Source organism: Eublepharis macularius, chromosome 14 (genome assembly GCF_028583425.1).
Source record: "Eublepharis macularius isolate TG4126 chromosome 14, MPM_Emac_v1.0, whole genome shotgun sequence".
NCBI classification, from domain to species: Eukaryota; Metazoa; Chordata; class Lepidosauria; order Squamata; family Eublepharidae; genus Eublepharis; species Eublepharis macularius.
This window is the reverse complement of record NC_072803.1, coordinates 37,850,531-37,994,709: the sequence shown is the minus strand read 5'-3', so window position 1 is coordinate 37,994,709 and position 144,179 is coordinate 37,850,531. Positions and strand designations below refer to the sequence as shown.

The 144,179-nt window shown below is 44.3% G+C and overlaps 1 protein-coding gene across 1 annotated transcript; it reads left to right on the top strand.

Annotated features, from left to right (window-relative positions):
* The first annotated feature begins 33,109 nt into the window (after nt 1–33,109).
* TACR1 (tachykinin receptor 1) lies at nt 33,110–112,777 on the top strand. The gene is made up of 5 exons (XM_054998433.1): nt 33,110–33,505; nt 62,808–63,002; nt 102,879–103,029; nt 105,241–105,437; nt 107,336–112,777. The coding sequence occupies exons 1-5, from the start codon at nt 33,117–33,119 to the stop codon at nt 107,625–107,627; spliced, it is 1,224 nt and encodes a 407-aa protein (XP_054854408.1). The 5' UTR covers nt 33,110–33,116; the 3' UTR covers nt 107,628–112,777.
* The last annotated feature ends 31,402 nt before the right edge of the window (nt 112,778–144,179 follow it).

Here is a 144,179-nt window from a genome sequence, read left to right as displayed (position 1 = left end):
ACCGGCATATCTTCGGGACCGCCTCTCCCTGTACGTTCCCCGGAGATCGCTCCGATCAGCGAATAAATATTTACTTGTGGTCCCCGGCCCTAAGGAAGCCCGCCTCGCTTCAACCAGGGCCAGGGCTTTTTCAGTCCTGGCCCCAGCCTGGTGGAACGCTCTGTCAATGGAAACCCGGGCCCAGCGGGACATATTATCGTTCCGCCGGGCCTGTAAGACAGAGCTGTTCCGCCAGGCGTTTGGTGATTGAAGGGGGCGGTGCCATGTCGGCCTCCCACCTTTGGGGTGGGGAAGGTTCTCCCCACCACTGCACCTTGTTAATTTGTTTTATTATTTGTATATTGATTTTAGTTTTGTTTTTATCAATTTTAACTGTTCACCGCCCAGAGCCCCTGGGATGGGCGGTATATAAATTGAATAAATAAATAAATAAATAATATAGGAGCTGCCCAAGACTCTCTTGAAAAGAAACCCAAGATCTAGGCTTATGCATGGAATAACTCAGAAGGCCACTTTTATAAGGGAAGAGGATGGTAGTCCATTGGAATGCTTCTTGTATGCATCACCTTGCTTTGACCACATTGTCTTCTACCTTTGTGACTCACTTTCAGCATTATGTGTCATGCCTGTGACAGGTTTTGTTTGTATTATTTTCCAGTTCTGTAATCCTAGTCCAATGCATTGTAATTGGATATTTTATGCTGATTGAATTGTGTTCTGTCTTTTATCATTTGCCTTGAGTCTCAGCAGGAAATAAATATTTGATTTACATACCGCCCTTCAGGACAACTTAACGCCCACTCAGAGTGGTTTACAAAGCATGTTATTATTATGCCCACAACAAGGTGGCATAACACTGTGAGGTGGGTGGGGCTAAGAGAGCTCCTAGAAGCGGTGACTGACTCAAGGTCACCCAGCTGGCTTCAAGTGGAGGAGTGGGGAATCAAACCTGGCTCTCTAGATTAGAGTCCTGCCACTCCTAACCGCTACACAAACTGGCTCAAAGCAGCTATGATGAGGCATGGAAAGATGGGTGTTAACTCCTCCTGCCTGCCATATCTCTAAGTGATATCACCTCCTGAACCTGCTTTTAGTCTCAGATACCCACACTGTACCTGTTTCCCCCCACCATAGTTAATGACAACTTAACAGGCAGGGTTGAATCCATAAATGGTAGAGGAGAAAGGATTTCCCTCTCCAGCACTCTTATAGAAAGGGCTTTACCTTCATCCAGATCGCCCCCATCCAGTATGACAGTACTTGTAACATGCAGTTTGGCCCCCCAGCAAAGAGTAAACAGGGCTTAGATTGGTTATGCTTCAGAAAAGGATTTTGGGGAGAACATGGAGGCTTGAGAAGGGGGTAAGTGGATTCCCTAGAGATAATAAAACAGAGTCCAGTAGCACCTTTAAGACTAACCAATTTTATTTTAGCATAAGCTTTTGAGAATCATGTTCTCTTCGTCAGATGCATGGAGGGCAGAAGGAAACTGGTCAAATATAGAGGAGGAGAGGGGAGGGGAGGGGGGAGGAGGAGAGGGGGGAGGAGGAGAGGGGGGAGGAGGAGAGGGGGGAGGAGGAGAGGGGGGATGTGAACAACTCCTTTGATATGGAGATGCAGACAGCTCCTTTTGGTGTGGGGATCAGTTTGCTTGTGTAAAGGTTCAAAGGAGTTTGCCGTGTTAGTCTGTAGTAGCAAAATCATAAAGAGTTCAGCAGCACCCCTAGACTATCCAATTCCACTGCAGCACAAGCCTTCGATAACCACAGTCCTCCCCGCCAGATGCATCTGTGGCTGAGGGGTGATCTGGCTCAGGGGCATCTGCCAGCAGGTGTTGGGGCTCAGGAGGTTCTGCTCTGCTCTGGCCATGGTCCTGCAAGGAAACATCACCACCAGAGTCCTGGCCTGAGTCTGCAGGGAGACGACATGTTGCCAGCCTTGCACTTTGCCTTCTCTGTGCTACTTCTGCCTGGCTTCTTTGCCACCATCACTCCCTCAGCATGGGAGGTGATCTGGAGGGACCATCAACCCTGGTTCATGTTCTGTCTGGTGGGACCCCAGTGGTGGTGTCTGAGGCAGGTGGCAAGGACTCCCTTGCAGGTTCTGGTCAGGTGGTTTCGGGAGCTGCTGGGGCATGGTCAGGCAGGACCTTGCTTGCAGGGGTCTCTGGTGGGGGGGGTCAGTTGGTGCTTCTGCAGGGCGAGTCCCCAGACTCTTCCTCTGAACCCTTCAAATTTGAGTCACTGGCCTGATCAGAGGTCTGGTCAGAGGGGGTCATAATAACAGCATGTGTTAATTAAAACCTGTGAGAGCTGTTGTAGCATAGAGGTTACATGGTTGGGCTGAGAATCAGTACTCTGCTGGTTTGAATCCCACCACTGCCATGAGCTCAGCAGGGGGCCTTGGCTAAGTCACTCCTCTCAGCCCCAGCTCTCCAGATGCATTGTGGGGATAATAACAACACTGACTTTGTTTAATGCTCTGAGTAGGCACTAGTCTGTCCAGAAGAGCAGTATATAAGCACACTGTTATTATTGTTGTTATGAAGTAATGTCTTTTGTCTGAAATTCTGAACCCTCCATCAGCCAACTTCACAGGGTTATCCTACGTTCCAGTATTATTAATCAGAAAAATTCCAAAATCTACTCTTTGTATTATTCATAATTTTATATACCTTGGTCTTGAATGCAGGTCAAGGTCAACTGGCTTATTGCTAAAGTTTCCAATGGGCTGCTGCACTGGAAGACCAGTCAGGAGGAAGCTGAGCCCAGTGGCCCTTCCAGTGCCTGCAGTGCCAGGGGGTCCAATCGGCTCAGACTCAGGTTGCAGCTATGATGAGAATGGGTACAGGCTCACCTGTCACAAGTCTGCATCTATTGTCATAATCAGCATGGCCAAATCTGAACCAAGGGGACCCTGCAGCACTGACAGCACTGCAAGGGACACTTGGCTTCACTTGCCCCAGGGCTGTTTTAACATCCCACCTCCGCTGGCCTCCCAATTCCGCATCATGCACCTGGGGAGCAGGCCATCGAAAACGAAAAATCATGCTGCAAGACATTTGATAATCTTGAAAGTGCCAGACTCCTTGTGATTTTTGCTGTCAATCACATAGCTCTCCTTCTAGACAGCTACTGTACCACCCTTAATAATCCTTTTTCCAAGTGCCAAGCATTTTAGCTTTTCTTGTAGAGAAGACATTCTGCCCAGTGTTTGCCTTGTACACAGGACTGGACAACCTCAGCATCCTCGCAAAATCCATATCTATATCTTTCAGGAAGCTGTTCTCACGCTAATTCTCAGATGTGATTTCATTTACAATTAATTATATAAAAACTAAACCAATACACAGCTCTTCAGCGAGCAAGCTGCCTCCTTTTGGGAAAGATCCAAGAATCATGTGGAGGCCATAAATGACAAAGCACTTGATAAATGAAGTGCAGTCAGAAGGAACCAGGACACAGAACTAGGCTGGAATTGCAAATGACTTCAGCATGTTTCTGGCTTCTTTTGCATGAAGAGGTGGCGATCATCTGAGAGTTGGGGCCGAGTTCCAGCTGTCACTTTGCATACTCAAAAGCAGGTGGAACTAAAAGATGTCTCCATCAAAAGCTATTAGACACATCCAAACCATCTGCTCTTCGTTCATAGTGAAAGATTCGTCCAACATTACAGGAAAAAAGGAGTAGAGTCGTAACATGACCTCCCCCCCCCCCAAAGATCTAGTGAATCCAAACTCTATCTGAATTTGTACCCATAGGGGTTCACCTGTCCCAAAATGGGTATTTAAAGCATTACTCAGCCTTTTCTCTTTTTACTTTGCAGCTAATCAGCAGTGACCTCAAAGAGTAAACAAGATGAAGGTATTTCTTGTATAGCAACCTGGAAAAAAAAAGATTTTAAAAAGAATGATTAGGCTGCAGCAGTTCAGGTAGATGAGATGATCCATCAAAGAGGCCTGCTTGGAGAACAAACCTGGAGGTAAACACCGCATGAAATATAAACAGAATACAAAGAGAATATATTTTTACAGAGGGCAGTTTTAGAGCATTTATAGATAGTCTTTTCCCAAGGAAAAATGACAGGGAGGACTAGTGCAAAATCTGGAAGGTTTTGTACAGAAGGAAGGCATCATCCAAGCCTCTGCTTTTTCTTTGTAACCCTGATTGCCTGCCAGGCCAGCTAGTACAAGCAAAGTGTTTACCTGTCTCACAAGGTAGGGACACTGCCTATCACTGGGAGAACAAAGCTTGGGCCTCTTACTCTATCTCCCCCCACACCCTGAACAGTCTGAACAGCTCAGTGGTTACAAGATATGTTTGGCTCCTCTCTGACATGCACAACCCCAGATAACAAAATAGTTACTGCAAAACAAGACCAATTATTTTATAGAATCAGAAGGTCTTCCTACCCCAACCCAACAAAGCCCAAGCCCCTGAACTAGTGCCATGACTGGAAATTGGAAATACTGTGCACAAAAATACCAATTGGGACAATCTGATTGGGCATCAACACTGGCAAATTGTTCTAGTTGGACGATGCCTGTGCCAGCCATTTAACTGGACAATGCCCCTGCCAGGGATATATCCCCTTACTGGGGATGAGTCCAGGCTCGGGGACAGCCCCTAGCATCTCAAGTTCAAAGGATCAGATAGCAGGCGATGTGAAAGACCTCAGTTTGAAACCCTGGAGAGCCTTCACAGGAGCAACGCTGAGTAATGGCCAGAGCCAAACATTTCCAATCATTACCAAATGTCAGAACATATCACAGTTAGATTAACTATATTAAAGAATAGACCAGAATTGGGTTTGATTCATTTTTATCCAGCCACACGTCCCTATGATAGCAAAGGGGAGGCTTCAGTAACAGCAGCAGCTTATGTGGGCAAACTTTTCAAGCGGTGACAAACAGGAAGATGCATTTTATTGGCAAGCTGAATACAGCTGTGCTTCAGGGCTTTCTACTTGAGCTATAGCTGCGCATCAGCCTGGCAAGGCTAACTGCCCAGCACCATCCTTGGGAATTCATTATCTTGCAGGTCAGCACCAGACAAGGACCTCATCATTCTAGGGGCTTTAGCACATGTCATGTTCCAACATCCCCATTTCTGTAGCAATTTCATTTGCTGCCACTTATCTTCTGTCCACTCACATTCAGTGTTCTGGCTTAGATCTTTATATTATATTAAGACCAGAGGTTCTGGCTGACTGCCCAAGCTTGACTAATCAGGCCTGCACAACTTGCGAGCTACCAGGCAGACATAGCTCAACAGGAAGGTGTTGTGGCCTATTACACTTTTGCATAAAAAACTACCTGATAGTGAATCATACCATCAGCCCAGCTAGCCCAGTACTGTCTACTCTGGCAAGCAGCTGCTCTCCCAGTGTCAACGCCTGCTACCCAATCACAAACTTTAAGATGCTAGGAATTTCGTTAGACATTTACTAAGTTAAACTTATAAATAAAAATGCATGGCTCTGAAAACACCAATGAGCAATATTGTTTCTGTAATACACGAATCTCCTCTGATATCCGTATCATGCTGATGCTAGTCAGGAAAGGGGCTATCTTTCTTTGAAATGTTAACAGTTGCATAAAACTCTTAAAGTGTCCAGGGCCGTTTCCACACGGCTTACCTGCTTGCGTTATGTCCTGGCAGATCGCGCAAAAAACGCGGAAGATCACGTTTTTCCGCACGAGATTTGCGCGATGTCACATGATGTCGCGCAAATCTCGCACGAAAAAACGCGATCTTCTGCATTTTTTTCACGATATGCCGGGACATAACACAAGCAGGTAAGCCGTGTGGAAACGGCCCTGTTGAAATTGAAGGAACAAATCATGCAACATGGTATCCTCAGCCCCATGGTTTCTTTCAGTGTTTCTCTGGCATTGTTGGGATGCAGCAATCATATGAGGAAGGCTGCTTCATGCATCTGACAAAGTCAGCTCTAATTCATAATCAAGTATTCTGGAGTGGAATACACCACTCCAGTACAGGTGTTCCAACCTCCAGGTGTGGCCTGGAAATCTCCTGGAATTGCAACTGAGCTCCAGACTACAGAGATCAGTTACTCTGAAGGAAATGGCTGCTTTGGAGGGTATAGTCTATGGCATTATATCTCTCTCCTTCCCAAACGCTTTCCCCAAGGCTCTGCTCCCAAATCTCCATAACTTTCCCTACCCAGAGTGAGCAACCCTATTCCAGTAACAAATGAGCCAGTCCAGCAAAGCTTGCCTAAGAGAATGATGGATGCAGCTGATAAAATTAGACTTGCCCAAAGTGCTCTTGTTTGTGGGTTCCTAGAAGACACTGTGCAAAAGTGTTAGGGAACATTTGTCTCTGTATGATCCAAGCAATTAGCGGTGTTCCCTCCTCGAGAGCGTGTTGTACTGAAATCACCCAAGAGATTTGTTAGAGAGAAGAGATCCTATCAATCTGCTCTAGCTTTATCATATCTTCAGTTGCTTAGACAGGATTACAGATAGGCTGTGTCTCAAGGGATAGCCACACTTGCTGTAAGGGAAAGGAGGTGAAAATGAAGCCCCCATCCAGAAAGAGCTTCTAAAAAAATAAAGAGCTTTGACTTTATCCAGAAACAAGGAATGCAATTTAGGTGAAGGGGTCTGAATTGGCTCTTCCGTTGCCCAAAGCTGTTGTCTTCAGTGGATAACATAGTGGGCACAATCTGATAGGGATGAGGAGGAGTTAGATGTTTACTAAACAAGAGCAGGCTCCAAACAGCATCCATTCCCGATTTGAATAAATGTATTTGTGATAATTTGGTACTAATTGAGTAGTTATTTTGATGCTTCGCTGTCTGGTTTTGATTTTCCAAGTAGTAGGAGTCACCCTGACCTGAATGGCCTTGAGAGTTTTGCAACTTTCCACAGGCAATGTTAGAACACATCCCTCAAATGCTACTTGGTGATGAGTCAAAAGGAAATTGGAAAGGAACATTCCACTGGAACCAAGAGATAAGACGTGCCCTTGGGAGCTAAGTGGCCAAACTCAAGGAAGGCAGGTTGGTGTTGGGACCAAGGGGAAAGGGTTTGCTTACACACACTGTATGGAAAGGCAAAGGTGGGAGGACAAAAGCACAGGTTTTGCCCCTCCTCCCCATGACAGAAGGGCAATGCCAGCCAGCCTGTAGAACTTCTATGAGATGAAGAATCTATTATCAACTTCCACAATGGGATAATTCACCTGAGAGCTCTATCAGATGGGTCTTTGGGAGGGGCCATGGCTCAGTGGCAGAGTATCTGCTTGGCTTACAGAAGGTCCCAGGTTCAACCCCCAGCATCTCCAGGTTAATGGATCAGGTGATGTGAAATATTTCTAAGTCCCTGGAGATCTGCTGCCAGACAGAGTAGACAATATTGACATTGATAGACTTGCAGTCTGACTCAGCATTAGGTTTCCTGTGTTGATGGGTCTTGGTTGGTGCCTCATGAGATCACAAGCTGGCCAGAAGAGGACACAGGATTGCTTAATGGCAGTTGCAACTGACCCAAGATGTCCAAATGCATCTAGTAACCCAGAATGGCACTATGAAGTCATTTGTAATATCAAAGAGGAATTTGGAGGTGCAGCAGAGCGGCAGGACTCTAATCTGGAGAACCAGGTTTGATTCCCCACTACTCCAATTGAAGCCAGCTGGGTGACCTTGGGTCAGTCACAGCTTCTAGGAGCTCTCTCAGCCTCACCCACCTCACGGGGTGTTTTGTTGTGGGGATAATAATAACATACTTTGTAAACCACTCTGAGTGGGCGTTAAGTTGTCCTACAAACATTGCTTCCACAAGCATCATGTTGGATGTTCAGAAGCCAGGCTGGCCATTCACCAAAGCTCTCTAAACCATAAGGATCAGAGATGCTGGTATGGAAGCCGGCATGCTGTCTGTGAGCTCCATTTGCCCCTGATCAATGGGTTGCTCAGGCTGAGGAGACTTATAAGAACCAGCAGGTCTCTATTTGTCCTTGCTAAGTTAGTAGCTGTAATACCTCTCTTCAGCCATCTGCTGAGGTCATACTGAAGATCAGCATATGTCCTTCTCCAGTGAGCATCTATGGTGCCACCAGCATCCCCAAGGCCACTTCAAGGTGTGAGCAGTGCGAATCCCTGAAGGCAGAGATAACAAGAGGTTTCCTTAGCAAGAGCTTCCAATCCTCTTTCTTTAATTATTGGAGCCCATCTTCCAATAATAATTCAGAAAGCCAAGGCCCAAGAGGGGAAGCTTTCATGTCAGCAGTATGTTGTCTTTCTAATACTTCACTGACTGCTTCAAATCTTTTCCTCCCTTCCTCTCTGATGAACATGACCTCAATTTCCTCCTTTTGAATCTCCAAGAAATTATTTTTCAAGTGCTCATTTTCATCTTCAGTAGCAAAATTCCACTTGAAGTTTTTTTTTCATTCAGAGAGAGAAAAGCGTATCTTATTTTGCCCTAGAGTTGGTTTTTAGCTTTTATATCATAAATTCAAATGTTAGTTTGTCTCTCACCTCTTTTTTCATCTGTTGTTGTTTAAATTACTCCATGGTTGGAGTTCTCTCTTCTACAGTCAAAGCGCTAATGTGAACACAGTTCTAAAAATACAAGCTTCCTACTGTGGAATGCATTTCACAAAGGACCCTTGGGGTTCAGATGCAAATTTTAAAATTAATTTCACCAGTTGCTATGGCTAAACTAGCTGGAGATTCAGCAAATTTGTTTGTCAATTTGGCTTCAAGAGAAGGAAGATCCTTGGGCTGTGCATGTATCCCAGAGGGCATATTTCTATCCCACGCCCAATAATTTAATCTAATTTAAAATGTGATGACGTATTTATAACCCTTTTGCCCAATCCTAGAGTCAACAATCCTGAAGATTTGCAGTAACAGTAGCATAGCGATAAGCTTATAGGCGATAACTCTCAGTGGGGTTAACACTGAAGATGGATGGAATACTGGGGGAGAATAGTGAGTCTGATAAGAGGAAAAGACGGTATGAAGATGGTCTTCATTCAGGATACAGAAGAAAAGGAAATGCAGCTATCTTGAAAACAGCAAAATCAAGCTACTGCCTCCTTGATATTTCCCAAGGATTCCCTCTTTTTAGAAAGAGTTCCATTTTTCTAACAAACTTTCCCTACCTATAGAAATGTTATTCAGCTACAAAAATACTCATCACGCCAGGCAGAGTCTAAGGGTTTATAGGAAAACGTGACAGAAGATTAGTACATTTAGTCATCTGCCAAACTGAATCAGTAGACTCAGCATAGGATTGCAGTGGCTTCTTTGGGCCAGCTGCATTGGTGCCACCCAAGAGCAGCAATACTAGGTGCAATACACCAGCGGTTTCATAGTCTAACCACTTAGTTAAGCAAGGAATAATATGCCGGAGTTGGGCTGCCTAAACTGAGCTTTACAATAAGTAATTTGACTTTTACCCTCTTAGGGTGGTGGTGGTGGTGGTGATGATGATAACAACAACAACATTCTATTTATATACCGCCCTTCAGGACAACTTAATGCCCACTCAGAGAGGTTTACAAAGTATGTTACCATTATCCCTAGAACAAAACACCCTGTGAGGTGGGTGGGGCTGAGAGAGCTCTGAGAGAGCTGTGACGGACCCAAGGTCACCCAGCTGGCTTCAAGTGGAGTGGGGACTCAAACCTGGCTCTCCAGATTAGAGTCCCGAGCTCTTAACCACTACACCAATCTGGCTCTCCAGTTTGGAATGAAAATAGCCTCCCTCGCTCTCATCCCAGAACATAAAATATTCTCTTTTATAAAACTTCTGAAATCAAAATAAGGTCCAGATTTCTTTGACATTTGAAACAGAATGAAAACAATCCAAATTTGCCCATAAATTAATTATTTGGGGTATGTGGAACTGGGGAATAACACTTAACAAATATTTGGTTTGTTCCAGATTAACCATGTAGTCTAGGGTGTATGTTTTAAAGAAGAATTCAGATAAAGCTGGTGTTGTCAGCCCACCACATTCTAATGTTTTATTTGTTGTTTTTCTATCTTTTAAAAGACCTGATGTGTGGCCATATTTTCCATTTTAAATGCTGTTTTGGCTCCAGCTGATAAAGTGTTATTAAGGGCTACTGTACCTTTAAAATTTCCTTCTCTTTTAACCAGTTCCCCTTTCTCAATCTATTTAATTACTTTCTGGTCATTCTTAGTAGCCATGACAAGAAAGGCTGGTTGGTGTTGGGAGTGGGACCAAGGGGAAAGGGTTTGCTTACACACTCTGTATGGAAAGGCAAAAGTGGGAGGACAAAAGCACAGGCTTTGCCTTCTTATGGAGGAGCATCTTTAATGATATTTTTGTCTTTCCAGCCAAAGGGATTTATTTATTTTATTATATTCTATTTTACAGTATCATAGTATAGTAATCACATTATTCTGTTCCTAAAAATAACTAATTAAAAGGTAGGGAAGAAGAGAGAAACTAATGATGGGAGAAGGTGGTTCTCTAATGATTCTCCCACCCTTGTCTAATATCGGGACAGTTTCAGCTGGACTGCTGTGCTCATTGGTGTTGGCACCCCATATTTAGATCTATCCCTCTCCAAAGCCAGAAGAAAGGGGAGGAGCTTGGGAAGAGAGGAGATTCACTGGAAATTTATTTTATTTACTTATTTATTATTTGCAAAATTTATATCTTACTATTCTACCCTTATCGGGGGCACCAAATGGGAAAGACAGAAAGAGCCATTGTTTTGTGGATGAGCAATTTAGTACAGCAAAGGTTAATTAAAGGATTGCTGCACTGCACCCCTGAATACCATTGAACTTAATGGGTCTTGCTGGTTAGTAAGTGCTTAGGGTCATGCTCATGGAGATATGCTTTGTGGAACTTATTATGGGGCATGGCACTACATTAACAGTATAAGCAGAGTTATACCTTTCTAAGTCCATTGAAGTCAGTGGGATTAGAAGAATGTAAGTCCGCTTAGGATGCCACATGGTGTTGTTATTCCAATTCCCCTTCAAGTAGATAGATTTGCTGAGCAAGCTGCTGTTTATGTATCTCAGCTATCAATCACACCATTTTAGCATGCTTACTAAATGGAAAAGGGCGGGCGGTCCAAGGCTATAGTGCATTGCATTATTGAAAACCTCAGTAAGAAAATCTTGCCAAAAGGATCTTGCCAAATGTTGCATAAAGTAACTTTGATTTTCCTAGTTAAAAAGCACACCTTTCCAAACTTATCTTTTTACTGGATAGAAACTGCAACTGTATGATCTACATCAAATGTTTAGCTACTGAAGAACCACTTTAAACAGAATTAACTCCTGGTATTTGGGTCCAGACGGGCTTCCAGAACGTTTTGTGTGGAATTGCTGCCATTCATTGGTATGATCACTATGGAGACTCCTGATGATACCAATGCTGAGCCATAGTAGTGCAGTGGTTTCAATGTCATCCTCTTATCTTTTTTGGGGGGGGGGGGGTGGCTTTGAACAGAATTGTAGCACTAGCCAATCTGCTAGGTTCAAGACCAGTAGCACTGTAAAGACCGGGGCTCATTTTGAGGGGGAATGCACAGGAATGCAGTTCTGGCAGTTCCCCAAAGAGGTCAGATGTCAGGTGGCCCCACCCACCTGACTCTTGGCCATTTTGGGCCTGTTTTGGCCTGATGGGGGCCAAAATGGCCCAGATCGGGCCTCTGACGGGTGGTGGATCACACTCCCGATCATCAGAGGCCCGATCCTGACCATTTTGGGCCCCTATTCAGCTATTTTCTGCCCCTTTTTGCCATTTTGGGCCCAATTTTGGCCCTGAATGGCCAGGATTGGGTACAAAATCTCCAGAATAGGTGATGTCAGGGGGTGTGGCATATGCAAATCAGCTATACTAATGGCACTTTTCCGGTGCTGGCAAGAGGCGTGACATATGCTAATGATTATGCTAATGAGATATGCTAATGAGTTCCTCAAGCTCTTTTGGTAGCTCTGTTGATCTGCACTGCAGTAGAAAGGCAAAGTTCAAGTCCAGTAGCACCTTAAAGACCAACAAGATTTTTCAGGGAATAAGCTCCGTCAGACACAAGTAGAATGGAGATCTGAAGAAGGGAACTTGACTCTCGAAAACTTATCCCCTGGAAAATCTTATTCGTCTTTAAGGTGCTACTGGACTTGAACTTTGCCTTTTTACTGCAGTGCAGACCAACAGAGCTACCCACTTGAAAACTAGCCTATATGTTGTAGACTAGCAAATTGCTGTTGACACACCTGGTAGGAAGGATGTTGTGGTTGGCAAAATCCCACCGTTTTCTGGTTGTATTAACATTGTAAAATGACATACAACCCTTCCCCCATTATTTGTAAACAGATGTCACTGCCAAGAGAAATGCAATCAGGAAATATTTAATAATTTAAAAGCTCAGTTAACACTGGGGGAAGGTATAAATTCATAATTTTCTTGTTTATTGTGCTTGCCTTTGTGGATATATATATACACACATGTAGATGTCGTTCTGCTGGTGCACACCAATGAAATAGTGCAGCTGACAGATTAATTATAAATACTGAGTAAATGGTGGATTACAAAGAGAAAATAAGATCAGGAAATGATAAAGGGTCCAATTACCCTAATGGTGGCAGGAGGGAAGAACCAGATTGCAGGAGTTTTATTCCAGGTTTTTGCTTGCATGTTTCAATTTGGCTGTTTCTGCACATCCTTAAAGGAACGACCCACTCACCGAATGCTGGCAGCTTTTCCTCTTGACTCCAGACATCCCCATTCTCAAAATGGTTGCAGGCTGTTTGGCTTCTGGTTTTTTGGTACCTTTTTGGTGGCTGTGGGAAAATGTGTTCCTAGAAAAGGTACCAAAAAATGGAAGCCAAACAGCCTACAACCTTTTTGAAAATGGGGACATCTGGAGTCAAGGGGAAAGCTGCCCTCATTCGGTGAGTGGGCCGTCCCGTTAAGGACGTGTGGAAATGGCCTTCCATTGGTGAATCAGCAGGTCACTTAAAAACGGTTTAAAAGAGCTTCATCAAGCTGTTGGAAATTGGCCAGAATATCAGAGAAGCAAGCAACCCTGGGGGAAACTACCTGAAACTGACTAGAATGAGCTAGATCAGGAAAAGAAAAGAAAGGATTTGCGCTGTGGATTTTCCCACAGTGTTATATATTTTTAAAACTCATGGAAGCAACGTTCCCCCCTGAGCTCTCTGCCACTTCAACCTGACAATGGGATGGGAGGAAGCAGGCAGGCCACTCCTCCACACACCTGAATGCAGCTCTCTCCCCAATGAACCCTTCAGTTGTCTCTTGTATTAGATTTGGAGTCCTGTGAACCTCTTTTGGCTGATGAACAGCAAACAATCAACCTCCTCCTGAGAGTGGGGAGCAGGATCGGGAATTAAGGCAGAGCAGCAAGCCAATTCCTCAGCTGCCTTTTTGGCAGCAAATCTGCAAAGGGTCATAATGCACTGCCCAGTTTTACTTTTGCTTTATAGCAAGGACTCGGAAGACAGAAATGGGAACATAGTGTTGTGTAAAGCACCTAGCAGAGCCACATTCCTAGTTCTACTTCCAGCTGATAATAGACAACCAGCACAGCAGCGGCACTGCAAGATCCGAGTTTGGAAAGGTACAAAGCTCCGCTTTTCTGCTCCTTCCCTGACCCACGACCCATAAGACCTTTCATTGTGCAGTGACTTCCCACCTCTGCAACATTTCCACCCCCAGACATGCTCAGGGGACACAGGTGGCATATTTGTGCTATGAACATATGAGGACAAAGAAGCAAAACCAAACAAAATGGAAGCAATTACACTGGAGGCGTTGCTGGTGTGGACACTACTTAAAAAGTCTGCAACTCTTTTGCTGACTTCCAACTCCTCCTGTGGCCCACTGCCACAATTTGCCAATCCCCCCCTCCTTTTTTTAACTGGCTCTGACTCCTCTACCTTTAACATTAGCTTGGTCTGTAGACATTAGCAGATTATTGTACTTAAGTTATCTTCATCCCAGGGAGAAATCTCCCTTGTTGATTTTTGCAGGTTTGGGCTGTTGTTAAAGGTACAGGAGCAGACTAAGAAAGTTTCTTCTGGTCAGCTTAGTCACACTCCAGTGCACACCAAATTGTATTAGTTTTACCACATGTCTGTGCACTGGATTGTGCCTGTCAGAGCTGTCTTTCACCCACAATGGTGCCCTGAAATGGAGAAGGAGAACACACACAATCTACCTTTTAAGGGAACAGAACATTGAGAAAGGTAATGAATGAAGACAAGATAATGAATTCTAGCTTGTCTATCCAGCTTTGTGAAATGCTAAAAACTCAATTACAGCATTAGTAGCCAGGTGTTGATGACTTTAAGGAAATCTTCCCTTTGGTAATTACAGCAGGCTTTAGGAACAAGAGGTGACACTGTATAAAACAAGGTTGTTATTTCGAATAACACCTGTGAGACTAAAATGCCAGCCACCATCTCGAATCACAAGCCTTTAATTACATTTGCAAAAAGTAGCAAAAGTCTTTAATTAAGGTAGCAAAGGGACTCATCTCACTGGCGTTGTGTAATGACACTTTTTGGCCCCAGAGGACAGCAGACAGAAAATCAGCTGTTTCAAAGAAAGTGCTTTGGAGAGGACTTATAAAAGACCCTCAGCCTCTGCAGAGCCTGTTTCAACATCTGTCAATCCCATTCAACCTAAATCATATTAGCCTAGGCACATAAAAAGGACATTATATTGTTCACCAAATGAGACTTCAGATGCTAACTACTTGGGACACGTGAGCTACAAATCATCTCTAGATAACCAAAGGTACGGGTGTGCAAGATTCCCCCCTGTATCCCAATTTCAGTTGGAATACAGTTTGTAGCAAATGGTTAACCTGGCTCTTCTCAGCCTTGCCCATCACATGGAAAATTCTCCACCCAACAGACTTTCCAGAAACTGCTAAGAGGTGGCGAAATTAAACAGACACCTTAAAGTTTAACAAAACTAAGCATACACTAGCTGGAATAAATGTTTTTGGATTTTAAAGTGCTGCTGGATTTCTGGAGAAAGGATGGCATGGTATAAACCAGTCTTGTCCGATATCGGAAGCTATGCAGTGTTGGTGCTTGGATGGGGGACCACCAAGGAAGGCTCTACAGAGGACAGCAATGGGAAACCACTTCTGCTTCTCAGTGCCTTGAAAGCCTCTCGCTGGGATCAACATAAATTGGTTGTGAGTTGATGGCACAAAATGTATTGGATTCCCATTTATTTTTGCCACAACAGCCACACATGGCTACCCTTCTGGCAGAGGTAAGAGGCAGGTCATTCACTGCACAGCACAGTTGAATTAGCAACCTGCATTCATGCTTCCTGTGGGTTCCAGGATGAAGCTGCTTTCCCAACAAATTTTGCTAGACTTTACTAAAACTTCCTTTTCCTGATCTCCTTCCACATTTCTCAGATATTTTACATGAGCAGGAATCTCTAAATTCACCTTGACATTTCATTTGCATCCAAGAACTCCCACCTCCCCATGCATTTGAGGTTCTTGCAGCAACTTTTGCCATCTGAGAATGAGCCCAAATCGGGAAGTCTCTGTCTCCCTCCTGGACCTAAAACTGAATGGCAATACAGTCCACTGGAAAAGGGTAGAGATAAAAAGGTAAGGGAGAGGGAGAGGCACCGGAGAAGTCATGCCAGGAAGGAAGGAGGCAGGCAAGACTAAGAGGCTTCATGATGTCAGGGCCAAGGCCAGCCCAAGGACAAGGCGATCCTGCCCTTGAGACAGCAGCATTCGTAGGACGGAGCCACCTTCTGCCTGTGGCAGGGGAGGCCTTCATGTCACAATCCTGAATTTAGACACAGAAACTCTGAAAGAGACCCCCTCCAGGGTCATTCACCATAATATGTGCAAACTATCTTTAGTATGATATTTCTTAATTTTATATTTTGCGATGGGGAACAAATAAGTGCTTTCACCATTGTACATATGTTTATCTCTTGGCACTTCCTCTGCTAAAATTATGCCATTTTATGCTATTTCGCCACGCCTGCCTTGAGGGATATAGCAGGAAGCCGGGGCCCCAAGGCCCAGCTTCCCACAAATTTTCTGAGACAGAGGCGGTGTGGGCAAGGGTGTGGGAAAGAGACATGGCTCTTTCCGGAACATTTGATGTCTGTCCTTGGCTGTGTTTTAGTCTGCAGGGATTGAAATATGATGTGTCCAAATGTTATTTAACATGTTTATAAAAAAATACCACAGAAAAGGAGGCAAGAGGAGAAGCATTGCTGGCTATTGTCAACAAGGGTCAAGAGAAAAAGCAAAGGCGAGGTTTGGAGGGCAAAAGGCCTCCAGAGCACTCGTGGCTGAAAGCAAAAGGAGCAGTGGTGGGCTTGGCCCCATCTCTCTTTTCCAGGGGTCTCTGATTTAGCCATGAGCTGCCTGTCATTAAGACATGTGGGAACAAAGGTGTGTCTGTGGTTTATGGGTGAGAGAGAGAGTGAAGGGCTTTTTCATATTACATTTTCTCCATATGGTAGCTAACTGTATGTGAAAAGCTTGTGACAGAGGAATGCTCCGTCCCTGGGCTAGTGTTTAAAAAAAAACCTGTATAAAACCAGGACCAAACATTGGGATCAAAGATTCATGCAGCTCTCCAGGAGCAGATTCATCATTTGGCTTACAGGGCAATTTCCCAGTGGGACTGCCACCTTAGAAGGCCACTGGTGACCAAGGGCAAGTGGAAACACGCTCCAGCAACCCTGTCAATGCCTCAGGGCCTAGTTGGGTCAGACCATTCATTGGCAATGGTAGAGGATGCCAGGTCAACCTCTGTAGTCTTCCCCCACTGCTGCCAGTTTGAGGAGGAAGCCACAAGGCCGAACTGAGTGGCTCTGCAGCACTGACCTGTGGCACCATAGGAGCTGCTTAACTTGGCTTGATGTGGGACCATTTTCACTTCCCAATTCACTCCTCCAAAATCAAAGCAAGGAGTATGTGGAAAAGCTTCTACAACGACCCTGATATATCTGCTGGGACTTCACACAGAGCGATTGCAACTTGCAAAGATACCCCCCCTCCCCCTGCGCTATGGTTTGAACCTTTCACACGAGCTCAGTGCCTCCAGGACAGACTCTATCAAGCAAATGCTTTCATTTTGTTAGCTGTGTTAAGAGCTTCTTCCCAGACTTGTGGTTCCTGCCTCATCTTCCATTTCTTTGCAGTGCTGCCACCTAGTGACAGAAATATGCAACGGTTCCAAAGTCCCTCAACCGTGGCGAGTTGTGAAAAGTTCGTTGAGCCATATTGGATCCCATACAACACATATGCTGTCGGTAAACTCCAACATTTTCTTTGTATTTTAATATTTCCTATTGCTTGTTTGCAGTGGGAACCTATGCATGTTTACTGCCCCCTACAGATTCCAATTAATTTCAATGGGACTTACTTCTAGTTCTGTGCTTTGGACAGCAGCCTTCAACGAACAGATTTTTTTATTGGAATGCACTCACTTTGGGGATGGTTCCATTTCCTCATTGGCTAGCCAGTCTATTGTTCTTCCTTTGATGTAGTGTTGTCAAAAGAGCAGGCAATCGCTGAATACTAGGAAAGCTTCCATTCAGAGGGGAATGGAATATAGAATTGGCTGGAAGCCCAGAGATACCAAATCCAGTTACGCAAGTCCAGAATGAGCCTCTGACACAGGCCTGCTGAAAGATACTTGACATCTTAACATTGTATGTGCACATTTGATAGCTGATAGCTAGAATGAACTGTTCAAATAGCTGTTGTTTTCCCAGTACCATCTTAGTAGCAGTACATGAAAAGCATCTAGGTGTCTTAGGTTGTTTCCACATGGTGACAATCCCCTCCTCTATAGGCATTGCCATTACAAGTACAAGGCATTCACAGTAGCAGTGGAGCAGCCACAGGGTTGGATTCTCAGTGCTTTCCATGACTCTCCTTCACTGGTTAAAGCAAGATCTAGCTGGTCACCTGTCAGAGATGCCCTATCAGCCTATTCCAGTATCAGGAAGAAGGTTGCACTACTGGTTTGGCACATAGCAGATCAACTGGCTATAGCTGGCAACAGGGATGTCTTGGAAGAAGAATAGAGGCAAGAAAGAATAGAACAGAATGACAAGGCCAAAAGCCACCAAGACAACAGCACTTTTATAGATGAATCCACCAAAATCAGACCCAAGTTGCCCCAAAGAAAGAATGAGGGCACTGCCAACAGAGGCTTCCATAAGGAAGATTTGATTCTAGCACATTAATCCAGCTATACAATACAGCAGAATGTAAGAGATCCTCTCTGAAAACCTTGTTCCTGGACAGCAACATAACTGCTGGAGCTTGAGCATCTACTCCTTCCATTTTTTTACCTAGATAACTGGCTGTGCTGTCAGAAATGGCTCGGAGAGAGACCTTGGTAAACAGAGAAGGACTGTAGACTATTCTACTGGCTACTGTCTGTTGATGTAGATTTGCTCCTACTGGGTAGTTTCCACATTGTTAAAGGTATCATGTTTAATTACTTATACTTTATTTCAGCAATGTTTCATTTCTGTGTTCAAATCTGTACTACTATCAAATATCTACAACCCATATCCTATTGTATTAGTTCATTTAATGTCCTAGCTGTTGATCTAATTGACTTGCATTGTGTCATCTGCCTTAGGTCTCAGTAAAAAAGGTAAATTAAAAATAAGTAAGTAAATAAATAAATTCAACTTTACCAGATTGAAAGCAGGCCTAGGGCAAGACCACCCTGCTCAGAAGCTTCGTGTTTAGTGTGACTGTGATGCTCTACGAAAAAGGAAGAAATGAGTGTGACATTTTCCTGATAGGAGTGTGCAAATAAATAACATTATTCCATGGTATTATTTAACACTGTGGTAGCTCTGCATTTTGCTTCAGGGCTTTATTCTTAACTTAATGCTGCAGAAAGAAAAATTAAAAGGACCCAAAGCTAGCAACATAATGATTCATGAAAACTTTAACTTTCTCTCAGAATACAAAGTATTTTGCAACTCATTTCTCCTTACCAGGGTTGCTTGGAAGTATACCCCATTGATTTCAGTATGCAAGAAAGCATGCTTAGAATTGTAGCCTGGGAATCCTTATGATGTTTCTCATGTGAGACAGTTTGGTAATGTTTTCCTTTTATGGAGAAGAAACACAGCCTTGAAAGATAGCAACTTATCCAACCAGTGGCTGTTCTGCTGAGGTTATCTGGATCAAAACACTGTCTCCAACAGGACAAAAGTGACTTGTTCTCCAAAGCAAGCACTGCTGACTACAGTGGATGGACAAACATCCCAAGACCATTTCCTCATTGAACTAAGAGTCTTAGGAAATGAATATCCATTGATTAAAATGATCTGGTCATGTGGGGCGGGGGAGGGTACAATCCAATGTTATAGCTATTTGCTAATTCTATCCCATATGTTGTTATTAGATAGCATTCTTATTAATTTTTTTTTCATTTATTTTTCGCTTATTATAACAATGTTATCCCTCCTTTTCATCAAAATGTCCAAGAGGGTATTCCACACTGAAGATAAGATGTAGTAGCCCCCTCACCAAATGGAAAAGTAGACAGCGTAGTGTTGAAGAAAAGGTGGCAGTTCACCTACCATCAGCAGTACAGAACATGGTCAAAGATGTGCTCTATCCAGAGTTAGTTGGATTCGCAATGATTCAAAAAGATGGTACCCGCACCAGAATTAAAAGCAGTGCATGGAAAGGTAGGTGGCCAAAATGGATCTGATGCTTGAGAAATGAACACTCAAAAAGAGAGGAGTAAATCACCTGTGCAGAAAAGGCTGTATATGATGTTTAATCAGTAGTAAAAGTGAAGATGACTGTTCAGCTTGTAATATGTGTAGGAGCCAAGATGTTTGAGGATTATGTCACGGTGGCCATAGCCATGGAATTCTTGGCTGTACTGATAAAGGAGACCTTGGTACAGCTGTTGGACTCCCCAAGAACAAAGTCTTCAAGGACTTCAACATCAGGAACCATCTCCAGCAAGCCTGACGGGGAGACTGCACAGCAGAGATGTGGGCAGTGCGTTAACAGAAATCCCAGTCGGCTCCCTGTTATCCAGCATCAGGAGCTTACACTTGAAACTGGAGCCCTGACTGACCAGACAGTTGAAGATGTGGGTGGAATATCAACAGACCACAGAAGTACTCACTCTGCTGTTCACAGACTTACCATATGTCCTGTCCTTGCATTCAAATGCAAGAGATATAACTATTAATATTAGATATGTAATATTAGATATGTTGTGTTTCCCCACCACTGTTGAACCTTAGCCAACCATTGTGTATCTCTTTGCCTTCCTGGTCTCTCCTCAGCATGAGACCCAGCCCATCAGTCAAGACAATGAGATTTCCAAGGCGCCCGGAGGAGGGCCAGCTGGCCCTGGAGAAAGGGGAGTAAAACCACCACCTCACTGTGGTCAGGTTGTTCTTTTCCAAGGTGCTTACTGGGATGGCAGTGGTTTTACTCTCTCTTCTCTGTGGCGGGTTTGCTCTCCTCCCAGAAGCTGCCTGGGTGCTGAGATGAGTGTGCAGAGGCTACAAGGAGGGGGTGGTTGGAGATGGCAGACTCTTGACTTCTCTTCCTGGCATTTGGCCCACAGCTCAGGGAGGTTTGGTGTTTACCCTTCCTTCAGTCCCTCTGGCAGTGCCCACCTGCCAGCCAGAAGCCCTACTGGCAACAGCCTGCCTCCTTTCTAGGAACATGGAATGCCACATTGGGGAACAGTGCTCAGAAGAGCCACCAAGTATCACTAGAGTGATACTACACTTAAAATCCTGGTGGAAAGAGTTGGAAAAATAAACTCCTCTTTCCTTTTCCAAGATGGTTTTGGTGAAACATGCCAAGGGAAGATGAGAGGACCCCTAGACACACTGAGGACAGGCAGGGGGGAAATGGGCTAGGTTGATCAAGGCCTGGATGATAGCTATCTTTCCATGGACAAATCTTGCATACAGCAAGAGCCTTGTTAGAACTGATAGTATACAGGCATGACTGTCATACATACATGCCCGTCTACATACCTGCCATGAGTATTCTCTGTGCTCTGTATTATGTGCTGAACCTCTGTGAGTATGGAAAGTGGCATTTTGGGGCCTGTCTAGCTGAGGGTGCTCATCTCACAGGTGTTTACTTTTGTTTTCACAGCTGCTTGAGAATGTGTCCGTCCTTGAGTGCCAGCTTCTCCCTGGGAACCAAAAATAACTTCATCTCCCCTACAGTTCTTTTCACCGCCTGTCTCAAGCCCCCTCCCCCCCCTTCTGGCCCCTTCGCGCCAGAAGCATAACCGTCCATATCCTAAAGGCGGGAACTTTCCCTATAACTAACCCCTCCAACCTTATACACATCACTTCTGCCAATTACCCCTGTCTGTGTATGCTGATACTGATGGATCTCTAATAAAGTAACTTTAACTCATACATTGGAGTGTGTGCAGTGGAGTACTATGGGGATCTAACTGCCAGAACCTGACAATGACTATTGGGGTATTGCTGGTTGTGATAAAGACAGGAACAGAACAGACATTCACTGTCTGACACACACACACGTCTCCTCTCTGCCATTGCCCTGCCTCCCCATGCCTACAACTGGGTACCCTCTTCCCTTGCTTCCCTCCCACATCCTTAAGTCCCATGTATGTTAAAGAAGGGAGCACCTACAGCAGACACCAGGGCCTGCTGAATCACACTGAAAGTAGCTGAGAGGTCCAGGAGAATTAACAGTCGAGTTCCTTCCATCTACCTATCTGGGTGACTAACAATGGACTTCGGAGGGTAGAACAATGCTTAGGATTGCATCGTAAACCAGTCTGGGGCCCAGAATGGGTAAGAAATTCACATCACTCAGAAGTCTCTAAAACTCAGCTTACACCACCACTTCAAGCACCTTGCCCCAAAAGGGGATATTTGTGACCACGGGCCTGGGATACTCGTCTGCTTTAGGACTCGTCTGTTCTAAAGCCTGTGACACACCAAGATTCTCATCTTCCCTCTCTCTGTTGGAAAGCCTTGCAATGTATTTAGATTTGTGCAGAATGCTACTTATATGCGGAAACAAACAGGTCAAGGCTTCCTTTACCAGTCCTGTGGATGCTGCTTCAAATCCCTTTCCCTACCTAATTAGAAATGTTTCAGTCAATTATATACATCATGCACATTGTTAAAAAGCTGAGGAATCTACCAAAACATCCCATTTAAAGTAATGAGATTCAAACATCTGGCCACGCTGCTCGTGGGATGCATTTTTCCTTATTGAGCAGCAAGTGCATCTGGATGATGTCCACAGTATATGTAAAGCACATGTGAGGAATAATTGATCCATTGGAAAATACTCCTGCATAAGCCCTGTTGAAATTAGAAGTTCCAAGTGGATTCGATCCATGATGAACACTTATACCATTATGGCAAATAACATCAAACAAGAGGCATCCATTCAAACTTAAATGCAGATGACAGTGTTCCCTGGAAATGTTCTACTTTTCTATAATAATACTCTGCATGTTTTCAGGTCCATTTGTCTGTCTACTTTCCCCTCCTCAACTGGCCCTGGCAGTGGAGTCAAGCTTAGAGAGGGAGAAAACTCAAGTGTAACTGGGAAGCCTACACATTTCCCCCTACTATTGCCCCTTTGCCAAGGAATTGGTTTGTTCCTGCTTTGCTATGCTTTAGAGAGCTTGTTCTGACATCAGAAACCATTAAACCAATCCCCAACCTCATCTCAAACCTATTTGCAATACATTCCTAGCAACTCAAATGTCTCAGACTAAGGAAAGGGATCAAAAACTGCTATGTTTAGATGGAGAACGACTAGGGATATAAGCAATTTACAACCTGCCTAGCTTTTCATTTTAGTTTTTTTAACTTTTTCAGTGAATTAGTTATTAAAGTTATTTGTTTTAACAATTTGTAATTCGTTTCAATGGAAAACAATTTCTGGTTATAGCTGTCCCTCTCCTTACACTGGAATTAAATTCTCTGGGTTTGTCACCCTCCCTTTAGAGATCTTCCTTCCCAGATTTCAGGCAAATAGGGCAAAGTGTCCCAATTTTCAAGACAAGTAAACTTTAAAAAAAGAGAAAAAATCTCATTTGCAGAGCAAGTGTTGGGCAGGCTAAGAAACTGGTAGGTTAACAAATTATGCGCAAATCATATGTAAAGAATAAAATAATGTTCTCTCCAAACAGGCATTGGATTCTACAGGAATGTGGAGCCATCTGTAGCTGAAAGTCACGTTGGGTGAGGGTGCCCCGTGCACAACCATCTCTGCCTGCTCTTTGATCTTGGCATGAGACTTTTCCTGCTAAGAGCAGAACTACATGCTCCATAGAGAGATGCATGATTCCTTTAACAGAGATGCATTGGAGCGAGGGGGGGGGAGGTTACTGAATAGATATGGTCCTAATGGGGCTCTGTATCTATGTATTGCTGATTACAGGAACAAGAACCCCTTGTATATGCAGAATCAAATCCCTTCTCAAACCAGTGAACCAGCAACATGACTGGTTTAAATACTTTGGAAACAAGAGGCCCATCCATGCAATCCTCTTTGGAGGCAAGATTTATGTAACTCTGCTGGCTGGAAAACATCCCTGTCACTTACATATCTGTGGAGTCACACTTCCCCCCTCCATCATGAACAAGTGAGTCAGCCAGATATCACAATAATGGACAGATCTGAAGATCTCCAAAGATTACAGACATTCTGGTTATTTATAATCATTCTATATACAAACAGATGTCTTTCAGTTCAGGTTTCCATTAGTTAATATTTGACTGCTGAAGGAGGGGGGGAAAGTAGAGAAAAGGAGGCAAGGATAAATAATAATATAATAATAACATTCAATTTATATACCTTCAGGATGACTTAACCCACTCAGAGCAGTTTACAAAGTTTGTTATTATTATCCCCACAACAACAATCACCCTGTGAGGTGGGTGGGACTGATAGAGCTCCTAGAAGCTGTGACTGACATATGAAACAGGAGCCAATTTGAGGGTTGCAAGAGATTGGAGGGAGCTTGGGGTAAGGGGAAGAGCTTGGAGACAGAGCCATTTAGGAAGATAAATTGAGGGGAGCTGTCATAAAGTATACTCCCCATCTTTATGACCTCATTCTCATACACATTTCTACTGTTTGGTGGGCCTCTAGTGAAGTGAATACATACAGAAAACTGGTCAGGCCACTTGGAACTAACTATCAAACTGCAGTGCTGTCCAAATATTACCTGGAATTGCTGCACTATTTTTTGCATTTCATATTTTGATGTGAGGAATACAAAGAGCATTGATCTATGCAAGCCTTCCAATTAAGGATTTGTTTTAACCCCAGGTACTGAAATGTATTTATTTATTGTGCTCTGTAAAATCCAGCCTCAGATTGAGATAATATTTATGAGTGCCAGCTCTTTGGAAAACTTTCTACCTAGAACATCAAGCTAAGGTCTGCTTCTGCAGCCTAAAATTACATATTACCTTATTTAGGAAAAGATGCACTTACATGTTTATATGCTGACAAGCTGAGCCGTCTGTACTTTGCAAAACACACCGACAATCCAGATTTGATTCCCACAATTAAACCATGCGTACAGCCAATTTTCCCAGTTGCCACTTCTGTGCTTTGCTAAAATGGGGAGTACAGCAGGTGGAAGCCATGCACCACGTGCTTCGCAGACAGCAACACTGAAAGCTTCTATAAAGATATCCTTAAAGTGTTAATTGAGAGAATAGAGGTGAAAAAGCAGCCTTTTGTGCTACTGTCAGGCATTGACTCATAGGTGCCACCTATTTAGGGGCAGAACTCTGTGGGCAGAAGCAAGAAAAGGAACAAGTCTGTTTCAAAGGGAAAGATTATGAAGAATTACAGAAAATACAATGAATGTGGGTAAGGCCAGATGTAACATTAGAGATATGAGGTGCCTTCTCTATGTACTCTTCTTTTCTGTCCAGAGTGGAGCTCTGGAAACTAATTTTTTCAGCAAAAGCTGTTGTTGGTGCCCATTGGCTAGTGACTGTGATATCATAAAGACACAATTTCCAGAAGTTTTGTGACTATTTTAAAATGTTTTTAACAAAGCAAAGGGTGCATATTAATGAATTAGTAAATCATGTGTGATACTTTTTTAAAAAAAGAGTTTGACAGCTTATTTGAAGCATTGAGGAAGGACAAGACTGATGGCTGACTCAGAGTTCAGCAGGATAGACTATGTCTGGCATGCAAATTTTGACCCTATGATAAAGCTGGGTTAATATGTTGGCTGAAGAACCTGGTGGGACTCATCTTTGTACGTTATAACTGTTTTCATCCTTACTTGGATGGGAGATCTGAGTTTGGCTTCTCTGCTTTCCCATAAAAAGAAAGTCACTTTGTAGTAGAGATGATAGTCCTACTATAAGCTAGAGTTCTGACTGCCACAGGAAATTCACTTTTGAACTATTGAAAGAGGCAAGGTGGAAGGAAGATGTGGCTATTATCTCATGGGAAGTTCTCCCCCCCCCCAAAAAAAATCCCATGGAAACAAATGAGAATATCATGGCCAGAGCCTGACTCAAAGGAGCCATCCTTTAGACAAAGAATCACCACATGTCTGACATCCCCGGCAGGCCCCAGTACCTTAAGAGGCCAGGAAACATCAACGGCCCTTCTGGAGAAGTCTGAGAAACCGACAGAAAAATGGCAGCTGTGGATCCTACTGACTCCTAGGAGTTGTGGTATGTTGGGATTTACCCTCAGTTTAGGACCTCCCACAATCACCCTTATAGCCCAAAATTGGAGAAGGTGACTAATCAATGCTCAGGCCTATATTAAATGCTAAGTACTTACTCTGATATCTTTTAACTATTTATATGTGATTGTAATTTTAATAATGTTTTTATGAATTTGTAATTTCTTGTCTGTATTGCCAATTATGTGTTTTAATTGATGTAATCCGCCCTGAGCCCTCATGGGGAAGGCGGAATAGAAATATAATTAAATTAATAAATTAAATAAAAAAATACTTGAAAGTTGGGCCTCCTTTTCCATTGTCCTACTCATGAGGAAGAATCTCAGACTGGAAAAAATGTCTATGGTTCTCTCTATTAAGGCCATGAACAAGTAAACAAGAGGGCTGCACCAGTCACCAAGGCGGGGCAAAATGTCAAGAGGGCAATCGGAAAAAGCTGCTCTATGAGATAAGCACAGGAGACAAATATATTTAGAGATCCTCTGATGAAGCTGCATGAGAAACACATAGAGATTTTTAAAATATACAACACATGTTTATCTCCTTTTCCACCACTGGCATTTTGCCTTGCCTTCTATCCTCTCTGTTTAATGCACCAGGAAGAGGTGGAGTGCCAGGGGAAGCTATAAAGTCCCTCAGATGCTACTTGGACCTTGCCAGTGCAACATCTCTCCAAAGTAGGTCCCTGTTGTATAAAAACAAAATGTTTGTTTGTTTTTAAAAAATAGCTCCTAAGCTAACTAGCTGGACAGCTCCTCTGTGGTTTCTGCAGTCTTTCTTCAAGCCTGTTTCTTGCCCCAGCTGGACAGCTCCCTCCACTTGCTGGTAAAATGAAAAATCCGAGCCACCTGGCTCCGGAGCTAAACTACAAGAGAGGAATTACATGAAGACGCTCAGGTGAAGGGAGTCGCAATGTTACCAGGAAGCCGAGTTTTAAAAGGCAGATAGGAAGGTTTTGCCAATTTCCTTTCTCTACAGAGCGGGCAAAGTTGGCTCCTCAGGGGTGTGTGTTTATTTCCTCTTTGTCTCCTAGAAGGGGAAGTGAAACTGACAGAGTCTTCCAGAGGTGAAGAAGAAATAAACAACCGCCCTGAGGAGCCATCTTTGCCGGCTCTGTAGAGAAAGGAAATTGGCAAAGCCTTCCGATTTGCCTTTTAAAACTCGGCTTCCGACTAACATTATGACTCCCTTCACATGAGCATCCTCGTGTGATTAGTCTCTTGTAGTTTAGCTCCCAGTGTCTGTGGAAAAGGGACAAGTCAGTCATTTCACCCTTGATTGTTTCTTATGTTCATTCATGGGAGGAAAAATGCCATGCAGATGTCCATGTCAGGCTTCAAAATTTCTCCAAGCATACTGCTCTAGAAAAGACAATGGACGTTGCACTAGTCACCCATAGTCACAACTAAAGCTATAGAGCTCAGGAGGACAGGACAAGGGCAGTCCCTTTTTAGGGACAGGAAAAGAAGGAGGCTCTGCAGAAGGTGAGATAATAAAACATGAGGAGGAAGGGTCTATTTTTGCCAGTGAGAAATTAAGAAGTCTCCATTTTACTGGAAGCCACACTTGCCCTGGGGATTCTCCAGCTTAACAAGAGGAGGAGTCTATCACACCCCAAAAAGGCAGTGCCGACTATGTGTTGCTGAGAAAGCATGGAGGAAACCCCTAATGCAGAGATAAAAGTCATGGACTATTTCTGAATACTTGTAACTTAAAGAACTAATCAGCCTACCCTTCTTCATCAATCATCCTTACAGGGATGTAAGAGGATCAAAGGATTGCATGTTAAAACCTTTTCTTTTGTGCCTTGCTCAGCCCCTTGTGTTGGCAAATGAGGTGTGCCCCTTCTATTTTCTTATTAAACAAATTTTCCTTTTGAATACAATCAGTCTGAAGCCCTGTTCAGTCATGCCTACTCAAAGAGAGGAACATAAAGGGGGCAATGGTTGATCCAAACTCCCCCCTACCCTAGTAATGGAGGAAAATGTAAAGAGCCGAGCTGCTGCACAAAGAACCAAAGGCAGGGGTGCCCAGGTGCTGGCCCTCAGGCAGTTTGTGCCCTACTAATCAACTAGCTGGTGGTGGCAATACTGAGAAAGCGAAAAGGGGAAATGGAAGAGGGGAAAGAGAAGCCTAACTGCATCAGAGACCCCCAGGTGGCTGCGTCACTTTTTCCCTCCCATGTCAGCACAGACAGTCATTATTATAGGAAAAAATGAATTCAAAATGTATAAACATTCAGCAATATTTTAATTCCTTCATTTCTATAGTATCTGGTTTAGCATTCACAGTAGTCAGAGGGAAGGGGAGTGAGTAAGGAGACAGTACAACTGTCAGGGAAGTTTTCCAATAAACAGAGAAACACAGATGTTACCACCAAAAAAAATAGCACTAAAATGGGTTCTTCATTGTGTTTCCAGAACACAGGGGTGGTTAAGTGGCTTTGGGAGGGTGGTCTTCTTCATTCGGAATAAGAAAGCAGCCCTTCAAAAGTACCTCTTTGCCTGTGCAAGCACTGTTTTCTTAGACGATGTGTCTGGCATAGTTCTATTGGCATTGCTACTGTACTGCCACTGCCAATTTTTTCCTGTGCGAGAAGGAAAGAGGGGATAATTTGCTACTGTGCGTCTGCAAGAGTGCTGCTATTAGCTAGCATGTGATGGATTTTCCCTTTAGCATCAGTTCTAGGGCCTGTGCTAATTTAGTCCTCTGTATTACGTCTGCTGGAGTCTCTGTTGTGCATTTCTGTGATTATTTGTGGTGCATACAACTACTCAGAGTTTTCTTTCATGTGTTACTCATCTTGAGTACACACACATTATTAGTTTGGCTGCCGGAGTGTGTTGCTCACTGTAGTGTGTGCATGCTTCAGATAAGCACAAGCTCCCTGCGCAAATAATGAGCAAGGGGCAGGGAGTGAAACCCAAGATGGCACTGGAGGGGGCACAGTCAGAGAGAGAGAGACTGCATATTCTAGCTGGCACCCTTGGCAGCAACCCACACCCTAAACACAAGTGCACAGCTTGGAGCCGGGGCTGAAGCAGAAGTCGGGAGGGAAGCCAGTTTAACTCCACCCTTCCAAAGGTCTATTTTCTTTTAGAAGGTGTCGCAGGCAGGTGGTTGCCTTTGGGATGGTAGCAGCTGAGCACCATGAGAATGTTTAGGAAGACAATGCCACACATTGTTGTCTTTGAACGCATCCCGCTAATGTAAAATTGCATATTGTTGGCATCACCCTCTTTCTTGTTTGTGCCCAAACCAAACCATACATTATGGTGGGGGGGGGAGGCACCTTTACGAGGAGAGAGACCTACAGCTCTTCCTATAGTTCAGCTCCTGCTGTCCGTTCCAATGCCATATGGCACTGGGCTGCTGCAACAGCAGGCAAGATCATTTCAGATGCCAGGCAGCAGCTGCCCTGATCTGAGTCTACTCCTGGAACAAAATAGCAGTGGACAGGTTCAGCACATACTAATTAGGAGCATCCACATGGCTGTTGGCAAACTTCCCACTCCCGGCAAGGCAGCAGAGGCAGGCATTTCTTCCCCGGGAGATTTTGGGAGCTGGGAAGTCAATCTTGAGCTTCTGTCTTAGGAGTCCAGAAGCAACCACAGCTGCATTAGCCCAGGCAGCCCAGCTGTTTCTGCAGAACTTGTTTGGAGATCAATAGGAAAGAGATACAGGGAACACAAGTACATTCTAGGAGTACATTTTCCTTGCTGCCTCTTGCACACTTCCTTTAACCCAGACAGCAGTCCCCAACAATCCTGAGCAGAGGGAAACCAAAGTGTGCTGGGTCATTAAAGGGACCAGGAGTGAGCTGGGCTGAGGCAAGGATCAATGCCTCCACAGACGTTGCTGGCTTCAGAACCAAATGGTGGTGCTATGAGAAGAAGCAATGGGCAAACCTACACCCACTGTGACCATTGACTGAGTTTGAGCCAAGCGGCCCTCATCAGCTACAGTGTCAGATGTTGGATCCTGGCTTGGCTTACTCTTAGCCCCCAGTAGCCATCCAAGGCACTGGGCCATCAGAGTCATTCCCAGTAAATCTGTAGAGACTGTGGTGACTGGAGAACTAATTTTTGAATCCTGGCACTAAAAGGTATCTCTGTAATAGACAGGGTTTCCCCGAACAGGCTAAATAGCACCCCCTAGACCTTTTCAGATTTGAAAAATGGTGCAGGTGGGAAGGCTGAAGCCCCTCCTCCATGTGTGCCACAGTCACAATCTGAATTGGGCTCCATGCACATAGGAATTGAGTGGAACCTACAACTCATACCTGGCTGTTGCACAGGGTGGGGAACATCTAAATATGTATAATGTTTAGTGTGTAATATCTAAATGTCCAACCTGAATAGCCCAGGCAAGCCCGAACTCATGCAATCTCAGGAGATAAGCAGGATCAGTCCCGGTTAGTAATTGGATGGGAGCCCTCCAAGGAAGACCAGGGTCACCATGTAGACAGAGGTAATGGCAAACCACCTCTGTTAATCTCTTCTCTTGAAAACCCCAGCAGGGATCACCACAGTTCAGGTATGACTTGATGGCACTCTCTGCTACCACCAGTGTCTAAATGCACTTCCGGTGCCCAGCTCATGCCCTCAAGCCCAGAAGCATGTAGTTGGAGGCTCCAAAGAACTATCTTGGCATTTAGCAAACCTTCTCTCAGGGACTGGATCCAGTCTCAGACTCCAGCTTGGTTGGATTGTTCCTCAGAAGTTGACCTCCAATATGATGAGCAGTCCACGGGAGTGGGTTCATTAGGTTTCACATTCTATATGGATTTTTGCCATCATCCTCCCTATTCTGAATATGAACACAATTATTTCAGAGAATCGGAAGGGGGTGACCGTCTTCTGATGCAGCAGTCAGTCTGGTTGTTACTATCTGGTTTGAATTTCCTGGCCACAGGGAAGGAAGAAAGGCTTGGGACACGAGGGGGGAGAGAGACTTGACATCAGCAGATGTGTGCTTGGCCCTCGTCTGTCTGCTTTTCCCTCTCTCTTGTTACTGACTACAGCTCATGCACCTTAAGGAAGCACAACATCCCTCCTTCCCTAGTCTTCATCACTGTTTGCTGAGGCATGCAAGGGAAACATTTGCCTCTGTCAGGCTAGTGGCTGTGCTGCCTCTTGCTCCTCACATGTGAGGGCAAGTATCACATTTATTGCATCTCCCCCAGTCTGCAGCAGTGTGTGCCTGTATGCCAGCACATGTGGCCAAAATGAAACATTTGCTTCCTTACTAGCAGCTCCAGACAGAACAGAGTAACAAACAAACAGGACCCAGTCCTACTTACAGAACCAACGTAAAGCCTTCCCCTGGGCCTATAAATGGAAGAAGCAGGGCTTTGGAAAGATCAGCACAATCTTCTCTGAGGATGAGCTCTTTACCACTTGCTAAACATCCCTGTCAGTTATATCAATGAAGTCACCGTCTCTTCCCTTCCTCAGCTCTTCTTGAATGTTGGATCCAGGCAACAAAATAATAAGCAATTCCAAATCTTTCCTCATATGACCAACTGCTGATAATGTTTTGCAGTCTAGAAAACTTATAAGCACTAAAGAACAAGATATTATCATTTGAGGGTATTGATTAGTTAATATCCAACTGCACATTCCAGTTACATGATCTAAAATGTTGCTCTTCTCCCCAAACTCACAGACCGTCTTCTACTCACAGGAGTAGGCAGCTGTTTTGGACTGAGTGCCTCCCAAAAGCAACATCTGCCTGCAAAAATGTTGGTGTGCTAGCAAACAGAATGGACAGCATGTGTGTGTGCGCGCGTGCATGCGTGCACCCCAGCATCGCTACCAGCACCCCAACATTCAGCTTGTGTGGTTCTGGGAGGAGATGACAAGCATGTGGCATGCCTGTTGCCTGCTCCTGCACCATGGGCTCAGCAGCGCTGCCAGAGTGTCTGTTGTGGCAAGCTGGCCCTGAGTGCCAAGTGAAACACATGTGTGCACACATGCCAGAGCTTGCTCAGCCCCACCTTCTTAGCTCCTGCTCCAACAGGCCCTGCCCACTAGCAGAACCTGGGCCCTACATATTTAAGAGACTGCTTCAACCCAGGTCCAATCACGGAGGGTGGGGAGGAACACGCATGCTTGGGCATCAGGGCTATTATTACAATATAATCTATTCGTGTCATTTCAGAAATAAAAAGAGAAATGTCATGAGACTGCGTGTATGAGATAGGATTATGGGGGGGGGGGGGGTGTCACATTACATGTTTGTACTGGACCAGGAGAGAGAATGCCACGTCTCTTCCCTGCTCTCCACACATCCATCTCTAAGATGGACCAACAACATCCTTGTCAGCCTGATACCCCTTTGAGAAAGCCAGCCGGCCTGCAGAGGTGGAGAAAACTGGGAGGCTTTTGGTCTAGAAAAAACGGTAGGACCCCAGCAAGCGTTTCAATAGGCCACCTTTGCATGGGGATGCGGGGCAGCAGAAGATCTTCGAAAATTCGGCACTTGGGATCCTGTTGTTGCCGCAATGGCACGGAAAGGCAGGGCAGAGGGGTGATCAACGCACAGGTAGGCGAACTTCGCAGCGCATTGGGGAGTTCGCAGTGCTGTTAATCACAGAATGCCCAGATTGAGTTGTGGTGCCAGAAGGCGATGGACTTTTTAAAAAAAAGACTAGGTGGATTCGTGGGGCTTCGGGCTCCCAGTGGATGAGCCTCGGGAGTTGAGCGGCACCTCCGGAGAGCGAGGCAGCGGGCCTGTGAGTGCCGGGTGCTCGTCCCCTTCTCAGAGCCAGGCGGCCTGCTTCGCTTGCCCCCTCGTTTGGGCTGCCCTCGAGGCAGGTGGAGGAGGTCAGCCGCAGCCCCCTTTCCTCCCCCCTCCCCCTCCAGCCTCGGGCCGTCCCGCTGCTGCGCTTCGGCTGCTGCCCAGCCCGGAGGGGGCGGGAGAAGGAAGCGGCATCCCGCCCGCCCGCCCCGCTGGCCAGAGGGGGCAGCCGGAGCCTGCTCGAGGGCTTCCCCGCCCCGCCGCGCTTGCCTCGCTCTCCAGGCAGGCAAGAGCGCAACGGCTGTCCGGCCGCGGGCGCATCTGGGCAGCGCCGCGGAGGGGGCCGCCCGCCTGCTCCGCCTCTGCCCGGTCCCTGACGCGCCAGCTCCACCGCGAGCCTGCTTATAAAAGCCCCTTCGCGCGCTGCGGCAGCTCAGCCCGGCGCGGGGACAGCGGAGCAGAGGCGAAGAAGCGCAGCGAGGCGAGCCAAGCCAAGCCAAGCCAAGCCAAGCCGCGGCGGGCAGCGGAGCGCCGGGCGCGCAACAGGCGGCGCAGCCCCGTCGAAGGCGCCCGAGCAGCCCGGCGCCCGATGCGGGCGCAGGGCGCGGGTCTCCGGGCGCGGCGGCGGCAAAGTTCGCTCCATGGACGAAGCGGCGGCGGCGGAGCCCCGCGGCGGGCTGAACGGCTCGTTCAACGCCTCGGGCGGCAACCAGTTCGAGCAAGCGGCGTGGCAGGTGGCGCTGTGGGCGGTGGCCTACTCTCTGGTGGTGCTGGTGGCGGTGGTGGGCAACGCGGTGGTGGTGTGGATCATCCTGGCCCACAAGAGGATGCGCACCGTCACCAACTATTTCCTGGTCAACCTGGCCTTCGCCGAAGCCGCCATGGCCGCCCTCAACACCCTCGTCAACTTCACCTACGCCGTGCACAACGTCTGGTACTACGGGCCCTTCTACTGCCGCTTCCAAAACTTCTTCCCGGTCGCCGCCGTCTTCGCCAGCATCTACTCCATGATGGCCATCGCCGTGGACAGGTGAGGGCGGCGCGGGAGGGTGGGCGCCGAAGGGCGCCTCGCAACCGGGGCTGGCGGGGCCGGGACTCGGGTCCGCCCCCCCTCGCCCCGTGGACCCTGCGGAGAGCGAACCTCAGAGGCGAGGGAAAGGGGGCGGTGGGTCAAAGACGGGTCTCCGGGCTGGCACGGACCCCGAGGGTTGCTTGCTCCTGCTTCTGCAGGGCTCTGGCATTGAAGCAGAGTTACAGTCGGAAGAGAGCAAGAGCCGCGGAGCAGGTGCAGAGCAAGTGTTCTTCGCCCCTGAGTAACTTCCTTAGATTCCCCACACACCAGGGATCTGGGCCTATTAGAAAAGGGATATTGTTTTATTAATTGTATTAACTAAAGAGCCAAATTTATCCGAGACCTTTTATGAATTAAGAACTCAAACTCTGTCAGGATTCAGAGTAAGAGATCGACAAAGAGGCAATATAAGACACCCCTTTTCCACAACTTAAACGTTATCAATGATTGACATGCTGGTTAATAATCCTTAAAGTTTCTGCACCCCAAACACTGGCGTTTGCAAATCCCTTATTAGGAAGTGGCAGACATGAAATCTCGAAATAATAATATAAACAGTCGGATCTAGCACAATTGTTTTAGTGCATTGTTTTCACTTGGATTGCTGCTAGCTGTTCACCTCTGTCATTTCCCTTTAAGAAGTCCTTTAATCCCATAAAAAGTTTTGTCTGCAATTCTCTTTACATGCTTGTTATTCTAACATCCCACCTAACCCCCTATGTACCTTATGTGAAAGATTTAATTTCCTTTTTTAAAATAGCCATATTTGATTCCGTACTGGACCACATTTGGCTCTGGAGCTGTAGGTTGCTGTTCCTAGCTCCAAACCTCGCTTTCTCTTTATCTAGGAATCAAACACTAGTGTTTAGGTTTTACATACATATGCACACTTGATAGTCAGCTATTTTTTTCCCTTTCTCCTACTATGTACTAGAAGGTATTGCACAGAGAAACCAATTAGAGGTTAGTTTAGGAAAGATAGAAGGATCCATTTTTTTTTCATTCAAGGCATGAATGAATTTATGGAACCGCTGCTAGAAGATGTAACGATAGTAGTTTTAAAAGGGACATCCTCATGTAAAGGATTGTCTCCATGAATATCAGCCATGATAGCTGTGGAACTTCTGTGCCCAGAAGCAGTTTAGCTTGGAATACCAGATACTGGGGACATCCAGTGGAGGGAGGCAATTTTGCACCCTGTTTGTGGTCTTCCTGGAGATATGTGGTGAGCTGCTGTTGAAAACCAGATGCTGAACTCTTCTTCAAGCTAAGCTACCAGCCTGTTGAGTGAAGCTGGCATTGAATGGACAATGTTTTTCCTAAGTGAAACTGACAAAGACCCTAAGACGCTCTCTTTCTTGTATGTCTTGTGATTATCACACACACACACACACACACACACAAAAATATTGGGGTTGAGAGCAATTCAGCCTCTTGAGACCTTGAAGTATAATCCAATGGCTAATATGGTGTTCCTGATTCAAATCTTACCTCTTCCACAAACTCATGAAGTGACCTCAAGCAAGCCATACTCAGCCCTTTCCATCTGCAGTATAACATAATAATGCTTGCCTTCCCATGCAGGGCACTTGAGATAATGTACATTCAACACTTTGAAAGCCAGATATAAATGCTCGGCATTTCTGCACCCTTCATCCAATAGATCTTGTTATCCTGTTTTATCCTCTTGCCAGAATTCTACTTAGCTAGTTTAGGCCGAGAGAGAATGAGTTGCCCAAAGCAACCTCAGTCTTCAAGTTCAGTGTTTTGCTGGCTACACCTCAATTACTCTTGATTCCCTTGTTTAAAAATGCATTTGGGAGGACCTGTAAGCTACATATGAAGACAGGAAAAAGTAAGTTCTTCGAAATTAATGGAAATTAATGATCTTCTCTGAATGTCTCTGGGTGCCAGAGGAAAAGCTTACCTCTTGGTCCCAACCTAGAACAAGCCAGGTGTGTAGATCCTGTTCATTTCAATTAGGTTTGCTAAGGAGAACGTCCTGGTGGGTTGTGGCCAAGAGGCATTCCTCTTCTTTCCTGAAGTAGTTATTCTTAGTGGGGGCAACTTCCTGGCTTAAGAGAAAAGACTGTCTTTAATAGTTCCCTAGGGAAGAATGTTTAATCATCCATAGTTCACAAGCATCTCTTTTAATCAGCAGATGCACATAGCTTTGTGTTTTATCAAATACTTTACGGCTGTAGAATCATGCTTTAAAAAAATTCTGATTGTCATTTTTTGTCGGGCTGAAAAACAACATCATTTTATCGAAGTTCTTCTTATTGAGTAACAATGGTTTAGAACAAATTATACCCTTGTGATCAGAGCTGAATTGGAAAGCATGGTCACACACATCAATCTCCCTAAAAGATTCCCGAGGTAAGAAATGAGAAATTATCTAGGAAAGATTTGTTTCTGGATTGCTGCTCATTATGAAACTCAGTTAATTGTTTTTTTCTGGTAGAGCGCCAAATTTGGATCCTGCTTAACCCAAAAACAGCCATGGGGCGACATGGATATTAAAACTCTGGGTGCTGGTGAAGCGGAGTTAGCTCTTCCGCTCTCACCATTCACCAGTTGGGAATCCTGCTTTTAGCCCTGGTAGGTTAAAAAAAGAAGACAGGCGCAACAGCATGAATTAATCCCCCCCTCACCATCCATAGATTGCTGAAATAAGGTTTTCTGCAATGGCTTGGGGAAAGAGTGCTTAACCCTGGTGTTTTGTGTTTGCACCTAAAGGAAGTACACCTGTCATTCTGAGCCACCAGCTAAATGGATTGGCTAGGTTATGTAAATGCCACAGTGCTGGAGGAACTCAGCAAAGAGGCAGGATGTGATACTGACAGCAGCAATTTGCTCACCAGGTTCTCCAGTTGCCAAGATATGGCTGAATGTGTGTGTGTTGTGGGGAGCAGGAATGCCTGGCAAAATCTCACTGAGTGTGCAATGCTTAGTAGTGGGGGGGGGGGCTTGATCCTCCCCTTGCTGAACAGAAACAGAGCAGATGAAACAAAAGTATTTTAAAAGGCAAAATATGAGAAGTCCTGCAAGCAGCCTTACTTTGCATAATTATACAGGTTACAGGATCCAGAGTTTGATGTTGTTGTTCCAGAATTTAGGTTCCCTCAGTGTAGAACGTTGCTTTCTATCAGTGCCGACAGCCCTGATTAAAGTATTAGCATTTCTATTTGATGGAGAGGCCATTGGAAGCGGGGAGAGGGGAGATTCTTCCTATGGCAAATTGAAAACTGAGGATATGGTATCCGTGTAATCCTCTTTGACTATTGGCTATTGCAATCTGGTCTCTGTTATGGGCTGGGGTACCAAAAGCCATCTTATTCATCTGGGGAGGTGGATCAGAAGGCAACAATAACAATGAAGTTAATCAAAAAATGGCAATCAGTTGAAAAATGGAAGTCACTCAACACCAACCCTTTGCACCTATTCACCCATTTGCTGAATGTTGCTGTGTCTCCTTGAAATAAAGCAAGCAGAATATAATAAACTGGTTCAAAATCAACAAATGGCTTGTTTCAAATATTACAAGTAATAAACCCTGTTCAACTTCACCTTTCTGGTAGTTTCTACTCTTCCTTTTAAATGATTTTTTCTTGCTAGAAAAGCCACTCCAAGGAAATTGCGCCGGTGCCTGTAAGGTTTTTTCAGCTAGGGTAAAAGCCACTTAGGGGAGGCTTTTTCCAGTGTGAAAATGGCAGAGGAGGAAAAGGTTAAAGTCCGCACCTCCAGTTTGCTTTCCCCTCATCATAAAACAAGCCTAGCTGCTAAATTTGTAAAAGAAAAGAAACCCCTTTGAAACAAACAGGGAAGAAACCATAACGAGTGAGCCTCAGGAATCTTCTGTTAGGGTACCAAACTGCACCGTCACTTTCATGCTTCATATTTTTAGTTGTATATTTTAAACAGTACATTATAAACTACTAAAATGGAATATGTGCAGAGAGACTGCAGTCTTTGATTTGCTTCTGGACACTACAGCTGGGAATGGAATGAGATGGGGAGAGGGTGAGCAAAAAGATAAGAGTGGAGCTCAGAAGGCAAAATCAGAAATCTCCCTGCACAAGCCCTGTTGAAATGGATGGAACCTGCAGGAACAGTTCCTGGTGGATTGTGCCCATTATGTGTGTTGCGGTCCCAGAAACTCAGGCAGGCAGGATTGCTGACAGTTTGCTAATAAGGAGACAGATGTTGGAAAGGGAGACAGAGGGAATCACTAACTGCCCTATCCAGTGCAAGAAAGACAAGAACTAATGGGTTTAGATTGTGGGAAGGCAATCGGGAAATGATATAACGGGTCCTCTTTCCATAGGTAACATTCCAGAGCGGGAGCTGAGTTACAGCTAAACTACAAGTGACACCTGACACAGGTTGGATACTTGTCTGCTTCCCTCGAGTTTTGATGGGAAATGTAGGCATCCTGGTCTTGCAGCTGTAATGGAGAGCCCAGCTGTAAAACCAGGATGCCTACATTTCCCATCAAAACTTGCGGTAAGCTGACAAGTGTCCAACCTGTGTAAGGCGTCACTTGTAGCTTGGCTCTTAGTCTGCGGCTGCAAAACTGAAAAACAGTCCTGTGGCACCTTTTTAGGCAAGGATAGGAAAAAGATCCAGTGAAGGGAAGGTGAAGCTCCTCTCTTTCCCCTATTCTCCATGCTACTGCATCAGCATCTGGCCATGGCCAGATGCCCAGTGACGAAAAGATTCTGGTAATACTTAGGCCTGAGCCCTGGAAGGCTTAGCTTTGGATTCATGTTTCACAAACAGCAGGCCCCCCTCCACCCACCCCCATGCTGGGCAACAGACCTCTATTGAAACCACAGGGACTTTTGTAATCCATTTGCAACATGGATGAGAGAGGACATCTGCACTTCAAAGGATACATGTCAAAAATGCCTTTGAGTGTGACTAAAATAGTTCTTTGGATCTCACCTGTAGCATTTATGTGGAACGTTGGAGGGTTCAAAGTCTTTCTCCCACATTGTGATCTGTATGGAAAGCCTCATAAGGCAAATCAGGATTGTTTCCCTCCTATCGCAGAGGTGAAGCGATAAGGCTGAGCCTGGGGAAGGAGTGACTTCCTGAAGCCCGTGAGTGGGCTCATGGCAGAGGGGAGATTTGCACTCGGATCTTCACCTTTTGTAGATCAGACTTGAGTGGAAAGATATCCCCTTTCACAGATGACAGCACTAAACTGAAAATTTCCATAAGAAACACAAATGCCTTATGCCTGAAGCTAGTATATTCTTTTACATTCTCCAGTGGTCTAATTGTGTTTATATTGGTGTACTTTTTCATGCAAATAAATTATAAAATTCAAGTAAAAATATTTTTTTAAAAAATAAATGCGAACACAATGCTTATTGGATCATTCGTTACAGGCACGTTCTTGGTGATTCTGGGCTAAAGTCCAGAATGGGGTCTCTCATTGCCCATCCCCACCAGGGCCAAGCAAGGGGGAGCTGCACCCTATGTGAGGTCGGGGAGCCATCACTGCAAGCCAGCAGCTTCAGACAGAGAAGGCACTGCTGAGCCAACTGCCGGAGCTCTGGATGGGCAGGGGCAAGTACTGTCACTGCAAGTGGGTGGCCCAAGCCCTGGACAGGACAAGTGCAAGGAGTGGAGGTGGGAGACTGCCCTTTTTCTTCTCTTTCCCTGTCCATCACAGTGTGGGGCTGTGGGCAGTTGGGCCCCCTACCATGGGGACCAGAGCAGCTCCCCTGTTGCCCGTTGATGAAGATCACCCCTATTCAATCAACAACATTTTTATCTTGCCCTTCTTCCAAGGAGCTCAGGGTGGATTTCCTAGTTCCACGTCATGTATTTCATCCACACAGCAACCACATGAGAGCTTAGGTTGAGAGATGGTGACTGTCCAAGATCACTCAACGTGCTTCATGGTAGAGTGCATATTTTTCTTATCAGATCTGCTTGCAGTTGATGGTGGAAAAAGTGTCATGGCCCAGTTAGGCATCTGCTTTCCTATGCATATGTAATATTTGGCATTCAGTATGCAGAACAACAATTCAGAGTCCATGACACCAACATATTCTAGCAAGTCAGGGAACCAGACACTGCCAGCCTGAAATTAGCTCATACATCAAAGGGAAAGCAAGCCTCTGAATGCTACATGCTGTAGAAGATTATCACCTCTCATGCTGCCTTGGAGGGGAAACATATGGTGGCTGCATTAGGGCTGTGCATACCCTGCCTGAGCATCTAAGAGTGCTGCCTTTAACACTCGTCTGCAGCACAGAAAATGGCAAAATACAGAATACAGCATTGCTGAAGCTCTCCTACTATGAGTGATTCATCTCTGTCAATAAGGATGGCATTTGGATTCAGAAGACTTTTTGGACTATTACAGTGAAATCCTGAGCAGAGTTACTCCAGTCTAAACCCACTGTAGGCTTAGACTGGAGTAACTCTGCTTAGGATTTCACGTTTAGTCATCAAATTGTTCTCTGGAAGAATATTTCATTGCAGGGAGCTGGGCAGTTATTAATTTTTTTATTTATGGCTTTGAAAGCATACCTTGTCTAAATGGCTTCTGATAGTTCCTGTCCCAAGTAATCGTGACAATTAAGGGAATAACTTCCGTGAAGAAGAAACAAGGTTTAGCCAAGGAGTTCAATAACAGCACATTGTCCAAATAACATCCCAGTTGGTGTCCTCAGGTGCACAGCAACAGGGCAACTGCATTGCCTTTAGCGGCTTCCCCCACCACCACCTGAAGCTTAGTGGGGACAAGAGGAAAACAGCCCTAGATAATAGACCCACTAACAAGGACATATTTTCTCCAAAGCATCCCACTGCTGAGAAGAGAGTATTATAGTTTGTTCTGAGGTTCTGCACTTCCCTGTGACTCAAGAAACTCCGTGGGCAGCCTGTACAAGGTCAGAATCTCTGTAAGGAGAGAGTATGGAAGACTTAGGATAAGTCTGGCAACATCTGTTTATGTAGAAATATACAAGTGGCAGGGTGGGGGGGGAGCAGATGGAGCTATTCCTTAAAGCAGCATCAGTTAACCGCAGAGCAAATCTCAGGCCTTTGGAGCCCTCCCTCCCTCTTGCCAGCCAACTGCAGCCCTCTGATTTCTGTCTCCTTTGTTGGCCATGTGGTTCTCCAACTCTTTCTCCATAGGGGTGAGCAGAGCTCTGCCATTCTGCTTGGTCATTAGTCTGCAGCTCCATTATGCCCTGGGTTCTTCTCTGGCTGTCTTATGGCAAGAGAGAATTTCAGAAAGTTAATGATGGAATTTTTTGCAAGAAAAAAAATTGTTTGGGGTTTATAGATTTCCATTTTTAAAAAATTTGCACTCCCCCTCCCCTTTTTTAAAAAATTGCTCCCTTTCCAAGGAAATGCACCAAAGCTCGAAGACTCTATAAAATATAAATAAATAAAACCACAAGAAACAACCCTTTATAATGCACCTTTTTTGTGCACGTTTATTTTTTTTTCTGCAGGAGCTCAACAGTTGCTCCCAAGCCACATGAAAGCAAAACAACAAATCAAACCTACATGCAAAGCTGATGTTCTACTACTCAGCCATGGCCCCTTCCTTGTTCAGAACTCTCCTTTGCCACATACTCACTCAAGCCAGTCCTTTTCTGCCTTAGCCCACTCTTGCAACAGCGGCCTGCCTTACAGTGCTGTTGTAAGGATTGCAAGAACATGTACTTTGAACAATGAAAGTAAATGCTAAGTAATATTTTAGAGACAAGGCTTGGTCTCCTCTTTCTTTAGCAATCAAGTCACCTAATGTTAAAAAGGCATTCATGAGAGCATTCTTAAAGAACTCAAATACCCAACAGAGATAAAAGTGCTGGGAAGAAGGGGTTAAAGAGCCTCTCTTCCTGTACAACATCCCCCTTCCAGATCAGCCCTTTTGGAAAGGGGGGTGGGATTTTAAAAAATGATTATGGCACTAAATGCTACATGTAGTTCCATCCGTTGTTAAACAAGCACAAACTGGTTGTCATTATATACTTGGATGTCCAGAAAACTTTTGACAATGCCCTTCGTCAAAGATTCCTGAATAAACGTAGAAGCTGTGGGATAAGAAGATGGGTGGTGCCTTTTGGAAGCTTCTGAGCCATCTATTACTCCAGTGAAGAAGAAAGCTAGGATTGTCTCTCTGCTTCAGGGAAGAGGTGTTTTAAGGAGTGTCATCTTATAAGTCAGACTCCCCTGAGTCTGAGGATATATGGTTCGGGGGAGTCAAGAGCCCTTTTTGGGATGCAGAGCTCTTTAAGTATTGTCAACAGGGCTCATTTCAAGGGGGAACGCGCCGGAACGCAGTTCCAGCAGTTCCCCAAAGAGGTCACATGTCAGGTGGCCCCGCCCACCTGACTCTCGGCCTGGATTGTGGCCGAAACAGCCCAGATTGGGCCTCTGATGGGTGGTGGATCACTCTCCCACTCAGTAGCGGCCTGATCCTGACCATTTTGGGCTCCCTTTTGGGCCCAATTTCAGCCCTGAATGGCCAGGATTGGGTCCAAAACAGCCAGGATAGGTGATGTCAGGGGTGTGTGGCATATGCAAATCAGTTATGCTAATGACACACTTCTGGCAATGGCAAGGAGTGTGGCATATGCTAATGAGTTATGCTAATGAGTTCATCCAGCTCTTTTTCTACAAAATGACCCCTGATTGTCAATATTAGTGGCTGGCTTTGCAAAAAAAGATCTCAGAACTACAAGTAAGGGACTGAGAACAAACTTCCGCCTTGTGGTGTTTTGGGGGAAAAGCAAGCGGGCATCAGCAAACACACTGATAGACACCATGGTGCCAAAGGGTCCTCTGTTGGGGGATCATTACCCTGATAAGTGTCCTTAAGACTGCAGTAATAAATACAGAAATAAAATTAAAACCCACAAACTCTTTACCTCTCTCCCAGAAAGGGAAAGAAGGGTGGGTGATGCACACCAGCAGCTAGCAGCAGCAGTGCCCATTGGGTAATGGGGTGTGTGAGAAGGGAGTGGTACAGAGAAACAATACACATACTCCCTAACTATGGTTTTTTTGCATGTGATTCCATTTGTGTATTTTAACAGAGTGTCTCAATCATGTCATAACGAAGAGTTTGGTCTGCCGCAAACACATGTAATGTCTCATCTGACTGCACAGGAGAATGCCTTTGAATCTTAAGTGGAGGGCAATGATTTCTTTTTCAAAGCTGTATGTTTGTTATCAGTCCAATGCCGTCTGGTGCTTTAACTCAACCTAGGATATTTCTGACATTTCAGTCAGGGAACGTGCCTGCTTCCCTTTGGTTTTCCATGTTTCTTGTGCTTAGGAACTGCTTCCCTCCTTCTTGAGGACTGGGAAGCTGTAGCATCACTTGGCATGGAACCTAATCCAGACTAGAGATGGGCACGGACCAAAATACGACCCAAAATTAAGCACGAACCAGGCCGGTTCATGGATCGTGAACCGCGGTTCGTCGGATCCCATTTCTGATGAACCGTCATGAACTTTAAGCTGGTTCATTTGGTTCATTTTTATGGTTCATGACTGCAGACAGCTTGGTGCCAATCAATCAGTTTCCTAGGCAACAGGGGATGGACTTCCTTCAGACCTTCTGCTGACCCAGAAGTGACCTTCTGTTGGCCTGGAAGTGATCTTCTGCTGACCCAGAAGTGATAATTTTCTGACCTGGATGTGACGTTTTCACTAACCAAATGAACCCATTCATGAACCAGGGACAGGTTCGTGAAAGTTCGTGGTTCATCAAATTTCACAAACCACAAACCACATGGTTCAGGTTTGTGCCCATCTCTAATCCAGACTATTCCAAATCAGTCCTTGGATCAAATCTTCAATCTATAAATTTCTCTCTCTCATATCTTGGTCAAACTGTTTAGAGTCAGTTCCAAGATCTTGAACTTAGGAAGTTCAGCTCAAAACAGCCGTGGGTACCAGTGGTGGGCTTCAGCACACTTCTGCTATTATAGAATGATGACGTTCTCTCTGACTGACATGCGCATGGTCCTCCTAGGCACTGTGCTCTGTGGATTATATCCTTTCATTACATTTTGAAAGCTTAGTAGGACTGGGATGTGTTTTGAGGTCAAGTGTCTTCTCAGGCTGAATTCTTGCCAGGGTGGTTCTTCATGAGCCAACCAAAGCTTCAGGCTCTATGAAAATGCTATGATTCTTTTTAGGTGACAAGCTAAGCTTCCTCTATGGTAGGGCAGTGGGATTCCACTCTTCTCTGGGGTGCCAACTTTATAGCACAGCTAGGTTAGAAGATGAAGATAGACAGATCACGAAAAGGCACCATGTATAATAAGGCAGTTAAAAATACAAAAGAAAAATTAGAATTTGTAAGGAATTGAAAGGGTATAAGCTAGCTGTCTCTAAGAATGGCAAAAGGAAACAAAACAGGAAAGACAATACAAATCTTCCTACATGAACGGATGAATCTAAGCATGGTCCAAAAGCATTTTCCAAGATGGTTGCAGTCATGTGTGTTTTTTCCAAATAGAAAATAAGCAGGGTGCCATGTTGGTTGGACCCTCGAAGGGCTCAAGGAACAGCTCTATTGAGCAGTTAAGAACCAACAGCTGACAAGTTATGAAGAAGTTTATTTTAAAATAAACCTTTTGGGTGGTATAAAATGTTCCTAACCCAATAAGGGAACTAGCATAATGAGACAAGAGGCATGAAGCAAGTAGTTAACATTTGATGCAGAGGAAGGTCATGGGGAGGGGGTCAGCACCAAAAACCTTTGACAGAGAGGTTACAGGTAGCTGTGTTGGTCCAAAGCAAAAGCCCCCTCCCCCCCCAAAAAAATCCAAGAGGGCTTAAGATCATAGCCTGAAACTCCTTCCCCTTTTTAAACATCCAGTTTGATGGAGAGTTCTGCACTCAAAAGCTTGGACATTACTTTGTGTTATTGTTGCTGTTCCAAATACCATAGCATTAGTGCTTTAAGGGAAGTGCAGGCAGCAATGCTGTGTCGATGCTCCGTTGCCAGGACAAACGGCTCCATCTTTGCAGCGGCAGTGAAAGCTACAGGGAGAATCATTACCAAAGACTGCTATAGATCATTTTATATCTATGGATGATAGGGTTACCAGCTCTAGGTTGGAAAAATCCTGGAGATTTTTGGGTGGACCCTGGAGACTGTGGGGTTTGGCAAGAGCCTCAGCATGGTATAATGTCATAGAGTTCACCTTTTAAAGCAGCCATTTCCTCCAGGGGAAATGATCTCTGTCAACTAGAGATCAGTTGTAATTCCGGGAGATCTCCAGACACCACTTGGAGAAGGCAACCCTAATAGATGGTCTAGCAGGAAAGAGAATACTCCCCCAGAAAAATTAGGACATCTCATAGGATCCACACATGTGGAATATTATGCTATTCTATTATTTCACCTCCTGGTTGTTCCTGTCCAGACTTATATAGATCCAGCCTCAAAGAAACCTGGCAAATCCTTATACTGAGAAATGAAAGGAACATCCAATTTACATATCAGCAAACATATTTCTGACAAACAAGGGGGAGGGAGACCTTGAGCCTATGCACAAAATAGAGTTGGATCAACTTGAACAACTTTAAAAGGCAGTGAATAGAAGGGGAGGGGACAGTGAATGAAAGCATGGTGACAGAGGGGCGGAGTTCTGAGCCAGGAAGGCCTGATTCTTTCTGATCTCAACTCTACTGTGAACTTACTAGGAAGCCTTGGTCTGGTTACTGCCTCTCAGCCCCTTTCTGTAACGGGGAGGAGGGAATAATACTGGCATACTTTACAGCGATGCTTGTTACAGACAAGACAGCTGTATACATTCTAGGGCACTGTGCACTAGGCTTGCCATTCCCCCTCTGGTGGCAGGGGATCCCCTGCTCCCACCTCCTCCCTCCCACCCCCACTTACCTGGCCATTTCGGGCAGAATTGGTGTCACTTCCCGGAAGTGACGTCATCATGCACACTGGGAGCGTGCACACGTGTGACAGAGAACTCAGAAGCCAGGGCAGGATAAGTGCCAGCATCCCAGTCTCCTGCTGGGGGCTTAAGGGACCTGACAACCCTACTGTGCACGCATGTTCAGTCTGCAGACACAGTTAAGCTTCAAACTGCAAGCATCTAGATGAGGCTCAATTAAATATCCTTAGGTATGATGGAAGCATTAAAAAAACACTTTGACTATTTTTTAAAATGGTACATGTTGTTATTGTACTTTCCACAAGAAAACAGGATGTCTTTTGAACTCAGAGAGGAAGTGGAAGCCTTCACACCTCTGCCGTCTTCACCGTAGGAAACCGGGAGCACTCCGTTTGCCAATGTGCCTGGTTCTCTTTGATCTGGTGCTGACGGCTTGTGAAGGCGATTGGACCCGCTGTCCAGCATCTCCCACTGGGCTAGGTAGCAGGCTTAATTTGGAACCGGTCTTCTCTGATAACAGAAGGTAAACAGGAAAGGGCATGGAACCTTGCTTGGTATGGTTTCCCCAAGGCTCAAAGGAAAAGGATAAGAGTCATCATGGCCATTTTTAGTGGACGGGGGAATATAGTGCACTTGGGAATGCACTTTGTCAAGCCAAGGCTTCTCCCCAAACACACTCTATTTTTAAGACTGTGGACTTCGCCTCAGCATGGTCCGTAAGAAGGAGCTGCGAGTAGCTCACTAAGTCCTCTTACATCCACAGTTGAGGAAGTGGTGCAGCAGGGAATAGCTTAACTCTTTCCCCCAGCCCAAGGCCCCATCAGTCCCTCCACCTCTTGTTTCCTATGGTCCATTAAGAACTTTGTCTTAAGGTCTCTCTAAATGCCTCTCTTCTGTGCAGCCGCATTAAGATAAGTAAACAGCTTCTTCTCCAAGCTACGGTGGACATTGTGCAAGTGGCAATAGGCCTTGGGGGGTGGGCGTGGGCATGACTTAATTGTAGAATATCTGCTTTGTATGCTTAAAGTCCCAAGTTCAGTTCCTGGCATCTGCAGTTTTAAAAGTCAGTACTGGTGATACAAAAGATCTGTTCCTGTGACTGGATTGCCAGGTCCCCCTACAGGCAAACTGAGGGGAGGGGATACTCATGCCCTGTGTACTCCCATGTTGCAGAAACATGATATCATTTCCGGCATGACATGGAAGTAGCAGGTCGCAACACAGCCGAGTCTCTAAAACTCAGCCCAAAACATAGCAGTTTCACTACATTTTGGGCCGAATTTCAGAGACTCAGCCATCACTAAACCATCGCTTTCACATCACTCCCAAAAAGTTATTTTTTGGCAATGTAGGAGCATGTGCGTCCCTTTTCACTCCATGCCTCCTGGATGCAGTGTATGTAGTTGGGTGGTCCCCCCACACCTTTTCTCCCTGCCAGCCAGGTAAGCAGTGGTGGTGGGCAGTGGCTAAGGGCGGGGATGGCGACCCTATCATGAGACCTGCTGCCAGAGATGACAATATTGTCCTTGATAGATAGGGATTCCAGGTGCCTGCTGGTGGTGGGCAATCTCCCAGGCCATTTACCTGCTTGCCTGCTGGTCGCTGGCAACTGGTGGGAGGTTTCTGGCCGCAGGGAGATCACCCGCCACTGGCAGGCACCATGGGAACATACCTGGTGCACATGCTATCAGCAGACATCACTTCCAGAAGTGTCATCATTGTGCCGGCCGTGGGAGTGCTCCCGTGCTTCATTTGGTGCCGAATTCTCAAAGTGACATTGGTGCATTGGTGCAAAGAAAAGATTCCCAGTAATTACTGGGTCTGCCCCCCACACACAAACCAGAAGGGTATAGGGACCTGGGAACCCTATTGATAGACCAGTGGTTTGACTCAGTACAAGGCAGTTTCATGACCAAATTTCATGACTTAATGGTAGTGCATTTACTTCACTTGTTAAGGTGCCTAGTTCTAGTGATTCTTGGCCCTGGGCAAAAGTCCAAGATGGAGGCCCAAAATCACCCCCCACTGCCCCCACTGCTGGGGCCAAGCAAGGGACAGCCTTTACAGCAAGGGACAGTGTATAGGAGTTGATGCTGGAAGCCCAGTGCCCAAGCCTTGGCTGGAGTGGGCATGAGAGGCCGTTGCTGTGAGCAGCTGACCAGAGCCCCTGACAGGACAGGTGTGGGCAGCAGTAGTGTGAGCATGCTCTTTTTCTTCTCCCCCTCTTTCAGGAGAATGGGCTGCGGGCAGACACACACACACACACCCAGCACATGGCCCAGGAATGCTGTCCCTGTTGCCCATTGGCTAAGATCACCCTTGTTGACTTTGATAGTTAACGGGGCGGAGTCAGTACAAGGCAGTTTCATGCGCTGAAGGTTAACTAGCATGTATCTATCTGTTTTGTTAACAAAGTTATGCAACGTCTGGTCCAAACTAGGAAGTAGATGGGAAAGCCCTCATCAAGTCTCCCAACATTTCCGTAAAGCAGCAGCAGTGAGGAGGGGACAGTGTCTTATTAATAATAATGTATGCATTTATTTGAATTTCACATAAACTAAAGTAGGCCTTTACAGAAATGAAAAAATGTCTGTGCCCACGTGCTTCAAACTGTACTGACATGTATTATTTATATATTTATTTATTTATTTTTATTTGTTTGTTTAATTTATTTCTAGTCCACCTTTCTCACTGAGACCCAAGGCAGATTATGCAATGCAAGTCAATAAGAACAAAGAACAAAAACAATATGATCAATAGCTAGAACATTCAAGGAGCAAATACAATACGACATGGGCTGCAGAAATTTGAAATGGGCATAAATCAGAAACACATCGATGAAACATTGCTGAAACAAAGCAAAAGTAATTAAACATGACATCTTTAATGACAAGAAACTACCCAATAGGAGCATTATCAACATCAACCGACAGTCCCCAGTAGAACAGTTTACAGCAGTGTTTCCCAACCTGTGGGTCAGGAGTCAGGAGGACCCAAAAGTGGGTTGCAAAGCCTCTGAAAGTGGGACCCTGGTCAGCCATCTCTAATGTTGGCTCCTGCCCTTTGCACCCATCTTTGTCTCTCCTCTCCTTCCTTTCTAGCTTCTCACATTCTCTCCTTGCCTTCCCCCTTCGTAACAATAATGTGGGGGGAGATGTCTGGCGACTAATAACTTCATGATAGTAGCTGGAAGAAGGGGGGAGCCTGGAGAGTAGGTGGGGACTGTTCAGCACTTGGAAAAGTAAGAGGAGGAGGAAAAGGTGCGTGTGCCAGCATAGGCTCTATCTTGGCACTGCTTCTTAGCAGCCAGACCTCTTGCCCAGCCCCCTGAAGTACCTCACTGCCCTCTGCCTGCCACGGGAGATGTACTGCACTGAGCCACTTGCCACCCACCTGTTTGTTTGCTGACATCCATCTTCCCACATCTCCTCAACTGAGTGCCCCCCTCAGCTCCTTCTCAAATTCTTGGGCCAGCCTTGGATGGATTACCATATAAAGTGAAATTGGATTTGTGGGTCATACATACCATACCGAAAAGGTTGGGAGGCATTGCTCTAGTACAGACCCAAAGATTAGTCCTAGAAAGACTGGAGGGCAGATAAGCAGAAACTAAACTTGTAGTTTAAAAAGCTCAGCAAGTGGATAGCAAGTTCCCTTTTTTCACCCTTTTCAATTATTTCTTTCAAGAATTGTAGCCAACCTTTCTCCTTTAGGGACCAACCAAGGCAGCTAGCTTATAGCCACAAAGCAAGCACTATTTTTTGTTTAAAAAAAAAACAATTTTACAATCAAAAGAAAAGAGTATTTTAAGGAATAGAAAAGGAAAAACATGGTAGAAAGCGGGGGGGGGGGGGGGGAATCCCAGCCAGAGGGAGAAATCAGTGACAGATCGGGGGGGGGGGGAGTTCTGGGGCAACATTTAGAAAGTTGGCAAAACTATGATATAAAGGCCTGACAGTGATATGGGAAATGCTTCAAGGTTCAGCTGCGAGCCGCAGTTTCCCTGCCTAAATGAGCTGGATAACGGCCTTTGCAGAGAACATTTCAGACTGCAGCTATTACTGAACCCGTATAGGCCAGTAATTAAATGTTGCACAGCTGGTGTGGAATAGGCCACCGGTGCATTGGATGCCTGATCCTGAGGGCATTTACCCCTGAGTCAGTACCGTGGAAATCGAGGGGACTTCTGATGAAGTCTATTTAGGATCAGGCTCTCTGGGTTGTAATTGGTCTCTACTGTGCTCTGTTGTTTTCCACTTTGCTTGCCTATAAATTTGATATGGGGAGTCAGGTTGTAAAAAAAGAAAGAAAGAAATCCTCCTGGTGGGTTAAAATGTCTGTTTGCCACATCGCACTTGAAATGGTTTCTTTTACTGTTGTTCACATATATCAAAAAAATGATGCCCCGTTCCCCAGCTCATAACTTTCATAACCGTGGAAATAGAAAGAGCACCAGCTTCATCGATGCTCTCTTATTCTCCGATAACCTCTAACGAAGCATTGTGAATTTCCCCCATAAAGAATTTATTCTTGAAAATATAATAAACAGACTGCTTGGGCGAGTGCATCCGGTAGCAGAGCGCTTAGAGAGGCTTGCTATATTTCTTTCCAACCATCGAGCCTCTCTTGCTACACTACTAGAGGGTTTTGTAGGCAAAGTGGGGCAGCTACCCTTCTTGCGAGCCATGAGATGAGCCGCCAGGTGGCCCCACTTCCTTGGTTCCACTTAACCAGGCAGCAGGATTGCCTGTAAACAGAGAGCAAGATTCGAGTTCAGTAGCACCGTAAAGACCAACTAGATTTCCAGGAAGAACTTTCAAGAGTCAGAGCTCATGCCCTGGAAATCTGGTTGGTCTTAAAGGTGCTACTAAACCTGAATCTTGCTCTTCTGTTACAGATAAATACAGTGATCCACCTGTGATTGATTGATTGGATTTTTAGCCCACCCTCCCCGCAAGCAGGCTCAGGGTGGGTTACAATCATAGATAAATTACAACCAATAAAACACAACTCAGTACCAACATGGATTTCAACATTCCAGGTAGTGCACCCTTCTCACTTTCCCTGCCCACTATACACAAGGGAAGAAAAGGGTGGAGGTGTGGGTTGGTGAACCTCTAACTCCTCAAGCATGGGGGGAGAGAGAGAGAGAGAGAGAGAGAGAACACTGCTGCACAATCTAATCCTTGATAAAAACGGGAAGGTCCACCGGCACTGCTTCTGTATGGACACAGAGTAATGTTGATCTAGGCCTTGCCATCTCTGTAGTGTAAAACCCTCAAAGTCAGAATGGAAACCCTGCTCAGTTTTAAACCCAATGCCAATGAGAAACTGTGGGAGCTTAGCAGTTAGTCTTTTTCTATCTCTATGAGGAAAGAACAAGCCTGACAAACTAGTTTTATGGATTCTGTGGGCAGATTTTAGCAGCTTTCAAACCCCCGCAGCATTGTGATGGAATGTGCTTCCATGATCTTTGCCTCCCTGTACTCTCCCTCCTGTCTTGTCTCCCCCAAGTGTTGAAATCCAGATCGTCAGCCTTCAGAGGCAGGGAGCTGCACTTGTGTGTGATGCTGAAGCCCCAGGCACACTGTAAGCACAATAAAAACAGTAGCAATCTCTTTTACTTAACTGTTAAAGATCTAGAAGCCCTAATGTGGAACAGCTTGCCCGTTTGTGCGTCATCTTTTCTCCACATGGATCCGTGTTGTCTTTTGTGAAACATTTCATGATCCTGTGGGATGGATGGTGCCTCAAAAAAACACAAGCTGTGGATATTGCTTGATATTTTTTGCATCTGTCAGAGCTGGAGACGGGGGCTGCCTCTTCTTAGCTACCAGTCATGCTGTAAACTTCCAGATGCAACAAACTGATTGTTCTATTACCTCAAATCGTCAGAGCCGCCTTGATGTACCGTCGTACTTGAAGGATAACTTGTAGTCATGGAAATGTCAGAAAAGGCACCATGAAATATTAAAATATGAAAAAGTAATGTCATTGAAGTGTGGTTTCTTCTTCTGAAGGGGAAACTGTTGGGTCTGCGAAGTGTTTGTACTGTGCTTTGGGTCCAGTCAGCTACTGATAACTAATGGTTCAGCCTACTCTTTGACCAGGCACTTAGCAATCCAAGGGTCTGAAAGGCAGTAAAGGCAGCCGGGTCACTGCTATTGTAGATGTGAGTTCCACAGAAACTCCCAAGCACCCTCCTCCTGTGGCACCCTCCTGTGCCACTTTGTCTGGATCCAACAGCATCTCTGCAGTTCATTTTCAAGCCAGGCAGCAGTGGCAGGGCTCTGAGAGGTAATGACAAGTGGATGCCCTGTCCATCACCACCTCTTCCATTGCCACCCTTTGCCAGTTTGGTGTGCCAAGCAGCCATTCAGTTCTCAGTGAACCAACCCTTCTGCCATGTAAGTCTTGTGTTCAATTCCTATATAGCATTGTCTCCCAGTTTGGCACCTGTGAGCATCATGGTATCTGCTGAAGGGTTTCATGACACCTGTAGATGGGTTTTCTTTGACTTAGCATCTCTTTCTCAAAGCAAATAGCCAGTCTTGGCTTTCCTTCACTGCACTGGAGCAGAGGGTTGCCCGGTCCCTATATCCTCCTGGCAGGAGTGGGGAGACCTGGCCCTGACTGTGATTTCTTTTCCTGTGCACACCCCTATTGCTGATGCAATGATATCACTTTCCAGAAGTGACACCATTGCTCCAGCAGCAAATGTGCTCCTGAGCTTTGCATGGGGTCAATTCAGCCTGTTGAGGGCCAAAATCAGCCCCTGCAAAGCACGGGAGTATGCCCACTGCCAGGCACAATGATGTCACTTGAGGAAGTGATGTTTTCACACCCGTCAGGGAGCATGCCCACTGCATGCTTGCCCAGGAGGTCCCTTGCCTCCTGGGCCCATTCCTCTGCCTACTGGAGCAGGAGGCAGTGCTTCAGAAGAATCCAGGAGGCATCACTTTTGTGTTTTCAGGGAACACCCATTCAGAAACTGCTGCCTCTATCACAGGAGGATGCTTGGCCTTGCAACCTCTCAACATTTTGCTATTGACCCTAACACCCCATGGCAGCCATTTTGGTTTTTGCTCCCTGTGGCAGCCATTTTGTGATGTTGCTCTTTCCTCATTCTCAAATCAAAAAGTGTCTTGAAGATGGACAAGATGGAGGACTCCTGATGTCCAGAGTCCTTTAATTTAGAGAGTAATGCGAAGAGGGAATATGCAAAAAGATCTGAGAAAGAAGAGGATGAATAGTACTGAAACTAGGATAAGAAGCAAGTGACTTTGTGATTGTGTGATGATGATTTTTCATGATACTGGAAGCAGCATGGGAGAGCGAGCTCTCCATCGTTTCTGAGTATCCTTCACACAGTGAGAATGGTGTTGATCCTAGTTCGCTGGGCTCCTTAACAAGCCTTTGGGTCTCAGCGAGAGTCAGTTCTTAATATTAATTGATGTCAGCCGTAGTGTGACTTCTTATTAGTGTTAGCCCAAAGAAACCCTCATATGTACAAGCCAATAATACACACAAAGGGACCAAGATTGGAAAGAAAAGCTTTAATGTATTACAGCTGGGGAGAAACATTCCAAGTTTTTCCCAAGAAGCTGTGTTACACAAAAGATTTATATACGTTTTGAAGTTCTGCTGGAGTATATCAGAGAAGGTACTGATTATACAATTCTCCTATTCAGTGGTTAACACTTCAACTACAAGGTTTTGTTCTATTCCTTTGGAGCATTAATGCATTAACTATGAGGTTTACAAAGCCCTGTCAATACATCAACTACAAAGTTTCACTTCATTGTTCCAGAAGAAAAATATTTTATGGAAATTCACAGTTCCCTTTCATCTATGATATTCCATATGAAGGTCAGTCTGGACCTGTCATGGACTGATCAGCACGTTTCTTCTACCCAGATGCCTTTATAGCTTTCATAGAACCAAACTCAGATCCATCAAGAGGAACCATGGAGACAGGGCACAAAGCCCCTGTCATGGTATTAATGAGTTTTGAATGGTTCACCATTTTGTGCGCTGTAAATTTTAAGATATGGGCTTGGAAAACTGAACCAAAATGTTGTTCATAATTTAAAGTAAGGGAGCCTTTGAGCTTCCTGGCAAGTAAAGCAGAATCGTCCAGGTATAGGACTGGCCTTTCACATCCTCAGAGCTAGCAGCTGCTTGTACAACTGCAAGTGGTCTGTGCTGAGCAAGTGAATGCTCATTTGTCAGGTGCTCAGTTCCAAGGGTTAGTACCTTGGCAGGACAGCCCAGCCTGTCTCAGCCACTTGAAGGAGAACAGAAGATATGGAGATTTATGGCAGGCAGTGCGAGGGGAATGTCACATGATTCCCGGGTCAGGTGGATTCTGTGCAGTGGTCATAGCATACTTGGTTTTTATCCCAAGCTTCCTCCAAGGAGTTCAGGAGGGCATGCCTGATTCTGTCCTCCTCAGGGATGCTACAAACTTCACACCGAACAAATCCAGCATGTGAACATACCATTTGTTAGAGTCACAATCACATGTGCACTGAGCATTGGGTCTTCTTTGCTTACACCTATCAATAGAGTTGCCAGCTCCAGGTTGGGAAATTCCAGGAGATTTGTGGTTAGAACCAGGAGAGGGCAGGGTTTGGGGAGGGAAGAGATTTCAGTGGAGTATAATGCCATAGAGTCCACCCTCCACAGCAGCCATTTTTTTAAGGGGAACTGATCTTTATGACTTGGAGATAAGTTGCAATTCCAGGAGGTCTCCACAATCCACCTGCAGCCATCAAAGTTTAGCTTTGCAGCTGTGCAGTAACTACAGTTGCTAACTTTCATTTCTCTTAATTTGTGGAATTTTCTGGTACCTGCACTGTAGGAGACATCCATTTCCCCCATGGCTGCTGTCCGGTGATCTAATTAGAGTGCACACAGATCCCTTAGTGTGCCCCTTCTTGTGCATGAATTGCTCCCAATCCAAACAGATCTGCAGCCTTTAATGCCGATAACATGAACTTCAGACAAACACCGAATGGGAAATAGTAAAGAGTCCAGTAGCACCTTTAAGACTAACCAACAAAGAGAGCTGTGGTTCTCGAAAGCTTATGCTACAAATAAGTTGATTAATCTTGAAGGTGCTATGGGACTCTACTATTTTGCAACTGCAGACTAACATAGCTAATTCCTCTGGATCTATGATCAAATGGTAAGACTTTTAAAAATAGTGTTTGTTTATGACTGACTGGTTTGTTTCTATTTTTAAAACTGGCTATGGAATACAACATAGTGATGATGGGCCTTTGGAGGGAGGGACTATGGCTCTTATTAAACTGTGAAAGCATACAATGCTCCCATTTGTTTGACTATTTGAAAAGCAGCCCCTCCCCAGATAGGCTCAAGATTCTTACAGTCAAATTGCCTGATGAAAAAAATTGGCTCCCAGCTGATGACGGGCCAACAGAGCATGAGTCAAACTGGCAGGCGCACAAGCATCCTCACCTCTCCCCCATTTTCTCCTCTTAACAATCCTGTTAGGTATGTTGGGCTGAGATAGAATGATGACACTATTCTGTTGGTGTTGGAGTGTTGGCTTTAATTGCCTGTGGTCCTTTTTCCAGCAACCTTGCTGGTGAAGGGAACAGGAAATCAGTGCCCAACTCTCAGGGCTTCCGATGCCATTTTTCCTCAAAGCTTCAGTCTGGATGGAATAAACAGCCCCTGTGAACAGCAAGATTGAAGTCCATAAGCTCCTTAAAGACCAACAAGATTTTAGAGAATAAGCCTTCGAGAGTCAAGGCAACCTTCGTCAGATAGACACTGGGATGTACCCCTAGTTCAGAGCTAGCCTGTGGGAACTGGGGACCAAGAGGAAAAAGCAGAAAAACAGACTGTAGCTGGATACTGTGAGATTCATTAGATTTTCAGTGTTGTCCTCAGGGTAGTTTCAAAGCCCTCTCATTTGAGGTTCTGGGGGGAAAGGGATAATTAACAAGATGGATTAGCTGTGAGCTGCTGATAAGGAGGAGAAGCCTTCACGTTGTTGCTGGCAGTGGTGCATTTGGGTGGATTACATGTTGCTCCATTTCACAACTCGTCCTTCTCTTGTGCTGCTGCGAGCCCTTCTCATCCAATGCATCACACACCTTCACCGCTACATTAACTCCTGCCAATCCAACATCAAAATCCATCATGTGCTGCCTTGGATGCTGGTTAGCATGGAGGAGGTGAGTGCTCTCATCTGACAGGCTCATTTGCCTGAGAATTTGTTTTATGTTCACCTCCCCCCCCCCCCCGCAACTTGTGGCATGGCTGCAGGGAAGGCGTAATTAAGGCCACCTGATGGGGGAGATGCAGCCGGTTCTAAGCTGCCACTGCTTTGATATTTCTGCCATTCCAGCAGTCTTGTCAGTCTGAATAAAATCTTTACTTTGTCTTGTACAATAACCAAGACAGGGAAAGAAAGGTGCAGATTACTCAGGCTAGGGCCATAGCATTGCCAAGAAGGATAGAAGGGGTTGGTGTTGATAATAAAATGAATGCCAGTCAACAAGCTGTGATTTATTTGGAATCCTTACATAGACTTTCTTCCATAAAACTGGATTATGGCTTTTTAAAAGGACTGGGCACATTCATAGGTTGCTAGACTGGATAATGAAATAAAACCTCCATATTGACAGGTAGTCTACCTCCTATTATCCAGATACTGGGAGCAAACAAAAGAGCAGGGCTATTCATGCCATTTTTGTGTGTTTTGGCTGGTCACTGGTTGGAAATAGAATGCTGAAGATGAGAGATCAAGGGGGACTTTTCTTCTGTTCTACTTCAGCAGTTGAATTGGGTAGGGTGGGGTGGGATGAGATGATAGAATCTTGAGGTGGTTGAATGGACTGCACAAGAGTGCAGATTGGGAATTATATTTTTCAATGCTGTCTGGGGGTTTTCTCAAAGCACCTCCCTGCAAGTAGAAAAATTGATTTTCTTCCTGATAAGCTACTTTTTGACCACATCTCATCTATCATCTGAAGCAATCCTCTCTGTCATGTAAAGATTCTTCTCCTCCCTTCTCAACTACATATGCAGCCCAAAAATTCCTTGAAGAGATAGGAATTCCTTAGATCCCAGCCATCCCTGAAGGAGACTAATCCCAGTTCTGTCCTGCTCCAATCCAAGCCCATCATCCGTTCCCTTGCTTCATATTGTAGCCCCCAGGACTGAGCTTTTGCTCTTCTCATGGCTCCCCTTAATGTTCCTAATACGGGCAACCCCTGGAAGAAACTGCAAACAGCTTTCAGGAGGACAGTCGCTAGATTTTACAGAGCCCCTAAGCTTGATGTCTTTCTCTTGCTGCCTTTTAGGTCAGAGCAAAGATTTGCCCTTGACTCTTCTGGGGGGATGATGGCCTGCTACGCTCTGTTCTGTGGCAGCTTGAGGCTTTCCGTTTCCAGCTCTCTGCTCACCCTAGTTATTCCATATTGTGCAGCTTCAACCTTCAGTGCTCTGTGTGTGTGTGTGGGGGGGGGTGCTACATTCTCTTAGTCTGAAGCTTCTACACCCTCTGCTGGATGAGAGAATAGGGAGGGGGGAGTCCTCTAAGAGGCCACGACTGTTGGGTCTGTAATGGTTCATCTTAATGCAAATTTAAATGCTGGTTTGGGGAAGGTGAGGAATTAAGCCTTAATTATATCTTTGGAGACCAGGTTTTTAAAATGGGTTTAGCACAGCCAGCTGCTTCCATTGTAATTCTTACCACTGGCATATTAATTTGTTTTGACAATATAACATATACACATATGCTGAGGGAAGGAAAGAGAAGCTGTATGCTCTGTGCCTTCCTATAGGCCTGCTGCTGAACTTTAAATTTAACCCACATGAACTTTATGGTGATTTCTGGGCCCCTGCCTTGACCCTTGCAGCATTTTTTCTTTCTGCCCTGTCTGGGTTACATCTCAGTTAATTGTTATCCAGAATTAAACTGCTAAATCACTTTGTTTATTGCTCAGACCATACAACCCTACACTGACCTCCAATCACCTTCTACATCCAAGACAAATTCCTGGTCCTTACTATTAGACATCCCCACAGCTTCAAAAGCCTTGGGGACAGGGTAAGGGGCAGAAATGACATTGGGCTATGTGCCAGCATTACATTCAGGCAAAAAGCCAGATGCTACATCAGTGTGTCAACTAATGCTTTAGAAACATGGTTTCTAGTGCATCAGCTGACATCTGATGTCATATTTGGGGTTTTGCCTGGATGTGATGTCGGCACATAGCCCATTGTCATTTCCACCCCCATTGACTCTCCTGCAAGCCTAAGGGCCAAGCTACAAGTGACAAATGACACTTAAATGGCAAGTGAACAGACTCACGTGTATTCCTTCCTGTTCACTTGTGCTCCACTTGCGCTCCACTTGATCACTACATGTGCAAGTGGAGCGCAAGTGGAGCACAAGTGAACAGGGAGAAATACACGTGAGTCAGTTCACTTGCCGTTCAAGTGTCATTCGTCACTTGTAGCTTGGCTCTAAGAGCTAAGCTAGGTTGGACACTTGTCAGCTTCCCTCAAGTTTTGATGGGAAATGTAGGCATCCTGGTCTTGCAGCTGTAATGGAGAGCCAAACTGTAAAACCAGGACGCCTACATTTCCCATCAAAACTTGAGGGAAGCTGACAAGTGTCCAACTTTTGTAAGGCATCACTTCTAGCTTGGCTCTAAGAAGCAAAGGCAGGTGGGAGGACTCTTTTGCAGAAGATTGCAACATATATTCTCTCAAAAGCACATATTCCATCCTCATTATAGCCTTACAGTGTACAATCCATGTACAATCCATGAACAGTGTACATTTGATTTTTTTATATACGTGCATTGAGTAATTCTTACATTACATTCAATGGATGTATAGCTGAATGTGTGAAACCACACATATACCCAGGTACTGGTCCCTGATTTCATTTGAAAAGTGAACTTGTTCTCTTTCTTGCTACAGGTGTACACACTTCCTTGCAGGTTGTATGTGCATTCACCATAACGTGAATAGGGCTTCTGTTAAGGGTTTGTGAAGTACAGAATTTTCAAGGGGAAAATAACACCCAAATTCTAAGGAAAGAAGGGGCTGGATCCTGCTAGTGGAAATAGGTGAGAAGCCTGAATGATGCATATACCTTCCGCTTTCTTGGCAAGGAAATGTAAGAGCTGCAATGTTAAGGAGAACTGAGCAAAGTCCTGTTTTGGAATGCATCTTCATAAAATGTCATAGAAGATTTGATTATTGCAATTCTGGAATTGGGGACATGCAGAAAAGAAGTTGGATCTGGAGTTTGTTCTTTTGTCATTTAAAAAAAACTGAGCCTGTTTCTTTAATATTGACCTGAAAGCTATCTGTGTTAGAACATCAGTATGCTAGTCATTTCTAATGTCTTCATGGAAAACTCATTTCTGGGTGTAACTTCTTCACTGTCACTATTGGGGGCCTGAATCTGTCACCTAAGGTAGTCTCCCACCTACATTTCTGGCAGACAGGAGGAAAAGTGTCCCCATTCTATAGGCAATTTGCAAAGCAAATATAAGTAGTTGGGAATTGGCACATGAGGGAGGTTTGCCTTCTTTCTCCAATATTCTGAAGTGGAGACAGTGGGATGGATGTTCTCGGGTTTTGTTGTTTTTTTTACAAAAATGGAATGCATATTTGAGGGGAGCTAAAGCAATGAACTCTACATGGGACTGCCCTTGAAGACTGTCTGAAAGCTATAATTGGTACAGAATGTTGTGGCCTGAATGTTGATTGGAGTGGGTTGTTGGGATCATATCACACCAGTCTTTGGCTTTTCTGGCTCCTATTTTGCTTCTGGCCTCAATTCAAGGTGGTGGTATTGACCTTTAAAGCATGATATTGCCTGAGTTCAGCTTGCCTTCAGGACCGCTTACCTAACCTTTCTAGTCTTCTTTGGAGGCCCTACTTCAGGTACTCCCAACTTTTGAGGCTAGACAATTGGCAACCACAGAAAGGTCCTTCTCAGTCATGGGGCAGAAACTCAGGAAATCTCTCCTGAAGATTTATCTGTCTCCTTCTATTGTTGGCGTCCATTCATGGGTGAAGATAATTTGTTTTGTTTGTCATACCCCATCTAACTCCTGTTGGCCCTCCTTCCTGATTATGTTGTCCTGTGGGTTTATATGTCTATATGTTTTTATTAAATTGTTTAAACATTTTTATATATACCGTACTTTAAATGCTGCATTAATATTTTAATGCCACTTTGGGGACCCTTTTTCGGTGGAAAAGAGGCATAGAAATGTTTTAAAAGTTTTAAATAAATACAATCCATGAAGCTGCCCCTATCTTGCCTCCCTGCACTTTCAGTGCTTCTCCCAGCCTTGCTGGTTTCCTACATTACCGTCTGCCCATATGATAATATGCCTTAGTGTGCCCCCTCACATGTTGTCTTACCCTGGGGGGGCGGGGGGGGGCGGTGCGCACACATGTGTGTGTTCAATTCTTGGCATAGGAAAGATAAACAGATACTTTACAACTCCATGTTAGTGGTTTAATGCTAGGAGCTTATAGCATCCTTTCAGTTTTTTCCTTAGGGCTTTGGTGGGTTCAATGGCACACGATTCTACCTCCTCCCATTTTCTACAGGTATGGGCTTTTTTTTGGCTGGAACGTGGTGGAACGGAGTTCTGGAACCTCTTGAAAATGGTCACATGGCTGGTGGCCCCACCCCATGATCACTAGACAGAGGGAAGTTTAGATTGCCCTCCGTGCCACTGGAGCGGTGTGGAGGGCAATCTAAACTCCCCTCTGTCTGGAGATCAGGGGGCGGGGCCACCGGTCATGTGACCATTTTTGCCAAGGGTGATTTAAACTTTTAAAAACTCCCCCCTTGTTCCAGCTGAGCCAAAGTGACATCATTCGCCCTGGGAGCATGCTTGCCCTTTGCACGTGCACATGTGGTACTAGGGGCACCACCTCCCGCCAAGGGTTGCCCCCTGTGCTAGTAACCCACTGAGTTCCACCACCTCTTTTCTCAGAAAAAAAAGCCCTGGGTATAGCAATCCCAGGTCATCAGCTTTGCAATCAGGGCCATTCCTTCTCAGTGCAACTTCCCACTCCTCCATATCGATGTCTGAGAGCTGCTTCCCAGAATTTATCTGTGCTCCAAAAATGATGGAACTCTCATGTTCCCTTCTCTCCCTTCTAATGCTTGAAGAAGAATACCTTGTGGGGATTTAACTGACTTCACGGGGAACGAAGCAGCTAATAAAACACCCCAGCATAGTCTTATGACATCGTTTTATTAGAGAGAAATTCCTAAATTTACTGTGCTTATTTTCTCCCTCCCCGAACCCACATGTAGTCATTTGGAGTGAGAGATTTTGGTTCTCACTCATCTGGATACATGTGACAGTTCTTGGAATTGAGAAAGAAGTGAAGTGTAAATAGTTGAGTCCAAAGGGAAAAAAAAAACAGTGAGGAGAAAAGTAAGCTCTTACATACCCTTTAAAAAATAGGACTGTGTTATGATGACTGGAGACAATATTTCTCAGGGTATTTTTGACCCTTGTAGCTTTAGCACATAGAGGTCACTTTCAAAAGAATGTCAGGGAGTGTAAGAGTAGAAATTAAAGCCTAGGGTTGCCAACTCAGCATTGTGAGATTCCTGGAGATTTGGGATGGAACCTGGGGCAAATGGGGTTTGGGGAGGGACCTCAGCGGGGTATAATGCCATAAAGGCCACCCTTGAAAGCAGCCATTTTTTCCCAGGGGAATGGAACTCTATAGTCCGGAGAACAGTTGTAATTCCAGGAGACCCCCAGGCCCCACCAGGAGATTGGCAAACCTACCGAAGCCCCTTCTTCCTTTGCACCACGGCTGCAATCTGAACTAGATACCACAAACACAGGAACTGAGAACCCACAACTCAGATCTGAGCCTTACACAGAACACAGGCCCAGGGACCCCAGAACCCAACTTGTATACTTTGTTTGTGTACTGGTCATTTTCTATGATCATTTTAATTTCCCAGTGCTTCCATGGAAGTAAGGAACGAGAGAGGAAAGGATAGGATTAGCTCCCAACATGCTTTGGTTTTGTTTAAAATACACCACACCATCCAAAGTACTTTACATGTGAATTTCTGCATAGCCCTCTTCCTATGGCTTCCTTTTCATATAGTAAAGTTGCCCAAGATCACAGATCTGGAATCAGTAGCCCACTTTCTCATAGGGATGGTCTCACCCTCCATCATCACCAATTACTCTACTGTGTGTGAGAGCTTTCTCTTTACTATAACAACAACAACTGTGCTTAAATACCACTCTTCTAGACAGGTTAGTGCCTCACTCAGAGCAGTGAACACGTTAGTGTTATATTATTATCCCCCAATACAGCTGGGGAGTTGGGGCTGAGAGGAGTGGCTTACCGAAGGCCACCTACTGAGCTCATGGGAGTACTGGGATTTGAACCAGTAGAGTCCTGATTTGCAGCCAAACCACTTAGCCACTGTGCTACAGCAGCAGAACAAAACCTTTGCCTCTGTTTTCTCCCTGCCCAATCTGCTAAGTGGAAGAACTGCCTTTGTTGGGAGTAGCAAAGCCTAGGTGTCTGCTTGTAGCCCCCCTCAGTCTCTATAGCAACTGGTGAGCAAGCAAGAGCTTTGCTTTTGTTCCCTGAAGGAAGGTAGGCTAACTGCCTGTCCTGGGGGAGGAGCCACAGCCTCAGTACAACCTGTGTATATCCCCTCCTCATTCTGCAAAAAAAGGCAAGCTACCTAAGGGAGAAAATTGGAGATAAGATATAGACCCTGCTTCTATCCCCACAATCTGCCCTGCCTGTTTTCCAGCATGTGTAAGCAAAGCTCTTGCCTCTTGTTCTGCAGACTCAGACCCAGAGAATAAAAAAGCTCATGTAAGTACACAGAATTGGAAAGCTTCCCAAAGCCAGTGAGATGATGCAATGACTGTGAAGGCACTGTGCACAGAAATGCCAGTTGGGACAATCTTGTTTGGTAGAAGATTGCAAAAGAAGGGGCAGGACTTTGTCCACCTGCAGTGGAATTTATTGTCAACTGTTGGTTTTCTATCAAATTATCATGACATCATCATAGAAGTCTTGCCTATTATGTTGCATTGGTTTAATGTAATTACTTATGTAATTTTGATTTTGTTAGCTTGCTTTGAGCTTGCTATACTCATTATACATAAATAATTAGTGTTTATGATCTTACTCCATGTTCCCATTTGTCACACCTTGGTCAATGGGGAAGATTAATCAAGTTACATCACTTCATCTTAAAGAACTGAGAACAGCAATTCTGTATGCTTTATGTCCTGTTGCTGTATTTTTAATCTCTTTCTCTCTCTTTGTTCCAGATACATGGCCATTATCCACCCAATGCAACCACGCTTATCAGCCACAGCCACCAAGTTTGTCATCTGTGTCATATGGCTACTGGCATTGTTGTTATCATTCCCACAAGGTTACTATGCAAGAACAGCAGAACTGCCAGGTCGGGTGGTATGTCTAGTGGAATGGCCAGAAAATCGGACCCAGGTGTATGAAATAACGTGAGTTTTCTCTTTCTTTATAATGAAGATAACATTCACGTAGGTAGAGAATATATATTGTTTTCCAATCCCAGAGTCAAGTACTTTAGCCAAGCCCTGAGTATTCCAGGAAATACTGAAGTCTTGTTACAGTAACTCAGATTTTGCAATAAGACTACAGACTGATGCTCAGACTCCTCCCTAAGTTTTTCACCCTTAAAATTAGCACTGCCTGTTCTGTTCCTTACATTCCAGGTCAAATGAAATGTTTGCTGGAGAGCTTCCTGTTGGGTGGAAGGCTATACTTAATATCCCTAGTGTCATATTTGCAGATAAAAATGCAATCAAATAACAAAACAAAGAACTGTGGTGTAATTCATAAAACCAACATGCACTTTGAACAATTAGAATTTTAACTAGGGAAGCAGTGGTTATTGTATGCTGATAAAATAAGCAACCACTTTCAGCACAAAGATTTGTGCAGGAAGATAGGTACCGCTGCAAGTAAAGGGGTGGCTACATGCGCTGTTAAGGTCCACTGTGTTTTACTCATTGTAGGCCTTTCTTCTACTATTCTTTGCTGCCTGTGTGGCTGCATGTATTATTGAACCTTTTTGTTCTGGATGCTAAGTAGATAGGGGACTTCCATCAGAACTGAAGAAGAATCCCATATATTGTTTTTTGCCACATCTGGGAAATATGTGATTGCTTGGTGAATCACTGAACGTATTTGCAGTTCTATCAGCAGGTGCATCCATTAATCTTAACATTAAATGGGTGGGAGAGAGTGGTATTCACCCAGTGTGAGTTCTTTTTATCTGCTGGCATGTCCTTTCTTGAGAATATCATTAAAATGTGCTCCCTCTCCTATGTATGGCTATGGTAGTTCTTAAATTCCTACTGTAACGGGTGCACTAATTTACTGCCTCTGTGTCTGATTTGTGAGTGACTATCTTCAGGTTTCAGTCTTAAAAGTAGTATTTGGGAACAATTACACTGGCACATAACTCATTACCCCGGGCTACCTGCCATGCCTCTCATGAGATATTGCTCTATACCGGAATAGTTTACAGTATAATTTCTCTATTCCTTGCTCTTTTTGTTCAGTAGTATTTCTAAAACTCTGATAGCAACTTCAGCTTTGCAATTTAGAATTACTGCTGTCGTAGAAGGTTGTTTATGTGATCAGACTCCCAACCTTTGAACAAATTGTGAAAATTCTTCATTGTGGAACTGCAGCCCACCATCTGAACTGTCACCCTCTCTTATGCCAAGTCTGATGAAGCAGGTCATGCACTGTTACGGTTACTACTCTAGTATCCAGCAGTTCACCTCATTCTTAGAAACAGGAATCATAACCCAGCAGGTTTAGACAGCTACTGTGCTGTAGCACAGTGGTTGAGTGGTTTGGCTGCAAATCAGTACTCTACTGGTTCTAATCTCACTACTGCCATGAGCTCAGTAGGTGGCCTTGGGTAAGCCACTCTTCTCAGCAGTATTGTGGGGATAATAATAACACTAACTTGTTCACTTCTCTGTGTAAGGCACTAATCTGTCTAGAAGAGCGGTATATAAGTGCAGTTATTATTATTATTAAAGTGATCCATCCCCACATCGGTCCAGGATCTGTTAGGAATGTTCTGCCCATCCATGGTTCCATCTTTTTACTCAATTGTTATTCTGCACATACATCACGTTACTTACAAGCCTCAGATTGCAATAGTTTAAATCATGCAATAAAGTTGGAAGCAGGGATGAGTCAATATAGCCATTTTGATTTCCTTCAGATTTTATATGCTGTTATAGTCTTCAGCGTCGATTCACTTTCATTCTAATTGCTATCACTGATGATTCACTGTAACTATATTATGTCCATTTTGCAAGGATTCTCTTTTGATGCTGCTTATATGCCATTTTTATCAGGGATGATTCGATGTCTACAAAGCTGGTGTTCAAAACTCACTCAGACCTTTTTTTGCATTTTTGCTGTGCTTGGCCCCATACCTCTTCAGGTTTTCTTCTGAATTCTGGATGATTAACTCCCCTTTCAGATCCCAATGTGGTGTTTCAGGGGTTCTCTTCCAAGTTTTCTGCCTGTACTTTTTCTGCATGGGAAGAAAACTCAGAAGGAAACCCTTGAAACACTGCATTGAAATCTGAAGGGGGAGTTAATTGTCTGGAATTTGGAAGAAAACTTGAAGCGGTATGGGGCCAAAAGTGTGGGGGGGGGGGACACCTATGCAAGAAGGGCCCTGGTTTGCAATGCCTGTTCACCATCAAATCCAGCACCTTTTATTGTTGCCTGGGTTATTTGCTTGCAATTAAAGCAGCATTTTGAGTAATGTGGGTTGTGGGTTGGATTGAATAGAAGTTTCCACTGATGGAAGTAGGGAGCTGATCCCTTCCCCATGACAGACCTCTGAATCCCCCCTAACTCTGTAGCACTGGGAAGGAATAGTTTGGGCTATAGCAGAAGAGAGGGGGGGAAGTCCCACTTCTCTGACAGAAATCCCTTTTGCCAGTGGAGCCTCTGGGCAGGATCCAAACTACTGGCGTCAGCTTTATGACTAGGGGTGTGCAATTCAGGACTGGGAACTAGGGAAAAAAAGATTTTTGCCAATCTGGCTAAATCTAGCTTTCCCAGATCAAATGAGAGAATCCCAGATTGGATCCGGGGCTCCCTGATCAAGACCTCGGGACAAATACAGGTTAATCTGAGTAAATTCAAGACATTTATTTATTTATATGTTAGATTTTAGTCCTCCCTCCCCGCCAGGTGGGTTCAGGGCGGAATACAACATTTCCATTTCCATACAATACAATTTAAACATTTATAAATAATATATTAAATAATATATTAAAACATATTATACAATAAAACATTCTCTTCAGATGGCAACTATAAAATGACAATAAAATGCCGCGCTTCAACCTGGCCCATGTATAGGGTGGTGGACAGATCTTTTATGCGGCCAGCGGGGCCCTGCTTAGCCTCCACCATATGCCTGATGGAAATGTGGCTTTCGTCTCTCGGCTGCCTGTTTTCCTGTCTTTTCCTGTATTTTTTCCAAGAGGGGAGGGGCAGGAGGAAGGGGGCAGAGGAAGGAGGGAGGGGAAGTGAGTGGCTGATTTGTGCAGGAGCTTTCCTTGTGTCTGTCTGTCTTCTGTGAGCGACATTGGTTCAGTTGGGCTAAGTTGCAACAGTGTCCCTTGCTTCAGTTTGGTTTGGGATGATTCTCTGGTTTGATGTTGCTCCCTTGCTTTAGTTTGGTTCTGTTGGCCTTTTTCTGGATTGAGCTTGCATTTGTTAGTGTGCCTCTGGCCAGTGGCAGCCTTGCCCTTGTGTGTTTCTGCCCAAGAGCCTCTTTTGAAATGTTTCCCTGTAGGAAACAAGGAGACTGGCTTGGGGCACCTTCTTCAGGGGCCCATAGAATTGGACCTCATGGTCCAATATTCCTGAAACTTGGTGAGTCTTTAGTTGACAATCAGGAGTAGGTTCCCTGAAAATTTGTTGAAGTTTGCTTGAAAATTGCCTCCCAGCCCCAGATAGTTTTCTCCATAGGGAATAATGGCTGGATAAATGTGGGATTCTCTAATCCCCTGAACGTTTTGGGAATCCCTGAAACTTGGATCCAGATTCCCCTGATTGGGGGGAGGGAGGGGGTTTGGTGCACATCTCTTTTTGCAACTGGCTGGGTCATCACTATTGATGGAATGCTCACAATTTACTGGCTTGTTCAGACAACATCTTCCCCAGACCCCCAGCGGTTAGGGAACACATCATTTAAAATCTGCCATGTTATGGTGTATGTGGTACTTCTTTGGCATATGAATGTTTAAAGGACTTTGAAGAATCCTCCTATCTCTGCCTAGTTCCTTCCCCCAAAGCTCTTCCCCTTCCTTATTGGCTTTCCATTCTGTCACGGAAGCCTCACTGCAAAAGTGGCAGCATGCAATCACACATGTGCCAACAAAAAAAAAATTCTTTTTGAAAGGGAGGCAGGTGATTTTGGGCTATGATGACAAAAGTGCCCAACCACCCCTCCAAAACCACTTTTGTTTGGGACTGTTTGGAGGCTGTCGAGCGACCTCACAATGATAGGTAAGCACTTGTGGGGACTGTGTCCAGAGGGTGAGTTTTCGAAGTGACTCATCTAAACATAGATTTAAAGCTGGAAAAGGGTGGGAATGAAGGCTGTGCGGAAAAGGCCCTAGTTTTGCTCCGAGTACTGAATTTAAGTCTGTGTGAGTCAGGCAAATGCTTGAATAGACAGACAAGTTGTGCAGCTTCCCCTTCATCCTCTAAGAAGGAGCATTGGCTTTATTGACTTTTCAATATATACCAAAGATAACAGTTAAAGAATGGGAATGTGGGAAATAGTGTGTAAAAACATGCATGCACTAAATGTTTATAATCCAATTTCACATATTCAGAAAAAGTAAGCATTTTGTTTCAAGTATACAACACTGCCTCTTGCAATTTGAGAGCAAACTGTTATGTGAAGTGAGGGGTGATCAGGCATTCCTGATTTTTATGCAGTTGATGCAGAAATAATATGGGAAATGCATTCATCCTAGTGGGAAATTCAATGCAAGGAAAGAGAAACAGGTGTGAAAATAAAGACTTAACGAGTTTGTTTATCGTAAAGGAAAAGCAAAATTGAAATAGGGGTATTTAAATGGAACCAGACAACTTTCATAATTTAATTGCATCCTGAGTTAGAAGGCACAGAATACAGCAATCTTGCTGATGCTGAGCAGGTATAGGTCTGGTGGTTAATTGCCTGTATAGGAGATCTCTTGGGAGCCAGTATGTGCTGCCTTCACATCCACGCTGGAAAAGGTGGAATGTAAACACAATAAATATGTCGTGATACTTGGCCCGTATACCACCTCCCTGGTTTTTCTCAAACACCCTTCTTTCCATCATGACTATGGCATAGTGTTGATAAGTTTCTTTTCTTTGACATTTGGTAGAAAAATTTGGTGTATTTCAAATAAGATACAAACTCAACTACCATGGAATATCTTTTATTAGGTCCAATTAAACATCATAGAACAGTGCGTAAGCTTTCCAGCTTGCTAGAACACTTCACCAAAAGTTGGATTATTTTTTAAAAGGAAGGAAGGGGGGAAAGACGCTTTAGTTTCTGATTTTAAGTCCTCTTGTCTGAATCTGGTGTAGAATATGTGCAGATTAAATACATCAGGCAGTGTTGGCTTCCGGTTAAACCTTTGGCTTTTGGGGAAGAAGGAGGGAAAATGGCAATCTCCAGTTGAAAACCACTAGGTTGACCAAATACCACTTTAGCACCAAATGGAATACACAGGACCCTTAATTTTTTTTTTGAAAAATCCAACCTAATGAAGAGTTCTGGTGAACTCTAAAGCTTGCACACTATTTTGTGCTGCCTTGATAGGCCCTAATAAAAGATATTGCATAGCCTTTGTTTTTGGATTTTGCTTTGAATCAATGCAGCTATCTGCATCCTCTTTAAATATGATGTCATCTTGAATATCAACTTCATCATTAAATTTCCAGTGCTTCTGAGTGGAAACTAAGGCTACTTTCTGGTCTTCCTGGAAAAATAACACATTGTTAGGTTTTATAGTTTGACCTGGACTGTGGTTTCATGGATCCTCTGTTGTCCTTGCTGAGATGTGTGTTAGTTAGTATCTCCTAGCTCATCTTGTGCTCTTTTTTTTGTCTCAAGTAAGTTGAGTATTTCATAGTCTTGTCTATGTGTGCGTATTTCCTCTGGCAAGGCTGCCTTGGACAGGAAATCAACTATTGTATGTCGAAGGGATAACATTGCAGTCTGTGTAGAATGTGCCAGAGGTGTTTTGGAATTGACAATAATAGCTTTTGAAAAATGGCTTCCAGAGATTGCTGTCAACCCAGACAAAGTTTTGAACTCTAATATACTGGTCAGGTTTATTTTCCCACAGGAAAATGCAATTGCTAGGCATTCTTTCTCACTTTGGTCATGTTGAAGTTCAGTCTTCTATAAAAATTTGGATGCAGACGCTGTGCATTTGACACCAAGACAATCTTCATTGGTATCATGTTGAGTAAAAAATACATCTTCATTCATGTCACAGTATTTTAAAACCAGGCATTTGGGAACAGGCAGCTCAGTCCTAAGTCCCAGATGCTGGCACGGCACTCATGCTAGCAAGTCAATGTCCTGTGCTCCTCAACAGAGAAAAGGAATGTAAAAAAAAAAAAATTGATGAGAGCACAGCTGGTGCATTGAAGCCCGTGGCAATACTGGAGACACCCACCAATCATAGAGCAGCATACCAACAACAATCCCCCTAGGCAGCTGTACATAGAATAAGGCAACTAATGCATAGTATAATGCTTTGGTAGCATTATACCTTGCCTATCCACAGAAGACAGCAATGGAAAGAGCAAATGCAACAGAGCCCTCCACTGTTTGGAGGACTGGGGCATATCCAGTAGAAGCCCTATCAATACCACTGCAAAGGGAGGCTTGAATACCTTCCTGCAAGCTCATATCTTTTAGACAGGCTGACTCAGCATGGCCTCATTGTCAGCCATATCACCTAAACATCTTCACAGCACACCTGGCAAGGAAAACTTCCATGGCAAGCCCAGGGCATCTCCCACATAAGGATTCAAGCCCCACAGGAGCAATAATGCCCTGAGAAGCAGCTGTTTACAAGGCTAGAGATCACAGACACTAGGACAAGCAAAAAGAGAAGACAGAACTGCACATTCACAGAAGGCATTCTGTCATCTCCCAAGAGCTCATTGGATAAAAGTCTGAATGTTCCTGTTCCTGCCCACATTTATGCTATTTTTCCTTCAGCCAACTACCCCAGAGGCTATTCCCCACCACCACACGGGGCTTTTTTTAAAAAATCAGGTGTTGAAGAGCATTATAGTGTTATAATAATCTCTCAGGTTCTCTGAGTTCCAAGCTTTCACTTTTTTAAAAAAAGTCTCTGGCCCCTTTCGATATAGAGAAAGGGTTACCAACTTCTAGTTGAGGCCTGGAGATCTGGAATTACAGCTGATCTCCATACTACCAAGATTAGTTCTCCTGGAGAAAATGGCTACTTTGGAAGGTCGCTTTGGAGGGCGTGTGCTTTGGGTTTCCAATTCAGATTTTTAACCCAAATCAGCCCGATTTGGAAAGATTCGGGGTTCCCGAATCGGCCCCAGCATCGCTGAACCAATTCAGAAATCCTGAAGCAAAGCTTCCCAAAGCAATTCATATGGCTTTGGGAAGTTTTGGGCAAAGAGCAACACTTTTCTTGCCTCTTGCAAGTGGCAAGAAAAGTGTTGCTTTCAAACACCTGCCTCTTTACAGCTGGTGGGAGGGGGGGGTCCATCAGCTGAAAAAAGCTGCCAGCATTTGAAAGCAGCTTTTTTCATCTGATGTGAGGGGAATTCCCCTCCCATGAGCTGTAAAGCCCCCTGTGTTTGAAAGCAACATTTTTCTTGCCATTTGCAAATTGCAAGAAAACTGTTGCTTTGAGCTTCAGTTTGCTCCATAAAGATTCGGGAGCATTTAAATACCCAAATCCCAAAGTGGCTTGCTTTGGAATTGCCGCTTCAGCTTGCTGCTTCAGGATTCGGGTTTTCCTTAATTGTTTTCCCACTTCAGGCAAATCCGAAGCAGGAAACCTGAATATTTTTCAGGTGTGCACCTCAATAGCATTATACCCTGCTGAGGTCCCACCCCTCCCCAAATCCTACTCTCCCCAGGCTCCACCCACAAACTTCCAGGAATTTCCCAACTCAGAGCTGGCAATCCTTGATGTAGAGATGATTTTTCCCATGGATCTCTCCAATGACAGGGCTAGAGATCTGCTCTCTTTTTTAAAGTGAAAGCTGATGGACCATTGCTATACCATCATAGCACTATATTGATATTCCATTGCTGATTTTAAAAAATTAGAAAAAGACCCCAGTGGCAGTGGGTGGGACTGCTCCCAGTGGATGGAGGGTGAGGAATGCAGGAAAACATCGCCGTGTGGAATGGAAGCGCCACCTGCTGCTATGTACCAGCAGTCACAACAGCATTAGGAAAACCATATGTGCCTCTCTCAATGTGAAAAGTACCACAAAAACATCATTATTATTTGCAAAATTTGCATTCTGCCCTTCTGTCCAATCAGGGTCATTAAAATGTCTAATGAAGAAAAGTATATTATACATCGTTAAAAAGAGTTAAAAGCAAAAGTAAAATACTTATAAATAAAAACACAAAACCAGTAGTTATAACATAGGGTGGAAGGTGGGGTCATGCATGTGGACAAATGAATGCTCCCTCATCTGTAAGATCCAGAACAACTGGAATAAACAATCCAGGGTGTCACGTAGGGTAACAAGGAAGAAGCATGGACATAGAGGCACATCCAAGATCCTTGAGATGCTGGACTTCTCTGATCATAGGGTGCGGCTTTCAGATAACAAAACATCTTAACTTGATCCTGGTTATAAGGGAGCTCTTGACTCCCTTTTGCCCATAAGATTTTGCTAAAGTGTCATTCTCTTCAGTATCAAGGGTTAGATATTTGCAGTTTTCTTCATTTTTAAAGCATTTTGTGTTTTCGTACAGCTCAGAGAACTTGGCTTCTCTCCAGAGCAGCCAATTTATTAAGATCACGATCCAGCCTCCCATCTTTGATAAATGCAATTCTCATATCCAACCTGATTACTGGCATTAGTTTGAGTGTTTTAGCCTTTCCAGAGATCTTACTTTGGTTGATGGATTTTATAACTGAATTTTGGATATCGTTATGGATATCCATAGTATGGATGCTTTCTAAAGTTCTGTTTTCTGAATCCATTTCTTCTATTTGCAACAGAGAAGATTGATATAAACCAACTGATAAGGGAGGTGAATGCTGGGCAAAGATGAAGTGAGCAAAGAGGGGCTCCAGGTGCATGTGGACCTTCCCTATTTATACAGGCTCTTCATTTCTTTGAAAAGAGGGGGTGTATATGTGCAAAGAATTAAATTTCTAGCACTGTCCTCCTCAACAAAAGCCTAGGAAAATATGGGTGCCAAGTATGCATTAGATAACATGTAGAGTTTCTGGATTGTGGCCATATGCTGTTTTTAGGGATGTGCATTCAGGTAATCAAATTCTGAGCTCAGCGCAACTTGTTTCTTAACCTTAGTGGAGTACTTAATCCAAACTCTACTCGGCCATTTCTGTACATATTTCTGGTGGACTTGTCATGTTTGTGATAGCTCTCTGCTTTGAGTTTCCATTTCCCTTTGCTATCTCTGTTTCTGTTTCCCAAGGTGACAAAGAGTAGGAGGGGGACAATAAGGAGGACACTCAGTAGATATTTGCTGATTGGCACCTCTTCCAACCAGAATAGTTAGCCCATTGTCCCCAAACTTTTTGAGCCTGTGAGCACCTTTGGAATCTTGAGAGAGGGTAGTGATCATGTGACCATGTGCCTCCTCTGAAAAGGAGAATATTAGTGGCTTGTAAAATGAGAAGCCATTTCCCTTTCTGTCCATAATTTGTCAGAAAGGTTCTCTTGGATAAGGACTGTAGTCTTTGTCAAAGGTCCCCAATATTGTTGAATCTGTGGACACTTTTATAATGTTGGGACTAGGGAATGGGTTCAGGCCTCCCATTTACCTGATTGGGGTAGATAATTGCTTATCTCCACCCCCAATTTCCTGTCTCCAAGAAACTGAGAAGTGAGAGAGAAAGTGACCTCCACATAGTGACACTCTAGGAATTTCTTCCATTCTCTGTGGTAAAGAAAATAGAGGCAGCCTAGAATCACCTGGAAGTGACATCACATTCTGCCCAAGAACTTCCCTCCAAATTTCTCGACATTTGCTGAGGCACAACTGGGAACTCTAAATGGACGCCACCATAAAACGGCCGTCATAAAGGCTGAAGATAATCACAACATGACTGCAATAATATAATGGGTCAAATCATAGCATTTTGGGATGTTGCGGGCCCAGCATCCTCCCTATTATAAAGGCAGTAGTTTCTGAGTGAATGAAACTTTGTTTTACTTTCATTGTTGTAGAATGGGAAGGCTTTCTCCTATCTGGCTGAAACTTGGGGAGGGGGGCTCCCTTGGATGAGGGGTGCTATATTGAAGAATTTTATCCAAACGTAAGGAGTGGTTGAAATGTGCTTCCCACTGAAACAAATGGCAATGACTGTGAGATTGCCCTGAAAAACAGCAGTATGACATTAAAAATTACCAATAAAATTTTAATGCAGATTTATATTCTGCACTCCTCAGATTCCTGAGGTGGCTTACAAACCACAAGTCATTGTAAACAAAGAATGTTTTTTTAATTACAAAAATCACTCAATAGCAATTTTAAAAACGCCACAATTGTCAACAACAGCTAAAAATCAATTAAAATCACAACAGAGTACTTTTAAAAAATCAATATTCACAATAAAATCTTATAAAACATTTAAAACCAGCAAACTAATTAAGACCGCTATAGAACAGTGTGGCATTGAAGAGAGCATAGAATGATCACATCTACAAACCTAGAGAGGGGGAGGAAACCTTTTTAAAAAGGTACAACTTCAAAAAATGGCTCGATAAACAAAGCAGTAGTCTTCACTTGTGCAAGAATATTAACACGCTTGATGCCTGGCAAACAGATAAGAGGAAGGCATGTCCCCATTTCCTGTGCTGGAGAGACAGAGCATGGCTTCAAATAAAGACCTTAATGATGGGCAGGTGATGGGGCCAGTCACAAAACGATGGGAAGTTGCAAGCCAAGTATCCTCTTATGGTGACAGCTGCTTCCCAAAGGGTGCTTCTTGCAGACACAGAGCTGATGCCTCCTGGGCTACTCTCAGCAGCACCTCCTGCTCCAAGCAAAGTGAGACGTGGCTGTTTGGTTTGGGGGAAAGATGCTTTAGGAAAGAAGCAAAAGAGCTGCATTAAGGATCGCTGTACTAGATCTTACAGGGTCACTGCCTGCCAAACCCTTGCTGTTCTCTGCCTCTAACCCTCTTGTCTCCATCCATCTGGTGCATTCTTAGCCTGCCCTTCCTCCCAGGTGCTCAGAATAGTGTAGATTATTCTCAGTTCCCCCTTTTTGTCCACACAGCAGCCCAGTGGGTCAGGTTAGGCTGTGTGGCTGGCCTGAGGTCACCCAGCAAGCTTTGTGTCCAAGTAAAGAGCTGAGCCTCGGTCTTCTAGCTCTGAGTCCAGCATTATAAATATAACAGTGCATTGGCTCTCTGGTCTCACTAGAGGCCAGAGATAGCTGGAAATCTCCAGGTGGTGGCTGGAGATCTCCCAGAATTACAACTGATCTCCAGGCCACAGAGATCAGTTCCTCTGGAGAAAATGGCAGCTTTGGACTCGGGTGAACTCTATGACATTATACCCCATTGATGCCCCTCCCCTCCCCAAACTCCATTCTTTCCAGGTTCCACCCCCAAAATCTCCAGGAATTTCCCTACCTGGACCTGGCAACCCTAGGTCTCATGTCCTGTTGCTGTCAAATGCGCCAAACACACTCAAATCGATCTTTCATATATACCTCTGCAATATTTTGCCTGCTTATTTTTACTGTAGCTCTTAAGCAGGGGAGTGGTGACATTCTTATGAACGAGTTACATCTTTCCATTTGTTGGCTCCCCATTTTTTTCCACAAAAGCAGACATGCTATTTCTGCAGAAAGGGATCTCCAAAACACTGTCACGTGTCGCTTGTGCATTATCCAGCAGGGTGCATTATGTCTCCCAGTCAAAACTTGGCAGTAGCACAGATCTGAATCATTGCTGCCCATCACGTATGGGGGTGTCTCGGCTGAGCATCACATTTCTCCTTTTAGGAGTACAGACATCATTATAAATTAGTGTAAATCATTACATTAAACCACCACTTCTGTCAGTGTATCTGATGGATGGTATTTGCCATGCTGCTTCCTGTTCAGGATGTTTAACTCCACACCTCAATCTATTCATGCAAGCAACAGGGCTGCGTAAATTAATATAATGACAACAATAATTTTAGCAGATCCCATCACACACTCAGGAAAGCTATTACCCTAAAATGAAGGTTGTTTTAAATTATGCGCAGTCTTCTCTTAAATGTCAACTAACAGGATTGTTAAATGTTTCTTATCTCTGCCCTTGAAAGATGAGTGCTGTAGAGAGCCTCATCAATGGTATCTTAGACTGTAAACCATGTAATTTCCAGCATCATTATTTGAAGATAAATCTTCAAAATAAGTGGATTTTTCTCTCTCTAAAGAAAAGGGATATTTAATTCTCTGATGTAAAAAAATGTGACTTTTTTCCTGAACAGTGAGAGGCTGTAATCAGCATTTGTCAAACTCTATTTTACATTAGAGAGTATGTGTACTTAGATTTACAGTAATCTAAGCAAAGTTATACCCTTCTAAGCCCATTGACTTCAGTAGACAGGCTGTTTCAGAAGACTTAGGCTGTTTTCACATGTCCACTTTCCTGTGGTCCCAGAAAAGGCACCAAAAAAACAGAAGCCAAACAGCCTGCAACCATGTTAAAAACGGAGACATTTGGAGTCAAGGGGAAAAGCCACCAGTGTTTGGTGAGTGGGTCGTCCCTTTAAGGATGTGTGGAAATGGCCTTAGAAAGGTATAGCTCTGGTTAGAATGGTATCGTTAGGGAATTTTAATGGAGTTAGCATTATATGGGTGTTCTATATTTAATATTTTTAATTTGATACCTTCTTTTAAGTGTTAGCAAATTGCTTTGCAATGAGACAACGATGATGACACTTTTCTGAGTGTAACTGAATTTATTTTCACCCTCTGGGAATGTTACGCGAGAACATAATGGCAGTTAGTGTACCTTTCTTGGCTGTCAGCGGCAGTCCCCAACACATTTACAAAGACCAGCATGTTCCTAGGCTGGGGCAGAAACAAAAGCCCCTGAAGATTCACAAGGATTTCCAGGCTTAAAGTCTGAGAGGGCTTCTGGACCTGCTAGAATTACATGGAAAAGATAGTTTGTCACCCAGTTGAAATGAAAAACAATTCTAAAGAGCCCACCCAGGGAAAACATCACTAGGAAATTGAGGGATGCTGAAAGAATGTTGATACAATTCTGAATATTTAAAAGATCTTTTTTCATGTCTGTGTTGCCAATAGAATTTCACTTCAAACACAATTCTGAAAGAAATGTTGATAAAAACTAATGAAATGTCTTCAGAAGTTAACACCACAAACCAAAATCTCCTCCTCCTCAACTAACCTCAGGGACTCTGTTGGGTGACTCTGCCCACTACCCAGTGCCAAGGTCTGCAGCCTACCTCAGGCTGGGCTACTTAATACTCCAGAAAACTAATAGACTCCTCTTCAGTGCATTCAGAGGGTTTTAAACGGAGTACTAAGTATTAGGTTCTCCATCAAGTTCAAATGTGTAACCATCTTGAAATCTGAACACATCCCATTATGGCATCCATAGTGCATCCATTATGGCATCCGCACCACCTATTTCATTGTTTTTCATCCTGAAGCCTTCCCACATAAATATATGGGAATATGCATCATGCTGCTTTTGTGGTGCTTTGAATCCATTTGGAATACAGGGCTGCTGCTAGGTTGGAGAGGCAGCAACGAATGCCTGGTTCTCCCTGCCCACCACTATGTCTCCTGCTCCAGCCCTTGTTCCCACCTGCATGCCTTTCCCTACCACCCACCTGTGCATTCTTCCCCACCAGCTCATTTGCAAGTCCTCCCTGCACCTTCTGAGACCAACGCTCAGTGACTGTGGCTGGGAGCACTGCTGCCATGCACCACGCACACACACTTCTTCTGACAGCATTGGACAGCACATGTAGCCGGGAGTCAGGGGAGGCAGCAGCTGAGGACCCCACTGGAAACCCTGGGCCCTGGCAGCTGCCCCATCTCAGAGTATGCCATTGCTGGCCTTACTCAAATATTAAAATGTATGTTTATCTTTATGTTGTAGTCTGAGGGACATCAGGTCAACAGTGGTGGGGTATGAGAGACCTGCCCTGCATTTGAGATTTAAAAGAGAGTGCATTGCCCGAGAGTAGGCAGTAAGAGAGAAAAGAACTGGCAACTGGACAACTGAAGACCTTGGCCAGCTTCCCTGTCAAGGGGGCACTTCCTGACCCACCACTTCCTGGAACCTCAGTGCCAAGACAGATTGGGAAACATCCCACTGTCCAGTGTTCAAAGTCACAGCAACATAAGAGAACGAGCCCAACACAACAGCCCCTCTCCCCCAGCCTGGTACTCAGCGAAAGCTCAGGGTATGAACAAGAGGTGTAAACACAACTGTGTACACAACGCAAAAGTGACTGTGGAATCCAATTAGCATATACCTTTTTATTAAAACAACCAGTGTTCATATTTTTTTGAAAACATCTGAAAACACAATTCTGTCGTCTCGAAGTCTGCAATCTATATACCAATAACATACTCTGTATTACTAATATAGGTCATTGCACTGTCCATGTTCTTGCCATTTACCTGACACTAAACAGATATGATGCAAGAAGGATTGCCAGCAGTCTGGAGGGGGGAAATGTCCTGTCCCTTTTGTAAAGGCTTAATATGTGGAAATGGGTGGGTGGGTGAAGCTCAACTTCTTCATGGTGTGGAAGCAAGTAACATTATCTGGTAAATAACATCCCATTAAGCCTCTATCAGTAGGACATTTTCCCCCAGGCTGTTGGCAACCCTAGATGTAAAATGTGCATGGGAGATCCCTTCCCACTGCTGGGAGAGCTCCAAATTTCCCCAGAGCAATAGGACTTAACCCTTGGCCCTCTCCACTGTTTTTCTCTCTGCAGCCTTTATAAAGCAAAGGAAATTAAAGATTAAAACCTTAATTTTACAGTTCATAAACTGATTCCTCTACCTCTGGAAAAACAGGAATGGCATCATGCACCGTCTTATGTATTACATGGAACACTTTAGCTGCCTTATTGGAATCTGTGGATTTTCCAAGGTAGTTCCCCATCTTAAATCTGTTGGAAGAGGATCCAGCTAGGGATGCCAGACCCCTGGTGGGGGCAGGAGATCCCCTGCCTCTGCTCCCCAAACCCCGCCCCACTTACCTTGTCAGTGGGGGGCACACCTTCCGTGTGCAATCCCTTGCGGAGCTGTGCACTCCCACGCACAGCAGCTACCAGGATCGGGCCCGTTTTGGCCCAGATCGGGGCCACTGCAGAGCGCGGAAGCACTTCTGCACTCTGCAGCGGCCCAAAACGGGCCCGATCCACGGGAGCATTTTGGGCTGCTGTGGAGGGCAGGAGCGATCCTGCACTCCACAGCAGCCCCCAACCCAAGCCCCTGCAGAGCATGGGCGCGCTCCCAGGGCTGCGTGATGACATCACTTCCCGGAAGTGGCGTCATCATATTTGCGGGAGTGCGTTCACGTGCTCTCCCCCCTGCTCAAAGGTAAGAGCCAAGCCCCAATCCCCCACTGGGAGATTGAGGGGGCCTGGCAACCCTAGATCCAGCGCTGTCCCTCTTCTCAGGTTTCAGAGGGGGACAAACTAAAGAGTTAGAAAGATAGAGAGGTCAGGTCACTCTGTTTACTATTGTTTACTGCTCTGACTGTCCTTTAATATGCAGATTGCTATTCTCAGAATTTCCTCCTCCTGACTTCCTCCCTCTCACTCCTTCTCTTCCTGTCTTTGCTCCAGGGAACACCTCTCTCCTTTTCCTCCCTCCATCTTGGCAGCATGGATGCAGGCCTTGCCCTGCCATCCATGTCCATCCTAAGGGTCAAACTACAAGAGACAAAGTACACTTGAATTGCACTCGAAATACAGACAAATACACTCAAATTACAAAATACACTCAAATTACCTGTGGAATTCAAGTGTATTTTGTCTCGTGTGGTAAGACCCTTATACTAGATAGGTAGTTATGATCTGTCTCTCCTCCTTTCCTATCAGAGTATGGAGTTCCTGCAATAAAGAACTCTTATTTCTTTTCCAAATATAAACCAAGTGTATGCTTTTATTATTTTCTTTCCTGTACACACACCAGCCAGCAGAACGAGCTCATAAGCACCTATAATCACGCTTCCTATGCCACACAATAGACTCTGCTAATGGCCCAAATATGGAATTCTTTAGTTAGGTTTCTGGCGCCTACATAATGATTTATTTATCAAAATCAAACCTTTGACTGAGATCTACAATATTGCAGTCTTTTCGCTAATCCATCATCTCCATCATTACTGCATCTGTGTCGTTTGCTGTTTCACGCTGCTTTGAATATTTGCTTTTGTCCAACTATCAGGGGTTAAATCTCACCTCACTATGACCTTGTTTCATCAGGGGAAAGTTTTTCTTCTCTACCGTTCTGAGCAGGCCAGATTTGGAACTAGTCATTCCCCTCCTGGTACAGACCCACCCTGCCCTCCCTACAATCTGCCACCCCCCTGTCCAGCTATTTAGCCCCGATACCACATGGATCTTGATCTGGAGTTGTACATCTTGATAACCGATAGGCTTTTGCAATTCTTGCTTGCCTTGATTGTTCATGAGACAGTATACATGAATACAGGATTTGTGAGTCTCTAATCTTGTCTACCAATCTTATCCTGTTTATAACAGATTGTGGGACTTGGTGCTCACATAAATGCCTTTTTGCTTTCCTTTTTCTAGAATCCAATAATGACATAATGCAATCCCATAATGCAAATGTTTATTGTGCAGGTGGTTCATACAGTCCAAAGAAGGAACATTGAAAAGCCAAGAACATCTTAGTAGCTTTTTCTCTGGCTTCCCCTCCTCCGGAAACTGGCAAGTTATGTAAAAGAAAAAAGTCATTAGAATACAATGGGTTAGTTTTTCCTTGAAAAGCCCTCTGGACATGGGGTAAAACGATGGTGAACTATGATTAAGATATGAGCATTGTGAACCTATAGATTGGGCTTTGGAGGAAGGGCGCCATGAGTTCCCACAACAGGAGCTGTGCTCAAAGCTCTACCTCCCCCCACCAGATCTTTTCACCTATCAGTCCCCCTCCTCATGCCTTGATCAACCAATCACACGACCTTGCTGCAGTTTGGGGAATCTAAACAGCATTTCTAACTGTTACACCAGCTTATCAGCAAAAGGGTCTTGCTGATACGTTACATTTTTGCAGTTCATGAAGTGTACACTGGGTAAATGGGTAAAGTGTCAGAGGTCTTGAACTGGGAAGATTCACCTTTGCTCAGGAAGGAAGCTTGGTTGGCATACATGGTTCTCCTCTCCTTCACCCGCATTCTCACAGCAACCATGTGAGGTAAATTAAGCAGAGAGTGGCTGCCCCAGGAGGACCACCCAGTGAGCATCATGGCTGAGTGAAGATTTGATCCCAAGCCTTCTCAGTCCCACTTCACCACACAGGCACTGTTCTCTGGATGGGAGAACTCAAAAGTAATATGCCCCACCTGGAATCTGAAACAATACAGTTCATTCTGTCACCTTATTCTCAATTTTTTTTTGTATATCTAATTAGTTTGAGTTCAGTGACCTTAGAAGGAGCTCAGAAATGAGAGCCAGCTAGAGTGATAGAGAAGGACCTGGACAACCCTGGTTTGATTCCCCACTCTGACATGGGAACTCACTGGATGTAATCCCACTGGGACTTCAGGTAAACCAGAAAACATAACCAGCTTGTTGAGAAAAGTGGGAAAGAGGAGGAAAGATTATGGTCCTGCACTGAAGCCCTCCCCTACGTGGCCAGGCTGAGCTGGCACCACAGCCTCCGCTTGGGTTACCAGGCCACCTGGAACCCCCGGGAATTTTAGGGACAGGCAAAGGGACAACGAAGCATTCACATGATATCCGAGTAGAAATCTGGACATGACATCAGCTGATGCTCTGGGAGCTCTGTGGTATTTTTTCACCCAGACGTCATGTCGACACATTGCACAACCTCATTCCCACCCATCACTGTTCTCCTGCCAGCCCACACACCCATCCATGGAGGCTGCCCGTCTGAAGAAGGCAAATGTGAAGCCTGGCCTCAGTCCACAAACCAAAGTGGAGTCAGGATGAGAGAGAGTACTAACAAATTAAAAATGAAAAAGATTGAAAAGCAAGCAGTAAAAACAATAAAAGGGAAACTAGGGGGCAGGCACCTTTAGTCTTCAGCATGCCCCACAAAGCTCCTTCTGTCCCTAGAACCTGCGTGAAATTTGAATCCCAGCCAAACAGACAGAGTTCCCTGCAGATGTCCAGGCATCCTTCTTCCTTGGGCAATTAGAATATTCATAAACATTCCATGCCACCACACCACCACCAGCACAATACTATGGGTGCTGTTGAAATAGCTAGAAATAAGAAGTCCCTATGAGAAATGAAGTATTTTACTTGGGATCTTCAAAAGCAAGTCTTGAGAACCTCACCCAGTCCTCCAAGTTCAGCAGCACAATAACCTCAGCTCATACAGGGAGCCAAGTTTTTTTAAAAAATTATTTTAATCCTTAAAACTCTACACCGTTTTTTTTTTCTAATGGATTGATCACAAGATGGCTTTCTCTTTCCTGATCATAAACATGCTTCCTTTGGGGAGGAAGGAAGGAGCCAAAGGAAGCATCAGTTTCCACTCAAGAACACACCACTGCATTCAAAATCAGCAAGCTGCACTCTTTCATAGTCCGTCTTATTGGCATGGGGTACAGCCGGCTTGTTGCTTCATTCATGAGTGCGTAGTGCAGCATAATTATGGCGATGGGCTTTCCAGAATCCAGCCGGTTAGTAGCTAAAGACATCTGCCTGAAGGCAGAGAGCAAATCTAATCCTCGTTATCTGACTAGGGGCCTTAATCACCACATCAGTGAACAGATTACTCTTTGCATTCATAAATATGCAATGCAAGGAAGCTGGGGTGACCCAAGCAACTTCTGGGTTCCGCAGATAATTAACCTTGTCCTCCGATCAAAGTGGGGAAAGTAAGGGGTGGAAGCTAACTGCAGCTGGGGTTATGCCCTGAATTCTTATTTCAGGTTTTTTCCTTTGCCTCTCTTGAAGGGGTTGAAAGGGTGAGACAGTTCATTCATAAAACCCAGCTTATTTCTGAATAAACTATCTGACATCAAACAGCCCAGGCAGAGGTTTTGTATCACCTCACCTCACTTTCAGATAACTTGCTTTCGGGCAGTCTGCTCACAAGTTCTGGTGGGAGTTGCCAAGTGTTGCACAAACTTGTGATGAGCAACCAACATGGCCTCTGCACACGCCACCCCTTTGTGAAATGGTGCCCCCATCTGGCTGATTGAGGAACCATAGCGATCTGTTTTCCTTGAAGGTTTGCTTGTTAAGTTGGAGTGATACCATCACCTGTTGATTGTCTCTGTCTGGCTACGCATAATGTTATGTACTGGCTGAGCTTCAGTCTGAGCCTGGGCTCCTAAAGCTCTCGTTGCTATTGGCTGTTTTTTCTGCTGGCTGCATCCAATCCATTATGTACAATAAAGTCCAATCACAGTTCTGTAAATATGTTACGTTGTATATAGTTAATGCAAAATAAGGATTCTAACTTCAAGTGCCTATTGGTTGTTGGGTATTATCGGGGCGGGGTTTGTGTGTATATATTTGGATCATGTTGAGCTTGCGTTGTCTGTCTGTTCTGGCCTTCAATAAACATGTTGTTCTGAGCTGAACTCATTACTGGCTGAAATCACTATGAGCAAAAAGCTCAATATTTAATACATAGCATTATGAAGTCATTCTGTCACTGTGTAATTATGGGATTGTGGGATGACCATGGCACCAAACAGATAAGAATGTTTACAGTGTATTCTAGAACAAAAAAACCTGCCTCTTGAACTCTTTTCAAGGCCGACACAAAGGTAAGGTGACACCTTTGATAGGACTAACCTATGCAGTTTTTTGTGCAAATTCTCAAACTCAGAGCAATTTCCTTCCTGTGTATGTTTGAAGCAGTTTGACGCAAATAATTCAAAGGAGAATGTGCTCTAAGCTGCAGTAGCAGCTGTGTAATGTAGTCACAGCTTATTGCAACCCAATACCTCTCTTGGCCTTGGAGACAGGAAAGGAAAGCTTGATTTCTCATCCAGAGACAAAGAGTTAATTGGAAGTTTATTATTAGGAAAGAAAGGGTAGCAACTTTTTAATGGTTCCGGCTCTGGTCTTTATACCAAGCGCTTAAACAAGTTCAAATTGCAATGCATTCCTAATTATTACAGGAACAATTACCTACTTCTATCACAATCTACTGACATGGAACCAGACATGTGTAGCTTCCAGGCCCTGTACGAGGGGCTGTTTTGAATGCATAAAGCTGAATAATGGCCAAGTCCCAACAGAGCTTAGAGAATGTCTCCAGGCATGCTTCCCAGTGCTGTCTACATTGGACCTTGGACAAACATTGAACCTTGGAACTGTCAGAAAGCCCCCTGAATCTGTAAACAGTGTATGTGGTATCCCACTCTTCTTCCAAAGAGTTCAGGGCAGTGTACATGGTTCTCCTTTCTGCAGTAAACCTCACAACAACCCTGTGAGGTAGATTTATAGATTTATTGTTACAGCCCAAGACCAGCAAACAGTACAATAAAAGTATTAAATAACAAGTAAAAGCAATAAAATAGAATACCATCTAAAATTGTACATAAGAGTTTAAAATTCTAAAATCGAAAAGTTAATATTAAGATCAAATGTCAACTGACCCTCTCTGTGCTTCTTTGTCTCTTCCCTAATTCGGTAAGCCAACCAACCAAATTTGGCGACCATCCTAGTCAGCTTTTGATTATCACCTGCAAGTGTAATAGACAGAAGTTTAGTTCTGCTGCAACCAGGATAGGAATTGTCAATTGGCATAACCAGAGTTTCCCTAATATTTTGGTATAGGCTTCATTCAAAAATAACATGTTCTAACGTTTCATCAGTTCCCATCCCGCACATTCAGCCTTTCTACAAAGATCTAGTAAATCTGGTCTCCAATACAGCTGAAGTTAGGGCATTATACCTTAAAAGAGTAAAAATTCTCCTATAGTTACTGTTATCAAAACATTTAATATAAGGTTTCAAAGTTATTTTATTAAGTGTAGTTACATCAAATACAGGGTTCCTAATCCTACTCACATCCATCTGCTGTTCGACATATAATATTCTTTGTTTTAAAGTAGTTCTAGCCTGAGCATAACCCGAAGCCTGTATGTACTGCTTAGAGAGACCATAATCATTCAATTTGACCTCTATCTTCTTCTGGGGAAACAAAATTATCTTGCATCGTAGTATGAGAAAGACCAATAGATGAGAAAGTCAGTTATAACCAATAATTAAAGGCAATAATCCACAGTTTTGCCTGTACCAAGAGCAGGCTTGTGGGGTACCTCCAGTAACCTTCTAAGACCAGGACAACATCTGTTATATCTGAAATATTTTTTGACACATTTTATCCCCATGGAGAATCTAGCATGAGCCAAGTGTGATGCAGTCCTTTCTTTATTCTTTATGAGATGTGATCAACCTCACATTTTAGCATCAGCCTTGATGTTCTAGGAGCTTCAGCTCTCAGATGATAGTAAAACAGGCCTAGCCAGAAAATACGCTACAGGTAGGTATATCATGAACCCCACATAGGCTTGCCAGTCCCTCATTCGGGGCAGGGGATCACCCACACCAAGATTCAGTTGCCTGGTGGATTTTTTTTAAATGACATTGTGAGCTGCATCACTCCAATTCTCTGTTCTAGCTCTATATTGGATTTCTTCTGGTTTTCAAATTTCTCCAAATGTTGTATTTGCATACCCTATTGCATTGTTTATTGGATGTCCCAGCTGTTGATCATATTGATTTACACTATGTAATCCACCTTGAGTCTCAATGAGAAAGGTGGATGTTAAATAATGTAAATAAGTAAATAAATAACCAAAGGGGCATAGGGAAGCTCTAGGAATCACCAAAAGTTCTATGGTAAAACCATAGAGTTTCCAGAAATTCCTAGAGCTACCCTGCATTACTTATAGATTTTTCCAGGACCCAGCCAATGCCCAGCCCCATGCCCCTACACCCAATCCTCCCACTGGTTGCCAAGCTCAGCCTAATAACCCTACCCACACAACAGATGAAATAGCTCTAGCCAAACGGGTATTAAACTTTCCTCTTGCCCACACTGCAGTTGTTTCAGAAAGATTTAATGCTTAGAAATAACTTAGATTAAATCTTAGATAAGATAATTGAGGAGAGTTTATGTGGGTGCTCTTTTCTTATTTAAAAAAGCCTCTTTATTAGAATACCTTTCTTTTCATGTGAAGAGCGCCTTGTTGTCAGACATTGTTATTGACATTTTTCCAGGGCTTTTTTCTTTGTGGTGGCACTCACCCATACTGAGTAGAGATGGGCACGAACTGGCAAAAAACCGAACCATGTGGTTCGTGGTTCATCAAATTTCACAAACCACGAACTTTCACGAACCTGCCCCTGGTTCGTGAACCGGTTTGTTTGGCTCGTGAAAACGTCACACCCAGGTCAGAAAATCATCACTTCCAGGTCAGCAGAAGGTCACTTCTGGGACAGCAGGTCACTTCCAGGACAGCAGAAGGTCTGCAGGAAGTCCATCTCCTATTGCCTAGGAAACTGATTGATCAGCACCAGTCTGTCTGCAATGATGAACCAAAAAATGAATCAAACAAACCAGCCTAAAGTTCGTGGCGGTTTTTCAGAAATGGGATCTGACGAACTGCTGGTTTGCGAACCACGAACCGGCCTGGTTTTGTCATGAATTTTGGTTTGTATTTTAGTTCATGCCCATCTCTAATACTGAGTACTGGCACCTTTGGGGGACTCTTCCAAGTCCTGAAGAGGAATTGGTGGAAACCAGTACAACCTTATGCACCACCATATTTTTTTTAAAAAGCACTGCATTTACCAGACACTTACATTTCTTGATTTTTTTTCACATTTAATTGATCACCAGTTCAGGCCCAAATTGATCAATGAAGTCCTGCAATATGTAAGCAGAAGCAACAACAACTTCAAAACAGAGAGATGATTTTTCTAAAATGTTCATCACCTCACCATCCCATATACAATTTTGTCCTCCTCAGGAAGCCATAAACAATGTAAATAGACCCATAGTGTAGTGGCAGTTTTAACACTGGAAACTGAAAACAGTGACCTGTGGGAAAAAACTTTTTTATACGAGAACAGGAGCAGGCTCAGGTTAACCAAAAATACACAGAAACAATGATACACAAAGACAAAAGTTTCACAGCTATGGACCTACAACCGCTATTAGCATGGTTAGCTGACAAGTTGCAAATGTCATACACAGTTTCAGAACACATCAATTGTAAAACAATTGATGTAAGGGCAGAATTAACCCACTAGACTTTAGTTCAGAATCACAAACATGGAATTGTAACCTCTGGTGTCAATATATGACAAGCCTTTTATGGAGCAAAGAAATGTTACAAAGAAAGAGAAATGCATTTTAATAAACTGGCTGCACCAACTCCTCCTTTGGCTCTCTCCTAAAGAATATTTACACTTAAAATCTTATGTTCATGAGGTTTAATACTTCATCTTGATATGTATGGTCTTGCTCAGAGCACTTCTGCTGGCCAAGTTGTTGGAAGGCTGATGTCTGCGTATGGCTGTGAGCAGACATTTGTTCTGCTTTTTTAAAAAATACAAACATTGATGCAACTTTGAGCCAGCATAAAACAAGCATATAACCCAAAAAACAGACGCAAAAGTATCAGGACACCATGAAATATCTGGGCTCCTAGGGATCCCAAAAAGTTACCCCTCCAATCCCACAGATCTTTGTTAGCGTTGTCCTTGTGAAGCTTGTTTGCCACAGACTGTATGCTCCTTTTTCGTCATAAGATGTTATCAGATTCATGTGGGACACACAAACACAGCATTCCGAGTCTACCAGGGCGCACACCCCCTTTGCTTGCTAGTATGTAGTCAAGGGCCATTTGGTTCCGGAGAACCATTTGCCTGGAGAATCTGAGTTCCCTGGAGGTGCCATTAAAACAGCAGCAGTGTCATTGATAACTTTTTCCAGGGAAGTGGCCAAGGCTTTTACTTCTTCAAGACCAGGAGTTACCCTGAACCAAAGGCTCATGACTGCGGAGCCATCTTCTATAATTGCAAGGGCACAAGGATGGCAAATGAGTCCTCTGGGAAGGTTTTGACATATAAATGCTTCAGGGAGGACAGCAGCCACACAGCAGGTACCTGACCAACCAGCTGGCAAGTATTTATGCCTTCTTCCCAAACACAAAATGAAGATCAGCTAAATCAGTGAACCCGTAAGGGCAGTGGGGGCTCATCATCCACTGGACATAGTATTCTGTAATGTTGTGACCATATGGAGTATGGATCAGAACCCAACTACCCTCTTCCCAAACCTAATTTATCTTGAATTCAACATTAACTTTGTGTGAGTGCAACTATTGCACGCCCAGCAATATTGTCCTTGTTTGGATGAAGCAAACCAAACATATTCAGTGCAGTTTGCCTGGATGTCCTGCCAAGTTTCAGTTTCCTTAAAAGCAGAATAGAAAGGAGTTTGTAGTGGTACAGTTCAATGGGATGGGAAGTATTGGCAGCATATATGGGAACATGGCTGTAAATCCAAATGTTCTCTGGTGTGTCAGTGTTTCCTTGGAGTGGAAGGCACAAGGACAGTAAGCAAAGCACAATGAAGAATCCCATGTCACAGCCATAAGACCAACCTCTGCAACCTTAGAGGAGGCTGAAAAAGTTTTACAGTAGCTGGTCAGGGTTCCACAGGCCAATGCCTCACCAACGGGGCCTTGGCTGGTAGTGATAAGTGGCTGGTGCTGATAGCTTCTCCTGCAGCTGGGTAGTTCTTGTCTGTTCAGTGACTGGTGCTGAGGAAGAATGTTGCAGATCTGGAGAGGGTACTACTTTGCAATGTGATGCCTGGACCCACAAGCTGTAGCCAGGGCCGGTGCCAGAGTTTCTGGTGCCTGGGGCCAGGGGCAGCTTCAGGGCTGTTGCCACATGTACATGCTCGCACCTGGACTGCGTGATGACATCACTGCATGTGACGTCATCATGTAGCATGCTGCTGCGAGCCGGCCCCATTGGCACTCAGTTGCCCCACACCACCTCGGCCAACTGCTGCACCTGGCCTGCAGCTGCATGGGGCAACTGAGCAAAAGGGCTGGGAGGCTGCCCGCTCACACCGCCCCATGCTGCAACCGCCAGCACACGCTTCTGACTGGGCTCAGCAGCTGCGGGCCAGGCATGGCAGGCGGCCAGCACACAGGCAGCTTCCCAGCCCTTCCACTCAGCCACCACTGCTGCCACCGCCAGCTCCACGGCGTGCGCCCCTGGCCCTGGTGCCCCCTCAATGGACGCGCCAGCCCTGGTTGTAGCCTTGCACCTTGACAGCAGTATGCATGGTCAGAAGGACAAAGAATGGACCCTTCTACCTGGTCTCAAGTGTGGACTTTCTCTAGTGTCATTTGATGAAGACCCAGTCTCCAGGTTGAATATAGAGGCTTAGCTGGGAGTCTCTGTTAGGGGTGGCCCGTCATGCTCAAGAGAACATGTGGCAACATTTCCGACCATTTCAGTCCTGTTTGATTTGAATCCAGTGGCACCTTAGAGACCAAGAAGATTTTCAAGGTATAAGCTTTTGAGAGTCAGAGATCCCTTCTTCAGATCCCTTCTTCAGGGAGCTGTGATTCTTGAAAATCTTGTTGGTCTTTAAGGTACAAACTGGATTCAAATCCTGCTGTTTTACTGCAGACCAACATGGCTACCCTCCTAAAACAGTTTTGTGAGTCTATTTTTTTCCCCTCAAAACCTCATTTTTTCTTTACGCTGCTCATAATAACTGGGGTCATAAGGAGTGTGCCATCTCTGCTGTACGCTCTGTGCTATCAGTCCTTGCGTCACTGACCCAGTGAAGTGTGCTAAAAATCTATGGATTGCGAGGTATAAAATCACGGAGGAGTAGCTTGGCCACTGTCAGGGCCTCTGGCTTCCTGCAAGGGAATGCTTCAACCCACCCACTGAACAGACCTAAAAGAAGGCAGTATTCATACAACATGGCTTTGGGCAACTGAATAAGGCCCATTTCTAAGTTCAGGAAAGGGCACTAGGTTGTGGTCTAGCAGTTTGGCCTGTCTTTACAGGTTGGCATGGATGATGCTGTTGCAGCACCAGTGAAGGCAAATTGGGGGCAAACCAAGTTTGATTTGCCAGAGACACCCCCAACCCTTCCCCACTGGCTGCGTGTCCCATAGAATGGAACATGCAGAAAAGGTGGGGAAGGAGGATTTGTGGCATAACAGTAGGGTCAGAGTTGTGTTGCCACAATCCATCAAAGCACAAACTGCACCCCGCCTTGCTCCAGGTGGTCTTTTCCAGTTTGGGGTCAGAGTCCTGAATAAGAGCCAACTCTTGAAGGGAAGGCAGAGGAACAGGCACAGTAGGAATCTGAAGGGGAAACATGACTGCAGCCTGAAGAGAAGGTAATACAGCCGCTCTGGCAGCATTACCTTTAGTAACTTCAGAATCAAGGGCACCATGAGCTTCATACTTTACAACAGCGAAAACAGAAGGCAAAAGAAGTGCATGTAAAAGAGCATTTACATAATTCATTTCATAGAGGAGCACAGGCGGAAGTAAGAAACCCACAATGTTTCCATAATATCTCCAAATCATCCACGCATTTAGAACCTGTGAGAATAGTAGCAGAGACCCCTGAAGCTCGGTGGCAGGCTGGAGTAAGAACGTGGAACTTGGCAACCTGAGCAGAGAAAACATGAGGGAGAGGAGCAGAGCAGAAAGAGGTGGTGGCAGCATGTTAAGAGCACATGTCGCCCTTCTCATTGTTAAGTCAGGATCTGTTTTCAAATTGACCACATCAATAGAGAAGATGTTAAAACTCCTGCCAATACAACAAAAAGATTGAGACCCTTTTTTTGTAACCCCTTTCCCCCTCCCTCCATTAAGAAAAAGGAGTCCCATGTTTCAGTGATGAAATGAGAAAATGTTTGCATTTTTAAAAGGGGCAGTTCAAGAAAGGGATCTGGGTTGCCAACAGGCAATTGAAACTGTGTGGTGGTATACTAGTACTGTGTAGTGGTTGGAGTGTTGGGTTCGAATCCCCGCTCTGCATCCAAGCCATCAAAATGGCATTGGGACAATCCCATGACCTACCTCGCAGAGTAGTTGCAATGATAAAATGGAGGAGAGGAGAATAACGTAAGCTACTGGGGAGAAAGGCAGTGTATAAATAAATACATACATACATTCCACCAGTCCATCCAACTGCCCTGCTCTCCTTTCATGGTTAGGAGAATGAAAGGCAGTTTTCCTGCCCCTGTTTGGTTGTCCAGAGTTTTTTTTTAAATATAGTTTTCTTTAGATATTTGTTGTTGATTTTATTTTAGAACACCTAAACAGGGAAAACATGATGCCAGTGTAACTTCTCGGCTCAGAAAAATCAAAATTTTCTCCCTTGGTGCAGCTGAGCCTCTTTGCTCCTCATTGCAGCAGGAGAGGAGATGGAAGAAGATGGCAGGCAGCAGTCTGGGAGCAGAAAGAACAGTTTGCTTCTTTGTTTATGGAGAGCCATGCCCTGTCCTCCAATGCACCTCCTCTTGCCTGCTCATCTTACCCGGATCTCAAAACTTTGTCTTTCAGGAACAGGACTATGGCATCTTCAGTGCAATTGTGCAGCACAATGAACAGTGTGATCCCTCCACTGCATCTGCTTCCTTCAGGAATTTTTTTTTTGGCGAGAGTACTGCCAGGCACTGTGCTGATTTCCTCATCTAAAGTGGCCATGTTATCACTTTAAAGGAGCAGATCTGTGGGGTGAGGCCCTGCATGATCCCCCTGCCCAATCGCACTTTGTCATGAAAGGAGATAGATCACCTTCTTTCAAGTGACAATCCATAGCAAGGTGCAAAGCATTGGCAAAGTGCTTGCACAACAGAGGCCCATTCTGCACAGCACAATTGAAGCCAACGATGCTGAGTTTTTATGCTGATTGGTGCTGAAATGGCTTGGGGTCACATCATTCTGCATTACATGACCTCGAGATGATTTGGTGTCTGCTGACAAGTTGAGATGTGTCTGTTTGGAGCTGCATTTTGTGGGGGCTGGAGCTGACGTCTTTTTTTAAAAAAAAATTGCATGCGTCATAACATTACAGTGTTGGAACCCATTCCCTTCCCCTCCCCTATATGTTCTGATTGGGCTGTCCCATGCCCACTGGAGAAGCAATTGGTAGCAGAGTTCTGGAGGAAAACATGTACTTTTTGTGCTTGTTTTTTTTTTTAAGACAAGCCAGGAATAGGTTAAAATGCTGCTGCTTCATTCCCTCCTGGCAGCTTCCCTGCCACTTTGTTTCACAAAAGGCTGTGCGAAACGCTTGGGTTTTTTCCTCTTTGGCATTAGGAGAAGCATTAAACACACCAGGAGGGAGGGGAAAGTAGCCATTTAACCCTTTCCTGGCTTTTTAAGCCAGTCAGGAATAAATAACAACATTAGGACCTGTTCCTGGCTCTGGAAAAAAAAAATAAGAGCATGTGTGCATACCCGGGAGGAAGGAAGCAAACAAAGAAGCAGCCTTATGACCCTTACCTCACTTTACTGATAAAAATGATGGAAAAGGAGTTCAGAGAGCTGAGGAAGGTGGGAGTGGTTACCGGCAGACAGACTATACAGCTCCTGGGGTAAAGGAAGAGGGGGGGCACAAGAAGCAGAACAGGAGTTTTTGATTCTGCACAGACATAACACACACCAGCAGTGACTGGGCAGAGGCTTAAAAAAAATCATGGAATGTGCACAGGGGGGGAAATGGGGGAAAGGAAGACAAAAACTGTTTCTGCATCCCATGATTCCCTTGCATATGTTGAATTCTGGAGAACATGGGAAGCAGAATAAATTCTGAAACACTGTAAAGTGACCATGCGGAAAACATCAGAATGTTGGCACATGGTCAGGTAAATCACCACTGTTTGCACATAAAAGCAGTTTTCCCAGAAGGGTAGTTTGGTTTTCACTGGGAGCTTTACTCCTTTGAACCGGCAAATTTCATACCACAAATCAAACTGCACAAAAAATCAGTAAAGGATTAGCAAAACTGGAAACTCTTGCTCTTTGTACTTCTGAAGGTCAAAGGCCTTGGAGCAAAGCCACTCCCCTCTGATGACATTAGTAGCCTGAACAACACACATGGAAGAAGGTGGCAAGCCAGCTTATGCAGTTGCACACATCAAATGTGGCCCTCTGCCCAAAAGAACATGTATGCCAAAAGCTAAAAGTAGCTGCCGGTGGAATTAAAGAACTGAAAGGGTTTTTTAAAAGAGTTTTGTTCTGAGTTTATATAGACTGTGAAAGTCTCTCTCTTCCCATCAGTATTCAACTCCCAATGTTTCAGCTGGCCTAAGTGATTAAGTGAGTTTACAAAGAATCACAGCTTACCAGAAACATCTTTTCCGTTTTCACACTGCTTACAGGCCACAGAACACCGCACCAAGCTCCCAGAACGACAGCGTCTTCCTGGCGCGAAATTGCGCCAGGAAGACGCTGTCATTCCAGGAGCTTAGCGCGATGTTCCATGGCCAGTAAGCAGTGTGAAAACGGCCTTTCTTGGCAAGCAAGCAACCATTAAAGGGATGGGGCAAGCAGGCAACACCATAAACATACAACATTGCCTTTTGCCAAGTCAACTCCTCCTCAGTATTGAGCCTGGGACCTTCTGCATGCAAAGCACGTACCATGGCAGTGAACCACAGCCCCTCTCCCAAGGTGATCTTCTACAGTGGCCAAATCCACACTACCTATTTGATTCTGCGGCTTTTTCGCAAGTGGCATGCTATTCACGCAGATACTCACGTTTTCTCATTCCGGTTGTGCCCCGCCATCACTGCACCATTATTGCGCCTTCCCTCCAAACCATGTGATATTCACGGAAATCCGTTTTCTTCCCTTTTTAAAAAACAGTGCATAATGGTCGGTAACCCTAGTGAGCAGCGGCTTGCGCGGGAAAAGAAACGGTCACCGGAGCATGCGCATGTCACACGGGGACCGTTTCCCTATTGAGTTCCCCAATTTTCAAGAGTGTGAGGTGCTAAGCTGAGCAATCCTGTATTTCCAACAACGGTTGTCTCCAGTGAACGGCAGGTGCAGGAAACAAATTCAAGATATCGGTATACTGGATAATTGACCCCTTTTTAAAAAAAGGGGGAAGTGACGTGCACCGTCAATTCTGACGGCAGAGAATGGAACCGCCCACGGTAACGCTGTACTTGGCGGCATGTGGAAAACTGATTGCGCCATGAAGATGCACCGGAAGGGTGGATGTGAGGATGTACAGCCTGGTAGCAGAATAAAGGCGATTGCCACGACAGTGCAAGATAAGCGGAAGATGAGTGAGTGTGGATTTGCCCCATCTCTTGTATTTCATTGTGGTTTGTCGAGGATGAGCATCTGTTCGATTATATCCAAAGAGTGTAACTCATGTTGCTATTGAAAACAGTAATAATGCCTTCCTCTCCATTCAATGACGCCCTATTCCATTATGTAAAATATACAGGACACCATCTGTCCCTGAAAATTATTAGAGGTGTTATAGAAGGTGGCCAATTATGGCCCCCATTCATCCCACCATCAAAAGAACTCTGGGCCAGCTTGACAGCAATCTGGATAAAGAGCACAGCAGGTCTCAAAATGTCCAACTGATAAGACAGCTGGAGATACAGCAGTGCATCACCCATGTTATTTCTTTTAACAATTAAAAGGAAGGATGTTTTAAAAAACCCTCTTCTTCCTGTATTTACCCAATTCACACTGCCCCTACCTCAAAACTGCTTCTTGCTCTGCAGGGGGAAACAGACAGACATCATGTGTTCCCTGCAAAGCAAACAGCAACTTCCAGAGGTAGGGAGAAAAATGGCTTCGATCTGGAGAACAGATCAAGGAAGAAATGCTCCTGTCTAGATCTAATTCCCACCATTGCAGGTGCCATTGAGTTTTGGTTTTTAAAAAGGCAGATATGACCATGGATTTTCTGCTCTCTCTTCTGCTTTGACCCTGAGGGCCAAGCTAGATGTGCAGGTTTTTAAAGAGTAGGGTCTGGGGAACTCGATTCCCTGCAGCTAATAGCAGCTTTGGGGAATAGCTGTTTAAAATAAAGGAGACCCTTAACGGGTTTTTTCCCTGTTTTTTCTGCTCCACGTGGAGTATTCTGTGCACATGGAGCAGTAAAAACAGGGAGAAAAAACCCCTCCCGTGCTATTGTGACACAGGGAATTGGCTTGAGGGTGGAAGAGGCAGCCCCTCCTTCCCCTGCAGATAAAAGAGAGCCCCATTTGGGCTCTCTTTTATCTTTTAACAGCCATTTACATTTTAACTGCTATATGATTGTTGAAACCTGAATGACTAGTTCCAAATCTGGCCTCTTTAAAAACCTGCACGTCTAGAGAGACCCTCTGCTGTGGAGAATGCACACTCTGCTTTTGCATATGCAAGGGTGTCCCAGCTGATCAAGGCCTAAGGTAGTAGAAGGAGGAAGGATTGACTCTGTTCCAGCTCTATTCCACCACTCCACAGAGAAAAAACTTCTAATCACAGCCACCAACAGGAATAGTCAGAAACCTATAGGTTTCGTGTTAACTAAAAACCTTTATTTTAAGGTAACTCTAAATCTTTCTTCATTTAAAGTCCACGTGCACTTGTCTGTCCATTCACCTCTAGTCACTCTGATCACAGGACCAGTTCTTAGGAGTTTAGGTGCCTTACATAATTAATATCTAGGAAAGTATGCCTCAATCCCCCCCTCCTTCCTTTGCTCTTTGGTTAGCATAATAGCAAGTTGGGCATTTATAATAATAATAATAATATGTTTATTGCTTTTCCGGCCAAAGCCATAAGCCATACAAACACCAACAAAATATGAACTGTACACTTGAACATACCCAATTCACGTAGACATAACTCGTCATTATCACTTTAAACTATCTAAACTCATGAAAATCTTGTTTCTTTATCACCGGTTGGGCATTTATATGGGAGCACAATCACGACAATTTAATGTCCATTTCATTAAAAGAAAAAGAAATTAACTTTTGCTTCTAATTAAAAATTACTGATTTAAATGAGGAAAAGAGTAAGAAAGTGTCTAATAACCAAGGAAAACAAAATCAATAGAGACTAAATGTTTCCTTCTTGTCCTAAATCTAATTTATCCCTAATGAAGGAAGTAAAAAGACTGGTGGATAAATAAATTCAGTTTCCTTTTCCCCATAGGCAGATATCCTCTAATGGCCATGTGTTTTCCTACTTCACATGGGCTCCTCTTCTTCTCCAAGACAAATCCCGTTTTTCTGTTCCCTCCCCCGTTACAAGAGGATTCTACCACTTTTGTTGTTTTTCATTCCAGACTTCCTCTTGGTAAAATATCCCAAGGGTCTTGTTGTATACCTCTTCCTTGCTTCTCAGGAAAACCTATTTTTCCTTTTATCTGCTGGCTGTTAGGTCTCTCAAGGGTATTTTCCCCTGACAGCATATTTCTAGCTGGACTATGTATTTCATTTTTACTGAGCTTTTCTTCCTTTAGTGAACTCAGCGGGGGCGGGGGGGGGGGGAGTGTCCTGACCTGGGGGAAAGTACCACTAGACTCAGACTGGCTACTTTCTACTGCATCAGGTGCTTTTAGATTATACTCTCATTAAGGCCATCTGGGTTCTCGATTGCTTTGTCCTATCAGAGAAGATGCTTTTAGCATCAACAGGGTACAAATTAAACATTTAAGCCGCCCAAACTGCGAATTTACCCTAGTTTCCCATAGGGTGAGAGTCATTTTATCACAACGCCACCCAGGACCACAAAAGAAAGTGCAAACAGACAATCTTTAAAAACACGTATTTTCTCCTTTAAAATAGTAATAGAATAGCAGGGAGGTAGTTTTTGCCTAGCAAAACCAAGTGGAGTTGGAAAAGGTCAAATCCTCTCTCACTTCCCTATGCAATCCAGAAGCAAATTGAGCCAGAAATGTTCACTTTATGGATGGAACAAGAAGACACACGAAGGGAGAGGCTGCAGGGAAGGAGGTTTGACTCAGTGGGAAAGCATCTGTTTTGTATCCAGAAGTTCCCATGTTTAATTCCGGGCATTTCCAGTGAAAAAAGGATCAGGTAACAGGTGATCTGAAAGATCTCAGCCTGAGACCTTGGAGAGCTGCTGCCGCCAGTAACCAGTACTGATCTTGATAGACCAACGATCTGATTCCGTATAAGGCAGTTTTATGTGTTCTTCTCTTCTGTCAAAATTCTGCGGTTGCCTGATTTTTAAACATATGCCAGATATGGCAGAACGACTGGTTGTATGGTCCCAATCCACCCCGAACTAAACCAGAGCACTAACGCATCCTCAAGACTGCCTTCCCCAGAGTATAAATTGACAGGATAAATTTTGCAGTGGGCAACAGTTGCTAGAGGGCCCAAGAAAGTAGGAGAAAGGACATGTTATTTATTATGCCAATTGGGACTAATAATCCACAGAAGAAGACAAGCTTTAAAAAGGATATTGGTTATCTTCCTAGAAAGCAGGAAATCTAAAGCTTGCCTAGAGTCTAGGAAGATAGCAAATACTTCTTTGTGCATCAGCTTTGTCGTGCACCGCAGGCTGGTCACAAGTCAATGATTCTCTGTTGTATTTGGAAGTTATTACTTTGTGGCATTTTTAGTGTTTATTCCTCTCTATTTTTAATAAACTGTGATTTTTTTGAAATTCCTGTTGTGAAAGAAGAGGAAGGCAAAAATCATCTAAACATTTTTTTTTAAAATCCACCCAAACAAGGTAAAGTAAACATGACCTCAAGAGGACCCGTTTTGCTTGCCAGCCTGTCAATCAGGAGATTTCCCTGGGTGCTGTTACAGTATCTGAAAACTGTTCATTGCCATTCTTGGCAAGTCTCAGTGCCTTGAGTCAGATAGAAGCTGTCAAAGCAGCAGAAGCTTTTCATGTTCTGGAGCAAGGCAAGAGCTCTCTGCTCAAAGTGGCATTGAATAAATCCATCTTTTCTTTTAAATTACAAGAGATCCAGAATGATTCCAGTTAAGCCCCATCCAAAATTCTGTTGATTTAATGGATCCTTACTCCAGGTACTTTCTGGCAGCAGATACAGATCTGGCAATTCTTCTAATTAAAAAATGTTGGCACGTAGGTAGGACTCAGGGCAACGCCAACTGGTTTGAGTAGGTCTGGACACAGAACCTCCTAGTTTTGAGTAAGACTAGGGGTCACCCTACGCATTATTTCTTTTACAAGTTCTCTATGGAGCCAACCCTTGCTCCACACAATCACACAGCAGCTCCAAGGAACTGGTATTATTTAAAAGGGAGAGAGCAAACGGGCTCAGAAAGCTGCCACCAGGGAAGGGAGAGCTCCTGCCTTTCCCCCAGGCTTCTTACCCCATGAAAAAGCAGTGCAGGGAGGGGAAGAGATTTCCTGTTTCTGCTGCCACATGTGCACACAATACCTTCATCTGGAGCAGCAGAAATGGGGAAATGTTTCCCTTCTGCACTGTTTTTGCACAGGAAAAAAAGCTTGAGGGGGTCAGGACATTTCCCTCCCCCAGCAGAAGCTTTCCGAGCCCATTTGCATTCTCTTTTTTTTATAGAAGCCAATCACTGGAGCTGTTGTGTGTCTGTTTGGAGCACAGGTTGACTCCATTGCAAACTGATAAAAGAAGTAACATCTTGAGTGACCCTGGGAGAAAAGTCCTAAGGCAACTTCAACAGATAAACAAAAAACAAATCAAGGGGAAAGATGAATTCCTGAAAGATGAATAAATTTGTTCTCCCCTACTAAAAGACCAAGTTTGACTGTGTGGATTCTGAACGGCTTCTATAACTCACACTGCAATCACCCATGCTCATACCCCATGCGTGACCTGTTTGGGAGGAAGGCTGCATAGACCCAATCTCTCCCTCCTCACTCACACACACATATCAGACCATCTCAGATGCAGCCCAAGAGGTGTTTTTTTTTTTAAAAAAAACTTTCTTCTCATGGAATTGCTTCAGCACAGAAATGAGGAAGTGATCTCATGACGGAAATTAAAAAAAATACTTTTATGTTCCAAAACCTACAAGGCAGGCTAAGATAAGCTAAAACATGTCCCGCTCCATGCATTGGACCCTTTGCTGTTTTTCCAGATTGGTCTGGAATCTGCTGGAAAACGGAGGACCCCAAAAATATTTATTTCCCCACAGGAAACTATCATTCTTACCTATATTCCAGGAGGGGAACACAGTTCCCATCCTTAGAATGAACCTAGCTATTTTTTTTTTTTAGTTTTCTGGCAACATCTTCAAAAATACAAATATTTGCCAGACCTTGTTTTTTTAATAGATCTAATTCTGAGGACAGCCTCTGTAGCTATTTTCCTGGCAGACTGATTGCTTCAGTACTAACAACTTCATTCAGAACCTTAAAAATTGTTGTAATTGAGAGCTAGATTCCTGTGTTGGAGCTAACTATCCCTTAAAATTTTATCTTATACTTCTCCAAGAGCTCAGGATATCCTCCTCCATTTTATTCTCACAATAGCACAGGAGGTAAGGTAAGCTGACAAGTAGTAACTGGCCCATGTTCATCTATTGAACTACATGATTGAATCAGAATTTGAACCCAGGACACCCTGGTATCAGTCCAACACAGTGATTACTACTCCACACTGGCTAATAAGATTCAGCTCTCCCTAATGCACAGGGGCTTAAAAGCACAGTTATGTATTTGTCTGAGTGACTTCCAGGCTAGGCAGTCCTGATGCTACATTATATAGCCATGAGACTCTCTTGGTGGCTTCAGCATGTTTCCTCAAACTTCCAGTTCCCCAAAGTGTGTATGTTTGCATCTGCCCTTCAGGGTACATTTTATCTTGCTGCTCAAGCCCCCGTAATACATAGTCCGGCTTCTCCCTGGATTTATTAGCTGCTTAGACACCTGAATATACTCTGCTGGTGTTGGATTCTCTGCTGGATCTCTGGATCAGTAGCTGTTTTTCCAAACATGCACCTCCTGTTACTCCCTGCTTGTCTGTCTGAGTGGAGTTACTTACTCATAGTCTTGGCACTTGCAAATGGTCTCTCATCCAAATCTGCTACTCCCCCCCCCCCGCCCCACATACACACTGATGGTTTTGCAGGATCCCCCTAAGATAAACTTCATTCCTAATTTTAATTCCTCTTGGGCTGTCAGTATATTCCTTAACCCCTTCCAATTCAGTAGTAGAGCATCTCCCAGTTAAAAAATCCTTGGGGCTGTTGCTTTGCTTGAGGGTTGTCCTACCTCATAAAGCGGTTGTGAGGATGACAGAGGATATAGTGATGAGATAAAATGGATACTGCATGCTAAAAACTACTCTCGTGCCTGTGTGTCTCCCAAATGGAGAAGAAGGCTGAACTGCTTTTCTTGGGCTCGTTTCCAGTCCAAGAAAATGAAAGTTTGGCATGTCAGGATGACCTGCTCCAGTGACTGCTTCCAAATAACACATTCTCGTTGGTGTAATAGCTTGTTTCCCAAGACATTTTTTAGGAAGTTTTAAAGGCTGCTTGGAAGAGATACTTGGTGCTTACAGACCTTATAAAGTTGTGAAAGGCCTGGTTAGGCAATGCCTGAGGTGGCCAATGCAAGAACAGCAGAAGGAATCCAGCACTGAAGGAACTTTCCAGGGAAATGAGTCTATTTCCCATACAGCAGTTGTACAGGAAAAAACACTGAATAAAGTATTGCCAGGACTGCATCTTTTGGTCCAAATTTCATTGGAAGCAGCTGGATGGGGCCATGGATCAGAGACCCCCACCATCCCAGTTTGCAGCACCCTCTACACTCCCATGAGCCAAGCATCACTTTCTAGCTCATTTTTGGATGTACTATTAGAGCTAAGGTTGCCAAGTTCCAAGTGGTGGCTGGAGATCTTTCAGAATTAAAACTGCTCTCTAGGCTACAGATATCAACTCCCGTGGAGCAAATGGCTCCTTTGGATGGTGGGCTCTAGGACATTGTATTGTGGAGATCCCTCTCCTTCCCAAACCCCGTCTGTTTCCCCTCCCCTCCCCTCCCCTCCCCTCCTGTTTTTTTGCAGATGTGTGCACAGCATTTGTTACCTTCGGCAGTCAGTTTGAGTGTATCCCGGGCTTTGTCCGAGCTTTGCGGCCTAGTGCTAAGGGTGTTGAGGAGGGCAGCGGCGCGGCAAGAACACACCAGGACACGGCACGTGTGGAGAGAAAATTGGCCACAACTTTATTGAAAGCATAGAACAGGAGCATTGGCAGTCATGTGGATCGGATCCCCAAAAGCATCAGCTGACTCGACTGCCAGCCGATTACCCCTCTCCCCCTCAGGCCCATGCTGAGGGGGAGGACCAAGGAGAGGCATTGGGAGGGGGAGATCACATGGGTGTACACTCCTGCATGATCCCCCCTGCCTCCTGGGAGTGAGTCCGCCCTGACAGCCCCCGAGCTGGGCATGCACCTCCGTCCTCACTCCCAAGATCCCATATGGGGATCCCCTTCCAGGGAACCAGGGTGGGGGCCCTGATTCCCCCAAAAGAGATCCGATCCAATGACCCACCGCCAGGCAGTTGTGACAAAACAGCAGAAATCAACCTAACAGAGAGGGCATGGAGGGTGGGATGTTGCCGCCGAGCCCGAATGCGAAGGCCCAGGGCTGGCGGCTGCTTTTTATGGAGGGAAGAGGGAAGACTACCTCCCCTCAGTCCAGCAGAGGCCCCGCCCCGCCGCAGGCCAGGCAGCCGCCCTGATTGGCCGCCCTTCAAACTGATTGGCTGCCGGCCCGCAGCATGCCGGGCCAGGCAACACGGCAGCAGCCACGCCGGCCCTCCCCACCACCCCACGGCCGCAAACTACTCGCCTGGTAAGTCGGGCGCTCGCGCTTAAGGATGCTCTGTTGCTGCGAGTTTTTTTCTAATGCAATTCTATATCGGCTTTGACTTCAGTGTATAACGTTCCGTTTGCCTTTCCTTGACCCGTCTACCATGCAGTGATTGGTGCCCTGCACCCACCCTGCCCTCCCCTTTCCTCACTTCCTCCCCTTTCAACCGTTTTTTATGTTTTAAAAAGTTTTTCCCCCCAGAATATCTTATGTTGAGATTGTAAAGTCACTTAACCACAAAATTATTTCCATTTTTTTAAAAAAAAAATGTTTCCCAGTCAACCTAACGATTCCGTGATTAAGCGCACTTACAAAGGAAAAAAACGCAGATAGGAGGAGAGGACATGTGAAAGGGTGAGGACAGTAATGCAAAAGAAATGAAGGAAGTTCAATAGCCAGTCAAAACTGTCCTTTCCAAAAGGGGAAAAGACCATGGGACAAATAACGTCAAATACTAATCCAACCCTGATGCAAAGGTGCATAAGAAACAAGCAAAAATAGGCCAAATAAAAGAGCTTTCACTTCCAGATAAATCAGGTGTAAGGACTGAGTGCAGAAAATATCATATATGCTTAGAGGCATTCTCCTTTTTGAAACTACATCACATGTACCAGATCTGAATCATGGCACCATAAACAGGTTCTAAGGCTCATCCATGGCGAGCCCTGATAACTGTTCCTTGCTTTCTGTTGATGTATCAATTTTAACAGAAACTTGTACTGAGTCTTGATCAAATAGATCATGTTAGCCCTAAGGACACTATTTTCTTTGAAGTATTCAAAAGTGAATTGATGGTTTCCTCCGGCTGTGTGGCTAGGTGATCTTTCATGTACATGTTTCTTCCAGAGTGGGCATATCTAGTGATGATAAAGCACATGACTGCATGCACAAGGCCCCAGATTCAATCTCCAGATAAAAGGATCTTGGGTAGCAGAGATTTCTGAGCACCTGAAGACCTGTTTAGTCTGATGCCACATAAAACCATTTAGGCTTCAGGATTTGAAGATTTTTGTTGAAGAGAGGCTGTGACTATGTGTGCCAAAATGGTTGATTCTGGAGGAGTCGTACAAGAAATGGAATTTGCTAAATTGAGGCAAAGCACATATCAAGATCATTCCTGAAATATTTATAAACTACCTTTAAATACAAAACAGTTCCCAAGGCAGTTTGCCTCATGCAAAAAAAAAATAACAATCCACACAAAAATTAGAAAAACAATAAAAGTCAAAATTTAAAACTAGATCAGACAGTGTTTATCTCCACTAATCACCAAATGCCTGAAAGAATACAAGTATTTTCATATGCAAATGGAGACTATAATACAACTCTGAAACCACCATGGGAGCTGAGCTGACAACTAGACCTTCCTAAAGGAAAGACCTCAGAACAGGGCTTCACTCGTAGATCTTATGAGACCATTGGGACCTAAACCATACAGGGCTTTAAATATCTAAATTAGCAACTTGAATATGCCCTTTAAAACCCCAGTAGCTAGACCAAAATGGAGCTTCTTGCAAGACCTTAGCTTCTCTGAAAATTAAGAATATACTTGAGCTGCTGGACACTTTCAATCTAAGGCTGTGTAAGCAGACATTGTCACACTTTAATTATTCTACCAATAAAGAGATGCTTTAGAACCTGACTATTAAAGGTAGTCAAAGGCTTTTATTATGCAGTGATTTGAATACCTATCAATATCTAGATTTTCTTGGCTTGACTTTCTTGCTGTGGCAGTGGGGGACTGAAAAAAGTCCAGAAGAATGCAAGTGTCAGTCTTGTGGAATTTCCAAAATGGTCAGGAGGTGTGGTCTCAGCCACAGTGTTATATTTGTTGTTCATGTTTGGTGGGCTGAGCATGGTGCAGTCTCCATCCCTGTGGACACATCTTGGTTATGGAAGCACCAAACATAAGAGAGAGACCAACCAAGGAGAAGTTGACCAAAGATGCTCCAGCTCTCTGAAAGCCATTTGTTTATAGCAAGAGCTTATCACTCTTCCTTTCCTTCCAGGTACCACTTCTCTGTGACTGTGCTCAGTTATGTCTTACCACTCATAGTGATAGGCTATGCCTACACGATGGTTGGCATCACGCTGTGGGCTAGTGAGATACCGGGGGACTCTTCAGACCGGTACCACGAACAGGAGTCTGCCAAGCGCAAGGTAAGTGACTTATAACCACACAGGAATTTGAACTGACTGCAAAAAGTCATGCTGCTCAGCATCAAATGTGCACTAGAGGAAGTTTCCAAACTCTTACTAAGAAGTTACGGTGGAGTCAGAAATATGAAGCTAACCAATCCTGCTTAGGTCATTCACAGGACACTGTTTCTCTAGGGGATGATGGACTACACCTCTCTGAATTAAGAGTTAGTGTATACAGCCAATTTTTACTGATAATCTCTCTTAATCTCCTGTAGCTACTAGTTATTCTGCACCCCTGTGTCAACTGCCACCCCAGGTGGTCTCCACTGACATGGATGTCATAGGTGTCAGCCACAAGAAACCTGGCTGCTGCATTGTTGCGCAATTTGTTTTTAGAACTTGGAATGTTGGGTCCAGATGTTCATGACCAGGCCCGGTGCCAGGGTTTCTGGCACCTGAGGCCGGAGGGGGGGGGCAGCTTCAGGACTGCTCCTGCCCCCCCCCACGTGCGCACACCTGGACTGCGGGGCAGTGGGCAGGAGGACTGGGAGGCTGCCAGCCCAGCCAGGCACAGCAAGTGGCTGAGGAGGCGTGCATGCGTCCTCCCAGCCCTCCCACTCCATTGTTCTGTGCGCTGCCCCAGACGCCTGCCACGCCTGGCCCATGGCTGCTGCTCCCGGCCGGGGGTGCATGTTGGCGGTGGCGGCAGCGCAGGAGAGCTGGGAGGCTGCAGTAGCTGCGGGCCAGGCACGGCAGGCAGCCGGAGCAGCATGTGGGCAGCTTCCCAACCCTCCTGGTCATCCGCCCGTGCGCTGCTGCTGCCAGCTTCCCGGCGCCCCCGTGCTAGAGGCAGTCACCAGGCTTGCCTCAATGGAGGTGCCGGCCCTGTTCATGACCATTGTGTGGGGTGAGGGACAGCTTGGTAGTTCAAGAATACTGTCCCTGCACTATTGATGCTATGTCTATTCCCATTAAACCATCCACATGAACACACACGAAACTGTCTTATATCAGATCCTTGATCTATCAAGGGGAGTATTCTACTCTGACCAGGGTCTCAGGGAGCGGTCTTTCACATTGCCCACTATCTAATTCTTTTAACAGGAAATGCCAGGGATTGAACCTGGTACCTTCTGCATGCCCAAGCAGATACTCTCCCACTGAGCCACAGCCCCTCAAAAATTGATCACTTGCTGCCAACTTCTTTGGTTTCAGTAATATAAACAAAACTGAGATGTAACATATGAGTAGGCATTAAAGTGTATAAATACTGTGCATGTAAAAAAAACGTGCTTGAGAAGGAACCTGAGATAAAGTGACATGTTCACAAAAATAAGATCATTTAAAACCTGTCTTAAAGGCATAGCAATAGAAAAAAGCATAAGGTCACTTAGACAAGCCCTGACCCAGTTTCCCAGGTGAGCCTGATCTCGTCAGATCTCAGAAGCTAACTAGGGGTGGCCTTGCTTTAGTAATTGGATGGGAGACCTCAAAAAAAGACGAGGGTCACAGAGGCAGGCAACGACAAACCACCTCTAGTCGTCTCTTGCCATAAAAACCCTGACGGGGTCACCATAAGTCAGCTATATCTTGAGGGCACTCTGCACTGAGGCAAATGCCTTTCCATGCCGCTGGTCCCAATAGACCCTATATTTGAAGCCATTTCAACTATGGCATCAGCCAGACTAGCACCAGTACAGGAAAGACTAGCCCCACACTATGTGTAAAATTTCAAATGGAGTGGGGAGTGGGGAGGGGGAAATGGGAAGAATCCACAACACTTTGTGACCAGGTATGATCAAGGGAAAAAGTACGGTGAGGCTCCTGCTATTTGCACAAGACAAGAACACACACAAGGAAATTTGAAAACCCACACACAAGCCGGCAGATAAGCTGCATGTGACCAGAGGAGGGGCAGGAGGGCAGGGTCGGGTCTTAGGAAAAAAAGGACTCAGTCAGGTTATGTTGACCAGACTTGCAATTTGGACAATATTTATCTCAGTCCCATATGCTGAAACACAAAGACCCTCATGGAAAAGATATAAGCATTCCATTTATAAAAGCAAATCGCCCCTGCAAAGTTATAGACTTTCTCTCAGCGCTTGGAGAGGTTTCCCGGCAAGGCTCCTGCTAGCTGGTGTGAGCAGGGATGTAGCAGCCTCATTTTTCCTGTTTGTAGATGCCAGTTGAGTGTTGTTGTTACCATACAAGGCTGTCCTTCTTCAACAGGTGGTGAAGATGATGATCATTGTGGTGTGCACCTTTGCTTTCTGCTGGCTGCCCTTCCATATCTACTTCCTCTTCCAGTATATTTGTGTCGAATGGTATGAACAAAAGTATATTCAGCAGGTCTACTTGGGAATCTTATGGCTGGCCATGAGCTCCACCATGTACAACCCCATTATTTACTGTTGTCTCAATGAAAGGTAAGGTACAATGATTGTTTGTAATATAGTTTAAAGTGAGGACAGGGGAGAGCTTGTTGTAGCCTGATTAGTTCAAGTAAATCTGATTTTTTAATATGAGGGCTACCAAATTTGTTGAGTCACTTTTGGAATTTTGAGAAAGAGTAGTGGGCAGCACTACAAAATGGCTCCCTCAGGAAACACGACCAATCACAAAATAGCTGCCAGGAGCGAGGGCAGTCACAAAATGTTGGGATATTCTAATCCAAATTTATGATTGAGGCAACTGTTTCTGAATGGAAATCCCAATCAATGCCCTTTGGATTCTTCTGAAGCATCTGCTGCTCCAATAGAAATGATTCTCACTTTGCTTTAGGAGACGCTTTGAGAAAGAAGCAAGTGGGCACAAGAAAATATGTTGGTGGACCCATGGCTGCCACTACGAGGATCGCTGCTTTAATAGATTATAACAGCTCATAATATTTGGTGGCCGCATAATTAGGGTTAGGGTTGCTAGACGGGTTCTGGAAAGATACCAGACTCCGGGGAGAGGGAGGGAACCAGCACTCACCTTATTAATGTCCTTCCCAGCCCCTGGTGTGATGATGTCACTACCAGGGTGATATCATCATGATGCCCCACTTCCAGGGCGGGCAAGCTGGCCAGCTAGTCCTGGGCAGAGCCATGTAGGAGGCACAGGTGGGAGGGCTGAACAGGCAAAGCGTCCAGTTTTTTAATTATGTTTTCCCTGGACAGTCCAAAAATAACCCAGACTGTCTGGGTGAAAATCAGACACCTGGCAACCCTAATTAGAGTGGCCAACTTTGGCTTGGGAAATTGGGGCAGTGCCTGGGGAAGACAGAATTAGGGGAGGAGAGGGAGTTTGGCAGGGAGGTAATGTCATAGTTTCCCCCTTCAAAGCTGCCATTTCCTCCAATGGAAATGATCTCTGTTATCTTTTAGGAGAACTCCGGGCCTTGCCTTGAAGTTGATTATTCTACTCATAATATATATGAGTGAAATTGTGAAAGCAAAATCAGATTTGCAAATTTTTAATGTGACCAGATGTATTCTTGCACATTGAAAAATATTTCAACTCTGAAATCTGATGCTACAGATTCTAAATGTGGGAGAGAAATCAGGAAGTAACCTGATTGATCTTGTCTTCTGGAGCAATGCAGGTCATTGGAGTTGAGGCTGCAGCCCTAGGCCCCTTAGGCTGCTCAAACACCATTGAAATGAATGGGTAGCCAACAGCATGCAATGTCTTGCTCCTTCTCTAGTAGCTTTTTGTTTTTAAAGTAAGGTAAGCACGAGAAAGGAAAAAGCAGATTACAGAAGGTTGGCCAGCATAAGAAATTCCTACTGCTTCTCTTCTGGGGTACTAGGGATTCCTCAGAAACTCAGAAGGCAGATTCTTGACAATCTCCACTTGCCTTGGAACTGCCTAGCACAACTTTCTAGCCCATGGCATCAAAGGTATGCTAAATTGAAAGTGTGTGGTCACTGTTATCTCTTGAAATCTTAGAAGCCTGAATAAGAGATTTGATGACTGAGTAAGATATTTGTCATCAAGAACACAGCTTTGTAGCTCCTAGCCCCTTCCAAGAATAAATCATGCAAATTAAGAGAAATTATGCAGATACACTTAATGGGTATACAGCTCGGGCAATTCAGCTTTTCGTGGTTTGCTTGTTTAGGCTCAGGTTGGGGGTGGATAGTAGTAGAAAGTACACATAGATATACACCAACAGTTCTGTCAACAGGAATGAAAAGTAGGTCTAAAATGCAGAATAGAAATCTGACGCCTGGCTCTGTGAGCCAGGACTGTTTATCAAACGCTAGTTAAATATGTGCTCTGCACATTCCTTTTGACCCATGCCATATTGTAGCCCAGCTGTTCTTGTTTGTCTTCTCAGGTTCCGGATTGGGTTCAAGCTTGCTTTCCGGTGGTGCCCTTTCATCAATGCCAGCAAGTATGAAGGGCTGGAAATGAAGTCAGCCCGGTACCTCCAGACCCAGAGCAGCATGTACAAGGTCAGCCGGATGGAGACAACAGTATCTTCCGTCATTGGCAACCCAGAGGAGGAACTTGAGGACAGCAGCAAAATGAAGCGTCTCTCGGTGGATATGACATCCAACGGCTCTTCCCGCAGTGACTCTAAGACAGTGTCGGAGAGTTTGAGCTTCTATTCCAACACACTTTCCTAAGCAACCCATCCCTCCAAGCAAAGGTCACCAAAAATGTGTCTCAGTCACAAGTGTGACGTGATTTCCATCTCCCTAATGAAACCACTGTTGTTTGTAAAAAGAGAGAGAGAGAAGAAGAAGAAGAAGAAAGGAGAAGAAATGCTCACATCCTTTCCAGCATTAATCATGAGTGGAGCTTGCCTTCCTTTGTGATATCTGCTGTGATGTCCCGTCTGGTAACTCAAATAATGATCTTCATTAACGATGGGTTCTTGTATATGGATCCTGTGTTGTGGTGCAGTGCCCTCCTCCCTCATTCTGAAGTTCCCTTGGCTAATCACCAAATATAATCACTGCAGCTTTATTTTATCCAGCCCCTGTTGCTCATCATCTCTCTGCATCTGTCAGTTTGGGGATCATCTCTCTCTTCCAGCTTCTGTATGCATCACAGTTAATGAGGAAGATGCAGACAAGATAGATAATCTTTTGTGCTAAGAATTAGGGGTGGAAATTTATATTACATAAATCATTACGATACTGTCTGAGCTTCCTAAACTTATTTTTCACTGAAAGTTGAAGCATATTCAAAATTGGAAATTCAGAATTCAAAATTTTATACACAAATATGAGGATTTGAATACACAGGGTTTTTTCTTCCCAAACTGGCTGCTTCCCTCTGTGTATATCAGATATATTTCCAAGATTGTTGTAATCATGTGTACTTTTCTCTTCCATTCACCAGCTCTACTTACACTCAGTTAAGGAAACACCTCAGCTCCTTGTATCAGTTTATGCCTACACATCCTCCAAATAAGATTAATTTCTTTAGAGAATTCCAAAAGGTGTACTGGAAACCAACCATGTTCAGGGTGCATGTGCTTTGGGATGTGCATGACTTCTTTATGAAGAAATACTGGGATAACATATTAGTGAGAAATTTGGGGAATGCATGCAGAAAGCCTGTATTAGGAGTTCAGCCTAGCCTTCTCATTGACCTGTGTATGGTTGTTTTCACTGAGAGCTATTCAAACGTGTGTGCACATGAATGTGAACATGAAAATACATCCACAGAGGCAGTTCAAGAACATTTGGTTCTACTGATTGTCCAAACTGGCCATCTTGTATCTATTTCTGCTTTGGTTCTCCCATTTACCTGACTGGCAAAGCAACAGCTGCATAGGTGGGCAAATACTTCCTAGCTACAGGCTAGGAAGGAGATGTGACTCAGCACAGCACCATGCAAAAAGTCCCTGGTAGAGCCCCTAGCACCTCCAGTTAAATGAACTCAGGGAGAAGGTACTTTCTGTGACCAAGACCCTGGAGTGCTGCAGCCCAGCAGAGCACATGATACTGAACTAGACGGACTCAGCATAAGACAGCTTTGTATGTTCACTTCTACCTACAGGCACCATTAAGACAGGTCTTTTGGAGCATTTGCTGCTTATGTAGAGTTGCAAATGGCAAAGAACCAGCAGGAAGGTGCAGATATATGGCAGAGCCAATGCTAGCATGAGGCTCACCTAACACAGATGAGTGGTGGATAATGTGATGAAACCAAGAAGGATCTGGCAAAAGGAGGGTTGCAGATAAACATGGGACAAGGTACTTCAACAGGATGTAATATGCTCTGTTGTCTCACTTAAACACTATTATAAATGAGAAGAACAAATATCTTTTTGCTGCAAGAATCATAGCCAAAGTAGTTTCATTGATTTATTTGGGGCATGGAAGGATGAGATGTACAAATGGACCTCCTGTTCCCGTAATGGTGCAGATGCCATAGTGCATGCATGCTAAGGGGGAAGGTAACTAACATGCCTCATCCAGGCACAACCAGTGTGCACTCCTTCAAGAGGAGTGAAAGAGCCATAGTTCAGTGGCAGAGCATCTCCTTTGCATGCAGAAGGTCCCAGGTTTAATCCCTGCCATCTCCAATTAAAAGGATAAGGTAGTGGATGCTGTAAAAGACCTCTGCCCGAGACCCCAGAGAGCTTCCGTCAGTCAAAGCAGATGACTGACCTTGATCATTCTAAAAAATGATAAATGAATTACCTGCCTTGAGAGAAATAGTGTTGAATATCAGATGGTGAGAGGCAGGTTCAAATCCCCACACCCATAAACTCATAACTTTGGGCCAGTTATCTCAACCTAACCTTCCTTACCAAGCTAAAATAGAGGAGGGAAGAACCATTTCTGAGTCTACTTGGGCACCATGGAGGAAAGATGGAATAGTAATGAGAAAGAAAGACTCTCTGCAAACACTAAAGAGTGTTTGTGACATACAGGCATGGCTAAACACCCCAGGTGTTGTCCTGATATAGCAAGTCAGGATAGAGCAGCTGTGTTGTTGCAGCTGCATTGCATGAGGGTTTGCATTATATTGATTTATTCTGAGTCATTCTTGTGCCACCTTTTCCATGAAAAACATTCTCAAGGTGGCTCACAAAGTAAGTGCAATACAAGTATTAAATGGACCATAAAACCTCAAATAGCACAGCTTTGTGTGTCACCAAGTTGTTACTGAGTCAGTGGTGAGTTGGCAATTAACACCTGCCCAGATCCAGAAATGGTCATCAGCCAACCAAGAAGGATCCCTTGGCTGATCCTCCAGTTGTCTACTGCACTGTGGCTGAAAAACAGCTCCCTGTGGCAGCAAAGGAGAAACCCAGGGGCTTTGGATGACATCAACCACAACTTCCATGGGTCCTCAAGATCCTTCCAGGTCAGTAATCTTTTTGAGTCTAATATGGACAGAGACTAAATGTGATGAAGGACACTACTACATGGAAACATATCCTTGCTGTAAAGAACAGTGATGCCAACATGTAACATGAATATGAAATCAAGTGTGGTGTGAAGGCCAATAGTTCAACCATGGCCCATGCTGGTGCATGGGAGGAACACCAGCACCCCTCTGCATACAAAGGACTGGCCTACACGTGCATGTTGTTCGTTCAACAACTGCAGCATCTAGTGGGTGCTTGCATGTGCAATGGGCTGACAAAACTTCAGATCACCTCTATTATGGCAAGAAACTAAGGGGGAATCAAGCAACAAGAAAGAGAGTCACATTCTTTCGTGATGACTGAGTTTGCTTGGGATGCTTACAAATATCTTTGAAGGCAAAAGGTTTAAACAAAAGAAAACCAGGACAGATGCAATGTATCAGCCACATTTCACGATGTATGTGATTTCTTGTGCATATTGTACGGATTTCTGGGCCACTTTGTTTGTGCCTAAGTGTTTCTACTTACATTTGCAGCAAGGTAGTCAAGTTGTCTTTTTTTGCTGTGAAATGAAAAATGCTAGATTACATGACCTGTACGTTGTTACTGTTGACAGTGTATCCATCTGCTCTTTTTGTTTACAAAATGTTCTGAAGTGCTGACAGACCAAGGCCAAAGGTCCAGATCAGGGCCGTTTCCAGACAGCTTACCTGCCCCCGGAACGTCGTGCCACGTTGCGGGGAAAACACGAAATATCGCATTTTCTCGCACGAGTTTTGCACAACGTCGCACGATATTCCGCATTTTCCCCGCAATGTGGTGCGACGTTCCGGGGGCAGGTAAGCCGTCTGGAAACGGCCCTGATCAGAAATTGTTTCATGCGCAAAGGGCCAGAAATGTTAATCATATTATATCTTGACAGGCCTTATGATTTATGGCCAAGGAATTAAAAAGAAACAAAACTGCCCCCCAAAAGAGCCAAATCAGACCCTCCGCTGATGTAAGTTGAGGGTGATGTTACGGATTTTAATGGATCTGTTGACTCAAAATTCCAAGTAAGAAGTTGACCCTGTAAGGAAATGCTTGCAAATAAGAGGTTCTCCAGAGCTGGTGAGGACAGAATTACAAAAGCAGCAGAGGAGTATAAATTTCAGATAGTTAAAATGAAAGATGACTTGTACTCAGAAGCCCAAGAAGCATCCAAGATACTTGGAGAGACAATGACTGCTCCGAAATTTAAACAAGGCAGCAAGGCCTTAAATGTCCTCTTTGGTCCAAATACACTGAAACTTATCTGGAGATGCTTACGCCCACTTTCTCCAGAGCATCCATTTTGATCCCAAGGATTGGGGGGGGGGGGGCAGTTCCACAAGATTTGGTTCTGAATAGGGGGTCACTTTCTATACAACTCTTAACAGAGATTAAACTAATTTGTTTCTCTGCGCAAAACAAGATTTGATTTCAAGATTTAGTATTTGACCTTTGGGGCAAAATCCAGCCATTTGCAGCCCCATATGTTTCAATGAGTGGATTAAATCTCCTATGGATTTAAATCTCTCCCCTGATATTTAGTATCTGACAGCTGTGACCAATGAGAAGTGCCAGCAAGAATCTCATTAAAATCTCATTAAAATGTGGATTTTCATTACAATTTCAGAATTTCACTTTCAAAATGTGAATGGTGATACTGGATTTTTTGTTGTTGCAGGTTTTGAACATTTGTGATTATTCATATTAGCTGTAGATCTTGCAATATGTGTTTGCAAGATCAAACTGCAGCTTTTTACTTTTCAAATTAACTGGGGGGGGCGCTTTGGTGCAGAGCCCTGATTAGCATAGCAGACAGAAGGCCAGACTCGTTCTGTAAAGGGCTGAACACTGGTTGACCAAGCTCAGAGTTCCAAACTACATGTTACGTTTTACGTGAATTCCTAGTGGGGACTGGATTGCAAGTGCAAATCACCATGGTGAACACCTGCAAAATGAAATGTGTGTTTTGACCCGAACTCTGAATAGCCTCAAGTGTCCAGATAGTATGGGGGGGGGGGCTTTCACTGAAAGTGAAGATGACCAGAGTGGCATCGACACATAATTGGGTGTTGCACTCTAGCAGTCATTTTTAAGACAATCTAGTAGCAAATGTTTGCTATAGTGCAATGATAGCACAATATCCAGAGATGTACAGATATGGCCCAGAGCAGAGGCAAAACTTGGAATTCAAAGCGGGTGGAGCCTATGTGTGAATAGATGAACCCTAAAATTTGGAACTATTTTTTCCCACATTGGCAGATCTGTGGCACTCATAACATTGAAACACATGTGTTTCACTTTTTTAAATTCTGCTTTTAATGGTAACAGGTCAATTCGTTTGTAAGCTTTCTCGTCAGCCTTGAGCTAAGAGCATATATACAGAATATAAATCTTTTACTAAATAAATAAAATGTGTTCCCACACCAAGTTGTGCCAAAGTTGAAAACACAAGCTCAGGAACCAAAAGCTGCAGTTGCCTCCGAACGATCACATCTGTCCTCTCCACTGTGCTCAACCAGGTAGTTCACTAGCTGTTCTTGCAGACCTTGCTGTGGTTGGATTCCCATCAACGCAGATACCTGTCAGTCCGACAGTTTCAGCGTAGCCTTTACCCAAAGCTAACAATGCTGTTAGAAAGCCTTTATTCTGCATTAATGGCCAGGCTTCTGAGATCATTTTTATTAGCTCATAGTGATTCATGGATGATAAAATGTAGGAATTCACAAAGATCACTTCCTCTGTGTTGCCTGCAGGCCAGGCTCCAAATTGAAGTAAGAAATCAACTGGTTTGCAACAAAGAAAATATCGAGCTAAACTTGATTTGTCAGGCAATTGCAGAACTGGCTGGCTTCTCACTTCCAAACCTAGAGCAATTTTACCGAAATCTAGAGATGGAGAGGGGAAGGGGATGTTATTCTCTGAAAGAAACCCAGCTTCAAAGGGCTAATGTAGATTGGAGTCACTAAGGCACCTCTATCAGGAGTGGATTGGGTTGTTACAACATCCTACGGGAAATCACACTCAGCAGAGCCGACAGCGAAGGAGAGGCCACCGAGCTCAGACAGTCGTGAGTATCAGCTTGCTCATCATCTCCTCCCATGCCAGGAGGATGCAACAGACAAGCTTAAGCCTATCATTGTCACCACGGCAAGTTCCAAACTGAGTGGCCCCTGCCAAACTGGCAATGCTGCCCCAGTTCAGCTCAGCAAACTCCTGACCGTCAGTGGCCTGCCAGCACTGTGACACTGCCCCCCCCCACAACTGGAACTTGCCCAGTCAATTAAATGGCCAATCAACCACTGATCTCTCTGCTGTTCTCCAGTAACTCCTACCAGCGTGACCCCTCTCAAACCAGGACACCCTCAAGGCTAGCGAAATAGTAGGAGGGCAATGTGGTGCATCAGAAGAAGAGGCCTGAAACTGGTTGGGCGGGAGGGATATTAAATCAGTACAGACCTATATCTTATGGAGAGAGAAAACAGCTGCTGTATCTATGGAGCCGCGACGGGGGACGTGATATATGGAGTGCAAGGGAGAGCAGGAATCGTATTTGAAGAGCAACTCTGGTTGCAAAGGAGGCCAACTTGTAGGGTTGCCTTCTGTGGGTTGGGAAATTCCTGGAGATTTGGGGGTGGTGTCTTGGGAGGGCAGGGTTTAGAGAGGGGAGGGACATTGGTGAAATAGAATGGCATAAACTACACCTCCAAAGCAGTGGTTTTCTCCAGGAGAACTGATCTCTGTAGTTGAGGAATCAGTTGTAATTCTGAGAGATCACCAGGCACCATCCCTAAGACCAAGAGACTATTTTTATTTTATTTTTATTTATGTTATTTATAGTATGCCTTTCTCACTGATACTCAAGGTAGATTACAAAGTGTGAGTCAGTATAGTCAATTTCAAAGATATTTCAATAAACAATGTAACAGGGTACATAAATGAAAATTTGCAAAGATTTAAAGCAGCAGAAATCCAATACAGAGCTGAAGAAATGCAGAAACGGAGCATAACCAATTCTAAGACTGACGTGTTAAAAAACATAGAAACTACCCAATAGGATCATACATACGGCAACATAAAGTACACAGTAGTAAAGTCTATAGTCTCTATCCTTTTATTGATGCTTCTCTTTGAGATCACTTCCTTTCAGTACAGCCCTCCAATTTTGAAAACAAACACAACTTTAACTCATAACACATATGGCAACCTCCCTGTCTCTTCTGCGTGTCCTCATGCATAAAGATAAAATTTACTGATATAATTAGGAACTGATTATTCCCATCCTACAAAGCGCCCTGTAATCATCTTTGGCTGATTATCAATTATATCTTTCATTAGCGGCTACGGATCTTCCAAAGTGACAATGATTGGGATCTCTGTCAAAAGCCCATCATTGATGCCGATAGAGGGTCCGCTGTCGGAACAGAAGAGCACATGCTCCCCTACCAGCTTCAGAGTGCTGAACAGGAAGTGGGACAAAGTCATTTTTCTTAGCATATTATGCATTTCTGCTATGGAGGACAGTGAAACTCGAAAAATACTGCCTGCAGTATTAATAAGTTAAGATGGTGGCTGAACAAGGAAAAGCCTGAGTGTGTGCAGATTGAGCAGGTGGGAATTTCTGATGCACATGTATCCCTGGGCATAATTCTCATATAGAAGTGCTGCTGAACAATAGTCACGTCCTCATTATATTGTGATGGTGATGGTGGCAGTGGCGGTGGCGGCAGAGAGTGCCTTCAAGTCAGAGCTGACTTATGGCAACCCCTGATGTGATTTTCATGGCAAGAGACAGAGGTGGCTTGCCATTGCCTGCTTCGGCAACCCCAGTCTTTGTTGGAGGTCTCCCATCCAATTACTAAGCAAGGCCGACCCTACTTAGTTTCTGAGATCTGACGAGATCAGGCTTGGCTGGGCATTCCAAGATGGATCAATTCACTCCCAGTCTGCCCCTCTAGGGACTGTAACCTATACCATGCTCCTGCTGTCTGAGGCAGCTGCCAGAGCCTGAATTGTAGCCTCCATAATCATCGTTAGGGTGGCCAACTCTGGGTTTAGGAAATACCTGGAGGTTTGGGGTGGAGCCTGGGGAGGGCAGAGTTTGGAGAAGGGAATGAGTTCAGCAGTGAAGTGATGCTAGACAGCCCTCCCTCCAAAACTGCCATTTTCTCTAGAGGAACTGATCGCTCCAGTCTGGAGATCCAGTGTAGTTCTGGGGAAACGCCAGGCCCTACCTGGTGGCTGGCAAATCGACTGATAGCAGGCACTTTCCTCCTCAAAATTATATCAGTTATGTTCCCCAATGGGTAGGGCAGAAGGAGGGAAGGGGTGGGGAAGAGGGAAGAACTTGGGGTAAAACTGGGAGATCTTGCAATGGGAAGAGAAGAGCATGAAAGTCCTCTTTTTCTTCTCCTGGTCTCACTCATTTCCCCACTGAAATAAGCAAGGTCACTGACCTTGCTTATTTTTTGTTTAAATCTGAGAATGTCTACAAGGAAGAGAATATTCTTCTCCTTTGTGGGGAAAAAACGCTTTTCAAGCAGAGTCTCTCTTTCACATTGCTCACCTGAGGATAGCCAACTTCTGACTGTTGCGCAGATATGCATATAATTGAGGGCTGGAACTGACAGGGATTTCTGAGCAAACAAATTCCAGGGTTACCCTACTTGTCTGTAAACTGAAGAAAAATGCAACGCTAGAAAGAGAAGGTCCCCCACTTCTGACGATAGCCCGCTCTTGCAGACAGACTAGGGGAGGGTAGCTGCAAAAACTAAGGCTTCACCAGCACCCCAACAGTAAACATACACACCAAATCAGACAAGATGCGAGAGATCGGTGATGATAAGGAACTGTGGATTCAAGATCTGAAATGTCTCTCAGCATCAAATCACTAAGCAGCCATAGCTTTACCCTGGTACAAGTCCTTCTTTCAAATAGCAACAGCTTCGGTAGGGAGGAAATAGGCAGCCCCCTCCCATTTGCTTGTGGGGCAGAGGGACAAAGCAGGGTATATTTCTTGCTATTATTGTTGAGGGGTTGGTTGAAGCAAAAGAGAGGGAGGTACCATTTTGGACACTATCTTATTTCTCTGTATCGCCCTTTAACCGCTTACTTTCATTCCTGGGGCTAGGGGTCTATTTTATTTTAAGCACTCAGGTAAGATTTCCCATCCCACACCACAGGGTGTGAAGTAGACATGGGCACGATCCAAAAAAAAATACCGATCAAGCTGTTCGTGGATCTGCGCTGGTGACAACCCCAGATCACCGATTCACTCCGATCAAGTCCCATTTCCGATCTGGGATCTGGGATCAGAGGGGCGCCCCCCCACACACACACTTAGAGCAGATGGGGGGGAGTTTTTAACCCGGCGACAAGCCGCCTCCCCTCAGGGAGGGGATGTTTTCACACACACACACACACTTAGAGCAGAGGGGGGAATAGTTTTTAACCTGGCGACGAGCTGCCTTCCCTCAGGGAGGGGACGTTTTCTCTCTCTGTCACACACACACACACACACACTTAGAGCAGAGGGGGGAATAGTTTTTAACCTGGCGACGAGCTGCCTTCCCTCAGGGAGGGGACGTTTTCTCTCTCTGTCACACACACACACACACACACACACACACACACACACTTAGAGCAGAGGGGGGAAGTTTTTAACCCGGCGACTAGCCACCTCCCCTCAGGGAGGGGACTTTTTCTCACACACGCATGCACTTAGAGCAGAGGGGGGAGTTTTTAACCTGTCCCTGCCTCTCCAAATAGAGAGACACCCCATCAACAAGTTTCAGCCAGTTTTTTTAAAAAAGCAGGGAGAGAATCTCCATTCCTCCCCACCCAATTTTAAAAGCAAGCAGCCAGTCTTCCAAAAGCATATTTTAATCAGGAAGAAAGTAAAACCAGGATCCACACGGATCCTCGCGGATCCTATCGTTTTTTAAATAGGAAAAACACAAATGAAACATCAAATCACATATCAACTTCTTGCAAAAAGCAGGCACTGGGCTGAGAAGCCAGGAGGGGAGAGATATCTCTTTTCAGTGTTAACTCTTTCAACGCACTGAATGAACTCAGGAGAAGAGTGCAAAACAGCTTCAGTTGATAGCTGCTCTCAAAGCAAGGGTTTTTTGTTTTCATTCAGTGCGTTGAAAGAGTTAACACTGAGAAGAAATCTCTTCTCAGTGTTAACTCTTTCAACACGCTGAATGAACTCAGGAGGAGCGCAAAACAGCTTCTGATAGCCGCACTCAAAGTTTTCTCTCCCAATCACTTTGCTTATATTTTTCTCAGGAAGCCACCTTTTCACTCACAACTGTTTGCTTTTCCTTGCTAGGGGAAATATTACCAAGTTTCAAACAGAGCTCAGGCATTCCCCTGCCTCCGTTGCCAGGGGAATAGACTGTTGGCACCTGAATGTCTAGCTTCCCGATCCTATCACAATCGCCCCATCCAGCCCCAGTCCAGCCCTCTCCTGACTGCTGGATCGTTTGCCGTGGAAGACAACGATCCACCAGGCCCCGATTGTGCGAATGCCATTATCGTGGGGGGGGGGGTTTATCATAATGCAGATCGTGCCCATCTCTAGTGTGAAGAGTTTTTCTCCAGCCAGACTCCAATACAGAAAGGCAAACTGTCTGGGATAAAAAAATATTGGAACAAATAGCATTCAGCCGGGTAAAGCGTGGGAGAAGGCAGGATCTACCATTTCTTGCTCACACTTTCCGTTTAGATTTTACACCTACAACCCATTTCTAGGTACCTCTGTGGAAAGCTTGCTTGTATAACAGTTCAATACTAGCTGACTTTTACAGTGCAATCCTATGTTGAGTTATTCCAGTCTTAGTGGTAGAGAGTGCTGTCAAGTCATAACTGATTTATGGCAACCCCAGTGGGGTTTTCATGGCAAGAGACTAACAGAGGTGGTTTGCCATTGTCTGTCTCTGCAACCCTGGTCTTCACTGGAGGTCTCCCATCCAATTACTAACCAAGGCTGACCCTGCTTAACTTCCAAGATCTGGGGGCTTAATACTGGAGTGACTCTGCATAGATTACGATATTTATCACCCATGAAAAAGGTGCTCTTTCTCCCATCTGCCTGAAATGTGATAGGGAAGAGTCCTTGGGTGAGGGCATATAATCCCTGAGAATTTCATCCTAATCAGGAGTGGGAATAATCACATCTGGAAGTGAGTTTTCTATAGAAATCCACTGAAGCAATCAGCTTTTACTTCCAATATGAAAAAATCTGACACATCCTTAAAACAGCATTCATCCCCACCCCCAATATGACCTTTTTTGTTTTTTGTACATTCTGTTAGGAAAGTTGCCCTAAACACAAGGGAGCCCAAACTAAGCTGCTAGCCAATTTGTGCAATGGGGGGAAAGGCACTTTGTGATGAGCAAGCAACCAGAAACCAGAAGCTTGGAACTACCTTTTAACAGCCAGTACAAGTTTTCAGTCAAGCACTAGCTCTTGCATAGCAGGGAAACTCCACAGGCAGCTGTCAGAGGCAGAGCCCAAGAACATCTGCTGCCACATTCATTTTAAAAAAGAATCTTGTGGAACCTTAAAGATTAACAAGTTTATATTCTAGCATCACCTCTCATACAACAGAGCCCATTTCATCATTAATTTTGTTTCCAGAACAATGCTTTCTGCTTCGAACTACACACTTAAAGTCATTAATTAAGCTTTCCATAGACCCCAGACTCTGAAATGTATTTTGTTTGCCAAGCCTTGTACAAAGGGTTTTTTATTATTTAGTTAATAAGGATTAATCCACTGGGAGTGGTTGTGAAGATCTGACTCGCAAATGATTCTGCAGCATGAGTTTCCCTTGTAGACCCTCTTGGGGTAACAGCATGCAATTTGTTAACAGTATAAATTCTTGGCAGAAGATCCATGCTGTTTGAATGGAATACAGGTGGATAGTGAACCTGTCTGATATCCTTCCTAATTACAAGCAGGATTCAGGCTAGAAATTTGTGGGCAGACTTGCTCTGAATGTTGCACACCTGTATGCATATGGAATGACATATAATCTGGACCCAGGGCTGGATGGGACAGCCAACATAAGCAATATACAAGAGGGCTTATCTTAAATCCATTTTAATAAACCTTTCCCATTATTTTTAAACTTCCATATAAATAAAACAGCATGGATCTGGGTTTTCCCCAGAAATGACATAGCAGTGCACATGACGTTGCGTTCCCTCCATGTCCCGGCCCACAAACCTCTTGCCAGGCATAGCCAGGAATCCTATCCCTACTCTGGTTTTGCATCCTTCCTCCCCCATCTTTTCTGCCTGCCAAATCCTCCTCCCTCCGGCTCACAGCCATTTTGGATTACTAGCTTTGCCAGGTACCCAACGATGGTAGGCAATCTCTTGGCAGATTACCAACTGATCAACAGGAGGAAGCAGGCCAGGGAAATGTGCACACACAACTGCACCCCCCTGGCCAATGATGTCACTTCCTGCACAATGCAGACTGTTTCCCATGATTATCTGAATATGCCTACCAGAAAAGATTTCAAAATTAGGGTGGGCATGCACAAATAACAGCAACCAAAACCATCAAAGTCAAATCATATCAGCTAATTAGAATTCAGGTCATAGCAGTTCTCTGTAGTCAGAGAATGAGAATGTGCATCTTCAGTTAAACACTATAATCATGAATAGACATTGTGTGCACTGGAGAGAGCAAGATGACATTTAGAAAAATATTAGAATTCATTTATTGCTTCAGGTTTTCTTTTCTCAAACCCCCTCCAAGGCTGACATGTCATTTCCTGCATATTGTGGCCAATTATCCGAATAAGCCATCCTGACAGTGGAATATATTTAATTGTGGAAGAAATCGCCAGAGAAAAGGGGGATTAAAAACATCTGCATGTAGAACAAACAGAGATCGAGAAAATAAATTGTAAGGATTTAAAAAAGAACTTCTTTGCCTCTACCCTGTAAACCCTCAATGGACAAATTCTTAAGCCTTGGGGGAGGGGGGCAGATTATTCTTGACTGAGCAGTAGTCCCTCTCAGCCAAGACATTATACCTTTCCATACCCAATGCAGCAATAAAACAACTCACCTACAGTTCAAAGCAACAGCTAAATAATTTTAGGGGACTCCAAGTATTATATACATATTCCTGATGACTCCTTAGTCATAATTGTAAAATGAGATTTTACAAGAGGGCAACCCACAACTACTCATCACTCTTCATTGGTCCTCCTTGCTACTCTTATCTCTACTTCTCCTCCTTCATTCCCCCCCTTTCTGCCCCTGCAGTTTCTCCCTTTTCCTCACTCCCTCTCGCTCTTTTTTCCTTCCTCAGTTTCCCCCTTGTCTGTCATTTTCCCACCAGCCCTTCCTTCTCTTTGCAACTTATCACCTTTCCCTGTTTCATTCCCGTCTCCCTTTTTGTTCCATTTTTCCTTTTCTCCCTCCCTCCACGTTGGCTTTGCTCCCCCCCCCCACAGATACCTTCCTTTCTTCTTGTCCTTTCTGCCTGCCCACTTGTTCTCCCCCTCCCACTTCAGAATTCAAAATGAAACTGTAGAAGCCATTTTGAATTACCTATGCCTAGGAAATCTAAACTTGCTTCAGATGTCATGAGGTACTTACAAGAACTCAGCACTTTAAAAACAAGTTTACTGTCTTTCTTTTTCCATTTTAAGATTTTTTTGGCAAACATGGAGTTTCCTCCTGATTTCCCCATCTTGTACATGGCTCCATTGTGTGGATTTTTTAAAAAAAATCTGCAGTCAGGGCAAGTTAAAAATGGGATACCGGATTTCAAATTCCCACTTTGACATGAAGACAGGTGACCATGGACCAGTTATTCTCTCAGCCTAACTTACCACAGAGGGGTGTGGGGAGGAAAAAATGGAATAGCAAAGAAGCATGCATATGCCGTCCTGAGCTCCTTGGAGGAAAAATGAAAAATAAGATTAAAATGCACAAGACAGCGACTGCATACCTAGTCAAGATCACAAATGCCGCTCTGTTCTCACCATCATATATTTTAATTAGATAATGGAAAGGGATCAGCAGCCCAGCTGACAAGCTGGTCCATTTGGAGAGAGGTGGACTTTTAATATGTGGGTCCTGGGCTTGTAAAAGTTTTCAAGATTAATACCAGCCCCTTAGATTGAACCTTGAAGCAAATCAGCAGCCGGTGTTACAATTGCAGGTTTGGTTGGCTGTCTTCTTGGTGCTCAGCCCCAGACCATATTGTGCAGCTGTTGGTGGTTCTGAGGGATCTTCAAGGGAAGCCTCACACAAAGTACATTGCAATAACTAATCTGGAGGTACTGGGACTTGGCAAGATTTGACCTCTCCAGTACAAGTAAGGTATGAATCTCTGTATTAAATGAAAGTGAAAAGGGCACTTTTAGTCCATGCAGCAACTTGCTTTTCATAGAGCGGGCCAGAATCCAGAAGGAACCTGAAAATCTTTACCAGGGATGCAGAATCCTGAAGGTGTCCATCTTTTCCAAGACAGCTGAGTTAACCCCTGTTTCTGCATTCCATTTTATCTTGTTCACATCATCCATGCACTGAAACATGACAGAGAAACCTGCTCCTGGTGGCTTCTATGTAAAATGCACAGTTGAGTGCTCCCGGTGTATTGATGGCTATTTATTCCATAGCTATGGGTGGTCCTATCAGTTGCTGCATATAGACACCAAACAACATTGGGGACACGACAGAACAGAACTTTGTAATTATGCACATCCCCAAACACTGGTTCCCCTTCTCCACAGAGTACTCTGTGATTTACCACTAGAGAAGAAATTAAACCATTGAGGAGCTGCTCCTGAGACACCTACACAGTGTTAAAGAAGATTGTGATTGATTATGTCAAAAGCTGCCAAAAGAGTTAACGGAATGAAAACAGAAGTATTACTTCCATCCTTTTCCAAAGCAGGGCTATGAAAGCTGCCTCTGTCCCAGGACCAGTTCCGCAGCTAGATAGATCAAAGAAAAAGTTTTCATTCGAGGAAGCACTGAGCTGCTTAGCCACTTCATGTTGAAGACCCTGGCAGGTGCTGAGATGCCTTGATCAGCTAGATCACAAGCATGACTCCATCTGTATGCCAAGTAGAATGTTTCCGTGGAGATCTGCAACTCTCCCACCCAACTCACCATTCCGTTTCCTTGACCAAGATTCCACCTAGTCCAGCATCCTGATTCCAAGAAAGACCATGCCAGCTGCCTCCAAAAAGCTCTCATGGATGGCATGAAGGCAACAGGAGTCTCCCATAGTTTGTTCCTAGCATCTAGTGTTCAAAAGTATGCTGCCTCTGAACATTGAGGTTCTATTTACTTATTGTAGCTAACAGCTTCTGAGATATACTTACCCTCTATGAATATGTCTAATCCTTCCCCAGAGCATACCGTGATCTTTGCCAATTGTTATGCTGAGTTCTAGGGGTGACACAAAGACAAGAGAGGCAGTCCCTGATACAACAGGAGCACAAGAAGCTGAGACCAGCAAGGAACCAATGCAATCAATTAAATAATTCAATAAGTACGACTTGAACATACAATGAATACAACTTGAACATACACAAATGCTAGATATAATCAATAGCAATGTAAACAGTGCAAATAGCAAACAGCAATGAATGCATAGTTCGAAGAGCTAATACAATGAAAGATATTTTATCAAAAATCCACGCAAGACCGGGTGCCAGGGCAGTTATAGAGTCCACATTATACCAGCGTAAACATCAAAACCCCAGCACCCCTTTTCTTTTACAACTGGCAGACCTCATCTTAGAGAAGAACTATTTCCAGTTTCAGTCACAATTTTTCTATCAAATTCAAGGGGTAGCCATGGGGTGTGCCGCTGGCCCTAGTATCGTGAATCTATATATGGCCCGGCTTGAATCTGAACACATTCAGAAGCCAGAACAGAACCCTTTAATTGATAGAATTGCTATATACAGGAGATTTATTGATGATCTGTACATTTTGTACAGAAGGAAAAGTGAGGTGGAGGCATTGCATACATGGATGAACCAATTGGATCCGCATATTAAATTTACAATACAGACAAATTCGAACTGCATCAATTTTTTGGATGTTGTGACATTTAGGGATCAAGACAATAGAATAGGCATTAGACCATTCAGAAAGCCGACTGACAGGAACTCTTACTTGGAGTATGCCTCCTTTCACATATGGTCCGGAACATTCCCTATGGCCAAATGTTGCGACTTAAACGCAACTCTGCACTAGATTCTGACTACAATGTGGGTAGCCAAAGAATGAGAGGGGCATTTCTGGAAAGGGGTTACCCCCTACATGTGCTCCAGCAGGCAGAACGTAGAGTACAATTGATAGGAGTGATCTATTTAAATCAAAATCATTTGAGACACAGGAGTAGATTGTCTGCTCTTTGGAGTACACACCCTTGGCAAATGATATTAAATGTGCCATTCATCGACATTGGCATTTGGTAGCAGAAATCAAAGGGTGTGAGAGACCGCCCAAAATAGGTTTTAAATGTACCAAAAATATCAAAGATCTGTTGGTACACGCTAAATCTGCAGTACCTAAAAATTCTGGGCGGCTCCCTAAGGGACATTTTGCCTGCGGTCACTGCAGGGTATGCCTGTTGGTGCGGTCAGCAGCAGATATCCATGGGGATAATAGGATAGGCAACGTCAGATTCCATCATTTTTCAACCTGTCAAACAGATTTTGTTGTCTATTTGATTAGGTGCCCGTGCAACAAATTGTATGTGGGCAGTACAACTTGCCCTATATGAACACGGATCTGTGAACATCTCTCTAGAATCAAACATAAGGTAATGGAAGCTCCCCTTGTGGAGCATTTTTCCGTACATCATCCAGGGGATGTCAATTTCAAATTCACCGAACTACATGTGTCATGCAGGGAAGAACAGTTCGATTTGCAAAAAGACCTTTTAAGACGTGAGGCAGAGTGGATATATCGACTGGGAACTTTACAACCGGAAGGACTCAATTCTGAACTAAATTTATCCTGCTTTCTGGGCTGAAATTGGGGTTCCCGATTTTTGTCACTCTCTCTTTAAACCTCTAGGGAAGCTGCATTGGGTGTTTTGACCTCTTTAATTCCTCATTATATCGTGAGTATTTATAGTGGAGTGTGGGGCGTTTTTCTCAAGACCGCTCCTGTTTGTGTGCTGAAATACATGCATGAAAAAAAATTTTGTCCTTTGATGAGAGTTGGGTAAGTGACTCTTTTTCTAGAGAAGGCAATACTGATGTATTGCAGATTGAAATTGTGGTTGTAAGAACGTGTTTTATTTTATTTGTAGAGAAAAAACATGCTATGGTGGTTTGTGCACCGTCCCCTGAGGAAGTGGATTGTATGAAACAAGGGTCGAATCCACATTACTCATTCTAAGTCGCATGTTCCCCGCATTCCCCACGCAATCCCGAGTGCCGGTCACATTACCTCATTAAACAGACGCATTTCATTCGCATTTTTCCCGAACATGTGGTCACAGGTTTTCAACGGGAGTTTCCCGCTGGCCGTGAATGGGCCAATGCGCAATTTACGTGGTTTTTTTAAAAACCACCCCCCTTCCTGTCTCTCCGGCCGTTCCGAGAGTTCCTATTGGCTGATTCAACTTGCAAGTGCTCCGTAGTCTGCAAAAGACTGTTTTTGACTTCATAGCATTGGATTTATTGATTATGCTGTTTCTGAATCAAATCTAGTAGTTTGAAAAATCATTTTGGGGTGAATCCATCCTCAGAACGGACTCACGAAACTTCCTTTTTAACTGTTTTTTATTTTTTTTATTTTATATTACTGTAATATCGAAATTATGAAATATCGAAATAATGACACTCCAAGGAAGTGAAACTTCAGTAAAATTCAGGCACTGAACTGTCCTGCATAGGAAATGCCCACGAAAGCTTCCTACATGCTTCCAAATTTCCAAAAAAGAAACGGGAGAGAGCCATCAGTGCTGTCAGTGGGGGAAAGAGAGGCATCATTATCTTCAATGATGTTTCTTTATAAGGCAAGATCGAAATAACAGAAAAGTACGCTCAAAAAAATTTTAAAAATGGGCGGGGAAAAAAGGTCCCGCCCAAAAAAGCGGTTTTCGAGCGGCCGTGTGACCAGAGGGACGCGCGAGAAAGACGGATTGGAAGCAGGAATGTGAACGAAGAGGAAAAAATCACGGATTGGAGGCGAACGGAAGATATCCGATAAACATGCAGGTAATGGGTGAATGTGGATTCGACCAAGCTGAGTTTACCGGTCGCTTGTAGGGCTGGGGAGGCCCTTCGGGGGTCTCCGTTCTTCTCTGCACTCCACCTTGTTACACCACACCATCAGAACCTATACCCTTTTGGGGGCTTCTTACCTCTCTCGGCTCGTCGCTTCAGACCCTCACCATCTCTGCCCTTTGGCGGAGGTCTTCAGTGCGTAGCACCATTGAGAAATTTACTTACCGTTTGGAATCTGAAGGAGAGACTGCACTCACCACTAAGAGACTTGGTAGAGGGAACGTGGTCTTGCATGGATTTTTGATAAAATATCTTTCATTGTATTAGCTCTTTGGACTATGCATTCATTGCTGTTTTGCTATTTGCACTGTTTACATTGCTATTGATTATATCTAGCATTTGTGTATGTTCAAGTTGTATTCATTGTATGTTCAAGTTGTACTTATTGAATTATTTAATTGATTGCATTGGTTCCTTGCTGGTCTCAGCTTCTTGTGCTCAAGTTCTAGGGGTGTGCACTAAGAATTTTTTTTGTTAAAACTTCAGATCCGGGCTTCAGGGGAAATTTTTTACCATGGTTTATTATTTCTGGGTTGGACACTACCAGTTTAGATTCAAGTCCATGTGTTTTTTCAAGTTCTGGATTTCCAGGACCATTATTTTCAATGGGAATGTATATAAGGGTCTAGGGCAGCTGTTTATAAAGATAACAGCACCAAATTTGTACAGAACACAGCCCTCCCTCTAATCTAAAGCCCTCCCTCAAGTTTTAAGCAGATTGAACAGGACAGCAGCTGGGTTGATTTTATAGACACCCAATGTAAGTAGATCTCTCTTTACACAGCTGCACTGAGTTCCCTTTACCAATTTCTAAACTGGCCAACAAGCAGCAGCCAGCAGGGGATCTCCAGCCAGCCTCCAGCATTTTAAAACATTTAAGAAACAAAGCCCTATCTGCATTCATTTCATTTTTACAGTGACTGACAAAAAATTTGTTTTTCCACTGAAAACTCTGCATATTCTTCCTTATTGTGGTATGTGGTTTGTTTCCTTTCAGAAAGTGAGGAAGGCTTCTGTTGCAGAACCCCTGCCCATCCCATCGGTCTGCCATTATTACCTATGGAGAACTTTTTCCAGGGGGGAGCGGAGCTGGAGTCACTGTTTTTCAGTCCATCAGCCTGTCCATCAAAGAACCTCCAAGTTTCAAGCAAAGTGACTATAGGGCTTAAATTCTACGGGCCTCTGAACAAGTCCAGGATTTCTACTTTCGGAGGGGAAAAATCTCTCCATCCCACAAAGGACAGGGGAAGGACAATGGCAGCTCTCTGAAGCTTGGGATTGGCTGAGAGTGTTCTCTGCTCCTTCCTTGCAAGGTTCTGATTGGAAAGAAGAGACTCCATTGTCCAGGAAATCAGTAGAATAATAAAAAATGAAAATCCACGCTCTCTTGCTGCATTACAAGCTGTCCGTCTTGTAACTGGGAACATGACATCTGTGGTTGAAGAACTGTATACATATGTTTGCTGCAGTTTGAGATGCCCTAGAGAAAGCACGGCGAAACGGGCTTGGAGCTCACAGCCTGATGCGCAGGGCTTATATGACAGCACCGTCTCCTGGGCAAAATATATCTGCAAAATAGAAAGGACATTTTCATTCTGGGAAGCACAAGAACTATTACTCACCTGACGTCCAGGGTGACACTGCAGCTTGAACAACCTTCTTGATCTGCAGAAGAGAAAGAAAAACTGTTGATCTGTAGCATTTTGAAAATGTTTGTTGATGTGATTAGCAGGACTGTGTACAGTATCTTGGATGTCATGACATTGTAGCATTCGATATATTTTTAGGATTGTATTTGGAAATAGATGATTAGGTATTGTATTTATTATACATTTTGTACTGTTGCACTTTTCTTATGCACTGATATGAATATATGATCTATTTGTATTGCTAATTGTGTTTGTAATTGTAAACCCTACTATCTGGCATTGTAACAGCACTAGAACTTGAAAAAACATCAGATATTTTCAGGAGGGTGTTTTGTTATTCCCAAGCATCTTGGATTTCTGTTACTGTTCAAGAAAATCAAGGTAATGATTTGAAACAGCAATTTCTGTGTAGATTTGCATCTCAGGAATTCCATTATGCTCCCCCCTAGTGAGTTCCATAAGATAATTGAACATTGTGTACAAAGATTTCAACCTTAACACTTTTTGATGCTCCAGAGAAAGTGGAAAGCCCGAAAAAACTAGGAGGAAAAATCCATACGTGACCACAGTAGACACCCACACACACAAACCGCTACCTTTTGAGAGCTATTTAAAAAAATAACGAAATACTAGAATTATCACTCAGTCAAAAGTAACTTAATTAAGACAAAGCTTGCAGAAAAGCCAAATCAATATCTAAATTGCTTTTTCATTGCTTGAATTCAAGATGAAACACACATCTCTGCTTCACAACAGGAAGCTTCATCATCATAAACCAAGTAGATACTGATGGCACTTAGAGCCCATTTCACAAGCTATTTGGCAGACACAGGTTTGCTTCTGGCGTCGCAAAAATGAAACAAGGGCCAATTGCTTAAAGGCAGTGATATTTTGATGCTCTTCAGCAATGCAGTATGGACAACCAGGAATGCCAGGTGCATTTGGCCAGAACCACAATGATATTTTATTATGCAAAATCACACCTACACAACCCTCTCCCCCCTCTGGTTTTTACCACTGGGGGACAACAGGGACATGCGAAATTGGCCTTGATGAGCACTTGGCTATTTCCAGCTCCTGAAACATGCCTCTTTAAGTCTGCACTGGGCTGGCTCTTTTCCAAAAGGAAGCAGATTCTGCAAAAGGTAATTCCAGATCTTCATCTTCACCTTCGCAGGGGGGGTGGGATCGTACAGAATACTAATCATATGGGTAAAACCCTTATAATCCAGCCCATCAAAAGCCCCAAGTCACAGTGGAAAGCAGGCCACATGACTTGGTCAGCTCCATGGGTTTTCAAGGTAACCACAGCCCCCAGTATCTTGCCCCTGCCTGCTAGCCCTCAGACCAAAGCACCAGTGGGGGAAATCTGGGAAACCAGATGGCTTGCTGACTAGGAGTGCCAAGGAGAAGTGTGGGCCTCAGCACCCTGCAGAGCTCCTTTTCCCCCTCCATGATCAGTAAAACAAGGATAAATTGTACAAAGCAGTACTGTGTCAAAATGATTTGTGAGTAGTAAGAGAAATTATGCATATTTGCTCCCTTTCCAAAACTTATGGATGTTGCAGAATCAAGCTTTTCTTGGCACAGAATTTCAATTTTTTTTATTGCAGAAGAGTATATACACATGCAGAAGAGTATACACAGCCCTGTATCAGAATGAGGGAGAAGGGGAGGGAGAGGAGCTCGGAATGCCTCTGAAATGGTGAAGGCCGGGATGATGGAGAGAGCCTCAGCAGCTGCCATGCTGAAAAAGACTTGGCACCAGAACAGACAAGCACCTTCTGTTTTCACAGCTTCAGAATGTAGAGGTAGGAGCAACATCCAACTCGCCCATATGTCTCCTGGTTCTCACTGCGTTTGCTGAACAATCAGGAACAAACACAAGCGGCTACAAAGGAACAGATGAAGGTATGCCTACTTGTTCCCCTTCTCACAGAAAGGCTCTCTTTAAAGTTCGTACTGCTTAAAAAGAAATACCAAAGACAATCATGATCCTATTGTTGGTGAGTAATTTAGAGCCAGAGCAAAGACTAAAGGCATTTTGAGAAATTGGAAGCATTATTCAAAGAGTCACAGAACACAAAACCAAATCATCCCGGCATCTGAACCATCTGTTATTAAACCAGGGGGCTGAAAAACAAAGACAAAGCATCATCTCAAGCAGATCTCAAGCAGAGGCAAAAGAATTCCAGGTGCTGACAGTACTCAAAAAACTCATTTGTGCATGTAAGTATGTCACTTGATTTGGTTGAACCTGCTCCACTGGCAAGCACTGTGTGCACCGGTTCTAACTGCAATGGCCCATTCTCACATGCAGGTCATCACCGGATACAATAGTCATCAAATGATCAGCTTGCATAGGTGAATCTTGTCACTCAGGTCTCTAAAGTGGGGGGGGGGGTATTTAACTTATTTATCCTTTTTGGAAGCTCAGAGCAGAGTTCCTCCACATGTCCTGATCAAGTTGATGAACTTAAACCCTGAGTCTGTAGAATGATTATTGATGAAGATAGCATGCTGAGATCCATGGTAAAACCTAGAGCAGCTGAAAAGATCATTTTAAAGATACAAACCACCACTATGAAGATGTCATTTTCCCAGAGGAAAGAATAACAGGCCACACTCCTTACGTCAGAGGCGGATCTACTGTGAAGCTAATGAAGCTTAAGCTTCAGGGCCCCTAATCCCAGAGGGTGCCTGAAGCAGCTTTTTTTTAAAGAGTGAATTTTTCAACAAAAATTAATGGAGTTTTTAAAAAGTGTTATTAAAATGCTATTTTAGTGATAGAATTATAATAAGGCAATGGGCTGAAGTTGTTAATATTGTCCTCAGAATGGAGCATGCTCAGTGTTGCAGCTTCCCCTAAAGTGCGCTGGTTGTTCCCAGCAGCCGAGCAGTTCAGCCTGGCCCAGGAAGAAGCAACAGCACCGTAAGGGTGGGGAAAGGCCTGCACAGATCTCGTAGTGTCAAGGTCTACTAGTTTGGATTATTGCAGGGAAATGTCGGTAACCTGTGCAATTATAAGAGATCTTTTAAAACAAAGGTGAAGTTACTTCTTGGAAATTAGTGAAGTTACTTCTTGGAAATTAGTGAAGTTACTTCTTGGAAATTAGTGACGTTACTTCTTAGAAACTTCCTAGGAAATGTTTATTCACACAAGTGACTGACATGTGAAATAACCCAGTACAGCAATTTTATTCAAAATCTGAGATGTAGTGGTTAAACTTTTTTAAAAATTGTGGTGATCTGCCACGAAACAACCCCATTGAAGAAGGTAACAGTGGTTACCCAGACCTCATTGCTGGTGGGAAGGGACTCACCGTATGGCCCATTTTCAAGGGCTCCACCCTACCAACCCATTCTCTGCCATTTGGGCCTTGAGGTCCTTGCAAGGGCAGCAAGGCCCTTTGGACCTTGTTGGATGTTGCCCTATTGTTTCTGGTTGTGAAGGGCCCCCCATAACAGTTCAAGCTTCGGGGTCCCCCAAAAAGTAGATCCGCCCCTGCCTTATGTAAGGAAGCAGTGGGGAATTAGCTCTGTAAAGTAGCACAGGTCCTCCAAAGCTGCAGCTTTTGCAGACTGTTTCTTGCCAGCCAATTGCAAACTTTATACCCCAGTTTAAACTGCTGCCTTTTGTCTCTCCTGCCAGACCTACTCACAGATGATACTTAGCACTTGTCCTTCAGGCACATGTAGCCTGCATTCTTGGTGGCAGGATGTGGTGCCCATTCAGCAAATATCTTTAGCTATATGGCGCTTCCCAAACTCTAGCAAAATGGCCACGTCCTTCTCACTTTGCACTGCTGTAGTGATGAATGTGGCTCCTACCACTTGGTCACAGTTAGCATGTAAATTACTTGGGCATTGATTTCACTGAAAAGCAGTATGAACTTTGCATATATAACATGGCACCCCCTTGGAGTGAGGCTGCAGCTCAGTGGTATAGCCCCTGCTTTGTATGCAGAAGGTGCCAGATTCAGTCTCCAGTCAAAAGGGTCAGATAGCTAGACATGTGAAAGAGTCTGAGACCCCAGAGATAAACTTGACAGGCCAGTGGTCTCATGCTGGATTCCACTTTGGGATGATTCAGTGATACAGCAACAACTTTTCAAGCAGATGAGCCCAAGTTCAACCCCCGGCATCTCCAGTTAAAAAGATTAGGTAGTAGATGATGTGAAAGTCTTGAGACCCTGGAGAGCAGGCGCCACTCACAGCAGGCAGTAGTGACTTTGATAAGACCATGGGTCTGATTCAATATAAGGTAGCTTTGCAGGCTCAATTTTTTCAAAAAAAGAAATTATCCTAAAATATAAGAATATCTCCTTCCAACCTCAAACTTCTTTCCCCCTACCTATATTTGTACTTAATGACAAGCTATTCACATGAGGCTCCAATCTGATTCATAAGGGGCAACTTCCTGAGATTTTCCAACAACTGGTCACAAGACTTTCACTTGCCTGCTCATCTGGTTCTCGTGGGTCAACCATCTCAACTTGTCAAGGCCTCAGGGTCTCTCTAGAAGACGATACGTTTCTGCACAGGCATGCACTGGCTTTAACGTGCTCCCTGCAGTCACACATCAGCTGAAAGGGTCTACTTCTTTTTTAAAGAAAGAGCTCAAACAAACTCCAACTGCCTTCCCCCAAGCTATTTTCCTGCATGAAAACAGCACTGGGTGGGGGGAGTTATTTTGTCAATTTTGCTGCTCCATGTGGAGAATCTGTGCAAAATCCGTGAAATGGCTTCCCTCACACACAGTTTTCAGGGAAGGAAAAAACAGCATTGGGGGAAGGCAGGAGCTTTTCCTCCTCCTCTGGCACCATGCTGAGCTTGTATTTTGTTTGTTTATTTGTTTGATTTATATACCTCTTCAATTAAGAAATCGAAGCAGTTCACAACAAATTTCCTCCGTTAAAAGCAACACATAATACATAATATATACAATAAAATCACAATAAAACAACAGCTTAGCATAAATACTTAAAACTGCTCTCCTTTAAAAAAAAAAAGAAGCCATTCTCTTCAGCTGACATGTGACTGCAGGGAGCATGTTGAAACTAGCGCATGCCCAGGAAGAAATGTATCATCTAGAGAGACCCTCCGTTTAAAGACGTCAGTTCCCAGGGCTTTAAAGTCTGCCGCTGCTTCTCAGGCTTCAGAATCTTATACAACCCACTTGCATCTTTCTTGTGAGGTTTTTATTCCCCAGATTTCAGACCAACTCAGTGTTTGCATTTTTCATCTTAGCCTCTTAGAAGTTGCCTTTATTCACTCATTTGTAAAAGGGGGAAATTCTCCTTGCTTTCTCCTTTCAGGATGAAAAGCATCCAAGAAAGAAAAGCACCGGTATCCAAGGAGTGTGTCTAATTGTGAAGTCCTAAGCAGAGTTATTCCAGTCAACGCTCACTGATTTCAATGGGTTTAGACTGGAGTAAGTCTATTTAGAATTTTCACTGTTAGATGGTCATTTTTTTCTCCCACTGGTTCAGGATAATTTGTGGTATCTCCAGGAAATTGCCAAAGGCTAACTCAGATGTAAGAAATGTTTAATGGGGCCCTGCCAGTGCTAAATCTATTTTGGCTGGAGATAAATGCATCATTTCTTTCTTAGGATAACTTATGGTTTTTAAAAGTTTGTGTTTCTCCAAGACGCACATGTGCAATTTTTCTTACACTCCCTCACAGAACACAATCCTCACTTCCACAAGCAGTTCCTTTCCCTGTTATTCCAAATTCTGTATCTGTTCCCTGTCAAGCTGTTTCAGACTCTCAGAGGAAGGGAACAGCCTGTCTACCAGGATCTTCCCATCCTGCCACTTCAAAGAAGGGTGCCACCAAGAGGTTCCTTTTAGTGATGGTGGCACCACCAGTGAAGATGGGACATGGAGGGCCGCAGCCTCAAAAGTATGTAGGACCCTTGTGGCTTCGAGCTTGAAAAGTTAAAACCACCACCCACAAGCTCTGTTTCAAATTTCTGCAGGAAAAGGAAAAGACGTTTCATTTAAAGGCCGGATCTTGGATATATTCTAGATGTTAAAACAATGGATTCTAAGAACATTTGTTAGTGACGGCTTTTATATATTTCATAATCGTGTCATAACAACTATAGCAAATAATACTTATGAATCATCCACTTTTTTACTAAGTAAAGGGATTTGTGCCTTTGGAATGCAGAACTAGTACATTAATCAATTTAATTATGCATTATAACAGGCATTTAATGATCTGCACCATGGGGAGGGTTCCTCTTCTTTCAGTGGTGCCGCCACAGATGGACTTGGGGGCAGACATTGAGGCTCTGGTTTGTAGGCCCAGCAAGGTGGCCCCAAAAGCAAGCTGTAGCATTGCATTTGAAGCACATATCACTGTCTAAAAGGAACGCCCGAGAAACCATTTCATCCAAAATTACGTTAAGTACACTTTGTGAGTTTTTTTAACTGGTTTCACTTACTGCACTTTATAGAATGATAATAGACTCATTCTGAATTTTGTTATAAGATTGTAGTATATTATTTTATTGATGGATTTTTGTCACAGCCAGGCCTACGGCTCTTGTATTTTGCTATCTTTGTACCTTGTGACACTTCCTGGCTAGACGCTCACTACCTGGAGGTTGGCAACCTTAGCACTTGCTGAATATTCACAATGGTCTTACCAACAGCCTTGAATGTTGGGCTCTTGGTGGTGCCTGACTTTTCTTAGCAGCCAGGACAAAATCTACTTGTCTCGGAAAGAATTTTGTCAGCAACTTATTTATCCTTGCCCAAGCACCAAACCTGTGCCCTTTGATGAAAAACTAAATCACTGACTGCGGGGAAAAAAGAAAGAAAGAAATGCAAGATCCTTTGCCATCTACAGAGTGAAACACCCCTTGGTCACCTTATTAGAAGCAGAGAAAATAGATGGCTGCCATCAGATCCAATCCCTCTAACTCAGCAAGCTGGTGAAGTTCACCTGGGCAGTCCACCACAGCAAGGAGGAAATGTCATGAATTTCCAACTGATGGTTGATATAATATTTGCTTTCTTGTCTGCTGCAAGTGTCTGACCTCCACAGGGTGGTCTTTGAGAAGAGACAGAAACATTTCTGCACTGAGAGAGCTCTAGAAAGGAGATTCACACAGTTTTATGAGTAGCAAAGGGAGCCCCAGACAAGCACAGTTGTCCTGCAACTGCACTAGCTTAGAGGTGGGGGAAGGACTTATGGAATGTCAGCATGGTTGGTTTAAAATAAATGTTAGAGCTGCTTCACCCAGGAAGGAAAAAATGTGCAGCTGTCACTGACATTTTATCAAATGTTAAATTCCAGTAAGTTGCAAAGGTTTCTCCTTGGGCAAGCTGTCTGAAAAATTCAACAGAAGCTGAACACTTTCCAAAAGACTAGAATTCCTCCTGGGTATCCCATTCACATCTCAAAAAAAGTTGAAAGGGCTGAGTGTAGAAAGTCTCAGCTGTGGAAAAGGAAACGCCGTCATTGCCAGGCGGTGTCCTCCAAGGGCTACCACAGAATGGCCTCCTTTAAGGCCAATGATGCAGAGGAGTTAGCCGTGTTAGTCTGTGGTAGCAAAATCAAAAAGAGTCCAGTAGCACCTTTAAGACTAACCAATTTTATTGTAGCATAAGCTTTCGAGAATCAAGTTCTCTTCATCAGATGCATGGTACAGAAACTGGTCAAATATAGAAGAGGAGGGGAGGAGAGAGAAGATGCAGTTAGGGGGGGAGAGAGAGGGATGGAACCAAAACATTCCTTTGCTAGTAAATGTAAACATCTCCTCTTGGAATGGAGATTAATTGGCTTGTAAGAGAATGTTTATAAAATGATTTATCGTTGGTATTTGACACCAAAGAAAATTGCGCTAGGGAATTTGAATATGTCTAACAAATGCTGGAAATGTAAAAAGCATGAGGGATCTTTGTATCACATGTGGTGGACTTGTGAGGTAGCTAGGCAGTACTGGGGGGAAATAATAAGAGTAATAAGTGAGATTCTACAATTTCAAATTAATAAGAACCCAGAACTCCTGCTACTGAACTTGGGAATGGAGGATATTCCAGCACAATATAGGACATTGCTATTTTACATGACAGCAGCGGCTAGACTTTTGTATGCGCAAAAGTGGAAAGTGCAAGAAGTGCCAACTATTGAGGACTGGATATATAAATTGCTGTACATGGCGGAAATGGACAAAATGACAAGGAAACTGAGAGACCTTGATCCAGGACAGTTCAACACGGATTGGGAGAAGCTGAAACAATATTTAGTGAAGAAATGGGAGGTGGGAGGAGAACTGTGGCAGTTTGAAAATTACTGAAATACAATAAAAGTAGAGGGAGGTGACTTTACCGGGGGGTGGAGAGGTAAATGAGAATTTCTAAGCAACTATTTTATTAGACTATTATATATAGCATTAAGTATTATAGGTGTTATTACAAGAATTATAATGATAGAAATTAACTAATTATAAGGATAGAAACTAATTAATTTCATTTCTGGCAATAATTGTATAATGGAGATAATTTTATAATTGCAATGAATGAATTTAAGTAAGGTGGGAAAATATATATTAATGTATAGATTATGTATTAAATTGATTGAATTGGTTTGGAGGTATATATGGGTCAAATTGGTTGACTATTTTTGGTGGATAGTTGCATAATGAAAGAATAATACAATTATATAATTAAAACAGTATGAAGATGAGATATGTAGAAAAAGAAATATATAGAGTATAAGTTAAATTGGTTGACTTATATTGAATGTACTGTTTATAGAAGTATCTAAAAATATGCTAAATGAGGGATAAATTGTTTGCCCCATATTGAAGATGAGATTATAAGATAGAGTACAGAGTACCAAAATTAGCTAAATGATTATTATCAAAAGAAAATATGCCGAGAATGTATTATTTAGTTATGTACTATCTAGTTGTTAAAGTAAGTAGGAAGACAGAAGTAGCACTGTGTTATATAGATAAGCTTAGAAGAAAGTGAAAGATTATGTTTGACAGATAGAATAAATTTAAAATGAGTAAGGGAAAAGGGACAAGGGGTTGGAAAACTGTTGGAAGTCAACAAAAGGGGGGGAAAGGGAGGGGGTTAGAATTGGAAAAATTAAAGGAAACTGATTGTAATGTACAATTTAATGATATCTAATCCAATAAAATTATTTTTAAAAAAAAGAGATTAATTGGCTTGTGTGAGGCTTCAAAGGAGTTTGCCATGTTGGTTTGTAGCAGCAAAACAACCAGACCATCCAATTCCAATGTAGTATAAGCCTTCGATAACCACAGCTCTCCCCGTCAGATGCATCTGACAAAGAGAACTGTGGTCCCCGGAAGCCCAGGCCAGGTGCCACTGGGCTCCCCCAGACCCCACCTCTGTAAAGGAAATCTGTTACCTGTGATAATGTGATAACCATTCATAGTCCCTATTCAGTCCCAGCTTGACAGAGTCAAATTTGCATATGAATTCCAATTCAGCAGCCTCCCGTTGAATTTTGTTTTTGAAAGGTTTCTGTTGAACTACAGCAACCTTTAAGTCTTTGATGGAATGTCCTGGTAGATTGAAGTGTTCTCCCACTAGTTTCTGGATGTTTCCGTTTCTAATGTCAGATTTGTGTCCATTTATTCTTTTGCGTAGAAGTTGGCTGGTTTGTCCAATGTACAGAGCAGAAGGACATTGTTGGCACATGAGGGCATATATCAGATTGGAGGATGAGCAGCTGTAAGAGCCAGAGACACTGTAGTTGATGCCATTGGGTCCTGTAATTGTATTCCCTGGGTTGATATAGGGGCAGAGCTGGCATCTGGGTCTGTTGCAGGGCCTGGTACCTGTGCTGGTGACTCTACTGGCCGATTCATGATTGTGGGTGAGAAGTCGTTTAAGGTTGGGGGGCTGTCTGTAGGCAAGGAAAGGTCTTCCACCCAGGGCTTCTGAGAGAGAGGTATCATTTTCCAGGATGGGTTGTAGCTCACTGATGATACGTTGGATGGGTTTGAGCTGGGAGCTATAGGTGACAACCAGTGGTGTTCTGTTGTTAGTTCCTTTAGGTTTGTCCTGGAGCAGACTGTTTCTGGGTACTAGTCTGGCCCTGTTGATTTGTTTCTTCACTTCATTTGGTGGGTACTGTAGTCCCAAAAATGCTTGTTGTAAATCTCTTAAGTGTGAGTCTCGGTCAAGAGCATTGGAGCAGATACGGTTGTAACGTAAGGCTTGGCTGTAGACAATAGACCGAGTGGTATGTTTAGGGTGGTAGCTGGAGGCATGTAAATATGAGTATCGGTCTGTTGGTTTCTGGTATAAGGTGGTATTTATTCATCCATTATGTAGTTGCACAGTGGTGTCCAGGAAGTGTACCTGTTGTGTAGAGTGGTCCAGGCTTAGGTTGATAGTAGGGTGAAAGTTATTGAAGTCCTGATGAAATCTCTCAAGGGCTTCCTTCCCATGGGTCCATATGATGATGTCATCCAGGAATCTTAAGTATAATAGTGGTTCCAGTGGATGGGAGCTGAGAAAGCGTTGCTCCAAGTCCGCCATGAATATGTTAGCATATTGTGGTGCCATGCGTGTGCCCATGGCTGTGCCATTAATCTGTAGATATAAGTTGTCACCAAATTCGAAGTAATTGTGAGTGAGTACGAAGTGACAAAGTTCAGTGGTGAGGTGTGCTGTGGTTTTGTCTGGGATAATATTCCTTATGGCTTGCAGTCCATCTGCATGTGGGATATTGGTGTATAAAGCTTCCACATCCATGGCTGCTAGGATGGTGTCATCTGGTAGGTTGTCAATGGACTGTATTTTCCTGAGGAAGTCAGTGGTGTCCCGTAAATAGCTGAGTGTGCTGGTGGCATAGGGCATAGGGCAGCTCTCATGGAAATCAACCGGGCTTCTCCTGCAACAATTTGGGTGGGATTTGTGTTCCCCGTTGCGTTTTGCTTTTGCCCTGCTGTTGCTGATCAGCTTCTGCAAGATTTACAGACCCACCTCTGACATTCCTCTGTGTAGGAAATTAATCAAATTGGAGCCATCCACAAGAATCCATTTCACCCAAACATTTTAGTCTTTGCTGCCGGCTTGAACAGTTCACCCACAAATAACAAATGGCTAAATTGAAGTCAACATTATTTTGAACAGTCCGGCTCAAGAAGAGCTGCGCTCTTTGCCAGTTACGGACCGGTGTTTACATTAGCCTGATGAAGGATGACAGATCCTGCAGTCTTCCAATTTCCAAGGAGAGGAAAAACAAGGAGCCAGTTTTATCACTCTGGAGAAGGAGGCAGAGGAGTGATGATTCTATCAGCACCACAAACCCACTTCCTGGATTTCGGTTGCTGGGTTCCAGCGCAAGCACCCAAGATTCTGTTGTCTGCCATGACCAGGTTAGGAGCAAAGGCAGCATGAATAGTGATATGTCAGCTGCTCTTTGGCTTTGTAAGCAGAGAAAGTGTTTGTTTCCTCAGAAAGAGCTTTGGAAAAAATGCCTGGAAGGTTTTTTCCTTTTTTAGTACTTAAGCTTCTCATGGAAAGCACCCATTGGTTCCTGCCTGTGCCACCAGCAGCCCTCTCTCCCCATCTCCTATAGCAGAAGAGCCACTTAAGAGCCAAGCTACAAGTGACGAATGACACTTGCCTGGCAAGTGAACAGACTCGCGTGTATTCCTCCCTGTTCACTTGCCATTCACTTGTGCTCCACTTGGAGCACAAGTGAATGGCAAGTGAACAGGGAGGAATACACGCGAGTCTGTTCACTTGCCAGGCAAGTGTCATTCGTCACTTGTAGCTTGGCTCTAAGTTGAAGGAAGCCTCCTCAGGCTAAAGGAAGGCCTCATACTTTGCTGACTGGAGTGGTAGGATACAGGCCACTGAATCCAGATTAAGATAGAGGTGATGCTGGTTGGGGAGGCAGATGATCTGCAGTGGTTTTTATCAGTTTTAGATGATGAGAAATTGTTAGTGGGTCAGATATGTGAATTGTGAGGCAATTTGTTTAAATTTCTTCCAGAACTATGCATACAAAGTCATAGTGCTCAAAACATGGGTTGCTGGACCATTTGGTTTTCAGGAATTAAAACACTTTAATGTGTAACTTAACCAAAAAAACCCCATGCATGTGACAGATCGGCATGCGATCAAAAGAGGCAGGACTTCTTTGCACTATACATGGTGCCCTTGTGTGAGCTCAGATTCTAGCATCTGAGCACAGCTATGATGCCCCTCCACCCCTTTGTCATATCCTCACAACAACCCTGTAAGATAGGGTAGTTGATTACATGTTGGATGAAGAAATTCATCAGTGAGGAAGGTGCAGGCTGCATCGATCAAGTTTTCAGGCTGCAGCACTGGAGGTGTGTTGGGCTCTGAGCTTCATCTTCCTTCCCTCTGAAAGTTGCAGTTTTAGTGTCAACCAAGTTCTGGAAGCACTCCAGCTTTCACAGAGGTCAGGCTGCAGAGTGGTTAGGTTTGCAGAGGGTGGTACTGGGCATAGACCTCTCCCACCCACACCAAGCTGCTGCGTGTCAAACAAAGCCTTAGCCAAGGAAGCACTCCAGTTCACCTGCAAGAATTCTGGGAATAAATAGAATTGCTACTGGAAATCACTTACAGTTGAGCAATGGATGCAGAAGAAGTGAACAAGATAGATGGGTCTAGGATTGGGGTAGTATGTATGTATTGGGGGGCATGAGGGAGTGGTTTGCTGTCAATGCAATATCAGGTTTTACAATGAAATATTTTGTTATTGTAATCCATCACAAGTACCAGTGCCGAGCCTGAGCAAAATGAGAAGAGAATTCTGCTCCTTATGTACAAGGAAAATGAATGGGATTTTACTGATGTGTGAAACCTTGGCACTATACGTGACATTGCCATTATGTATTGCTTACAGTGCAGTCCTGTGCAGAGCTACTCCAGGCTGAATCCATTGATTTCATTGGTCTTAGAATGGGGTTAATCTGCATTGGATTGCACTGATACAAATGCACTTGCAAACCTCTGAGAGGTACCCCTAGAATCACTAAGTTAATTGGCTCTGTGTCAATGGCATTGCACAGGCCATCTAACGGCTGGTCCAAAGAAACAAGGAACATGGTAAGCCAATAAATGCCTTGTCAATCATCACAGCAACCGAAATTGGATTAGTGTCTGACTAAGGTTGGCCTCAGACAGTTTGCTGCCCTAGTTGACGGGGTGCCAACTCTGGGTTGAGAAATTTCCAGTAATTTGTGGGGTGGATCCTGGAAAGGGCAGGATTTGGGAAAGGGAGGGAGCTCAGTGGGGGATAATGCCATAGAGTCCACCCTCCAAAAGCATTCATTTTTTCTAGGGGAACTGAGCTTTGTTGTCTGGAGATCAGTTGTAATTCCAGGAGTTCTCTAGGCCCCACTCTGAGGTTGGTGACCCTACCCAGTTAGCCACATCATCTCCCCCAAGATCTCTTACAAAGCTGGAGAGGATGATAATATTTATTTTAAAATATTTATACTTTGTCTTTCTTCCTGAAGAAAGAGGTCAAGCCAGTGTACAGTTTGCCAAAAAAACAACAGATTATATATTTATATATATAAAAGGTAAAGGTAGTCCCCTGTGCAAGCACCAAGTCATTACTGACCCGTGGGGGGGATGTCACATCATGACGTTTTCTTGGCAGACTTTTTACGAGATGGTTTGCCATTGCCTTTACCCCCAGGAAACTGGGTACTCATTTTACCGGCCTTGGAAGGATGGAAGGCTGAGTCAACCTTGAGCTGGCTACCAGATCCCAGCTTCCGCCAGGATCGAACTCAGGTCATGAGCAGAGCTTGGGCTGCAGCTGATATATATATATATAGCAGGAGAACAAACGTATTTGTGTAGTTGTTCTCATCTTTATCAACAGAAAAACTGCCTTCTATTCTACTTCTAGATGAAAGTTAACAAAAGGCTCTGCAAAACAAAACTGCCTCACAGAATTTCCTAAACATCCTGAGGGCGGTGGGCAGTCCTCTGCTTAGTTCATCCAGTAGCCAATTCCAGAGAAAAAGGGCAAAGGCTGGCAAAGTCCATACCTGGGCTGCAGATCAATGTCTTGTGGTATGGCGACCAAAGCAAAGAGTGGATGGGGAAACAGAGCTGATGGCCATTCAGACATGTGGCCCAGGATTCATGAAGGACTTTAAGAACCAGCACCTTAAATTAGACCCAAACAGTCCACCAACAAAGCTGTTTTAAGACCAGTGTGACACAATAATAGACAAATGGTTGCCACATTTTGTATTAATTGAAATTTAATTTGAAGTTAACTACAGTTTTCAAAGGCAGCCCCACAGAAGTACGCATTACAGTAGTCTAACCTCAAAGTTACAGTAGCATGGAGCAAACTGAGGTCAAATTAGCCAAGTCTAGAAGGTGGGGGTGATGATCACTACACAAGGTGGAACTGAAAGTAGGTACTCCTCTTCTGGGTGGCAGCTATACTAGCCCCAGCCTTGTTACGGTAACTGTGCGTTAGATCATCTATGTGCAAACATCACAACAGCCACTGAGGAAAACTCCAAACAGTTTGAAGCAAAACACCCACTGTGGCATTGGCACAGGGGAAAACTCCTCCCTTCTTTCCCGCTTCAGTCATTCCTGCTGCTGCTGTGCCTTGGTAAAAGACATATTTTTTCCCACAAGGCCAAAGAGCCTCGGGCGCTTGGGATAGGTACCCATCAAACATGTGGGGACAGCATCCTAACACTGACTCGGTAGAGGGGGTGCCTCACTCAACACATTTCCCTCACATCTTGACTTTTCCCTCAGGAGCATTGGTGACGTTTGGACTGTAAGCAGTCACAGCAGGGGCAGGTTGGCAGGAACAGAGATGAGGAGCTCCAACAGGGACTGTTTGGCTCAAACCTGGATGGCAATGATGCAGGAAGAAGCAATAGGCAAGACCGCATCCATCATTACTGCCTCTGGCTGGGGTCTGCAGTGTCAGAAAATGTAACAAGAGGGGTTTTGCCCCCAAATGCTCACTGAGAGCAGAGCATGCTCTGTAAACATGCCAAGCATCCCCTGCAGGTTCTGGGCTTTGGATTAGCTTGTTCCTGACCCCCAGGAACCTCCTTGGTGTGCCTCAAGTCACACCAAAATGCTTCTTGCCGCCCGAGAGACTCACGTGCCCTGCAGTGCCCTGTCATGCCCTGCTTTTACCAATTGGATGTTAAAGAGGCCAACGTAATTGCAACCCTTGCTGTGATCAGAATTCAGAGGGAGGAAATTGTTGCCGTTAGTGTTTTGCTGGTTCTTCAATCCACAGTTTAGATTATTGATTTTCATTTACCTGCTCCTCAGGTAGCACCTAAGAATGAATAAAAATGTCTACTATGAGGCTTTAAAAAGTTATAATGGGTTAAACTATATGCTGCCACAGCTGTGAAAGATATTTGCAAAAATTATCTGTCTAAATCCACAACATTGGCTTGGATCCCGCTGAAGATTTCTGCTAATGGAGGGCAGGGCTATTTTCACCAATCCCTCCACCACCACCCCATTGCCAGCCTCACTTACGCTGCTCCTGCAGTCCCCTGCCTCCCAGGAGCAGCATTTCGGGCAGAATTAGGGGTTGTAGCAGGAGGTGGGGGTGACAAGAAAATTGCAGTCTGCTGACAGAAGTCCTTCCATCAAGGGAATCATTGAGCAGGATCCGAGCCATTGTTCAGACCAGTCTGATATTTAGAAAGCATCAGGAGCTACAATGTGCACAGAATTTCCCCGCCTGCATGAGAGACCCTCTTCATTTCCGTGGAAGCAGCAGACCGGTGTGTTCATTCTTGTAAATGAACACACAGAAGATCTCCTCACCTCCATGAAAATGAATGGGACAACCCAGGTGTTGCGAGAGCTCTATGTGTGCCTCCGGGTGCATATGGAGCTCTGGGCTGGCATGCCAAACAGGAAGCTCTATGCAAAGCACATTGAGTATCTTACCTTTGGTAGATGTTGGATGGCCATAAAGGTTGCATATAGGAAGACAACCCATAGGTTACAGTCCAAAGGGAAGTTCTCCACATCCCTCAAATAAATAGGAGCTGTTCCACTCAATGGGGTACGTGCCAGAACATTTCCTGGAGAGTTGTGTCCTATGTTAATTAGGAAGGAACTGATTTGTCTCAGATGAGCTCTGATATACAGATTTATTTATTTGAAGTTAGAAGCAGAGGACAGAGCAGTCAGAGGCATGCAGGTCATAGGCCATGAAACAATCTGCAGCCAAAGCAACCCTAAGAGGAGCATGTCAAGACAGGTTTTAATCAACAACCAAGCTGCTGTATTCTGGACTAACTGAAAATTGTCTCTCTCTTTTATGGGCAGCTGTATGTATTGCAATAGTTCAGTCTTGAGGCTACAGTTGTGTGGATCAGCGTGGCTAAACCTAGGGTTGCCATTCCCAGCTCTGGCTTGAGATGCTTCCTGACCTTCTCAGGCAGGTTGTTCCATCAGGTGAGAGTCACAACAACCTTATTCACTTTGTAAAAACACCTTCTAAATCAAGTTCCACTCAACATGCAACTACTTCTCTTTTCATAGTAACATTTTCCTCTTGACATATATTAAAAAGGCTAAAAACTGGCCACACCACACATCACAATCCAATTGCAAAACACCTACTTGACTAGGGCAAACAAGTCAAGAAAGCCCAAGCAAGTTCAAGAAAGGCAGAAATTGTGACTACATCAGAGAAGGACAGCATAATGCCTATTGACCAGCCCATTGCATGGCCGTTTCCACACGGCTTACCTCTGCCCATAACAACCCAGTAGATCACGCAAAAAACGCAGAAGATCGTGTTTTCTCGCGCGATCTACCAGGTCGTTACAGGCAGAGGTAAGCCGTGTGGAAATGGCCCATA

Excerpts from the sequence above, each read along its gene's own strand:
- TACR1 (XM_054998433.1), top strand. The coding sequence starts at position 33,117 with ATGGACGAAGCGGCGGCGGCGGAGCCCCGCGGCGGGCTGAACGGCTCG. Across the intron at positions 103,030-105,240 it reads AGGAGTCTGCCAAGCGCAAG|GTGGTGAAGATGATGATCAT; the intron begins GTAAGTGACTTA and ends CTTCTTCAACAG. Across the intron at positions 105,438-107,335 it reads TACTGTTGTCTCAATGAAAG|GTTCCGGATTGGGTTCAAGC; the intron begins GTAAGGTACAAT and ends TTGTCTTCTCAG.